At 47.8% G+C, this 144,179-nt stretch overlaps 1 protein-coding gene across 2 annotated transcripts; it reads right to left on the minus strand.

Annotated features, from left to right (window-relative positions):
* Positions 1 to 8,682: 8,682 nt before the first annotated feature.
* Dlg5 (discs large MAGUK scaffold protein 5) lies at positions 8,683 to 116,416 on the minus strand. 2 transcript variants are annotated; one of them, XM_032918379.1, is made up of 32 exons: positions 115,884 to 116,416; positions 74,246 to 74,314; positions 66,871 to 67,033; positions 65,300 to 65,443; positions 64,486 to 64,669; positions 51,299 to 51,558; positions 49,850 to 50,162; positions 45,565 to 45,749; positions 43,963 to 44,088; positions 39,500 to 39,632; positions 38,600 to 38,727; positions 37,831 to 38,006; positions 37,440 to 37,543; positions 35,130 to 35,222; positions 33,003 to 34,034; positions 32,218 to 32,341; positions 31,745 to 31,889; positions 30,449 to 30,561; positions 29,751 to 29,840; positions 29,337 to 29,487; positions 25,657 to 25,819; positions 25,399 to 25,532; positions 24,746 to 24,895; positions 23,936 to 24,119; positions 22,881 to 23,029; positions 21,976 to 22,146; positions 20,075 to 20,268; positions 13,455 to 13,598; positions 13,077 to 13,204; positions 11,969 to 12,078; positions 11,333 to 11,442; positions 8,683 to 10,338 (listed from the first exon to the last, which is right to left on the minus strand). In XM_032918379.1, exons 1-32 carry the CDS (start codon positions 116,185 to 116,187, stop codon positions 10,235 to 10,237), a joined length of 5,778 nt encoding a protein of 1,925 aa, XP_032774270.1. In that variant the 5' UTR covers positions 116,188 to 116,416; the 3' UTR covers positions 8,683 to 10,234. The 2 variants fall into 2 exon arrangements, with proteins under 2 accessions (XP_032774270.1, XP_032774271.1); XM_032918380.1 differs by lacking the exon at positions 65,300 to 65,443 and having other exon boundaries at positions 115,884 to 116,410.
* Positions 116,417 to 144,179: the final 27,763 nt, after the last annotated feature.

Genomic DNA, 144,179 nt, shown 5'->3' on the forward strand with positions numbered 1-144,179 from the left:
TTTTTTCCAGGGATGAGCCCTGTAATTGGTTATCCAATATGAAGTGGTCAGCACCGAAATAATATATAAACAAAATACACTAAATATACTAAGTTAACTCAGCAGGTTGTATCTATATATTTATACATTTTTATACTCATATATAACAAGAAAAGGATGCTATCAATTTGAAAGGGAGCAAGGAGAGACACATGGGAGGGGCTGGAGAGAAGAGAGGGGATATAGGAGGAAAGGGAAGGGAGCAAGTGACATACTTAATTTAAAAAATGTAAAAGTTTAAATCATTGTTTCATAAATGTACTTCCCAAGAGACGTAACTTTATGCTTGTTTCTCTGGCCACTGAAATACAGCAGAACAATGAATTCTCCTTGTCTTTGGTTTCTTGGGTCCAGCTTCTTTCATCTACTCAAACCTACCCTGTGGCATCCTCTATCACCTGAGAATCTCTCTTATAAAGACAGTGCTTTTTTGATCCTGCTTTTGTTGCTATTTGGTTCCTGTCTCCTTAACCATTCTGCAAAAGTTTTATCCATCAGAATAGAGTATGCAAATGGAAAGGAAACCTCCAATGAGAGGCCCTTCTGCCAGGGATCCACAGATCTTTCTTCTCCCAAGTGTACCTCCAGATGCAGGCTCCCTCCTCAACATCTATGTCAACACTAAGTAGTTAAAACACAGTGATAAAAAATTCTAAAAGAAATGAGGCTAGGGGCTGGAGAGATGGCTCAACTGTTAAGAGCACTGACTGCTCTGCCAGAGGTCCTGACTTCAATTCCCAGCAACAACATGGTGGCTTACAACCATCTGTAATGGATCTGATGCCCTCTTCTGGTGTGTCTGTATAAATAAATAAATCTTAAAAAAAAAAAAAAAAAAGAAATGAGGGTAGACCATAAAGGGGAGATGCCATGTTCCCTTTACCTTCCTTGAATATATGACAAAAGACTCTGACCCTCCCAAATGACCTCAGTGCACAGGGAAAGACACAGACCAGTGACCACACAAAGGCATCAGCACTAGATGCTTTGACGTTCTACCACAATCTGGTCTTGTGCAAGCTCTGGGTCCCATCCCTGCCCCAAGGCAAAGGGTAGGCAGGGACAGAATGGATCTGTAAGATCAAAATGTCAACTCATCTACAAAGGCAAAGCATCAGAATAGCATCAGACCTCTATCAGAAAGTCTAGAAGTCAATAGAGAATGGAGTGGTATATTTCAAGCCTGCAAGCGACCAAGATAGCCGTGTGTTATAAAGCTGATTATATAATTGAGAGAGAAATGGAGTTGTTTCAAGACAAGCACAGACCAAAGCAGCTAGTGACCTACAGTACTGCAGAAGATGCTTAAAGAGACACTGTACACACACACACACACACACACACACACACACACACACACACACAAAAGGAAGGCTGTATAAAAATAGCTCAGCAAAGGTATGTGAGAGACAGGTAAACCAATGAGGGCTTAGAAGGAATCCATCATGCCTGGCACAGTAAGCCTTCCAAACCCCAGGACTAACAGGCAAGGGACAGGAACACTCCAACAAGGAAAGCAAACAGCAAAATGACAGATGTTGACTAGCTGAGTGGATTATAAAATACAATCCAACTGTCTCTTGCCTCTAAAACCCACATCCGACTGGAAACAACCATCACAGACTGGAGATCAAAGCAAATCTTAAAGCTGATGTAGCCATTACAGTCTCTGATGAAACAGTCTTCAAAAGGAGACATGATTATAAACACTCATGTGGGACTGCAGAGATGGCTCAGCAGGCATGAGAGCTTGCGGCTGTAGGACCTGAGTTTGGTTTCCAGCATCCACAACATAACTTACTCTCCATAATTCTAATTCCAGGAGACCGAGCACCTTCTTCTGGACTCCACAGGGTCCAAGCACATGTGAAGTGCATGCACATAGATGCAGGCAAAACATGTACATTAAAATAATAACACCAATGTTTTTAAACATCAGACCTTCTAATTTCATAAAATAAACACCAAAGGCCATAAAAAGCCAGATAGGCACTGATGCAAAGTAGCGAGTGACAGATACCAACACCCCACTCTCACTGCTAGGCAGGTATCTAAACTAAAAATTAACAAAGAAGCTTCAGAATTAAACTACGTAATAGAGCAAATGTCTGTAGGATATTCCACCCAACAGATAAAGAATATGGATACTTTTCTGCAGACCACACAACCTTTCTAAAATAGACAAGGGGCTGGAGAGATGGTTCAGCAGTTAAAAATACATTCTACTCTTCTAGGGGACCCAGATTGGATTTCCAGCTTCCACATGTGGCAGCTTGTGATCATCTGAAATTCTGGTCTTTAGTGTAACATTTTTAAGAGGGGACATGGCACCCTCTTCAGGCCTTCATGGGTACCGCATGCATGTGGTACACAGATATTCACACAAGCAAAACATAGATACACATAAAACAGACCATATTCTCAGCCTCAAAGCAAATTTTAACAGATAAAAAAAATAATCAAAGAAATGTTTTTCTATTTCATAAGACTATAGGGAAATAAAATAGAAGGGAATCACAAGGAAAACCAGAGTGAGTGTGTAAATACCCAGAGGCCCGTGGATAAATAATGTGTCCCTGAGGAAACCTAATAAAAAATTTAAAGATTCCTAGAGTCAAACAACAATGAAAGCACAACTTACTAGAACTCTTGTAACACAAGGAGAGCATTCTAAGAATAAAGCTTCCTGCATGCTTATATTAAAACAAAACAAAATGTGCTGGAGGGGTGGCTCAGAGGTTAAGAGCACTGACTGCTCTTTCAGAGGTCCTGAGTTCAATTCCCAGCAAACACATGGTAGTTCACAACCATCTGTAATGGGATCCAAAGCCTTCTTCTGGTGTCTGAAGACAGCTACAGTGTGCTCATATACAAAAATAAATTTAAAACAAAAAAAAAAAATCTCGGGGCCAGCTCAGGTGGTGCACATCATTAATCCCAGCACTTAGAAGGTAGAGCCAGGTGAGTTTGAGGCCAGCTCTGTCTACATAGTGAGTTTCATGTGACCTGGGGCTGCATAGTGGAGGAGGAGAATCCAATCTGAGACTAGGGAAATGGTTTAATAGCTGAAGTGTTCGCTGCACAAGTGTGATGGCCTGAGTCTGGATTGTTAACACCCACATTACATCCAGGAACAGAGTCACAAATTTATAACCCCAGGGCTGGGAGGGTACAATCTGAGCTCCACATTCAGGGACAGACTCTGTCTCAAAAAATTAGGGGCTATGACAGAGGATGACACTTAGCTTCAATCTGGCCTCCACACATAAACGCAAAGAAGAGCACAACACACATGCACCACCACCACCACCATCTCAAATGACACTGTGAAATTTTCAAGGTCATAAATAAAAGGACAAGTCACAACTCAAAGCAAACCTGTAACCAGCATTATATGCTTAATGGCAAAAAACCAAAGTATTTCTTCTACAATAAAAATGAGATGGGAGTGTTACTCTTTCCCCTCTTATTTAACAGTGCTTGAACTCTTACCTAGAACAAAACAAGAAAGTGACATAAAGGATATTTTTTGGAAAGAATTCAAATTGTCTTCATTTATAGACAACATGGTCCCATACTAAAAAGACACTAGAGAGATCACCAGAGGTTAAGAACACTTGCTTTTCTTACAGTGGACCCATGACTGGCTTCCAGCACCTACACGGTAACTTGAAACCATTTGCAACTCTAGTTCCCAGAGACTTGAAGCCTTTTTTCTCACCTCTGCAGACACACACACACACACACACACACACACACACACACACACACACACACACGAGAACACACATGCATACAAGCAAACTCCCAAACATAAAATTAAATCTTAAAAAAAACCCCTAGAAACTTCAAAAAACCTCATCTGATAAACACTTTTAGCAAGGATACAAAATGAACAAACAAAAAATCAGTAGCTTTTCTAAACATTAATAAACTTGCCAAGAGAGAAATTAGGGAGAAAGAAGATACCATTCACAGAATCTTCAAAACTAAAGGAATTAATCCTGCAACAATAGCTGTCTTACCTGAAGTGGTCATAAATTCTATGTAGTCCCTTTAAAATTCCAGTGATACTTTCTCAAAGAACATAATCATCATCATCATCACCATCATCATCACCACCACCATCACCACCACCATCACCATCATCATCACCATCATTACCATCATCATCATCATCACCATCATCTAAAATCTACATTGAAGCAAAAAATGAAATAAAATCAGTCTGGGTAGTCAAAGCAATGCTAAGCTGAAGAAGGGATGCTACAGGTATCACAATGCCCACTTTTGAGTAACACCACAGAACTATAATAAAAAAAAAAGTATGGCTATGGAAGAAAAGCAGGTTGTTGAATAAAGCAAAGGACTCAGGAACAAACTCACATGTAATCCTTAACAAAGGGATCAATAATACACATTGGAAGAAGCTCCTTCCATAAGTAAATGGTATTGGGGGAAACTGGATAAAAGGTCTTATACAAGCCGGGTGAGGATGATGCCACACTTAGGAGTCGGAGGCAGGAAGATGACTGAGTTTGGGACTAGCCTGGTCTACAGAGTGAGTTCCAGGACAACCAGGGCTGTTACATAGAGAAATCTTGTCTTGAAAAAAATAAGACAATAAACAAAACAAAACAATTCTGAGATAGCACCTTACTCTAGTCAGAATGTCATCACACCTGGAAGCCATTGTGGAAATTGTCTTAAAAAATTAAAAATAGAACTACGATATGATCCAATAGCTTTATCCTGGGGCCTATATGAAAGAACTTCATACCGTAGAAATTTATTAATTCTTCCATGTTTATTATTGCTTTATTCACTATAGTAAAGAATAGAAATCAATATAGTTGTCCATTAAAAGATGAAGGGATAAAGAAAATTTGAGGTACTTTTTTTTTTATACATTTTTCTTTTCTTCCCTTTTAAACTTTTTTGTTTTGTTTTTCGAGATGGTTTCTCTGTGCAGCCCTGGGTGTCTTGGAACCTACTCTGTGGACCAGGCTGGCCTCGAACTCAGAGATACAATATAAGACATAGAAAGAACAGGAAAGGAATGGTGAACACAGACGGTAGCTAACTGTCCTTGCAGTTCTAATTCATTGGTCTTTGGGTTGGGGGGTGACTATGTGCATAAGCAATGGTAAAGTTCATTGAGATGAATAGGCCCTGCATCTGGTTAATTCTGTGTGATCTTTTCTACTTGCATGACTTTCATGAATTCTATTCCTCAAATAATACACACACATTAGTGGGGAGGGGGACCTCTTTGAAAAATAGTGCTTTGAAATGAAAGTAAAGCTAAACCCTTACCTCTCACCCTGTACAAAGATCATTTCAAACCAGATCGATGACCTTGATGTAAGGCTTGAAAAATATCTGAGTCTGCAGGAGGAACAGGGCAAAACACTTCAAGTTTTCTTCATGGGCAAAATAATCCCAACAATCAACAAGTGAGACTGCATGGAGTTAAAAAGCTCCACTTAGGAGGAAACAGTCACTCGAGTGAGTGAAGAGAGAATATGAAATGGGAAAAAGTCTTTTCCAACTCTAGATCTAGCATATGTAAAATAAATAAATCATCCAATAAATAAGCTAATGAACTAAATAGATTGTTCTCAAAAGAAATATAAATGCCCAATAAATGATTGAAAATAGTATTCAACATCTTCAACATGCTTAGCCACAAAAAAGAAAAAAAAGGCAAATAAAAGCTGTTTTGACAATCCATCTCATTCTAGTCTGAAAACCAGTGATGCTGGAAAAGAGGGATGTTTTACCTGCTCTGGTGGGACTGCACACAAAAGATGCCGGGAAAGATGTTTTACCCACTGTGGTAGGAGTGCACACTGGTGCAACTACTGTGGATATCCATGTGGAGGTTCCTCAAAAAGGAAAACAGAGCCACCACATGCTCTAGCTAGTGTGCTCCTAGGCATGTATCCAAAAGGTTGGTGAGTTAGCGTGTCACAGAGATATTGTCACAATAGCCCAAAATTGTAACCAGTCTAGATGCCCATCAACAGAGGAATGAATGAGTCAAGAAAATGAGTCCCTTCCTGCACAGGACAGTTTCATTTGAGTGTTTAAAAAAAAAAAAGTGAAACTATGACATTTGCAAGAAAGTCGATGGAACGCGAGAGAAAATATTACAAGAAATAAGCCAGACTTGGAAAGAGTATCTTTTCTCATATGTGGAATCTAGATTTATATTTATGTGTGTATGTGCATGGATTGATGGACGGACAGATAATATATAAATGGATTATGAAAGTGGAAGATGTCCTAGATAGGTAGATGAAAGATAAGGATGATGGATGGGTGGATGGGTGGATGAATGGGTGGATGGGTGATGGATGGATGGATAAATATGACGGGTAGTTATGAAGGATAGATATGAAGGGTAGGTAGATATGAAAGATAAGTAGATTAAAGGACTACAGAAGTTGAGGAAGATACCCAATAGTTAATGGCAGGATGCAGTGAAGGACCTTGCCTCCTCCCCATGCTCCTGCCTCTGGTGACCTGCCCTCTCTGAGGACTGTTCCTCAGCGCTGTCCCTGGGCCCTTCGTGCAGTACATTTTCCTGTTCTTCTATCCTTGACACATATGACTCAGGTGAACCTCTGGTCCTGCCAATTTCAAAGAGGGTAGCCACTTAAGCTTCCAGAACAACCCCTCCTACAAGCTTTGCTGTCTATATTTCAAGACTTGCTTTTAACCAAGGAGAACAGCCCAGGGTCAAGACCTGCTCGGTTCCAGCTCCCAGACTGTGGATGTCCTCTATGCTCACAGTGGCACTGCCTGTAAAAGCCTTCACTAATCCTAAGCACTGATCCTTCCTGAACTATCCCCATATCTGCATCACAGAATCCTGAAGGATGCCTTAAAGTTGAAATGTCCCCCAGAAATCCATAAGTTTAACACTTGGTCTCCACTTATAGATCGGCTCCACTTCCTGCTTTCTCTTCCCTTCCCTTCCAGACTGCAGAGGTGATATATGTAGCCAGCTTCCTGCTCTAGCCGCCATACCTTCCCCACCATGATGTACTAATCCCCAACTGTAACCCAGAATAAACCCTTCTTGGCGCTGCTTTCGGTCAGGTCTTTGTTCACCTGAAGCAAAGTAACCAATAGAGGAGCCATCCATGTTTCAACCTCTTTGGGCACAAACACCAAGGCTGAAGGTACCATCATGTCAGCTTGGCCTTTCCAGATCTGAGGGACTCTATGCAAATGCCACAGTGGGCACAAAACCATGTGGCTGAGACCAAACCCAATGGCACAAACCCTGAAAGCTCATTTGCCCCATCTCATGGCTGCTTGCAGTATAACACCCTAGGGCCGCCCTGCTAGTCTTCCGGGCCTTTAGAAACCAGTCCATGATCTCAAAGACACACATGGCCTTCTGCTGTAAACAGGGAAAGTGAACCAAGCTACCAATAGATCTGGGAAAGACAGGGGCACAGAGAAGTACATCATGTCATGGTGTTAGAAGTGGGGACTGCTAAGGTCTGTGTTTGATAACAATTAAATGTGAGATCTGGACTGCCAGTAATCCTCGTGAATGTGTTTGGACAAGTCAGGGCGAGCCTAGCCCACCCTTCAAGTGAATAAGGCCATGGTGGAACTTGCCGGGTGAGTCATCAGCACCAGGTCTGCCCACACTGGTCTGACCACCACACTGGCATATGGGGCTTTGGCAGCACTTTCTCTCTGAGCCCCTGAAAACAGAAGGGGCAGAGAAGAGCTGGGGAGACAGCTTAGTAGGTAAAGTGCTTGCTGTGCAAGCCTAAGAACCAGAGTTCAGATCCTAGAACCTATGTTAAAAAATGTTTAGAAAGGTCAGAGGTGGTAATGCAAATCTATAACCTGGGAGCTGTGAAGGTGGAGGGGAGAGAATCTAGTCTTGGAAATTAGTAAACTCCAGGTTCACTGAGAGGCCCTATCTCAAAGGGGAAGAACAGGGAGAGAAGGATAGACTCCGGATGCTGACACACCCATGCACGCACACATGTGGGCGGTAGAGGTAGGCAGTATGCTAGGCCTGAGTAAGCCCTGCCTCCTTGTAACCACAGGCTATGCCTCTCCTCTACTCCCCCAGTTCTTCCAGCACCTGGGGCTTGCCTCCTCTGCAGGCTGATTCTGGGGCCCTGTGTGTTACAGTGTGATGATCTGAGGTTTTACAATAGGGTCCCAAGCAAGGTAGGGCATTTCTAACCTGAGGCTTCATATTGGGCATCAAATGTGGACACCCTAGGTCATTGTCGTTATCCCACCACTCCCCAATGCTCCTTCCTCTTTGCTTCTCAGCAGTCTGACCCTGGAGGCTTAGACATGAGGACCTGAGGGCTTGTCACCCAATGCACCAATTGGCAGATGACAGATGGCAGGGCACAGCAGGAGTCAGGCAGAGGTGGGTGCATTGAGTAATAGACAACCAACTGTCAGTGGACCTCATTCATCAGCCAGGGGACTGCAGGCTCCAGCACTGCATGGGTCCCAGTGGAGAGAAGCTATACAAGGCCTCCAGCCAGAGCCACACAAGGCCTGGGGTAGAGTAAAGAGAGACCAGGACAGAAGCTACATCAGGTTGAGTAGAACAGAGGATCTGCATCCACCAGGATCTGCACACACAGACAGGTTACACAAACTGACCTTTATTTGTTGTACTGAAGTCTGTTTTGGTTTTGATACAAAGTAACATTTTAGTACAGCATGTCCCACCTGTCAGATCCGTACCTGCCCACTCGCTGAACACTGAACAGGGCCTATGACCAGGGAAATAACCCCTGACCTGAAACTGTGCAGAGTAAGACCTTGAGAGTGGTCTGTGGCTTTTCTTAGTTGTCTGAGCTAGAAAATGTGTGCCTGTAAGGCACAGAACAGCCTTGAGGGCTGCAACTGTGTCTCTCTCTCTCTCTCTTTAAACAGCTGTGCAAGAAAATATATCCCTTTTAAAAAAAATGTCAATAATGGCCAAACTACAATCTAATGTCTAGAATTACAAAGAATAAAATGAAATCAAAGATTTCTTGCTAGTAAAATGAAATGTTAGGAACAGTATTAAAATATAGGTCCTATCCCAATGACACACAGAACCCAGTACAGTACCTATTAACAGGACACACAGTTGAAGAAGGGACTGAATGAGCTCTTTAGAAGGTTAGGTCTGGCACCAGAAGTGCGGTGGGGGTGGGGGTGGGGATAAGAAAAATAGATTGAAAGAAAAGAAACAAAAACAGAAACCCAACAAAGAATGGGCACGTCCTCGTGGAATCAGGCTGAGAATGTGATCAGGATGCAAATGCTCACAGGTTTTCTTCTTACGAGTCTGACCATTGTACCCACTAGAAGCTCTGGCTTCAAAGTCTGTGACATGAATGTTTTATGCCAGAAAGAGCTGCTACCTCCATGCCAGCGTAAGGGTTATCTTACACTGCTGAGGAAGTCTAGCACTAACTAGACTGTGATGCTTAACATAAGCTGCAGCTGGAGAAGAAATGAGGCCAGGGAGGCAGGAGAAAGGCCGAGAGGTGAATCCGCAAGAATGCCAAAGCCACCTTCCTGGTGTGGGAGGGCTGCCATGGCAAGATGGCCCCACCAAGGCACTGGTTCTGGTGCCAGCAGTGGTCTGAGCACCTGCAGTTGTGACGTCTTCCAGGGGAGGGGCCACCGAGGAGCAGGAAGTCTGTCAAAGTTCTGGTCCCACTGACAGGAACCTCCTGAAGGAAAGCATCCCCCTACCCCACAACAAGGTTCCAGAATTGTCCTGCCCAAGACGGTAACATCAAACCAACAGGGAGTCATGGGTCGGGATCAGGGGCTGGGCACCAACAACATGGAGCCATTCAAGTAAACATAGACAACCAAATACTTAGAAAAGGCTTGTAAACTTGTGATCAGGAAGGTCCTGCAGCACCTCTGCTGGGCTGGCTGTGGGAGGGCCAAGTCTTTGTGTTTCTGCTTTGTTTTGTTTTAAAGAGCACGTGTTGAGTGGTGCTGTCTACCAGCTGGGCCCAAATCTTTGTGGCTCTCTGTCTAACAAAGGAAGTGTTCCTGGAGTCCTGGTTCCAGGTCCTTCCCAGCTTGTTCATAGACAGACAGACAGACAGACCTCTACTGGCTGGAAAAGAGCCAGCCAGCTGTCCCCACCATCCAGTCATGGAGGTGCCTCTTGCACAGCTTGCTGCTAGGGTGGGCAAGCGGGTATCCACAGGACTTTACTTTGCTCTTGACTGACCATTGCCAGGATCTGAGTACAAATGCTGGACAGGGCTCCACCCTGAACGACCCCTGCAAAGAAGTCCACCAAACACAAGCAGGTTAGGTCAGCTCTAAGACAGACATTCCTGCCCACTAAGGGAAATGAACACAGCCTGAACTCTCCTGTTTGCTTGTCTGTGGGCTCCTTGACTCTCCCCCACATGACCCTCCTGCTTTCAGCAGTCAACTGGACTAAGTTGATTGTTCACAAACTGCCTGCCACAGTGCCTGGGTAGGAGAGACCGGCTGGCTTACTCTGTACTGGGGGGCACTAAAGAAGCACCCTGGGGGCATAGTAGAAAGTGGGGGAGAGGGGAAGGCAGCAGGGTACAGGCTACTCCAAGGCAGAGAGGACAAACCCTCAGAGGGCCAGGTACATTCAGAAAGTAACAAAGTTTATGTAATTTTGTTTGTTTAACCTAATTTAAAAACAAATCAGTATATAGTTTGTGCTGTTTTTTTTTTTTTTTAAATTTAACATTTTCCTTTTTCTACTGGTCTCCTGGTCTGTGATAAGCTGGGAATGAAAGTGAGACAAGGCTAGGGTCCATGGAAGTACTCAACTAGAGCCGAATCCTTTCGTGACAGCTGAGATGCCCCCACCAGCTCCTACTTTACCCAGTGGAGGCAGGGAAGCCAGAAACCTTCGTCAACAGGGTTCATTGGGCAACCAGAGACTGGAATTGCTTCACCAACCCACTTCAACCTTCATTCCCCCACCTCTCCCCACCCCCACGAGATGCCCTGGACAGCACTCAGGATAGACAGCTGCCGACACCGCTGGTCCACCTGGGCTCTTGCGGTTCCCAGCCTGTCTGGGGTCAGCGTGTTATGTTGCTGGGTGTTTGTGCCGAGTCGGCTCCTACTGCATGTTGTGGTCAGACCACGCCCAAAGGCTGGTTTGTGTAACCCTGCCACCTGGATCAGCTCTGACCCTGGCCTGGGCCTTTGGGCTGAATGTCTATGTAATGAAGGGTATGGGGCAGCTTAGCGCTAAGGGAAAGTCCAGCTCCTGGTTACTTACCTGTGAAGTACCTGCTGTACTCCTGATCGATCTTCTGTGCTGTCTCAAATTGCTCTTTGGAATGCCTCTGTGTTACCTTGTCCCTCAGGTAGACATGGTCTCTCTGTTCCCTGTGGGGGCAGGCAGGGAACTAGGATGAGTCTTGAACCTACCCCTGGTCTCCTCTTGCTTCCTTGGTCCAGGTATCAGGGGCCTCCATGAAGACAAATACTGGCTAGGCAGTGCAGGGGATCTAGGGAGCTTTCCCCTAAATCAACAGCATCTTGGCTGACAGGGAACCTGGGCACCTTGGTACCCCAGGATATGAACAAAGTTGGCAGACACACTAGCTGGCTCCAAACACAGGCACCAGGAGCTCATCAGCACAGAAAAGCCAGGTGGAGAGGGGTCTCAGTGAGTACAGCTGAGCTGGACTTAGCTCAGGCTACCCCTGCCTGTTGCACAGCATGCTGAGAGGAAAGGGAACTCTGCTGACTGAGCCAGCTGTACTCTGGAAGTGTGGTTGTGCCCATCAGGAAGGAGGTGCAAAGCTTGGCTAACAGGTCCTGCCCAGGTCTGAAGGGAGTCTGAGGTGAGTGCCGCTGTCCCAGCATCCAGCCCACCCCCAGTAGGAAGCCAGCGGGCCCAGACACCTACTTGATATGCTTGGCACTCTTGTAGCGGATGAAGATAACAATGGGGTAGATGTGCATGTGGTGTAGCCTTTCAATGGCATGCGGGGCAATGTCCAGAAGACAGTGCCGGTTCTGAAGGACAGTGGCAGAGAATGAATACAGACAGCAGGGAAGAGGACATATCTTCTGCCCACCTCAGGACCCACTGTTGCCCCACACAACTCTACCTTCCTCTAAACTAAAAATACCAGACAACACAAGCAAGGTTTCTAGAAGACCACTTAAGACAGGAAGGGGGAATTCACTGGGGGATCTCTCCCTCCCCCATCCACTGATGACTACTAAGGTGTGTGTAGGAACTGGCCGGCAAGCCACACCTCAGTGTGGACACTTTCTTGGAGTCCCACTCTACCCTGGCCTCACAAATCTGTTTCATTGAACAAGAATGGGGAACTGTGGTGGAGGGGAGCACACAGCTTTGCCTGGCTATAAGAGAAATATACCCCACGAGCCCCTCAGTCTCCAGAAAGGGGGTCAGCCTAAGAAGGACTACAGGACCCTGCATGTAGCTCTCCTCACTGATGTGTATTTCCTAACTGAAGCTTGTCCACAACAAAAAAGTAACGGGCATTTCCAGCTTCCAGCAGCTCACACTATCTGTAGAAGAGGGAACTGCAGACCAGAGAAGCAGCTGGAGAAGACAAGAGGCCAGAGGCTGAGGAGCAGCTAGAGTGTCTACTTCGCTAGCAGACCTTGCAGCCAACACAGTTCCTGGCATATGGACTCCAGGATGTCAAAAGCATCAAGAGATACTCTTGGCCTTTATGGGGGAGGGAGGAGGCTGGCTCTCTGGACCCATCTAAAAATGGTCTAGGAGAAGGCCTTCCCAGAGTTTAAAGCTCTCCTCAGTACCCCTTAGAAAGCAGAGCTGCTTGTACCCACAATGCTGGTGACACCTAGGTACTTCTCAGGGATCTGTGTATTAGTGGTGAAGGCAGAGACTCAAAGTACCCAGGAGGATGAGACCAAGAGCAGAGGCCTAGACAGGTGAGCTAGCTGAGGCTCAAGAGCCAGGGCAGAGGGTTCCAGATACCAGAGGAGCTCAGCCCTTGGGCCCGAGCCCTACGTACCTTTTCTGTGATCTCCTTTATTGAAGCTACCGTGGTAACATCAAAATGGCCACTCCTCCGCTTGTAGTCCACAAACAGGCAGTCTTTAACACCCCGCTCAATGGCTTGCTGGGAGGCCTTCATCACCTCTGTATGGTAAGATGCAGAAGTCAAGGTGCTGGGTACACAGAAAGGCCCCAATGCAGACAGAGCAACTAATTATCAGCATAGAGACCCAAACTGCTATCTGCTCTCTCGTCCAGAACAGAGAGCCACAAGCAGGACCTGTACACATCAGTAGGATCCTTAGACTCTGCATGGCAATTACTCTACATGGCCAGAAGGATAAGTAGATAGGGACAGACACACCTAGTGGGCACAGGGATGGGCATCTCTTACCGAGTGGGCATCTGCAGAATTTGCCAGGTGCTTCATTTACCAGCATCTCTTTCACCACGTCCAGTAAAGGACCCAGGATGAGGACAGGTCGAAGAGAGGTACAGTCCACTTTCTGGACCCGCTGATAGGCCAGGCTCACCGAGTCTAAGAGACAGAGGGGCAGGGTCATGGGCCCAGCCTGGACAGAAGAGAGCAGAACTGGACAGCCACACCCTGACCTTTCTTACCTGGCCATGTCTGTCTTCTTTATCTCTGAAAGCTAGGTCAGCTGACAGTGGCCAGCTTGCCTTGCTTTATCAGGACCAATTCTACATCTCAGGCACACCAGAGCATGACCACTCAGAGAACCACTGCAGAGACTGCAGGAGTTCCTCTGCCTCTGAGGACACTGGGAACAACTGATACTCAGTCATCTTACTCTTCATCTACTCCAGGTCTTCCTCAGTTATCCCATGCCCACTATACCCACTTCGTGTCTTCCTCAAGACACAGCTCCAAGGTTTGGAAGCCATGGAACATGAACAAGAAAGAAGGATAGGGTGATGAGGTCCACTTGTGGCCCCTGCCCATGGAGCAGAAGAAGTGGTGCCCTGAGACAGCTCTTCCCGTACAGATGGGAAATGTCTGAGCCAGAAGACAGAAGGGACCTGGGTTTTGAACACAAGGCCACATCCCTGGGCTGCCCACTAGCTCAGACTGTATGTTGTAGGTGGATGAGCCTCCTTTGATGATTTAGCTGCTGCTCTGATTCAGCTTTAGTGATCAAGCTACCTTCTTAGTTAACACAATATGAACCCCAACCCCAGATGCACAAAGTTCTCACAGGAAGAGATAGTCAGAAACTAACAGGCAAACTGCCCTCCTAGAGACCCCCAGATGGTGTACACTGGCTTTTCAGAAACACCAAAAGATACAAGTGTCCAGTCTCTGCCCTTTGGAAGCTCGTGCTACCTGGGGCCCCAAGGCAGCAACACCAGTTACCTAGACAAATGCTGCATAAGGGATTCCAGGTATGAGAGCGAAAAGTTAGGGAAATGCTGGGGTGAGCCAGTTCAAACTGGATGAGGTCAGAGAAGAGCAGGCTGGAAAAGGGCACAAGGTAACTGTGGCGGGTAGATGTAGGAAGGCCAGGACTCTGTGGGGATGGTTACAGGTAGAAGGCAGTGGCACAGCTACCTGGAACCACAGATACCCATGTGCAAAGACCAAACCCACTAACAAAACGAAGAGTAGGGATTGTCTAGCCTCAAAACACCCATCTGTATGCTTGCTTACTATGTGCATCCAACTATAATGACGTGATACCATGAATGGCTTGAAGCTCTATCTCTCCCTCAGACTGTTTGTGGAAGGCACCACAGGAAGTTCCTCTCTTGAGGACTCTGCAATGTTCTATGCACAGGTAAAATGTAAGCCTGGGCCGAGAGCTGCTGTCAGGATGTTGGAACTCAGGCACAGTGGAGGCAATACCCACAGCAAGTGAGACAAAACTGTGGCATTCACAGCAGCCACAACCCGAAGAGCCAAAAAATGCAGTGGAAAGGGAGGGCGGAGAGCGTGAGTCTAGGAAGCTGAGGATGCAAGCATGAACACCTGAGCTCAAATCCCCAGCACCCAGGGAAAAGGCCATGGCCACCTGGCTATAACCCCAGCCATGAAGGGACAGAGAGACGAGGGCTGCCAGCCTAGCTCCAGGTTCAGCAAGAGACTTTGTCTAAAAGAAATAAAGCAAGCCTTTCTCTGTCCTCTTTGAGTGCATGCTCAACCATAAACACACATGTGCACATACCATATAAGCTTTACTCATGAAACAATTCCCCCAGCATCTTCTTGTATAGCATTTTTTTTAAATTGTGGGGGTGGGGGTGGGGGGATGTATGCCATGTGTGGGAGAGAGGGTATGTGGGGTGTGTGTGTGTGTGTGTGTGTGTGTGTGTGTGTGTGTGTGTGTGTGTGTGTAGGGGAAGGCATGCATCCCATGTGTGTGCATGAATAGAGATAACAGCTATCTCCCCACTCACAAGCTATGAAGAAAATTTACAAATTAGAAATCTAAGTCAAAATCAGAGGTGTCCCCTGAAGCATTTACCAAATTCCAAAGCTCTAAGAAACAAGAAGTTAAATGTGTAAGAAAAACACAAAACCGCAGAGCAGTGGGGCTGAGACCCAGGTGCCAGCTCTAGGGGTCAGGGGGAACTGCACACAGCACGAAAGTTGGAGTCCAGCCCAAGGTAAGCTCAGCTGGACCCAGGTCGTCCCCAGTGCTGGCTCCTGAGGTGCTGCTGGAAGGCTTAACTCTCGGCCTCCCTGTTCTTGACAGTTCATCTGACCATTTCCAGGCATGTTTATAAAGAAGGCCCAAGCAAGATGACTCAGAGTCACCTAGTCAGGACAGCTGCCAGACAGTCCTCACAGGTGCCGAGTTTTATTATGACAGACAAGTTCTGGGCAGTCTTGGCAAGAGAATGAAAGCCTATTAAAAATAATCAAATGGAAACTCTGGCACTAGATAAGGTAATTTCTGAAATTAAGACATTGAACAGAGCACAGGACGAAGTCTTCGGGGAGCATCCTGGCCAGCTGAAGCAGTGAGAGAAATGGGGCTGGAAAGAATAGGGGAAAGCATCCAGAAGACACGAGACTGACACGACCTGGCCAGAGAACAAAGACACCATAGAAGCAGGTTGAAGGAAATGATGGCCTAGAACTTTCTCCAACATCAAGCTGTAGACTTCAGAACAAAAAGGTAAACAAACCTGGGCAGCAGAGCAAGGTCTGATGTGAGCAACAGAGACAGTGACCAACCATGATGAGCCTAGATGATACCTTAAGCATAAAAGCATGAGTGGCAACACTTACAGAACCATTATCTGTTAGGTGCAAATGTGCTCCAAGAGCTGGCTCACTTCTTGGTCCCAACAATCTATGGCTATTACCTTTTCTAGAGAGGTAAAGTTCTCCTGAGTTGTCTGGGAGGAGCTTAAATGCCATGGCAGGTGTCCCCATCAGAACATGGAAATTTGAAGCAGACATGGGTCGAGAAGGGGATATAGAGAGCAAAAAGAGGTTTCAAGACAATAGTAATGTGCCCAGAAGCAAAAGACCGTTGGCAGCCACTGCTCAGAGCCAACAGAGGTTAGGAGCTTCACAGGGCAGCAGCGGCTGCTGGTACCTGGCTTTGATCTATGGCACTAGACTTGGACATCTGGCTTTCAGAATGAATATACATAGTGATTTGTTACAGCAGCCATAAACGTATCCCCCTAGCATCGTGTGTGTGTGTGTGTGTGTGTGTGTGTGTGTGTGTGTGTGTGTGTGTGTGTGTGTGTGTGTGTGTGTGTATGTGTGTCCCGTGTCCGTGGCACACATGTACGCAGGTACCTAGAAGCTGACAGCCGCCTTCCTTGCTAGTTCTCCTATGGCACTTACATAAATGCTGGGGATCTGAACCCTGATCCTTGGCACTTGCTTTATTCATGGAGCAATCTTCCCAGCTTTAACCAGCATTTTTCAAATTGGGCATGCCATCTGTGTGTGGGTAGGGGCTGGGGGGGTATGCATGCCATGTGTGGAGGTCAGAAGATACAGCGTCAATCCTTTCCTTTCACCTTTATGTGAGATCAGGGAATCAACTCAAGTCTCTAGGCTTGCTCAGCAAGCTCCTTTACTCACCGAGTCATCTCTTTTAGCTCTAAGAATGGTAATTAAAAGTTCTTAAATAAAATGCAGTCAGCCCTCTGTATTCATAGTTTTGAGTTCATGGATTCGATCAACTGGAGATGGAAATATTCAAATCAGGTGTTATAACTAATGTAGAGACACTTAAGTATGTGGGAGATGAACTGAAGCCATCTGCAAACCCCATACCAGTGATTCATGAGCTACCAGAACACCTATAGACAGATGTGGGTGTCTAGAGGAGGCTTGGTACCAACTTCTTGATATACCAGAGTGCCGTGAACACCAATCTAAGATTCTATATAAAAGAGGAACTCTGGAAAGTGGCAAAACACGGAGAAATGCATCCCTGTGTACACTGAGCACTCAGAAGAAGGGTTGAAGGAAAGCAGAAAGACAAGCTCAGACACGCAGGAGAGGGGAAGGGGAACTGTGAACCTGGGGCGACCACAGGAGGATACGAAGCTGGGGTGGTGGAGAGTGGAGGTGCAGGGGCCAGCACTTCAGACTTCTTAGGAAACTGGTCCATGTGAGTGCCTGTGGTTAGAGCCACTGAAGTCCCCAAAAGACTTCAAACTGAAAACTGGCAAGGTAATTAGAGATACTTGATTATTCCCAGAGCAGAGGGAAGGACAGACAGAGAACGTGAAAGAGGAGGAAGGGTTGGGCATAAAGAAAAGACAGGGTCAGTCACAGGGACTTTAAACATCCGGTCACCGGTCACACAGTAATGAAGACTTGTGCTTCAGTCAAGTACACGTCCTGCCACCTGTCCACACCTGCAACTCGGGGCATACTCTGATACAATGTAAACGTATCACAGTAAATGTTATAAAAACTGCATTACTCTCCCCTCCCTTACCCTACAGTCCCCCAGGAACAGTAAACAAAACTATAAGGAAGCTCAAAGTATGAACTTTGGTGGCCAGAAAAAAGGTCAAGTGGGTGGAGACTAAGCAAGCAAAAATGGACTGGAAATAAGAACACCACACATTACAGATTTTCCAAAGGGGACACCACTGGAAATAAGACGGACAGAAAACAGTGGCAAGAAAACAGAACAATCCAGAAGGCGTCCAGTGCTAAAAAACAGTTTCAAAATGAGTGCTGAGGTTGGAGAGATGGCTCGGTGGTTACCAGCACAGGCTGTCCTTCCAGGTTCCCAGCACCCACCCACACGTATGGCTTGCAGCCATCTGCCACCCTAGCCCCAGGGAGATCTCACACCCTCTTCCGGTCTCTGTAGACACATCACATGTAGTGAACATATGTACATGCAGGTAAAACTCTCATACACATACAAAATAAAGGATTTTTTTTTTTTAAATAAGCAGTGCAGAGCTTCCATAGAAGTGACACGGACACGTCCACCAGCCCCTCGTTGAACATCTGAGAGATGGTGGGCGAGTGGTCCTGGTTAAGAACCACAGGAAAACCCCCACAGTAACATGACGGCAACTTACTCTGTTAATGTCAGGATAGTGTTTCAGGCTTTAGAGGTAAATAGGCAAATCAGAGCCAACAATATCACCAAAAGATAAACTTTCTGTACTTTTAAACTATATATAGCATTTATATGCATACAATCCCACACTAGAGCCACAGGTTATATAGAAACTGAGAGCGGACTAGAACTCCCCACGGGCTGATGGTAAAAGGGAACAGCCACTGTGCTTAATTTTTTTTTCTTTGAGACAGGGTCTCACTATGTAGCCCCAGCTGACCTGGTTATTTTTCATGTAGACAAGGCCATCCTAGAGATCCACTCCTAGAGATCTACCTGCCTCTGCCTCCCAAGTGCTGAGATTAAGGGTGTGCACCACCACACCCAGCAAGATCTTCTTCATCTGAATGATGAGAAGGAAGGAAAGGAGGAGGGAGGAAGAAAGAAACCCATCCCACAGTCTACTGCCCAGTGGCCCCACACCTTGTTGCCCAGAACAGTGAACACACCCAGCCACAGCTCCAGCCGACTCAGCAGCCTACCTGGAAGGATCCAGTGGAAATCACTGATGGGGGTGTGAATGAAGCAAGAAAGGCACAAGCCAGTTGAAATATGCATGGCACAGAAACCACTCTGCTGACCCAGGGCCTCTGCATGACTTGGAGTCTTACATTCAGCTAGGCTAGTTGGCCATGAGTCCCCTCAAACTTTCTTTATTCCCAGTGCTGGAATTACAGACACACCACACCTGGCTTTTGCTATGTGGATCTGAACTTGGGTGCTTGCACGGCAAGCACTTTATGTAATGAGCCATCTCCCCAGGCTCCTAATCCCTGTCTTTCTCCTTCCTGAAACAGGGTTGGGGGTACAAATAAATATGGTGGTAGAGAAGAGACCTTGAGGATTACAGTCACATGCTGAACTGGCAGATTCTCGGGCCCATCCTACTAGCCTGAAAGCCTACCTGCAGACAGTCTGAGAGAGCTGCTCACTAAGGCTGAAGTCCACTGGGACTGGAAAGCCTCTGGGCTGGGTTTAATATGAGAGACCCCCTCCCTTCCTTAGCAGGCTTCTCCTTCACTGACCTTGCCTGGGGGATTCTAAGCCCCCCAACACATATGCCTCTACCTGAGAAATGTCAGGAAGCCTCAATAATCCTGATAAAACCTGTTCAGCCAGCACCTGAGGTATGTTAGATAGCCTAAGGCCCCAGCCAATGACCTTTGCCTACCCCAGGTGTTCTTACCCTCAGTCCCCCAAAACTTTACAAGCTTTGAATCGCCCTAAATAAAGTAGATCTGCATCCTGATAGCTGGTCCCAGTGTGGTCATTCATAGTACGTACTCATAGGACTTCCAGACATGTTTCTGCTCCCCTTGCCTTGGTGGACTACAGATGAGTACCCAAAAGGCATGCAAGCTGTGTGAAGTCTCATGGTGAAGCTTTGATACACTACACCCCCACTCCTGGAGCCCATTGGAATGAACCCAGCACTTGCCTTCAAAGAGAGGAATGGAGTCATTGGAAAAGGTGTCCAGGGAGAGCAGGTCCTTGCTATCTTTGGACCCACTGCGTTTGTGTTTATGTTTCCTTCGGAAGAAGGAACGTCGTGCAGCTGCCGACAGCATCTTGGCTGTGTTGTCATCTTTGACCTCGGACATGCTGAGCCTCCTTGAGAACTCTTGGTCCATCCTGCAGTCACAGAGAATGACAATGTTAGGAAGACCATGGGGAGAGAGGAAGCTAGGTTCCCTCAGGTACCCCCCAGGCTTCCCTAACTACTGGCCTTTCCGATGCCTCAGGGCCCTCAGGCATCACCATGGCAACAAGAAGTTCAGGGTCTAGCTTGAGAGCAGGTAAATTCCTAGGACACCAAGCTCAAGGCAGTGTGACACTGCTGTCTGTTTTTCCTGACATGGAAGATTGAACACTACAGTTTGACCGCGTGACTGTATTTGCATGGAATGCCTAAGGGAAACCTAAAGATTGACGTGCAAATGAATAGCTCAGGGCAGGGGAGTGTAAGTGACAGAGTGTGCTGTGATTTGGATATGGGTCTAAGTGTGACTCTCAAGGGACTTGATCCCTGAGTAGCAGGACTAAGATGGAGTACTGAGGTGTCTATAAGAGACTGCGTGTAATGGAGATTGGTTAGGTCTCCACCCTGAGAAGGAATCAGTTACTTCCTCCAATGCTAGGTTGTTAAAGAGCTCGCCTGACTTGTAGTAGTGCTTGGTGTAGTGGTTTGAATAAGAACGGCCCCCAGAGACTCATAGATTTGAATGCTTGGTCATCAGCGAGTGGCACTACTTGAGAGGGATTAAGAGGTGTGGCTTTGTTGAGAGGAGTGTGCCACTGAGAATGGGCTTTGGGGTTTCAAAAGTCAAAAGCAGTGTCAAAGTCCCTGCTGCCTGTAGATCCAGATATAGTTCTGGATCTACAGCTACTTCTCCAGCATCATGTCTGCCTGCATGCCGCCATGTGTCTCATCACGACAATAGATAAACCTCTAAAACTGTAAGCCAGGCCCATTTAAATGCTTGCTTTTATAAGAGTTGATGTGGTCATGGTGTTTCTTCACAGCAGGAGAACACTAAGACACTTCCTGTTTTGCCATAGAATCTCTTCCTTCCTTCTGCTCCCCTACCATATTGTGAAGTGGCCAAAGAGGGCTTCACCAGATGCTGAACAGATGAGGCCACCTGACTTTTACACTTTCAACTCCAGAACCAAGAGAAAAACAAACCTCTTTTTCTTGTGAATTTCTCAGCCTCAAATATTTTGTTACAGCAACCAAAAACAGACACAGGGTAACACAGGGTAATAGTTAATTGGGTTTCTTTCAGAAGTGATGAACATGCTTTAAAATTAATTCTGAAGTAGTTGGGATGGTGACCTAGTTGATAAAGTGCCTGCCTAGCATGCTCAAGGCACCACATAAACTGAGTGTAGTGGGACAAGCTTATGATCTGAACACTCACGAGACCGAGGCAGGAGATCAGCTCAAGATCATCTACAAAGCAAGTTTGGGGTCAACCTGAGGTTACATGAGATCCTATCCAATCTGTGTGTGTGTGTCTGTCTGTCTGTCAGTAAATAAAATAATGGTGGAGATGATTACACATATCTTGTGAACATACATGCCCCTGCATCAGTCACTTGGACGGACTTGTCTGAATAAGAATTACAGCCTCATGACTGTTTGGAAAAACAGACTATGCATCCTGACTCTCTGTGGCATTTCTGTACACTGTCTACTCCAAGGAGCAGCTTTCTGGACAGTGATCGGGGCCACATGTGTTAGAGCTGCAGCTCCCAAAGGAGTCCACTCTCCAGCAGCTCAGGTCCCACTCCACACCGGTCACCTGTGGTTCTGGCCTGGAGACAGAGAAGACTTACACATATTTGCTGGGAATTTGCCCACGCTGCATCTTCTGGGCATTCTCGTCCAGCTGCCAGGCCATCCAGGACCCAAACATGCCCTGGGGCAATGTGTCATCCACGTACAGGATGTCATCTTTCTTAAAACTCAGTTCAGGCTCCACCTCTGCCAGACGGTCATACAGGGCCCTGGACCATGGAACAGAGGGCACAGGGTTGAAGAAACCATACCTCACACCTGCCTCTTGAGCATCTGTCTGTGCTGTCTCCAGATATCAGGAAGAAAAGGATTTGGGGTCATCCCAAAGAGGCCCCTCATATATGTTACAGAGCAGGACAGAATTATCTACTTTCTTTCCCTAATGCTGAGCTCATCCCTACTAGAGAAAGACTTCCTGTGCCCTGTCCTTTCTAACAGACATTTCCTATCTGTCTGTCTCTGAAGTCAAAGCCATTGCTTCCTGTAGACTGTCACCTCCCTAGGATGGAAAACATGTTACTTCCCACCTGAAGGATGAGAAAAGCATCACTCATGCAAGTTTTCATTGACTCTGTGGTCTCAGGTTGAGGGGAAAATGACAGGAGCCCCGAGCTATTCAGAGAAGATGCCTGCCGCCATCCCACATCATGATGCCCACATGACTTACAGGCACCATGAACACCTGGAATCAATGCATACTGCAGAGAGCTCTGAGAGACTTAGGGGACATCACAGTAGGAACATAACATACAAGGTAAGAGGCTTCAGGTCTCAAAATTCCTGTAGTCTTAATCCCTCCACACCAAAACAAACAAACAAACAAACAAACAAAAGCACTCCATATAGGCAAAGGCAATTTGAATGGTGGCCCTGGGAGCAAGTGTCACCCTATGAACTTTCCACAGAGAGCCCCTCCCTTGGCCCTAACCCTTACTGCTGGCACCTGATGTAGAAGCTGTCGCCGGACAGGCCTTTGACCCTGGTGAACTCCTCATGGCGGTACTGAACCTTCAGGCGGATGCTATCCTTAGGCTTCATCATCTCCACATAGACATCCTCCAGCGTCCTACTGCGCATATCCAGGTTGCCATACTGACCAGGGATGGTACCAGGGTGAGAAAAACAGTGTCAGGGATCACTTGGGTACTCAGGAGGTTGAAGAACGGTGCCTGCCTCCCCACTACAGGCTTCCCCAGTGCCCCCGCCCTGTATGACTTCATGGCTACTAAAGCCAATGGAACCACCTCGCAGTGATGACCTCTACTTTCTGCTTATGAAACTGTCCTTGGCATCGCGCTGGCTATTTTTATGTCAACTTGACACAAGCTAGAGTCATCTGAGGGGAGGGAACACAGACTGGGGAAATGCCTCCATAAGACTGAGATGTAGGCAAACCTGTAGAGCATTTTCTTAATTAGTGATTGATGTGGAAAGGTGCAGCCCATTGTGGGTTCTATAAGAAAGCAGGTAGTGCGGGCCACAGAGAACAAACCAGTAAGCAGCGCTCCTCCGGGGTCTCTGTATCAGCTCTTATCACTTGGTTCCTGCCTGTGTGAGTTCTGCCCTGACTTCCCTCAGTGATGGACAGTTATCTGGAAGAGTAAGCTGAAATAAACCCTTTCTTCCCAGAGTTGCTTTGGCCATGGTGTTTCATCACAGCAACTATATATAGTAACCCTAACTACGACAGCCATCTACGTGGTATCTTCCCCAGGGGATAGGAGACCCAGACAGTGAGAAAGGGAGCCACCTCAGAGACCCATGGCTCATGAGACTGGCTGTCCTTCTGGTTGTCCCAGACCAGAGCCAGGGATCCATAGGATGCCCCAGGGGCCCACCTCATGCCCCAGGGGCTTGGTGGTACCTGTCATTTAGAACACGAATAACCTCCGTTGACAAGTCACTGAGTGAAGGGAAATTCCATACCCTGTGTCATGTGAAAGGGCATGAGCTGACAACACATGAACATGGCCTGGCACACACAGTGGAAGAACTCACCTCAAGAATCAGGTCTCCTGGCACGAGGCCATCGGGACCCTTAGCAGGACTGTCATCTTCCACCTCAGCTACAAACACTCCATGCAGGTTCCCACCACACAATTGCACCCCAAGATCCAGCTGGGATTTCTTAATGAAAACAATGCGAGGTTCAGGAGTCTTCTTGCTGGCATCTCCTACAATCCTTTTGGGAAGGAAAATGAAGTCCTTAATGTACAAGGAGACAGGCAGACTGAGTGAAGAAAGTTATGACCAATGCCTGCTTCAAAGGTCTGGGCTTCCTGAGAGCTAAAGAGTGGACTGGTCACAGGCCGTCCTCTGTTGAGTCAGTACAGGGTTGGAGGCTAAGGGTAGCAATATGAGAGGCAGAAGAAAGAGGGTCACAAATCATTCAAAGGGAAAATGAGGAAGCCAGTAGGGGACAGAGCAAAGGGTGGCACCCATGCTTCTGGCTCAGCTGTCCTTCAATGCCTTAGGAGTCATGCCTTCCTGGATGGAGCTTGCCTGCCTTGGCCTCAATGCTTAGAGACAGCTCACTCAGGGACACAGCTGAGCAGTTTCTATGCCAACTCATGCAGGGTTCTCGACACCAAAAACTGAAGAGGCACAGGAGATGCTGGGAACACAGCAAGGAAGCCAGACATGTGTGGACACCCAGAACTGGATACAACCCTGGTGACAATTTGCCTGCAGCTAGGATTCAGTGGGAATATCCCCAGGCAGAGCTGCCCCAATCTGCAGGACACTGGGTTGACACCAGACTCCAGTAAGAAGGAGGTCAAATGGACCCTCAGCGTTACCTATACTGACCTGGAGCTGGGGGTGCTTTGCTTGGCTGGGGGTGTGCCAGGGCCTTCATCCTGTTCCATTAATGGGTCAATGACAGAAGGATGTTCTGGGGTTGCAGCACTGCTACCCTGGAGAGTAGAGTGAGGGGCAGCAGCAGGGTCCAGGTGGGAGCTAGGGGTGGAAAACAGAAGGACGGTGATGTACACACACAGCCGGAGCCACCCCTCCTGCACTGGCAACAGGCCTCGACTGTGAGTAAGGAATCTGGTTTCACACACTCAGACGAGGTCTGCCTGACTCCAGTGAGGGACCCTTTCCACAAGTGTCCAGCCCAGAGGACATGCAAAGCCACTCTCCCTTCTTGTCTGCTTCACCTCTGCCAATCCATGTGTGATGGCTCTGCATAGGACATGTTGTCCCTCCTGTCACCTACTCTGGGACCCACAGTTTAGGGGCAGGTACAGTGGATTCTGAGCCAGTGCCCCCAACCCCAGCCATCTACACTCTTAATGTTTCAGGATCCTGTCTCTGGATACCCCTTGCTCCAAATCAAGGTGATTCATCTTCCCTTACTAGAAGAATCTCAAGAACTTGGAACTGGCATCAGGTAAGTAACCCCCGTTGTACCTATCGCTCCACCCCAAGCCTGGATGACAGCCCCCTGGGAAGTTCACCTGGAGCGGGAGTGGCTGTTGAGCTGGTGGATGTGCGGGTTGTACTGGGCCAGGATGGTGATGGTGTCACACTGCTGTCCGATGATGAGTCGGGCCTGTTGCTCAGTGGCACTCCTCAGGTTTATGCCATTGAACTGGGAAGATGCCCAAGGTGGAGTCAATGATGGACAATGACCGAGGCCGTGAACGAGGACTTGGGAACATGGCTTTGTAGGGAGAAAGAGAGGAGGGAAGGAAGGAAGGGACATGCCCTCTTACCTCAAGTAACTGGTCCCCATACTCAAGTCCAGCTTGGTGGGCGATGCTCCCCATGGTCACCTTGGAGACATAGATACCACCCTTCTCTCCACTCACAATGGAGATGCCTAGAGGCTCTGAACCTTTCTGCACCTTCACATGGCGTGGCTCTTCCACGAAAGGCCTGGAAAAAAAGAGCAAATGTTTCAGGGCTCAGACCCAAAGCAGAATGGGGAGGCCGAGATCCAGCATGCAGCCAGCAGTGTGGAGGATGGCTTGGGGCTCAGGTGTTGTGATGATAGAAAAAGGCAAACCAGTTTTGGGCAAAGGTACACATTCCTGAAACCATGCAATACAAACACAGCACATCAAAACAAACAGAAAAGACAGAGAATGTTCATGTGAATTCTAAATCACACACACACACACACACACACACACACACACACACGTTTTTATTTGATGAAAAGATCCTATCAGCATGTGCACTATGCATATCCCATAGAGAAGGTTCCAAGACAGCCACTAGGGAAATGTGATGGCTCTGTAATTGCAACTTCTTCCCCAGCCCAAATGATATGAATAGGCAGTTCTTATACTTATGGGTCCCTAGGATGAAAATGAAGCAGCTTTAAGCCATGAGGAGAGGGCTGAGGGACACTGGAGCAACGATGTGCCCATGCATTTACTAAGCCAGGGAGCTGCCTCCCATATCCAAGGGCATGAAGTGGTGTGAGAACCTCATGTCAGGCCAACCTCAGACTCCTCAGCAAGGAGGACATGGGTCTAACGGCCATGGGCAGCCGCAGAAGGATTCTGTGGTGGAAGAGACACATTGATGGGTAAAGGTTAGGAGAGAAGGGACTCAAGGAAGGACTGCACACTTGAACAGAAAGAAGACCCAGGATTCTCATAAGCTCTTTCTTAGCTGAGGCTTCAGCAGCCCACCAGGGCCTCTTGGTCTCTGTTAAAGGCTGAGGAAGGGGGTCCCCTCTAGAGCCCATGGAAAGTTCCAGGTTGAGACAGGCCTGTCACTACCATGAGCAAACAGAGCATCCACAAGTTCAGAAGACCTCAGCCTGGGTCCCCAATGCTGTGTCTTAGAATAGCAGAGAGTAAAATGCTTTTTTCCTCTAACTTAAAAAAAAAACAAAACCTATTTTATCTTTATATTTATTTATTTGTGTGTAAATGCGTGCACACATGTGCATGCCATGTGTATGTATGGGGATAAGAAGACAACTTTTGGAGTGGGAATAGGGTTGTTTCTATCCTTCCACCATGTAGGTCCGGAGGATCAAACTCCGGTTGCCAGGCCTGGCAACAAATGCCTTTATCTGCTGAGCCATCTCACCATCCCATGCTCCCATGAAATTCTTCTTACACTTTACTGACACCCTACCACGTAGTTTTACTTCCCAAACCCACCCCTCTACAGGTCTTCCCTGACCTTCTAGCTCTACAGACAGTTCTGCCATTGCACATGTATCAGAGGACGAGGTAGTTTACAGCTACAGGACCCTTAGCAGACAGCCATCTAAAGACTACCCCCACAGCCCAGCCTAAGAAGACGGAGCAGTTGAGCCACACCAAGGAAGCAGCAGGACTACTTTCCAAGCAAAGTTCATCCTCATCCAGTGACTCCACTTCCCTCTGTCCACATTAATATAGTAAGGTTAGCTTATAAAGATGTGGTGGTGGTGATGCCTTTAATTCCAGCACTTGGGAGACAAGGGCAGGCAGATCTCTCAGCCTGAGTACAGCCTGGTCTACAAAGTGAGCTCCAGGACAGCCAGGGAGATATATATATATATAAATACATCTTTTAAAAAAGTGGGTGACTGGGGTTGGGGATTTAGCTCAGTGGTAGAGCGCTTGCCTAGGGCTTAAGGCCCTGGGTTCGGTCCCCAGCTCCGAAAAAAAAAAAAAAAAAAAAAAAAGGGTGACTAAATCTAATAGTGTCACATAAAAGCTAAGAGGCTGGGGATGGAGAGATTAACTTCACTCTTAGTAAGGTGTATTGCTCTTTCAGGACCTGATTCACTTCAGTACACGTTGGGCCACTCACACCCATCTGTAACTCCAACGTCACGGTATCTGATATCCTCTTCTCCCCTCCAAGGGCACACATGCACTCATGTGCATATACCTTAACACAAACACACAGACACACAAACATATACAGCCAGACACAGAGAAACTCACTCACACACACACACACACACAGAGAGAGAGAGAGAGGAGGGGGGGGGGGGGAAACTGTTCCAAATGACCCTATGAATCCGGTTTCCTGACATGGAAAGATAGAGAACACATCTGGGTGGGAGAAACTCCTAGTAATCTATCAGTGTGGTGGTTTGACTGTGCTTGGTCAATGGGAAATGGCTACACAATTAGGAGGTGTAGCTTGTTGGTATAAGTGTGTGTCACTGCATAGGCAGGCTTTGAGATCTCCTAGTGCTCAACCTCTGCCCAGTGTGGAAGAGAGTCTCCTCCTGGCTACCTTTGGATCAAAGTATAGAACTTTCAGCCCCTCCAGCACCGTGTCTGCCTGCACTGCCATGCTTCCTGCTATAATAATAATGGACTGAACATCTGAAATGGTAAGCCAGCCCCAATTAAATGCTTGCCTTTACAAGAGTTGCCTTGGTCATGGTGTCTCTTCACAACAATGAAACCCTAACTAAGCCAGTCCATACCTATGCATGCATGGATTTTGACAGAGGGCCTCATGAAGACTGTGAACAACTGCATCTGAAGGGAGAGAAACAGATGTCTACTCCATCCATCTTCCCATCACTCATCTCTAACTTGACTGTGAGCCCTAGCAGGGCAGGAATCACTCACACCTACCTGGCTCTCTCCTAAAGCAGGGTGCGGATGATGGGTGCATCACTCACGTGGCAAGGCCCTTTCTACTTCTGAGGACACACATCACTTGGAGAAGCCAGAGCTAGAGCTGAGCAAATCCCTCCACATTCTTGTGTGTGCCAGCCAGAAAGGACCCTGAACAGTGCCCTAGGTCCTGCAGCTGATGCCCTGGGACAGGGCCCTGGGCTCTCAGGATAATACTTGTTGAGTTTCTTTTCTCACAAGCTGAGGTTTTCAAATCTAATATAATCTATTTTATTTACCTCCTTACTTCCTTCCTTACTTATGTATTTAGGGTTTTTGAGACAGGGGCTTACTTGGCTATCTTGGATCTCAGAGATCAACTTGCCTATATGCATTTCATTTCATATGTGTGTGTATATACACACACACACTTTGGGGGCAGGACAAAAGAGCCAAAAGAATGCAGCAAACTACACATGAGGGCCAAAGACCAAGAGATAAGAATGAGTCCTGGTTCTAGCCTGGTTAGGCCAGGTTTGCACCCACAGAACTCCTGCAGGTGGTGTGGATACAGCCCACTCGTAAAATGGACTTAATTGTAGGAACATTCATGCAACTGAGAGTTTTACAACAGTGTTGTAAACGGGTCTAGCAAGCCATTAAGCAGCACTTCACTATCCCTGTCACCACCAGACCATCTCTAGCATCATACTTAGTCATTGCTTGGGGGAAGGGCCCACTCGGCTCTGTTCCTGCCATCTACACCTCGCCTGCTGGGTCTCTGGCATCCACTGTTTCTATAGTAGACCTCAGGCTCTCTGGACTACCCCATCACCAGACAGACATGAAGTGTCCGTTACACTTACCTGTCCTTCCTCCGCTCCCCATGGGAAGAGGGGTTGACTGCAATTCTGGGCAAAGTGGAGGCTGAGGTCTGAGGCTGGCTACAGAAGGACAGGGCATCGACATTCAGCGGGGACCGGGGAGGAGTGCTACATTCGGAATGTGACAATGAGCCTGCCAAGGACAAGGAAGAAGAGATGGAGGTGGCTGGCTCTGCCGTCTCGACACAGGCCGTTTGGGTCTCACCCTGTGCCCGGGGCCCTGGCTCTGCCGTCTCGACACAGGCTGTGTGGGTCTCACCCTGTGCCCGGGGCCCTGAGGATGGTCTCCACGGATTGCCTACTGTCCCCACAGCAACAGTCAACTTTCACTGGCCCACAGAGATGACTACAAGGGGACTCAGGCAGCAGGCACAGGAGGGAATGCCCAATTCTTACCTCTGTCAGAGCCCATGACAGACCGGGGATATCTTGGTGTTAATGGAATCTTAATCCGCTCTGCCTTGAACTGCAGGTTACTGGAAGACCCTATTGTTCCGGGAGGAGACATGGTGTCAGGCCTCGTGACTAAACCACAGCTCTAGGTCCTCACCTCCACTCAGCACATCAACACATAAAGCCTGTTGAACATCCCTGAGGGAAATGATCTGTAGAGAACTAAAAAGAAGCAGACCCGGAATGCTCCAGAACAAGAGCACATGCCCCAAAATGCAGCTGTCACCTAACTGCTGCAGCAGATGTTCCATCTTCTCTCTGAATCCCTAAAGACTTCCCCCAGGGTCTTGCTACCAAGCAACAGGATACCACACTATGGGCTCCACTTCCCATACGTATACACATAGCACACCCAGAATGACAGCTCCACTTCCCATACGTATACACATAGCACACCCAGAATGACAAACTCAGGGTCAGGAAACAGGACTCCAATCAAGAGGTCACCTGGAAAACCATGCAACCATCATAAACCCTGCAGGCAAAGGCAGCAGTTTGGAAAACACTGATATGGCAGACAGGTCACAGGACATCAGTCATCTAGAGGAAGGAGCTGAGCTCAGCCTCTGGAAGGAAAGGAGTCACGTAGGCAGCCCACCCAAAGCCCTGGTTACTAAAACTCGAGCATGAATAGTAGTTACCAAGGCGGGCACTGGAGGGCAGAGAGTTGGAACCCTGGGAGGCTCGCATCTCAGAGTAGTCACTGCAGGCCCTGTGGCTCAGGTCCAGGCTGAGGCGTCCCTGATGTTGGACACTGTGAGTGAATCAGAGAGAAGAGGGGCCTTGGAGAAGGGCTAAGAGCAGACATGACCACCAGGGAGAAACCTTCCCTGAGACAGAAGCGTAAGGTGTTCTTGCTTTTTGCCTAGGATAGCAGACTGACACTAGCCGCTTCTCACAGCATCTATCAGGACCTGTCAGCAGCAGAGAGACCACACAAGGGCCAGGATGGGGGCTGGATGGACAGGGAGAACAAGACTCTGCCTTGAGTGGGCATGGTCTGGGGGAGGCTGGATGTACACTGAGGGTCCTGGATAGAGCAGGGTTGTACCTCACTCAGGACATCATGCCCAGGAAGTCGGGGCTAGCAGAGATCAGCCAGGCACTATTCACACTGACTGGCCTGGAGTCAGTCCCAACAAAGTAGTTTAGGTTGTGTAGTGATAACATCTCTTCCTCCACCTAAAACTCCTCGTCCCATGGTCTCCCCTGTAGGCCTCTCAGAGTTTGTGCCTTAGTCTGGGCCTCCCCTGACTCACCGGCAAGCTCTGCCTATGCTCCCAGACACCCAGCCCTCAGCCCTGCAGCTCTCCTTTCAGAGGCTCCTCCCAAACTTTTGTTTGGGCACTGCTGTTTTGCTTTTCTTGTTGAGGCATTAAACTCAGGGTACTGTGCATGTAGGCACGTGTTCAACACTGAGTCCAACCCCTATGGCTGGCCATTACTGTTCTTCTAGTCACAACAGCTGCTCTTATGCTACAGTATCCTCTGCAACCACTCAGTGTCCTAGACACCCTCTTTCCAATTACAGCCCAGCTGTCACCCCATTTCACTTTCTGAGGGTCACTTACCACTGAACCATGTATACATCTGTCTGCCTTCCACACTGAGCACAAAACCCATGAGTAGAAAGCTGCCTTTCAAGTTTACTACTGTCTGACCAGAACAATTGGGGCATAGTAGGTGCTCATTTAAAAAAAAATTTGCCAAACAAATGAATAGGGTGATCCTGAGCTCCTTCTCCAGTTTTTCTTAATTTCAGGTTTCTTTGAATACCAGGGTGTGCTCGCACAGCATCCTTTAAGCCCAGTTCTGCTTCCTCAGCTCTTTTTTAGCAAGTCAAGAGGCTTCTCTGTTCACAGGCCTCTGTATGAATAGCTCCACAACCAGGAAACTGGACAGCTGGTCCTAAGGATAGTATAGGTGCTTTGACATACCTGGAAGACAAGCTGTGGGAGCCAGCATCACGGGGCACGGGTGGAGAACCACAGGGAACCACTCTGTGGCTGCGCACAGTATAAATGGGGTTCCTCAAAATGGAGCTCACAGTGGTGCTGGGAGTCATACTCCGGGGAACAGTGCCTAGAAATGAGCTGGGTTAGAACGGGGGCTCCAGAACACCAGACAGCACTGCACTGGCCTGCTACACCCTCCCACAAACACCAAACAGCGACAATCTCTAAGGAAAAGGGTTTTAGGTAGAGTCTTTTAGCCACCGAATTTGCCGTACGGCTTTGACCACTGGCCTTTCCCCAACCCTAAGAGAGGACTGACCCATCACAATGAACGTATCCAACAGAGGCGGGACCAACTACCTCAATCACAGACAGAATACACGTGACAATATCCCCCCTTCCAAAGACTGGACACCCCTGGGAGCCCACACCAACCCTGCTCCCCGGCAGCTTACCCACAGATGGCCGGTTGGGGTAGAGTAGGGGGTTGCCAGGCCGGCTAGCATGCCCCAGTGCGTATGGGGACCAGTCCTGGGCCTCAGGGGAGAGCTCCCCGCTGACTGGAGCACAGTCCTGTTCCTGCAGAGTGGAAGGCAGGAGGAAGTGAGCACTGGGCAGGTTTGGAGCTGGCTCTGCCTTTCACTAGCTCCTCCCACTCAGGCTAAGGGGTGACCAGGGCGAGGAGACACTGCCCGTCCAGTTGCCCGACACCTGCACAGATAAAGGGTTTCCTCTCCAGACCCACCAGAGAGAGAATGACTGTGGGGATGGTAGTTGGGAAGGCATGTCAGATCTGAGATGCAGTGAGCAGTGTGCACTGTGCCCTAGGAGTTTCTGCTCGAGGCAGTTCCCCTTCTAGAAACGAGCACACACCGCTGGTCTACCACCAGCTTCAAATGTGTGATTTATCTTCCCCAAACGCTCTGAGGCAAATCTGTCGCTTAGTTTTGTTTTGTTTTGTTTTGTTTTCAAACAAGCTCAAAATTTTCTTTAGAAAGCAAACCGAGCATTATGCTCAGGCAAGTTCTCTTAGTGCCACTTCCCACTACCACCCATGTCCTATGACCTTTTTCCATCTCCTAGAAGGGACCGTTGCTCACCGGCAGCCGCCTGCCACCCTATCCACTCTTGAAGGCACAAATCAACAACAAAGGCACCGGTTCTGTACAAGCCCGAGGAACTGTGGGGGTGACTTTGCAGGCTCCCACCCCAGCTGCTCCAGCCCCAGCCCAACCTCTACCTCCAGGCACTGAGCAGGGATCACTACTGGAGAGATCTTGGGCCGAAAACTAGGGGCAGACTTTGGTCGGCGCCGCTTCTGCCCCAGCTCGTCCACTTTCTGGGAGGTGAGGTCTTCATCACAAGGCTTCTTGACAGGCAGGTAGGAGGTGTCTCCGTCCCCTTCAGAGTGGTAACTGGAGGCGATGCGGACCCTGGCCTTCCGAGGAGGTGAAGCGTGCATGGGCTCGCTGGGGTCCATGCTGGGGGGTGGGGCACTTGGAGGACTTGTGGAAGGTGAGCTGCCCACCAAAGTGGCTTCTGACTCAGAACTGGTCTCCAGCCGGTGTTGGAACTTGATAGAGTCACTTCTCCTGGGGGGCTTTGGGGGTGTCAGAGACCCTTTAGGGGTGTCAGCCCTCTTGGAAGGCTGGGGGGAGTGAGTTAGCCCAAGGCCTGGAAGCAGGTAGTCTACTTTGGGGGGTGTCTGTGGACGCTTGAAAGTATTTGGGTCAAAGATGGACTTCCTTTGCTTGGGTTTCTTATACACAGAGAGCTTCTCAGGCCCTGATGTGGAGCCAAGCACAGCCTTGGGCCAGGTCCCACCACTATTGGAGCCCTCAGGATCTATCTTGTCCAGGGGAGCCCCTACTGTCCCACAGGGGCCCACCTCAGTCTCAAAAGACAGCAGTGGCCGCTGGCTCTGCACGTCCACAAGCCCATAGCCACGTTCTGCTGAGGTATCAGAGCGGAATGAGTTCAGACTACGCTCAGAGGTGCTAGGACAGGCCTGAGGGGAGGCTGGAGAGGAGGCTCCAGAGAAGGGCTTGTACAGAAAAGAACTGCTGCCTCCAGAATGATCCAGCTCCTTCCTGTCCTCCAGCCGATCAGTGTAGAAAATGTCTGTCTGCGTGGAATTATTGTGCTGTAACAAGTTCCGTTTGTTATGCACCTGGACCTCTGGGCCGTGGGCTCGGCAACTCAGCATCCTATCTGAGTCCTTGATATTTTCAAAGATGTTCTGGCCACTCCATGAGGAGCTCTGGGGAAACACCTAAGCCAGGGATGCAGAGGGGCAAGAGAGAGACAAGGTGAGATTTGGTTGCTTACAACTGCTGTTGGAAACCATCCCCAGAAAGGAACGATGAAAAAGAACAGCCATAGCTCCTCAGCAGAGACAACAGACAGACACACAATAGGCATAAACAGATGCACGTACATATACGTTAGCGTCTGAGTTTTCTAGTGAGCCTGACCACGCAAACCTCATGAGAGCAACCAAATCCTGTTGGCACTGAGCATTTATCTGCAGCCACCTGCACAGTGTGTAAGAATCATTAAGCACAAAGGTAAATTATTCATGGTAACCCAGGCAACAGAAAACTAACCAGGGCTAAGAGGAGAGCTCTCACGTCACAAAAAGACATAGAAACATAATTTGTAAATGAGCAAGCCTATGTGAAAAGGTGTCCAGCTACATGATATTCTAGGAAAGGCAGAGGCCTGGAGTCAGTAAAAGGACTGGTGGTTCCTGGGGGTCTAAGGAGAAGTGGAAATGACTAAGCAGGACCCAGGAGACTTTTACAGCCATGAAACTACTCCTTTGGGGTTGCATAGCAGAAATTCACCTTGTAATCCACAACAGTAGCAAAACTACACTAATGAAGTTATAAAGTAGCAAGGAAAAGAATTTTATAGTTGGGGTCACCACAACACTGTATTAAAGGGTTGCAGCATTAGGAACTTTGAGAACCACTGCTCTAAAACCCATAGAATATATAACATCAACAGGGAGCCCCCATTAAGCTATACAGCAGTGATGGTGCATCATCTGTACCAAAACCAGGGAAATACAAGGTGTCAAAACCAGGGGAAACCTAGGCTATTTCTCCACTAAATCCCAAGGTCACTGCCAGGCCTAAAGAACCTAACTATGTCTAGGACTATTGGATCATTCAGTCCTGACTGAAATGTACCCAGCTATTCTCAACAGAACTCAACCTCTACCCAGTTGGTCTTCCTACATCCTGCTTTGGAAATCAGTACACTCTCGCCCAAGGATCCTGGTGCTTCTTAGAAACAGCTCAGGAGCATGAAACTGAGGCTTCTTCTCACCCTCCCAATCGTGGCAGAAGTGCCCAGTGCCCACCTTCAGAAGGGAGAGGGTCAAGGAGTCTTGACAGCTGCGCAGCAGAGATTCACATTCATTCAGAGACTTATTGTCCAGTGCAATGCCATTGATCTAGAGCCAAAGAAAGAGCTGGTCAGGCCTATTGATGGGGCGGCCTCAGTGATGCTAGGCTGCCAGGCCAGTGCCTGGGCCCTGTCAATCCCAGGACTCCTTATATAAGGAGCCAAGCTCAGGGATTAGTGGAGAAAAGCAAGACCCTCACCAGCAGCACCTGGACCTGGATAAGTATCTTCTGAAGCAAGTGGAACACAATCCTAACTTCACACTAGGTGGTACCAAAGCAAAGAGAACAGACCCCAGGGAGACATCCTACTGTGTGCTATCAGCCCACTCCTTCATGCATGAGTGGCCAAAAAATACCTATGCCTCCCTCCCGGAGGTGGGTAGAGAATGGAAAGGAAAACATGGCTATGAGAAGCCTTACAGAAGGTACCACATGAAATGAAGCACTGCCATTGTCAAAGAGAATCAACATCTTGTCCTAGAATCTGTCCTTGTCCCTCACAGACAGTCAAACTTTCTCTAAAAAAGCATGAGACGTGGTGAATGCCTATGCTAATCACGGCAATGCCTGATAATGAGAAGAGCTAACTTTTGGGACCCAGAACACTTGGAACACATCTGCATGTAAGTGTACCCATCCAAGGACACATTGTCACCTCCATACATAAAAACTAAAAAGAAAATATCTACAGAATGTGATTATCTTGGGAAGGGCGATTCATGTGCATTTGCTGGTACCTTGTCTCCAGTTTTAAGAACTTTCCCCGTGACCATGCTGTTTTTAAGGAGTGGTTCTCCTCAAATCTGAGGAACACTGGCAAGGGTGTGTAGTGATGAGCTCTTTCCATTATGTTTAGTGAGGCTGACGGGAGAGCTTACTGGTAGCCATTGAGCACTGCTTACAAATGCAGAGATACCCACACTGGACTGGCATAACACAAGCTGCCATCCCTGAAGACCCACGTGGGGGCTGCAGATGTGCTCCATGCAGACAGCCTGCCTGGCACACATGACAGTCTACACCACTAACATCCCCAATACCACTGCCTGGTTAATTATATCAATTTAGAAGGAACCACAGGAAGAGCTGAGAACATTAATCTCTCTAGGTCGTGAGGTCAAAAAGAAAATGCGAGGTGAACAAATGAGGATGCTACAGTTCCTAATGAGCTATAAAACAAAACTATAAAATACAGTAAAACTGGAGGTGGGCATGCTTGAAGCAGTGCTGGAAGCAAACACACTAAACTGTTAACCATGGGAATGCACAGGTGGCTCCAGAACCAGATGGTGCTTGTACAGAACTGCAATTTTACATGTGTGCCACGAAAAGGCACATGTGCTTCCACATCAGCAGGTTGGTCTGAAGATTGACACTTGCAAGCCCTGCTACTCAGCAAATGCCCACATTTCTCAGTTAGTGCTGAGATTAGGACGTCCAGAAATAGCTGTACTACAGGTGAGGCTCAGTGTGGGACCTCGGACAACAGCAGATGGTGATAACAACTATACGTCATTGAAAGGAGGCAGTTTTACATATGCACAGTCAAGCAGCCCAGCCTCGAGTGAGGTGGGTTCCTACCTAACTACCGTTAGTGAAGACAGACTTAGAAAGCATCTGTGATGTAGAATGCAAATCACTGATCCCACTGTTGTGTTTAAACACAAGGCTAGAACCCTATACATCCAGGTAGAGTCTTACATGAGCATTCGAGGTCTGGGCTGAAGCACCTTCCATGTGAGGGCAAATCTCTAGGAGAATGACTACTTTTTGCTCTATGTGTTTTGTTTTTTTAAATCATGTGACCATTTTATAGCAAACAGGTTTTATGTTGGTAATTTAAAAAAAAAAAAAACTAATAGAGTAGGCATACTGTTAGGTAAAAAAGTATATTTAAACCAGACACAATCACTCTGAGGCAGGAGGATTGGATTGCCACATCTCCTCTCAAAACATACATACATACATCCACAGTTGGAAAACAAATCACAGATGTTCATTCCTGGAGACATCCACATATTGAGGTGTGCTTAAGAAAGGCTGGATTTCCTTCAGTGTGCAGCAGCGATAGAAATGATTCTCTTCTTCCTCCTAGACTGTTCTGTTCTTCCTAATGTTCTACAACATACACTGTCTCAGTGACTCAGCACTTTACTTAGGAAAAAGGGTTTCTTTAATGTTCATACCGTGCAATACCCATGACCTATTGATCCAGGCTCCATGCCTACACTTAGCAGACATCTCACTCTGTTCTGGAGACTCACCGCAACAATCCTGTCTCCCACGGCGAGGGACCCCTCTTTGGCAGCCGGGCTTCCAGGCACCACAGCAGCGGCATACACTCCGTTCTCCAAACTGATGCCACTGTCTACAAGTCACAGGAGGGTACTGGATGACCAGGCCTGGCTGTCCCATCCCAATTCTGCTGACTAATTTTATCAAAGGGACTGAACCCCATTCTGCTTCACCCCCACAGGGAGTTAATCACACCCCCATCTGGTGAGTCAGGCACTTGAGACTCAGATGACCTCCCACCAGGAGAGCACCTGGGCTGCATTAAGACGCCATCAACAAGCATCCCTGTGAAGAAGGTAATCCTACACACACAGTCTTCTCCAGCAGAAGGGACGTCTGCCTTATCTTGAGGCCTACTACCTTTCTGTCCACTGAGGTTGATATGCAGAGGTGTGACGACTTTCCCACCCAGGGACTTCCTCCGCCTCACAACCATGTTGATGGCTCCCTCTCCATTGAGGAGCGCCTTGATGGCCTGTTTCTTGTCCTTGTTGATGAGGTCCACATCATTGATTCTCAGCAGCCAGTCGTTGACCCTGAGGAGGGACAAAGTCAGGCAGGCACCCACATAGATCCTGGGACCGGTAGCTGCCCCTCATGGCTATGCCCATTTCCAGGCAGAAATAACAGCGAGTAGGTTCGAACCCAAACTCATCAGGGTTGCAGCTGGCATCAGACAGATGCTGGTGTTAGCCTTGCCTTCAAATCCTGATTCTGCCACTTACTAGCTGTGAAACCTAGTGTCTCATTGTCCCCATCTGTAAGGTGGGGCAATATCTACACTTGCCTAAAATTATAAGGATTAATGATTACAGTGTGCACACCAGTACTTGGCAGTAGTTAGAACAGTGTATCACTTGATCCTCCAGTATTTCATGAATGTGCAGATGGTGGCACATCCTGCTCTCACCACACTCCTGAGCTCCTGCTACCTGGAGAAAAGCCAGATTCAGGGGGACCCAAGAGGAGGTTTCCTTTAAGGCCATTCCAGCTGAGCTTCAGACAGCTCTGTGGGTCCTCAGATACTAGAACACATTTATTTTGCTGCCAGCTGTCCTCCTCGGAGTGCTCTACATTGAGTGGGAGGGCCCCTACTGCACCCTAAGGGCTGGACTTCCTTGGCTCTTACCTTAGGCGACCATCAGCAATGCTTCCTTTGTCCACTTTAGTAACAAATATGCCACAATCCCCTGGGAAACAAGGCTCATTCACACCTTCTGCCATGTCAAACCCAAGTGCTTTCAAGTCAATATCCTCCTGTCAAAACAGCACCAGCAGATCTTTACCAAGCCAAGAGAAGAAAGACCCTAAACCCCAAGTGAGGCATCAGTCCTTGAGATGGACACGTATGAACAGCTGTACCTGCCGGTTCTAGCCACTGCAGATATCCCTGTGAGTATTGCCCCTGGCCTTTCACTGGGGCTTCTGCCTTCTATGGGATTTGTCAGCACCACCATGAGACACAGTAGTGTAGCCCAGCTTGGACAGTGTGCTGGCTAGGCTAGTCTTATGTCAATTTGACTTAGGACAGAGTCATTTGGGAGACGGAAACATCACTTGAGAAAATGCTTTGCATCATACCACAGGCAAGACTATTAGGCTTTTTCTTAATTAGTGATGGTTGGGGGAGGTATGGCCATTCCTGGGTGGTGGTCATGGGCTCTATAGGAAGGCAGGCTGAGCAAAATATGGATAGCAAGCCAATAAGCAACACCCTTCCATGGCCTCTACATCAGCACCTTTCTCCAGGTCATGCCCTGTGTGAGTTCCTATTCTGACTTCCCTTGATGATGAACAAAAAGATATGGAAACAGAAGCCAAATAAATCCCCAACTTCCCCAAGTTGCTTTGGTCATGATGATTCATCCCAGCAATAGCAACCCCAACTGGGATGGACAGCTACAAGGAAAAGATGCTTTCTATCCGGGGAAAGTAGCCATGAAACAAGAACCAACAGGGGCATCCTCTACTGCCCCAAAGTCCTCATACCCAAGAGAGAGGACAAGCACAGGCACCCAAGGCTGCTCACCGTCTCTCTCACAAATTCCACAACTTCTGTTTCCCACTCCATGGAATCCGTGTCGATGGCTGAGTCATGGGAACTGTGGGCCATCAGCTGCCGGAACCGGGCCTCCTTCTCCAGCTGACATTCCATTTGCTCCCTGTGAACAGAACAGCTGTGGCAGTGGCCCTTTTGAAGGAGAAACCCCCACTGAATCACAGTTCAAAACTAAGGTAGCCATACCTGAAGGCTCTGTCCCCTGGTATCCAAGCTTCCGAGAAGCTAGGATAAAGCTTTCAGGAATTATCAGTGGGTTTCCATAGTAGTGTTTTTTAAACACAGAAATTCTTCCCAAATTTACCTAAACGCTCAAAGCAATTTAGGTCAAAGGCCAGCAAGAGGCCTAGAAATGTAGCCCAGTGGTGGAATGGTTATCTAGCATCTACAAGGCTCAGAGGTAGAACTGTGATGTTAGGTTTCTTGTTTTGCTTTGTTTTGAAGACAGGGTCTCACCGTGTGGCCCTGGCCATCCTGGAACTTGCTCTGTAGACCACATTGGGCTTGAATTCAGAGATCTTCCTGACTATGCCTCCCAAGTGCTGGGACTAAAGGAGTGTTCCATCATGCAACTAGCTGATTTGTCTTTCTTAAAAAACAAATCATGGGTAGGGAGACATGTTCAAGTGCCCAGGGCAGCCAAAAGCATTGGCTCCGGGTGGAACTGGAGTTACAGGGGAGGACGAACTGCCTGGCATGAGTACTCCACAAGAGCAGTGCATTCTCTTTCATCTAATCTTTTTTTTTTTTTTTTTTTTTTTTTTTTTTTTTTTTTTTTTGGATGCGGGGGGCCGAACCCAGGGCCTTGCGGTTGCTAGGCAAGCGCTCTACCACTGAGCTAAATCCCCAACCCCGAGCAGTGCATTCTCTTAACACTGAAACATTTCTCCAGCCATGGCGTTAGTCTTGATCGTCAACTTGATTCAATTGAGAAATGCTCTGGCTAGTCAGCTGTGAGCATGTCTATGAGGCTGTCTCTAGAGACAATAAGGGTCCTAACTTAATCTACAGATCAACCCTTTCTTCAGTTCCTAATATGACAGCATTATTGCGAGATGGTGGAAAGTAGAAAGTGGGGACTCTAGAGGAATTGGGTCACTGGGATGATGTCTTTGGGGTCAAACCATGCTATGCCCCAGCTCTGTCTTGAAGTCCCTTTGCTCTCATAGTAGTGTTTTTTAAACAAAGAAATTCTCCCCAGATTTATCTGGAGGGTTACAGCAATTTAGGAACTTGCTCTGTAGACTGCATTGGCCTTGATCTCAGAGATCCTCCTGCGTCTGCCTAGAGGTTTCTTAAACCCCATTAAGTGAACAGCTGTTCTCCACCACATGCCCTCCTAACACCATTGTGTTCTGCCCAGAAAACGTGGGGTCAGGTAACCATGGGCTACAAAATCATGAGCAAAAAAAATTCTCCTCTGTTGGGTTGTTTGTGGCAGGTTCTATGTTGCAGACACAAGAAAAAATGAATTTAAGGATGTTTACCTAAAATTCAGGAGGAAGAGATTTAGGCTAACTAATGCCATCTCTGAAAGGAAATGCAAAGTGAGGGATGGTGACACAGCCTTGTGGATAGATAAGCATGCCCTGCAAGCCTGGAGACCAAAGTCCTATCACTGGAACCCCCATTAAATAGCTGGACATGGCAGCATGCATTGACATCAGGCACTCCTACAGTGAGATGGGAGGAGGAGACAGGAAAATCACCCGGAGGTTTGAACTGAGCCAGCATCATGAGGAAACTAAAGAGACCTGTGTCAGCAAGGTGGAAGGTGAAAAGAGAACTGGCTCCTAACTGTTGTTCTCTGGCACACGTGCTCTCCCTCTCCCTCTCCCTCTCCTTTTCCATGCCACCCCGCCCCACACACACACACAAATAAATAAATAAAGTTTTAAAGAGACTTCCAGGAGAGGAGTCACTCAGTTGAAGACACCCTCCCTCTACTGCAGTTGCAATGGAGTTTATGTGAGGATACATGGATCAAAGCTATGGAATAAGAGCCCCAGAAATGCCACCGAATGATGTAAAGGTACAAAAGTAATTTGAAAGTGTAGTCCTCTAGCTATGATTTGAAGGGGTCTACATCCAAAGTTTAACAAGGGAACAGGTAGGGCTGGAGAGATGGCTCAGTGGTTAAGAGCACTGACTGCTCTTCCAGAGGTCCTGAGTTCAATTCTCAGCATCCACATGGTGGCTCACAACCATCTCTAATCCCAGATCCTGGGAACTGGATGCCCTCTGCTGGCCTCTGCTGGCACTTGACTTGCATTCATACAGATACATACATACATATATACATACATACATACATACATATATACATACATACATACTACATACATATATGTATATATAAATAAATAATAAAATAAATCTTTAAAAACTCCCCTCAAGTAAACCTCATACCTTTTTAATTAACTCAAAAATATACCATATATTCAAATGACAGACAGAAGAAAACCACAAAACATTTTGAAAGAAGCCATGTATGGTGGCACACTTCAGTAACTCTAACACTGAGGAGGCTGGGGCAGGATAATAATGAGTTCAAGGCCGCCCTAGCTACATGGTAAGACCCTGACCCAAAAAACCAAAGGCTAGGAGTGTCTGTCGCTCAGTGGTAAAATGCTTGCCTAGCATCTTAAGGCTCTGGTTCAAATCCCAGGTCTAAATAGCCTTGAAGCTGAAGGTCAAGATCTTTTCTTTTTTTTCTTTTCTTTTTTTTCAGAGCTGGGGACCGAACCCAGGGCCTTGCGCTTGCTAGGCAAGCGCTCTACCACTGAGCTAAATCCCCAACCCCATAAAAAGCCTTTTAGATGCAATACATAACAGAGTTTTTAAAGTAACAACTTGGACTTCATCAAAATTAAAAACTTAAATTATGAGGAAATTCAGGAAAGAGACATGGGGGGGGGCAAGAACACATCACAGAGCGGTGACTGACACGCAATGGCCTGCTTTCTAATCTCTGGCCCAGGCTGCCTTTAGTCTGTCCACGCTGCTGGCTGACACATAAGGGACCTACTTCTGTCTCCCCAGACTGTGGCTGCCAGGCTGTAGCTTTGCCTTAGCTGCTTCTCTCAGGCTATGGGACGCCACCCCGACTAGAACAGTGTGATGCCGCCCAATGCTCCACACTGATGCTCAGGATGGTCCACCTGTTACCACAGGGGATACCCATGCTTCTCCAGACTGCAGGTCCCCAGGGCAGCACCACAAACATCCTCAGTCCAAGTCACCAGGGAGAGAATTTAGCAGAGGGGGTGTGGAAGCGCAAGCATGATGGCCGAACAGACAGAAGCCAACGCTTTTTCTATGCTCTGGCTCAAGCAAAATGGAGACCCTCCTTCCAAACCACACTCTGGAGCTTCCAGCGTTCCCCTTAAAATGGGTCTGTCTTTCTTTTCTATTTCAGTGCTAGATGAAGTGAGAGACTTGGGAGTACATTCCTGCCTGGTGGGGTTCCACACCTAACTCCATCCCTTGTTCCTCGGCAAAGGCCTGCCATGTTGCCTCTAAAGCCCTGGACTACTGGAGTATCCAGCTCTCTCTGGTGTAGGTTATTTAATAAATGAAGCTATTGATCTTGATGATATCACCGATTGGAGGAAGGAAAGCTGCCACCCCCTTCTGAAAGGGTCTGCTCACTGTGAGGTTTCAGTGTCTTCTATGCTTGCATGCGTGAACGTGTCCCAATGTCCTCTAATCATATCAGTTCTAGAAACGTCACATGATGAACAGAGCCACTGCCTCCTGGGTAGAGTCTGAGTCTAGACTATAGAGTCATTGGGCTCTGGCAATTTCAACTATAAACTCTGAACTTTATATTTTCCATCCACAGCTAAGGGCCACCAACTGTCTAAATGGCCCTCTTGGGGGTTGCTGTGATTGAAAGGAAGGTTCCCAGTGTCCAAACAGTCTTACAAATGAACATCTACAGAACAGACTACCAAGTCATGGTGGCAACTCCCTGAAAAACATCTGCTGCTACTTCACTGCTAAGTGTGTGCCTCTCTCTTTCTCTTCCTATGCACCCTGAGCAACATGACTACAGCAGTATGGTGTGTGTGCTTGGGTTAGTGCTGTTTGCTTTGCGCCTCTCTGCGGCCAGGGCAGATGCTCAGTACACTTCTTGGTGAGTGAATAAAGGAATGGATAAGGAATGGGTGAACTATAAATGATGCAGGCATGTCCACCCTCAAATGCACTGCCTAGGAACAGGTCCTTCCTTCCCATGTGCCTTAGTATTTGGTGCTTGCCCTGTCTCCATGAGCTGTGGACTACCAACATTCAAACCCATTCCTCGCCTAGCACAGTGAGTCGGAGTGAAGGGACACAGTGACAAGTTCCTACAGTGCACTCAAGGACAAAAAGGGAGAGGGCATAGTCAAGACAGAAGCCCAGCCCAGGCAGGTAACACCCAAGCCTACTTGAGTTCTTTAAGTTCACGGCTGACATCGTTCTTCTGCTTCCGAGTGTCATCTAGGCTACGAAGGGCTTCAGCCAGCTCACTCACAGCTCGATCTCGCTCTCTCCTCAGGTTGTCACACAGGGTCCTGGTAGAGAAAGCAGAGGTCAAGGCTACTGTGAACAGAAAGAAGGGCCTGTGGTCTATACCCTACCACCTGTCAGCCCTTACCTCTGAGTCTCAGTCTAAACAAGACAAGTGCAAAAGGAGTGCATGTCCCCACCCAGACCAGTCCACTATGAAACCAGAGACACCAGTCAGGCCTCAGTACCCATGTGCCTAAGGAATGAGGCCCGTGCACCACACACTCACTCTTCTAGCAGGAACTCCAGTAAGACCCCAGCCCACTTGGTAAGCTTCAGTGCTCCAACAGCCATAAGTCCCCTAACGAACCATATACAGGACCTTCTACCTATGTCACTATCAGGCTGAGGTACACTTAGCCAGGACTCAGCTCTCTGTCTCTGTTTGGGTGCAATGGAGAAACATGATGGGACCCAAACCATTTCATCTACTAGACAGGACATACAAGCCTACATCAGGAGGGCCTGTGTTTGGCCATCTCCAAAGTAATGTGCCCTACAGATGTTCCCCATCCCTCCACAGCCTAAAACCTTTACTGCCTTCATCACAGTCCAGCTTAGGAGGAACACGAAGAGCAAATCAGAGCCGGAGCAGCCAGGAAGCACCCAGAAGACCTTAATGCTCCTCCCATACCACACACCAACCATTGTTAACATCTACCTTCGCTTCCTGAGTCTCCCTGCCAGGGCACAGGCCTGTCCTTTTATAGTCTCGGGGGTGTTCCAGAATCCCTCAGTGACCATCTTACTGTCCCTCCATGCCTGGTTCTGCCCCGGCACAGAATCTTACCCACACTCCTTTGCTTCTATGCAAGACCCTCAGAACTGAAACTCAAGGACATTGTCATCCTACTCCTTAGGACTCTTCAGACCAGGACCTGGTCATACCCAAATCCCTCCTCAGAGAATGCACACGGGCACAGCGTTCCCTTCCATCTGCAATGTTCATGCTTCCTTTCCTGCCAGAGAAACTGCACTCGAGCTTCAAGTTCTAACTCAAATGTGCCTCGGAGACTTCCTTCCACCCTGAGTAGCCTGCTTGTCCCATGACAGCCTGAGGACCCGGATGTCACCTTCATGTACTGTCCTGCACTCTGACCTACAGCCCCTCCTAGGTACAGACACACAGAAGCCTCCTCTAAGCTCTTACTGCTCGGGAGCCTAAGATGCTGGCACAGTAGATGTCTAGCAACACAGAAAAAAACAAAACACATTTCACGAAAATGGCTTCTAAAGACAAAGGTAGCTTTGACCCGAACATAGTTCACACTCAAGATGTCTAGAAGTGAATCAGGAAGGAAACACAATAGAAAGCTCTAAAGTCAAGAGGTGAGGTGAGAATCAGAAGAGGTGAGGGGGAGAAGGGAAGAACCATAGGCCCTGTCTTCTTCTCTGGACAGATGGCCAATGAATGTGACCCTGCTAATAGACCTCAGTGCACAAAAGAAACACAGGGCCATGCTTGCCCAAGAGCACCTTACCGGATGCTGTCACGCTCTGCCACAATCTTATCCCGCTCCTGAAAGGCCCAGTCCCGCCGGCACTTGGCCACGTCTGCTTCCTGGAGTGCTTCCTTCAGCTCCTGGCACAAAGCCTTACACTGCTTTCGGAGGACTTCCACCTCTTTGTTGGCTCTCCCGGCATCCATGGTCACTGTGTCTTTGATCTAAGGGAAAGAGGTCAAGGGGTTACCCGCACATCCAGGTAAGTGGAAGGGGTTACCCGCACATCCAAATTGCAAAGCTTGCCATCTCAGAGGCAGGGCTGAGGACTCAAGGGAAACATTTACATCTGAAACTCTCCAGCATTTGACTCCCCGTAGGGCACTTCCCATCTATTAAGGAAGCTGGCCTCACTGAGCACAGGAGGGCACAGGCACAGACAACTGATGCTGGAGAATGGAGTAGCTCTCATCCATGTCTGCCTGTCTTTGATTCCTAGCCACTAAAACAAATTACCCTAAAATACTGCTCTTCAGACACTTTGGTGAGATAAGGGTAAGGAGATTAAAAGTAGCTGTGGAACTAGAGAGTCAAGACAGGCCAACTGACTGACCTCTGCCGAAGCCCTCAATTTTGTTGATGACACAGTGTGGGAATCTGGCAGTGACGTGCCCACAGTCCTACCCTTGCTGAGAGACCATTTTCACTAGTCTTCCTCTCTACTGACCTCTACACCAGTTCCCACCCCAGGAACTCAGCCTGGGGTCTCACATGGCCATCCTTCATGGTCCTGAGACCCCAGGAGCTGCTGAAGCCCGTGCTTTGGAAGACAGGGGCTGTTTCAGAAGCTCCTCACCTGAAAGGGGGCCACCAAGAAGGCCCAGAGGCTGCACCCCACTCCCCAGCAAGCACACTGCCGAACCAAAGGTCCCAGGGACAGGGTATTAGAGGTGTGTGGCAGAGAATATAGCTTCCAGGTAGGACAGTTGTTTCTTTTTGGACAACTTCCCTCTAAATCACCATTGGCTGGCTGCACAGCAGAGATGGGCTCCTCATACACACACAGGAAACATTGCCAGCCAGGGTACTTCAGATAGCCCTTCTATACAGTGCTCCACTGAGGGGAGCAAGCAAAACCTGGGAGAACTTCACAAGAGGAATCTCCATGAAGACAACACTATAGTCAGGGAACCTGATGAACCAGAAGGCCTACCCAGCTCACCCCAAACAGGTGACCAAACAATGTGGTCATCACTCCCTAGAGCCACAGCACTCCAAAGAAGCACAGGCTTCCTCCTGGCTAGTGTCTAGTTGGGGTATGAACCCAGAACTGCAGAGAGGTGGAGAATGTCAACTTGTGGTGGCAGGTCCCCGGCTGCTTGCTGATTCAGAACTATGCCCGGAAAAGATTCCTACCTCAGCTGACAAGCCACCTGTCACTCAGCCAGCACCCCCTGCATAGCCTCAGAGGACTGACTCCAGACTAAAGGACATGCCTGACTGCCTGAGTGCCGAGTACCAGGGGCTGAAGGCTGAGGCTCGCACGTCAAGCATCCACGTTAATGGTGCTCACTGCTGGAGGCCAGCACCAGGAGGTCCTGGGTGCTCTTCATACTTCTCTGTGTAGCTGACCACAGCCTGTGCATATGACACAGATCATTTCTGAAATCTGAAAGCCCCAGGGAGCAGGCTTGCTGTCTTATCACAAGCTCACCTTATAGGTATTCAACATCCCATGACCTTTTTAGTCTGGTGACCAATTTGGTCATTCTCCAAAGTGTTTTTTTTGTTTTGTTTTGTTTTCTTGTCTTGTCACTGTGGTTTTCTGACTCGATATTTACATCCCCCCATTTGCAATAAGACTATTCTCAGATATAGGATACAAAAAGGAACAGGTGAGCAATGTAGAACATTTATCAAACTCTAGTGCATTAAATTGGCCTTAGGGAACTCCTTTATGGATTGGTGTGGTAATATATGCCTACCATCCCAGCATTTGCTCTCAGGAAGCGGAGGCAGGTAGAACTCTGTGAGTTCAAGGGCAGTCTGGTCTATATAGAGTTCCAGATTCCAGGCTAACCAGAGCTACAAAATGGGACTCCATGTTTTATATGAAAGGAAGGGAGGGAAGGAGTGAGCGGAGTGAGGGAGGGAAGTAGGTTCCTTTACATAATTCTCTTTTCTAAAATTTCATCAAACTTGGTGAGGCAGGTAGATAATGTTGTTGCAAGCAAGGCCCCTCTCCCCCTCCCTCCCCTCCACCTTTGTATGGACCTGTCATTATTAGTCCATTTTACCTATACAGCTACAACAGGTGTGTGCTCATTCTAAACGGGCAAAAATAAAACAGATTCCTGTCACCCTGACTCTCTGAAAAAACAATTGCTGTGTTTTCTGTTTGTGTCACTTGAAGACCATCCCTCAGGGTCAAATGTGACTATCGTATATATCAGTTTGCAGACTAGGGCACAGAGGCAAGAAAGAGATGAGAGGTCATGTGACAGAGGGGCCTCAGTCTCTCTCACTCTCCACCTCTACCAGGGTACAGAAGGAGCCATTGCGGGTAGAAAGGCTACTGGTGGGGGGATTGATGTTAGTTGTCAACTTGACACACATAGACTGAAGGACTGCCTTCATCAGACTGTTCTGTGGGCGTGTCTGTGGGACACTTTCTTTCTTTTTTAAATAGTTTTTAGATTGACTGTGTGTGTGTGTGTGTGTGTGTGTGTGTGTGTGTGTGTATTTTGCCTGCATATATGTACATGCACTGCATGTGTGCCTTGTGCCCACAGAGCAGAAGAGGATACTAGATCCCTTACAGTTGGGGTTACAGATGGTTGTGAGCCACCATATGGGTGCTGGGTCCTCTGGAAGAGCAGCCAGTGCTCTTAAGCACTGAATCATTCTCCCAACATTTTGGGCCATTTTCTTGATTGCTAATTGGTATTGAAGGGTCCAGCTCACTATAAACGGTACCGTCTAGGCAGGTGGTCCTAAACTATTTGTGAGCCTGGGAACAAACCAGCAAACAGCATTTCTTGGGGGTTTCAAAGAAACCTTGCTCCAGCTTCCCACAATGACGACTAAAACCTGTAAGAGGAAACCAACCCTTTCTTCAACAAGTTGTTTGGGGTCATGGTGTTTATCGAAGTAACCGAAAGAAAACGAGACAGGCAGCCTGATTACCCGCACCCCCACACAACCCACCCACCCCGCCTCATGCCTGGTACACAGTGATCACTGTAGATCACCCATCCAGACCTTGCTTCCACTTCTCACATACCACTTTGCTCACCCGCATCCTAACAGACCTACACGGAAAATGAGAAGCACAGAAGTATAAATCGAGAACAGCTTTGATGGGAGGAGTAGAGGGATACTCTAGTATTCCCAAGCCTAGAGACTTTTGTCAAAGCCACAGCATGACCAGAGGGCAGACAGCAATCTCTATGCCTGTCATTTATATCCCAACAGGGCACACCTGGACCAGAAAGGACATTGATCAGTGGTGAGGTACAGCGGGTCAGGCAGGAAAGCACACGGGAGTTAAACTAAAGGCCCAGTCCTGCTGCTAATGAGTACCTCAGTCTCCAGCTCTTGAGGGACTATCCCAGAGAGCCAGGCTTTAGAACAAGGCCTAAGGCTCAAGTCAGCAGAAAGCTATATACACAGGAACTTGGAGTGTCCTGAGAAGAAGGCCAGAAGCTCCTGAGTACACAAATGGCTGCTGGACAAAGGCCCCTGAGGGTGCTCTTCTGAACCCATGGGGCTATTAGTTCTGTGCAGCTAAGAACTCTAGAGTCTGGGAACTTGGTTCACAGAGTCAATTCAAGACAATTCAAGATGCTCTGTGGTTACTCATATGTAGCTCTCCACTTGACCATAAAGAACAGCACATTCCTCCTATAATCAAGCTATGCTGTTTTCAAATGAACAAACAAACCAATGTCAGTGTCACAGCATAGGTGGATAAACATGGCCTTGTGATGACTTAATATGCAATTACCTCATTCTATACATGGACATAATACGGCCTTGCCACCTGTGTACCTGAATAAGGTCATGAGACCAGCTCAGTCCAGGAGGTACCTTGCACCCAGGTGCATGTCCTCTGATGTCTTCCTGTATCCAGGACAATGGCCAGCCATTCTGACCCATTTCTCCTCTGGACCCCAGACTAACGTCAAATACCAAGCCTGAGCTCCACAGGGACCCAAATGGTATCTTACAACCCAGCCTGTGAAGAGAAGGCCCTGCCGCTCAGACCTTCTCATTCAGCCCTCAAGAACTCTGTGGCCACCTTCCCTGCTGGGCCACTGCCTACCTGCCGCAGGGCTTCCACCTCCTCGCTGGCTGCCTTCTTCTCGGATGTGCTGCTTTTGAGCTTGGACTCAGCCAGCTCTACCTCCGTCTGCAGCTTGTCCAGCTCAGAGATGACCTGGTCGCGCTCGCTCATGATGAGCTTGTACTCGCTGTACACAGCATCCCGCTCCTCCTTGTATTTCTCCGACTCCTTGGCAGTTTTCACCTGCTTGCTCCTCAGCTCCGTGAGCTCAGACTGCAGCAGCTCCATCTCCCACTGTAGGTCCTTGTTCTGGGCTGTGGCCTTGCTCAGCTCATGGTGGATTGTCTCAAACCTGGGGAGGAAAATGTGAAGTGGGAGGGGCGGGAACCTGCCATGTCAGCTGTGAGACTGCTGCCCCCAGCACCAGCCCCGCTGTGCGAGACAGTCAAGCATGAAATTTTGACTGAGGTCATTCTCACCCCCAGAGAGAATGGTCACGGAGTACTAGTGCCCTGGGCCTGGAATGTTTCTCAGCCTTTAACAAATGCCAGAAGTTGAACTGAGGACTGCATGCTCTTTACTCTACTAGAAAGAACAGCACATTTCTCCTACAATGAGGCTACATAACTTTGGGGGAATGGACAGACAGACAGGCAGACAGACAGACAGACAGACAGACAGACAGACACACACACACACACACACACACACACACAGCCAGAGTCACAGCATTAGAAAGACAAACATGTGACTTATAACAACCATCTCATTTTATAGATAGACCTAATTACAGCCCTGCAACATGGGCACATGAACAAGGTCATGTGGCTAGCTCAGTTCTCCTGCCTAGAAGACTCCTTGCACCCAGGCAATATGTAAGACAGAGCCCATCACACAAGAGCAGCATTTCCTGAGCTATGTGCCTGAGAACACCAGTCCTTCAGGAGCCCCAGCACCAAACAACATGGGCACATCCCCTGAATCCTGCAGCAGAGACACTAGTCTGGGTTCAATCTGGCAATTCATAAATCTACTTATATCCAGAGAATTTTCACAAGAAACCAATGAATACCTCAGGGAGTCAACACGTGGCAGAAATGTGCATTGTCCAGGGTGGGACTCATGTATCTAAAATCAATGGTTCTCAATAAAAATGAAATTTCAAGTGACATACTGCCCAGAATAATCGCCTTTCCCATTTGCAAGGTGCATGGCCACTATGGAGAAAGAGATTTAAAGGGAAATCCAAGAATCAGGGTACTCAGGGCACAACAGGATACTCACATGGGAGAAAAGGAAATATTTCATGGCTAGTGCAGTATCAAACACAATATTCTCATTGACTGGAATACACAGTGTTCTGAGGTGTTTCTCTCCTGGAAGCCTTGCAGATGACAAGAAGCCCACAAAGGACAGGAGCCTCAGACAAAGAGAGCCCAATTTACTACCCCCAACATCCACTGCCCTGTGGCCAGCCTGGGCTCCTACCTCCTCAGAGAGAGAGCACACTGGTGCTGTAACTGGATGGCCGTATCCCTCTGCTGGGTCAACATCTCCGTCTGCTTTTGCAGGCGCTGGTTCTCTTCCCCAAGCTGCTCCAGGCGGCTCAGGTCTGAGTTGTGCATTGCAACCTTCTCGCTGTACCTCTTCCGCAGAGCATCGTAGTCCTTCTTGACTACCTCCAGCTTGTCCATGGCCGTGTCGTACAGCTTATTGAGGATCTCTGATGAGCCATTGTGCTTCAGTACCTGAGGACCCCAAGGACCCATGTTTACCAAGGAGCAAGATGGACAGAGCAGGCATCTCCCTTCTTCTCCACCCTCACAGGGTGGTGGTGGTGTGTGTGTGTGTGTGTGTGTGTGTGTGTGTCTAGTGCTACACTCACAGGGGCCTGATACATTTAGATTCATTCCTTCTCAAATGTTTGTGTTACAGAGAATTCTCAAGTACTTTGGAACAAACCATTCTATGCGCAAGAAGGCTATAATGGCTAGCCTGAGACTTCTGTGTTTGGAAAAGTCTACAGTCAAGGCTGCCTCCTGCCTAACTGGCATCCAGGAACCTGATGGTGATGGTGATGATGAGCTATTGTCAAGGTGAGACCAGATCATATGAAGGCTGCAACTTTGGTCTCTACTAAGCATTAGTGGATTGTGACCAGCACCCAGGAAAATCTAGGTCTGCCTGTCCACTGTCCTTCCCAAGGACTAGAGTGCCGTATGAGCTGTCGTACCTCCATACTGAAGATCAAATGTATCTGGTATGACTCCTCTGGCAAACAACATGGGAAAGCAAGACCTGATTTCCCCAGGATTTATCCCCTGTCCTTTTTTCTTCCCTGTGCTGACTTCGCCTTTTGTGTCCTGTGGCTACAATTTTAGCCAGTGGGTATGATTATACACTGAGTCTTGTTTCTGAGTTTGAGCAGGTCACAGAACCTCAGAGATGATATTAGAAACTTTCTAAAATAAGGGCATAAAATGTCCAGTATTGTTCTAGGCATTGTCGGTATAGAGCAGGAAAGACTGTGCCTTATGGTCTGTTAGTAGCAGTGCCAGCACTGGGGGAAAGGGACCCACCTATGGAACAAGAACAATGTCCTCCTACGTTGACATTGACTTTGAAGAAAATGAAAAAGAGGAGAAAGTACCATGTACAGAAATATGCTTCTGAGCAGCACAGAGCGACAGAGGAAGGCTGTAAGGGAGGCTACCACCTGGGGGTGGCTTTCTAAGAAAGTGATTTCTAAGTGAAGATAACAAAGACAAGAAATTAGCCAAAAAGCATGGCTATAGCCAAAGGCAGAGACACTAGTGCAAAGACTATAAGGGTAAACACACAATGTTACACGAGAAACAGCAGAAGAGGATGCAGACTCAGTAAAACCCAGTACACATGGAGGCTTACAGAAGCATGCCCAAGTCCAGGGCTCAGAGGGAAGGCTGAATCCTGGGGATACCGCTGACTGGGAGTCTAGACAGAGCATGGTGGAGCACGCCTGTCATCCCAGGGCTCAAGCAGGCTGAGGCGACAGCAGGATCTAAGTTTGAGGTCGACTGAGCTACATAGCAAATATGCCATCCATGGCTGTGTAGTCAAACTCTGTCTCAAAAACAATAACCAAAAGACAAAACACCAAACCAACCAAACAACCCCAACCAGAAAATCAGAGAGAATCTGAGCACAAGAATCCATCCTACTGTGAATTATAGGAGCTCAGCTTCACCGGGGTGCTGTTTAAGAAGAGAAAAACAAAGCAAGACAAAGCCAAGCAAAGCAAAACAAAACAAAACACTAGCAAACCTGAGAAGACTGGGTTTTCAGGGGTTGCCTGCTGAGCACCACTCAAAGATCTTTAGCCCTTGGTGACTCACCACCTCTGTGGGTTTGCTTCCTTATTTCTCAAATAACAGGACAAAACTGGAAAGGCTGGCTTGGCCCCTGCAGCTCCTACAGCCCAAGAACAACTTTGTTCATCATGTGGGCCCTGAGTTATCAACACCATCTTTGTGGCCCAGACAGTCACAACCTTGAACCGTGGGACATTTCCTCCAGAGACAGACAGAACAGAATCTATACAGAAGGAACGACTGATTCAAAAGTCAGAACTGAGAGGGAGAAATGGCTCTGTGATTAGAGGACTCAGTTCCCAGCACCCATATGCTAATTCATAACTGTCTGAAGCTCCAGTTCCAATACCCCTTTCTCCACAGGCCTCCACAGGCACTTCACATATGTGGTATGCATACATACATGTAGGCAAAAGACTCATACCATACACATAAAATAAAAATAAATCTGGGGGGGGGGGAATGGGGCTCTAGAGAGATGGCTCTGAGGTTAAGAACATTCAAGACTCTTGTAGAAGATTTGGGTTTGGGTTCCAGCATCACAATGTCTGTAACTCCAGCTACAAGGGATTCAACACCCTCATCTGGCCTCTGTGGTCACCCACAGAGGGCGCCATATTCGCAGAATAAAAACTAAATATTTTTTAGAAAATATAATCACAGAGGCCACTGATCTCTCTGTGTGTCTCTGTGTCTCTGTCTCTGTCTCTGTCTCTGTCTCTCTCTCTGTCTCTCTCTGTCTCTCTCTGTCTCTCTCGCTCGCTCGCTCAGACCCCAGGGCTGCAAGGCTGTCAGAAGTCAGCTCCACCCACATCTCTGCACCTTTCACTTTTCCTCTGTTTGTTAGACTCTAGAGCCTAGGTATTGAACATATTTGTTTCCCTGTTTCAACTTACTGAATTCTTGGAATTCAGCATGTGCTATGACCCCCAGCTTTCTTTCCTGTTCTTTTCAGAAACTATTCCTTTCAAAAGGAAATCTTAGTGCATTGAAATACAAAGCGTATTTACAAAGTAGAAGGTAAAAATCTTGCTGTATTGTGGAAACACTTTACTCTTAGACATACACTGAGATACACACACAAAAAAAAAACTGGGGGCCAGTCTGAAACAAAAATTCTCCTTAGAGGGAGGAGGGGTAAGAAGGGGAGGGGAGAGGGGGAGGAGAGGAGCACAGCAGCTGTGACAGAGAGAGAAGATGCAGCTCTGTCCTGGTGGTACAAGGCCTATAATCCCAGCACTTGAGAAATAGAAGCAGTAACGTCAGAAGTCCACGGTCATCCACAGCTACACGGCAAGCTAGAGGCCAGCCTGTGTAATATGAGACCCTGTCACAAAAATGAAAATGTAGGTTGGAGAGATGGGTCAACTTGCTTACTGTTCTCACAGAGAACCTGAGTTCTGTTCCCAAGACACACACACACACACACACACACACACACACACACACACACAGAGACAGAGAGACAGAGAGAGAGAGACAGAGACAGACAGAGAGACAGAGACAGAAGAGAGAGAGACAGAGACAGAGGGAGAAAGAGAGAGACAGAGAGACAGAGACAGAAAGAGAGACAGAAGGAGAGAGAGACAGAGACAGAGAGACAGAGAGAGAGACAGAGAGATAGAGAGAGAGAGAGAGAGTCATGTTGTTCCCAACCCCTGTAACTCGAGTTCCAGAGTACCTGATACCCTCTCTTAGCACCTACACACATGTCAAGCACGCAAACTCATGCGGACGCACATATAAACAAAAATCTCTTTGAAAGTTTTCTTTAAGAAGGTTTCTAGCTTGTATCATTTAAGTGAAAAGCCACGCCTGTTGAGGCAAGGGTAGGTTTCTCACCCTTCTCAGGCTTAAGAACTGACACTGTCTGGACAGTCCACATTTTGTTCCGCAGTCAATGGTCACCTAAGTTTGCATTCACCTCTAAGCTATTGCATAATACTCATATTTTAAAGGTATTGTCAGTTCCACTAGCTAATAAGTAGTTCTTCATTTAAAAACTTTTAAGATCTATTTTTCTTTTATATATTTGAATATTCTGCTCGCATAGTCAAATGTACTACTTATGTGCATTACCTGTGGAAACCTGAAGAGGGCGCCACATCCCTGCAGAATTGGAATTACAGATGCTTGTGGGATAGGATAATATGTGGATCCTGGGAATTGAACCCTGGTCCTCTGCAAGAACAGCCAGTGCTCTTAACTGATAAGCTATCTCTTCAGCCCTGGATCTTCAGTTTTAAATTAAAGCCCTGACTTCTAGCAAGACTGGGCATCTTTTTTGTGTTTATGAATTGTCTATCTTTGTCTTCTAGGAACTCCCATTTCTAACCTTTGGTTTCTCCTCCTTTCCTTTCATTCCTAAGCCAGGACCTCTTGTATGTTGGGTAAGAACTATACACCCAAGCTGCACCACCCCCAGTTTTAAATTCCAGCTGCCTTTCCTGGATGTATTTATCACAGTGATCCTCTGCATATGTGGTTTGTGGTGTCTTTCATGCCAAGGCAAACCCCAAAAGGATGCCCTTTGTAGTTTGTGCCTCTCCTTCCTACCTCAAGATCATAAAGATACCCTCTTGTTATGACTTCTAAGAAGCATTTAAGTTTTATTTCCCTGGTTTAAATGCTTTAACTCCTTTAAATATATTTCTATTCATAACTTGAGATGGACAGAGAACAATATCCTCTTCCTCTCCCACAAACCACTGATGGTGGTGACTGGGCACACAGATGCAGAACTGAGGACACCTGAAGTATTCAGGAGCAGACAGTGAGGACATCCTCAGGCAGTGCCACCGCTGAGACACGAAAGACCACCCCCACAGGGATGGGACTCTCCATGCTCCTGTGTCTGCGGAGGCTCTGGCTTCTGCAGTGGATTGCTGTGTTGGACAAATACCTCAGCCACTCCATTTAAGACTGACTCCATAGTTGGGTGTGGTGGTGCACACCTTTAATCCCAGCACTCGGGAGGCAGGAGCAGAGGGATCTCTGCGAGATCGAGGCTGGTGTGGTCTACAAAGTGAGTTCCATGATGGCCAGGGACAGAGAAACTCAACATCAACAACAACAACAAAGACGGACTTCCTATGTTTCACTTCTGTCTCAGGTGGTTAGGGTAAAACTCAGAACAAAGGCCGAGCTGCCATAGTCTGAGTTCCCCACAAGAGGGCAGCAGTGGGAACACAGGCTCTCCTGCTTTCATTAAGAAGCCCTCATTTTCAAGGCAGCCAGCTTGGCCGCAGCATCAGCTTCACCAGTCCACAAAAAGACTCTGGAGTTTGTACCACTGCAGCTCATCCTTTTACTAAGAAGCAGTTTCCCAAATGCTCTAACTTTGAGGAGCTTAGAGCCAAGTGTGTTGAAGATCCAGGCCGTGGGTATGTGGTTCCATTCCTGGTCAGGCCTAGGCAAATGCTGAAACCAACTCAAGTGTCCTTTATGCTGCTGAGCACAGCGCTAACAATGTGGTGGGTTGGTTGGGCCACAAGAAACTGGTGAGAGAGAGCAGACCTGTCCTGTTGCCACCATGGTTGCCTCCAGGCACAGTGGGGTTCCCTGGGTGTAAAACCTTGAGGGAAGAGGTCTTGCTTGCTGCAATTCCAGCTCCTCCCTCTACCTCCTGGCCTCTGCCCCACTACAGCCTTGGAGAGGCTTGGGCTTCCACAGGACAGCAGCATCCAGACCTTCCAAGAGGCCCCCAGGCACCCAACATTTCTCAACATCTCTGACAAGGGCTCAGACTCAAGTCTGTCCTTTATCACCAACAGCCTCAAAGAAACTAGGGAGAGCTGCAGTCATGTGAATCCCTGCGAACTGGAAAAGACGCTATCTGCCAGGCTAGAGAGTTTCCTGTTCATTAGAAGATTATGTTCTTAATGGAAGGTTACAAACATACACAGAGACATGCTTACTTTTCTGTTGCTGTGAAAAAGAAAAGAAAATAAAAACCCACCCTGGCCAAAAACAACATAAGAAAGAAAGGGGTTTATTTGACTCACAATCCCAGGCTGCGGTCCACTATAGAGGGGAAGCCAGTGCAGAAACGTGAAAGACCACATCCATAGTCTAGAGCAGAGGGTGAGCGAGTGAGCAAACACGTGGGCTTTGGTTGCTTGCTCTCAGTGAGCCGGCTTCACCCAGTTCAGGGTCTAGCATAGAAAATGGAAGACCTCTGAGCAGGTTAGGCATGGAGGTTTGATTAGGAATGGCCCTAATAGGCTAACATATTTGAATGTTTGGTCACTAGGGAATGACACTACTTGAGAGAAATTAGGAGGTACGGCCCTGTTGGAATGGGTGGGGCCTTGCTGGAGGAAGTGTGTCACTGGGAATGGGCTGTACGGTCTTAAATGCTCAAGTCAGGCCCAGCATCACATTCTCCTTCTGCTGCCTGTGGATCTGGATCCAGATACAGACCTCTCAGCTTTTACAGCATCATCTGTCTATGTCACCATGTTGCCCACCATGAGCACAGTGAACTAAAGTTCTAGAACTATAAGCCCCAACTAAACGTTATTCTTTATGAGTTCTCTTGCTCACCGTCTCCTCACAGCATCAGAACACTGGCTCGGAGAGATACTGAGTCAATGAACAATCAAGGCAATCCTCTATAGACATAGCCACAGGCCAACCGGTCCAGACAATCCTCATTAGACTCCCTTCCTAGTGATGCTAGGGTGTCCAGTTGACAACTAAAAACAAGCAACACACACAGATACATACATACAGATACACACATACTGTATACACACACACACACACACACACACACACACAGATACATACCACACACAGATACACATACTCACAGGCACGCAAATGCACACACATATACAGACACATATACAGAGACACACACGCACACAAATGCATACACACAGATGTATACACACATACACACAAAGACACACACAGGTACACACACATAGACATACACACACATTCATACATGCACACATCTACACAAAGATACATATATACCATATCACACATACAGACATAGTAACACATAGACACACAGATATACACATACCACACCACACCCATACACACAAAGACACACACAGGTATACACATATATCACAACACACATGTACACATATGCATACACACAGATGTATACACACATACACATACCACATTACACATACACACATAGACACATACACATACCACACCCATACACCCAAAGACACACACAGGTATACACACATATCACAACACACATGTACACATATAGATACGCATACATATCATACCACACATGTTCAGTTTCCCAGCTAAACTAATGAAAGGGAAATATCTGGGATATCTTGGAAATATCAACTTTCACAATTGAAAAAGAACAGTTTAAAACTAGACATAAAGCAAAGAGAGCAGAAACTCAAATGATCTGGTAGAATTGATTTTAAAATATGTTGCCTTGACATGGAAATTTTATAACAATCAACATTTTAAGATACACACAAGGGCCAGCAAATGGCTCAGTATATAAATGCACCTGCTTGCCATAAAGCCTAGCAACCTGATCTGAGTTCAATCCTAGAAACCCACACAGTGGAAAGAGAGAATCAACTCGCAAAGCTGTCTTCTGCCTCTCACACGTGCTCTGTGACCTGTGAGCACATCTAGCATCCTCCAACTAGTTTATAGATAAGTGTCATAATAAAAAATGTGATATGTGCATAAAACAATGAGAGAGACATTTGTGTCAACTGAATTAGTAAGGCAGGAGTTCTGACAATTGAAATAGTCAGCATACAGAACAGAGGTCAGATACACTGAAAGTAATCATACAGGTGTCCGGATGTTCAAAACACAGACAGTATAGAGTGGCCCATTCACTGTAGAGTGAAAAAACAAAGGCAAACTTGGAAAGAAAAGAAAGCTTAGTGTGTGTTACACATGAAATGGGGAAATTGCACATGGTAGAAGTTGGTCATTTCTGCAAAGTAACACCAAATTCAATTTGGGGTGACTTCACCACTGTTTTCAGAATGTTCTTCTTTTAACCAAGGACTATGCACTGGTTTAATAAAGGAAGAATGATACAAAAACCCCTAGAGTTTGCTTTTCCAAACCAGGAGCTCCTCAGCGCATCTGCTATACCCCCAGAAGAATCCAAGATGACCCATTTCCCACCAAGGAAATGGAACAAGGGCCAGCTCTCAACCTCCTCCCCCCACAGCTCACACACAGAGGACAAAGCACCTGTCTGCAGTTCTCCAGGGACAGGGGCTCACCCCTCTCACAGGGGGGCAGCCTCATTTCCTCTGAGATAAGTCATACAGAGGACTGGAAGGCCCCACAAATCCCTCCGGCAAACATGCAAGTCAAACAGCACCATTTACCCCACAAGGGCCTCTTCTGGTTTACAAGGCGTGGGAGGAACCTGGCAACAAAACTAGCCTTGTCCAGTGAGCCTGACCTTCGCCTTTAAGTCCAGTGGGGAGCAAGCCTGTGGCCATCCCACATCACCTGCTCCCTCTGGAGGTAGCCTTCCCACTTCTGGGGCAGTGTCTGTGAAGGTGAGAAGGGCAGCGAGTAGAACAGGGTCCCAGCCCTCACTGCCCTCCCCTCTGGCAGCCGAACCTTCTCTGTTGCTGGAGTCCCAGACGGGCACTTGCTGAAAACACAAGCTAATCATTCTGACCTGGAGGCGTCCATGACCAGGGCCAACCACCACACACCCACACAAGCCTGGCCACCAATGGCCATGGCTATCCCAAAAGAAAAGGAAGCAAATGATGCCACAGGAGTGGAGGAAGAAGAAAGGCCTTCCCATGACATAGGAGGGGTGAGCGGAGAAGGGAAGGTCAGAAGACGTGTCTGAATGTTTGTCATCATCATCGTCATGTATTTTGGCACAGGATCTTACTACATTGCTCACGATAACTTAGAACTCACAATCTTTTGCCTCAACCTCCCAAGTGCTGAGATTATAGTCATGAGCCACCATGCCCAGTAAAGATTTAAAAAAAAAAACAATTGCCAAATGTATTACCCTCATGTAGAATAAAACCCCACTGAAGGGCCAAGCCACATCATACTTTTTCGTTCATTCACTATGGACATCTGGGTTATTTCTACTTCAGGGCTGTTCTAAACAATGTTACCCTGATGCTTATGACCCCTATTTGAATGAACACCCACTTCCAGTTCTGGAAGTGGCTGGGTCACCTGGTCTCTGCAGTTCAAACTTCTGAAGAATTGTGAGTGACTTCTCACTGGGTTACCCCATTTTATGTCACCAGTCTGAGGGTCCTCCTTTCTACCCTCCCTCTAAGAAGTCACTTTTAACTCAGAGCGAATTCATTTGGAATAAAAGCAGTTACTGGGTGCCCCACACTGAGCGTAGGGTGAGCACTTTAGACCTGATCATTCCATCCCACCACACCACAATCATGAGACCCAGGGGCTGCCCTGAGACAGTCCTAGTCTCACCCTCAGCCTGGCTGTGGGACTTCTGCTGGGCAGAGACGCAGCCACAAGCACAACCGTATCAGAATTTCTCAAAGAATGGCTAGGGGTGTCAGTCAGCAGAGTGCTTATCAACACACAACACACACACACACACACACACACACAGACCTCCTGAACCCGGAGGGGTGAGGGAAAAGACTGACTTGTTGCAGCCCCTTCTCTGCAGCAGGGGGAGGTAGTGCCCGCTCGTGTGTGTGTGTGTGTGTGTGTGTGTGTGTGTGTGTGTGTGTGTGTGTCCCCTGCTGTCTACCAGGCTCTTAGACTGAGCCAGGCTCTGCAGCTCCTGTCTGCTCTTATTTCCCCTTTCAGGGAACCTTATCCATCCTGAGACTTACTGAACCTACAGGAAGTTACAACCTCTGTCCAGCTAAACTGGACCACGCAAGACTAAGCCCCTAAGAAGGGCTCCAAGCAAAGCCTCCTGACAACTTCAAATGCACTTCACAGTCCCCTGCACTGAGCCTACTCGGGGTTCTCCACAGAGGAACTAGATAGAAAAATCAATCTATAGATGTACACTTCCCACAGAATACAGTAGTAAATGGGGGAAAATTCTGAAAATGGCCTCAGGATCAATCAGTAGGAGGCCAGCTAAATCAACTGCAATGCTTTTCCAGCTCAACATCGCCCATGAAAGGGAATTTATCCTAAGAGAGGACAATCCACATCGTCTATTATGCCTGATTTGGGGCTGTGAAATGAAGCACATGTGAATAGCTCTGCAGACACAGCAACACACTTGAAACACGCTGGGAGTCACCTCTGTTCAAGGAAAAGAAACAAGCTTTCCTTTTATTTATAGGATATCCATAGAGTTGCTCCTTTGCTATTTCTCACAAAACATATCAATTTCACACACACACACACACACACACACACACACACAAAGTTAAAAATTATACAAAGATAAAGCCATGTCCCTAGATTTTTTGAACAACTGAATCTTGCAGCCATTCAATGATGCAGACAGAACAGGACAGGAGACTGCATGTGGAGGCACCGAGGAAGCAAACCTGCTGGGATGGAGAACCAAGGGGTGGGAGCATAGGACCCAGAAAGAACGAAAAGGGCGTGGTGTGGGGAGGGTGGTTACAGAGGGAGGGGATGGGACACACAGGAGACCTGCAGACTAATGACCAAGAGGTGCAATACATGGGGACTTGAGCCTGTTATCCCAGCACCCAGGAGCCTAAGGTAAGAAAGGCACGCTCTCAGGCAGCCCCAGCCATGTTGAAAACAAACAAAAACAACTTAGAAATGCGCTGTAGCCGATTAATTCTCACTGCTGTTTTAAAGGGGAGTTACAAAAGTGAAAAGAAGGGAAGGAGAATGATTGTAGGCTAAGCGGAAGTGTCGTGTGTGTGTGTGTGTGTGTGCGTGCGTGTGTGTGTGTGTGTGTGTGTGTATGTGTGTGTGTTTGTGTGTATGTGTGTGTGTGGTGTGTCCGTGTGTATGTGTGTGTGATGTGTGTGTGTGTGTGTATGTGTGTGTATATGTGTGTGTGGTGGGTGTGGATGGATGGATGGGTGGGTGTCTGTGTGTGTGTAGTTTGGTGTGTGTATTGGTGTGGGTATATATATGTGTGTTTATGGGTGTTTATATGTATGTGTGTATGTGTGGTGTGGTGTGTGTGTGTGTATGTGTCTGTGTATGTGTGTGTTTGTGTGTGTGGTGTGTTTGTGTATGTGTATGTGTGTATGGTGTGTGTGGTGTGTGTTTGTGTGTGTGGTGTGTATGTGTCTGTGTATGTGTGTGTTTGTGTGTGTGTGTGCGCACGCGCGGGCACACGCGCATGTGTGCTCACTCTGTGTGTGCTTGCACCACCCAATGTATGTATCTGTACTCAAACTATTGCTGACATCCTTTCTCCTGCAACACTCGGAGAAGAGTGACATCCCAACACCTACACACACGCTAAGCACTCAAATCTTGCTTTGGGAGGTCGGGGGTTGATTGGTTTGTGCTTCCAACTAATGACATCACAGGAGAACCTGGACCTCACTGTGCGTGCAACCCCAGACAGCCTTCTACCTTAGTTGAAATGAAAGAGACAAGAGACTGTAGATGGCAGATGTATCCTCACAATACTTTTAAATATCACTTCTCCCCCACTGAAAGGAACCAAGATTCTTTAGAAAGATAAGTGGCTGATACTAAAAGCTAGAGAAAAACTTCAAAATGAGCCTGGGATGGCTAGTAAGCTAGACACCAAGGAGACAAAAAAAAAAAACACAGGAGGAGACTTGCCAAAAGGAAGGAGAAATAAGCCTGAGGGACCAATACTGGGCAGAATATGGCTACAACACAGAGTAAGAGAGAAGGGAGAAGAAAGGGCTAATGGAAACCAGTGTGCGAGAAAAGCCTGGGAACCACAGCTTTTGAGTGGCCGAGGAGAACAAAGCGATGGACAGGCCAAAGCCTCACCACAAACCACTCAACGGGACTCAAGACCATAGCAGCGCTTCTCTCAGTCATCAAAGATGGGCAGACTGAATCAACCTGTCTGATCAGACAGACTCAAACAAGGGTGTCCTATAGGACAGGTGGATAGCAACGTTCAACATCATCAAGGTCACGAAAGTCAGGGAAGCCTTAAGAACCAAGGGAGACCAGACAAAGGTTACAGGGTAGCCCTCCATTCTGAACCAGGTTCTTACTAAGAAAACACATTCTTAAGAGGGACAGGAGGATGAGGCAGGAGCAATGGAGATAAGAAATGAGCGAGGGGTGGGAGAGATAATGAGTGTGTTATTTGCACAAATAAAAATGTCAAGCAGAAAATCAATACTCTGTATAATTAATATGTGCTTTTAAGAGGACTCTAGTCGCTGGCACAGCTGGACACCCAGGGGGTGGCGACCAGTAGATGCTGACATTTGCATTTCTGATATAGAGTAGAAAATCCTTGTTTGTATTTGGAGTGATGAGGAATCAATCACACTGGTAACTGCTATCTTGGGTGTGGGGCATGGGGTTTACTCTAGCATGCTTGCAAACATCCTACAAATTTACAGTAATTTCATAAGTTTCATAAGTAGCTTCATAAGATTTAAAAATCATAAGTGAGCAAAAAGCAATAAGAACATTTTGCTAAATAAGCAGGTGAGTTGAGACTAAAGCACACCAGCTCCTTCAAGAGAGCTCCTGTGACTCTGCTCTCTGTCCCTTACAGACTAAAGCTGCTATGGGGGAGTGACTTTTCCCTGAAGGCTTAAGTCCCCCACCCTCCCGTCTGTCATAAGCCCTTCTTCCCACAACGCTGGTCAGACTGTGAGCTGCAGGCTGGGAGAACTTGCCAACAATACACATAGGAAACAGGCCTGGCAAACTACTACTCAGGCTTCTCCCCGTGGGAACGGAGAGTTGGGCAAGGTGAAGAGACCGCCTTGGGATGCAGGGAACAGGAGGAAGTAAAAGGTCACAGGCCACCCAGCATGATGTCAATGAAACCACTCATCTGTCATTTGCATGGTCTCTCTTCCTTACAACCTGCTTTCCGCCCAGTGGTGTCACATGACCCCTACAAACCAATTGAACCACGGGACCTGAAATACCTGTAATGACAGGCACCTGTGATTATGTGAGTAGTCCGTCTTCCTCAGAGAACTGTGGCAAAAGCCAAGCAAGGTGGTTTGTTTGCCGATATTCAGGTTCCTCAAGGGAAACAGATTTCCCAGAAATGTTTGTAAATGCTCACACAAATGAGCAATTGGATGCAAACTATTTGGGTGGCTGGGTAGGTGGATGGATGAGGGAATGGATGGAGGGGCAGGTAGGCAGATAGATGGGCAGGGAGGTAGCAGACTTGGGCCTGCCCCTCTGTGTGCAGAGTCCTACCTGCTGCTGCTGGGCCCGGAGGTCACCTATCTCCTTCTGGTCCTCCTCCCTGAGCCGCTTCATGTCTTCCCAGGACTGCTGCAGCAGGTTCCGCTCCCTCCGAAGCTTCCCATTCTCCCGCCTCAGCATGTCCACGTCATCCTTCAGCTGGGTCTGGTCACTCAGGAGCCGGCTGTGGAGGGTGCTAAAACCCCGCAGAAACATTTAGCTCTGACCAATTTCTCCCCTACACCCCATCTCCAGGTACTACAAACCCCAGGTCCCCAAAAAGATCAAGACAGTGGTCATAGGAGCCAAGCCTGAGGACTCAGAGGGAGGCCCAACCCAGAGAGAGAACAGGTGAACTCCAAAAGACTCAACCCCAAATATCCCCAAGGAAAGGAGACAGTCCCAGCCTATGCCTATATGCCCTGGGGCCTAGCGCAACAAGGCAGGTAAAGGGCAAATACCCTCTGGGGGAGGCCAGGAGCCCTGAGGAGAGAACACCCAATCGGCCTGTCCCATGAGTAAAGTGTAGTAAAGCCCCAAGCCAGAGATCCAGAGGTCTTGGGCAGGCTGACCCCTGCCTCATGTTTTAAATCTCTCTCTTTTTTCTTAACTTGCCAGTTTCTAAGACTGATAAGACAATGCTGGGAGGGCTAACAGTCTCTCTCATACTTAGCAAACCGAGTCCAAGAGCCACAAGTCCTCTGGCAGAAGGAGGGCCGCTTGCTAAGTGGGAGAACCAGAGGCCTGAACTCTCCTGTTCATAAACTGAGAAGGGCAGACGGTGACTACTCCACAAGAGCTGGGCCTCTCCCAGCACAACACTCACTGATAGAAGTCTGTCTCCTTGGCCACCTCCTCGCACCTCTTCAAGGCGTTGGTGTGCTGGTTCTGTAAGCTCTGCAGGTCCGACATGGCCCTCACACACTGGATCTTTAGCCTCTCATAATCAGGATTCAGCCTGTGGTAGGGCCTGGCCCCAGGAGCAAAGAACCCCATGAACACAGGCCTCAAGGATCACGAAAACTCAGGCTGCATACTGGACTACCCCGGCCCAGAGGATGCCACCTCCTGGCTCCTATGTTCTGGGACCTCCTGGTGCTTATGAAACTTATTATCCTGGCTTCAGGCAGCAGAGGCAGGGGTACAGATGGAGGGAGTCATGGCTTCTTGAGTTTCCTCAGTACACCTGGAGGGGCAGACTTATTTTCTATGTTCCCAGGAGTCTGTCCATAGGTCTGGGTGCCTGGTACACAGAATCAGTATTTCCAGGGAGGAGACTCAACATCAGGATGGCTTTATAAACTCCCCCGGGGATTCCAATGAGGTGCCAAAGTGAGCACACAGCCAAGAGCCTTGCTGCTCCAAGTGAAGCTCCCAGGCCTCAGCACGGGCAGCACGTGCAAACTGAGAGACAGGCAAATCCTCAGGACAGCCACAGAAACCTGACTCCCAGGATCTGGAAGGAGAGAAGGAACCTTGCATCCTGCACTTCAGTAAGCTCTCTGGGGAACATGGCTCCCTACAGCGGGCTGGGCAAACATTCTTTGCAAAGGGAACAGATACTAAAACTCCCAAGAACATTTTCTCCAAAACAAAGGGATATCAGGTAAAATATACCTTTATAAGATACCTACATGCCGAGAACGACATATGAGTTTCCAAACCACAGAAACCTCTGGCCCGCAATGCAGCAGGCTGTGGTCTTCAGGAAATGAAACCACTTCGGGCCTTCAGAGACAGTGTATACGTGTGCATACCCATGAGGACATACACATTCAAAAACACATGCAAATAGTGAGATGCAGCAGAGGGAAGATACAGAGTAAGGCTTACTGCCTCAGCTCTGAAGGCCTGACAGAACCAGAGAGTACCCACCACGTGATCAATCACCTGAGGCAAGTACCAACCGCAAGAAGGCTAACCAAGCTCCTCTAGCACAAACCTCCCACAGCTGGTCTAGCACAGAAGCTACTGCTTATCTGGGTTACCTCAAATGTATGATTGAAACACACATATAGCCCACCTTAATCTCTAATTTGTGTGATTTAGGTCATAGGCTCTTATATTCACTTGGAGAAGGCATAACACACAGACAGACAGACAGACAGACAGAGAGGGAGAGGGGGAGGGGGGAGGAGGAGGGGGAGAGGGAGGGAGAGAGAGAGAGAGGGAGGGAGGAAGGAAGGGAGAGAGACAGAGAGAGAGAGAAAGAGAGAGAGAGAGAGAGAGAGAGAGAGAGAGAGAGAGAGAGAGAGAGAGAAACCTCCCCAACCCCACCCAGGTTTAAGGAGGTGCAGTATTCCCTAGGACCCTGGAGCTGAAACCTCCAGAAACCAAGGAGCTTAAGGTGACACAGTGGTGTCTGGATGATCACTAGGGAGTTGGGACAATGACTACCTTTTGTCAAAGGTGGCTCCATGGGTGGCGAAGGCCAGGCGCTTGCGTAGCTCATTCCTCTCACGGGTCATCAGTCGTAGCTGAATGGAGAGGTTCTCAACCTTGTCATTGGCCTGCTGCTCGGTAAGGAGGGGTGGTGGGGACGGTGCCTTCCCTGTAGTCCCTGTGGGTAGATAAACACAAGTTGACATGCACTCTGGCACACTCCCATGGTGCCAGCACTGTTCTGACATCATGGCTTGCTCAGCTACTCATGGACAGTGATTACTACATGGACAGTGATGACTCCCATTGCCTACTACAAGGTACCAAGTGAAACCAGGCCCTGACTGCTGCTGCAAGGGAGACCCACTCCTGCAAAAGTAGAGCTCACCTCAAGCTCTAGTCACAGATGAAGTTGATGCCAGGGTCTAGACCATCAGGGGGGGAAAGCACATATTTCTGATGGTCTTAGGAACCCCCAACCATAAAAGTATTTTTACTGCTACTTCACAACTGCAATTTTGCTAATCAGCAGTATCTCAGTTCCTAAGACCATTAGGGATATGTGTTTTCTGATGGTTATGACTCACAGGTTGAAACAATCTGGTCCTGGTCAAGGACCCTGAGCATACCCACTCTCTCCCCAGCCTAGATTTCAGGTCTCTGAACAGTTTAGGGTCTTCATCTGTCCTGAACATCCGGACATTCTCATCTGGTCTCAGGGACATGGGGAGGACCTGAGCCAGCTGGCTACCCAGACACAAAGCGAGTGCTGACATCTAGGGAGTGCAGCCAAGGTGTTCAGATCTGTACTGGGCCCCGTCCTCATTTCATTAGTCCCCCAACTGCCCACCAGTGTTATCCTAGCATCATCCATGAGCAACTGACACCCACAAGACACATAGTAGTAACACATGGGCCCTTGCTGCCAGCCCCAGACTCAGCTTGGACATGGGCTTTAAGCTACATTGTATTGCTTCCCAGTGAGACTACACTAGTCTCATCTCTAAGCTCCACTTTCAACGCCACCGTCTTCCCCATTACCCACACCAGACGCAGAAGCACACAGGGAGCATAGCAAGGTGAGGTCAGTCAGCTCTGAGACCCCAGCAAGAGGTAGCCTCTCTGACTGAGCTCTGATGACTACAGCAACTCCCAATGGAGACCTCATTGAAGATGAAGCCTGAGATACGCTCAGCCAGGAAGTTCTAAAGTAAGCCAGGTGGTGTGGAAAATCCTCTCCAGCACCATCCAAGTGAAACAGTTTCAAGTTGGGAAGAGAGTTTAATCAGGACACGCTTTTCTTTTTTTTTTTTTTTTTTTCTTTTTTTTTTTTTTCGAGCTGGGGACCAAAACAGGGCCTTGTGCTTGCTAGGCAAGTGCTCACCGCTGAGCTAAATCCCCAACCCAGGACATGGCTTTCTTAACGAGCATGAGGACCTGAGTTTGAATCTCTACAAGCCACGTTGAACAGCCAAGCATCGACAGGGGCAGGGAGGCAGAGACTAACTGGCAAGCCAATGAGACCTTGCCTCAAACGAGGTAGAAAGGATCATACCAAAGGTTACCCTCCACTTCTTCACACATACTTATACCTATGCTCGTATATTCATGCATCAAGGTATAAATTTTGATTTTTTTATAGAATTTTCCCATGCTTTCCAGAATTGGAGAATGTGGGAAGGATGGTGTAGCTCTACCACCCAAGAGTCACCCGAAGTCTCCCAAACTACATGACTGATTATTCTCCAACGAGAATACACATGCCTCGGTAGCAAGAGGAGCACCAGACCAGGCCTAGGACTACAGATACAACAGCCATGTGCTGTGAGTGCAAGCAGTGGGGATGGCGGGAGTGCAGCCACTGCTGCATTGAGTGGCGATGGTAGTGAGCAAGGAAGAAACAGATCCCATTCTCCACCCTGCAATCCCCAGTTCCTCTGCCGCCATACACTACTGCTGAGGGCAGCTAGGCAGTGGGGTAGACAACCGGCTGTGGGCTCCTTGCCTCTCTTTCCCTCCTCCCTCAGTCCATGTGCCAGGTGACCCTGAGGCTTCCCCTGGCTTATTCCCTGGAGGCTGCAGGTTTGACTTCAGATTCCTTGAGCCTGTAGTGTCAGAAGCCAAGTAGAAAACTAGCACTAGCCAACAGTACTTGGCTAGGAGGGCACCCAGGTGACCTGATGGCTCTAGGCCCTGGCTGCTGAAGGTAACACCAAGCAGGGACAGAACATAGGGACCAGGCTCACCAAACCAGACTTACAGACATCCCGGGACCACCCCGAGCTGGTAGTAAGGACCTGGTCCTTCTCCTGGGCAACTGCTGCTTATAGCCCCTGAGCTGCACTAGAGAATGAATACCCCCCACAGCTGCCCACCCACACACACACACACACACACACACACACACACACACACACACATACACACCACTACACCACGCCTACCTCCTAGCGCTTCTGCTATAGAGTTTTGGCATCAGACACAAGTGCCTCCTGCTGGCCTCTTTCCTGAAGTAAGTGAAAGCAGGGAGCCCCAGCACAGCAGCTGGAGTCTTGCCACTTCCTGGCTCTCTGGCCAGACATACTAATGCTCTGGAATCCTCCACTGGGGTCTGTTTTTCGGGACACACTGCGCCTTCCCCCAGAACCATACCTGTCTTGCTATATTAGCAGGGACTGAAGGCCAGCTAGCTTCCTTCTGCCTCTCAGACCTCTCTATGTGTTCAAATGTGTCACTTGTCTCAAATGTGTGGCCTTGTGAACATGCTCAAGTGATCTTTGTAGGTACTTCCTGCAAGAGAAGAAGGTGCTCCTACAAGACTAGATAACATCAAAATGCAAGAATGTCAAGGGATTCCCCAGGATAAGAAAGGCTGTCCGGGAACTGGGGATATAGCCGACTGGTAGAGAGCTGCCCAGCACTCACAAGGCCCTGGGTTCAATCCTAGCACTGTAGAAACCAGTGCACTGAGCATACACGTGATCCTAGCACCACAGTGACAAGTCAGAAGGATCACAATCGAGGTCATCCTATGATGAGCTCAAGGCTGGCCTGAGCTATATAAGGCCCTGTCTCAAAAGATAAACAAACAAACAAAATAAAGGCTGTCTAGGGAAGAAACCACTGAGCTCACGGGGAATCGCCCCTGCCTCCCTGCTGACTTGGCTCCTCCCCCAACAGAAGCCACACTACCCTTTCCAGGAACCTTCCCTGGAACACAAGGAAATCCCTCTGCACCAGTCCTTCCCACAAGCCAGGGATCCATCTCTCTGGTACATGAGAATCCTCCCACTACTTCTGTCTGCAGGGAGCTGAAGGCTTCCCAAACAGTGACTAGGATTGTCTCCTCCCCACATACTCAAGATGAGAAACAAAAGACTTCTGCGGAATTGGGTCAGAAGCATAAGCGTGCACTGGGGAAGCTCTGCAGCACAGCTGACGGTGAGGATGGGGGGCCACAGAGAAGCCCCTGCCAAGCTGTAGCTACCTACCATGATGCTGACAAAGAACGCTGAAATAGTGAGTACGCTCTCAGGCACCTAGAAAAAGTACAAAAACACTCCAAGGCATAGTGTGGTGCCTCAGTGCTGGATTTAGGAAGTGGAGGCAAGTGAGAGGCCAGCCTGGATTACATTGTAAGATTCTGGTTTTGTGTTTTAAAAAGGACAAAGCATGTATGGAGCCCTGCATTTGGCCCCACTACTAGCATAAACTGTATGTGGTGTTACACACCTGTAAGCCCCAGCACTAATCAAGTAGTGGCAAGAGGGTAAGAAATGCCAGATTGTTTTTGTCTACACAGCAAGTTCACAACCAACCTGGGATACACGAGACACTTAGACTGCTTAGTTTTCATTTTCAACTTGACACAAACTAGAATCACCTGGGAGAGGGAACCCTCAATGGAAGACCTAGCCTCTGCCACGTGTGTGGGGGAATTGTCTCGATTATTGACTGACGTCGGAGGGCCCACCCCACTGTTCACAGAACTCTTCCTCAGGCAAGTGGTCCTAGACTGTTTGAGAAAGCTAACCAGGAGCAGAAGGGAATGAGCCACTAAGCAGCCTTCCTCTGTGATTCTTGCCTCTGATCCTGTCCGAAGTTCCTCTGTGGTGAACTTCCAGTTACCTGGAAGCGTAAGCCAAATAGACCCTTCCTCTCCTACTGCTTTTGGTCAGAGTGCTCATCAAGTGGGACAGCAATGTTTCAGAACAAGATCAAAAGCCCTCATCCTCCAGTCTTAACCTACCAAGGCCTCCTCTGGTGAATACGACTTGCCCTTCACCACTGTTTCTTGAGATGAAGCAGGAAGTGACCTCTACTCTAAGGACCTTTTCTTACCTTTCCTGAGGTCCAAATAGAAAGACCAAATAAAAGTGGGTATCCATCCGGCCTTATGGGCACCACCACCCCATGTGCCAATGACAAGCTCTGCCTCTCCCTGGAAGACACCGGCCCAGCAAGAACTGTCTAGCCATGAGGAAGATTAGTCTGGTCTCCTCAATGGACTGAATGTAGCCCCTCACAGACATTGTGCTTCCCACCAAAGCATGGTGGGTTAACTGCGGGTGGTCAGCCCTACCCCAGAGTTTCTGATCATTAGATGGTCAGGAACCTGCATCTGATGAGTGCTTATGCGTGTAGCACAGGGTCAGGCTTGAGCCACAGGCCTAGGGTCACACCAGCTTCCCGAGGCTTCTGGGGAAGGTGTCTTTGATCATATGGAGACGTTACAGGAACTAGCTTCCTTGTTCATCTGGGGTGTCACCTGTGACATCCAAGATGGAAACCCCTAGCCATAGGTGGCTACAGAATCAATTCCATGTGACTTGTGTAATGGAGGATGTAGAAATGTCACTACATTTAAAGGCATTTAAATATAAAGAGCCACTTGGTAGTAGTTCCATATTGGACCTCACTGCTCTGGGTACTGTCAGGTCTGGCTATGACAGCTAAATTGCTGTTGTAAGCAGCCTGCCATATGCCTAAGGGGGCAGAGCCCATCCTCATGTGCCCAGCCTGATCACAGTCATGCCTACTATATGAGGTCACCCATTTCCTTGCTGGTTAAGGCAGTGGGCGTGGGTATTCAGCTGTGAACAAAAGAGAAAGAAAAGCAAATCTTGGTTCCTGTGAGCTTGAGAGGAGTGACCACAGGAATACAACCAGCTCTTGCGTGAAAGAACTGGGCACAGCCAGTGCAGGCTGAACTCATGATGGGACACACATCAAAGATTTGCTCTCAGCCTGTTCATGACTCTTACGAAGTATCTGGGGACCCTCAGCACAAGGGCTAACTTGCCTTCAAGTTCAGTCCATTGAGCCAGGCAGGGCGGTACATGCCTGGAATCCCTATACTCAGGGACCAACCAAGAATTTGTAGTCAGCCTGTGCCACAGAGAAACCCTTGCAGAAAAATATAAATCCCATCTTCCTACTCATTCTCAAAATGCTGGCGTAAGCAATAAATGCTTTAAGAAACAGAGACTTTCTCTGGACCCCCTGTGAGATTATCCATGTTCCTTGCTTGGAAAGGTGTCATTGCCAGCTCAGAATGACAATGTGAATATGTCTGTAAGAACAGCAAGACAGGAAACAGAAGGCTCACTTCACCCTCCTATTTATCTGAACAGCCCTGTCCTGAAGAGCCAGACCCACAGTCAAACTGTAATTTGAGACTCTTCGGAACCTTCTTCCTGAAATCTAGAGGCCATGACAGCTATGAGGTGATTGCTCTTTTCAGATGTGGAAGTCCTGATCCAGGAAAAGGAGAATGTGAAAGTTACTTAGAAATTCAGAAACAGAGTGTTTTACAGATGAGCAACTTGAGGCCACCAGGGACAAAACAGGTCTTGAACCGGGTGTGATCAGAGTGTCCTTAGCACATGCACACACACACACACACACACACACACACACACACACACACACACACACACATACACACACAGAAAGAGGCAGAAAGAAGAGGGGTAGAGAGTTACAGGTCAGTTCATGAGGGAGCCTACCATAAGTGCTGGCAAAGTCTGTCCCAAAGCCTTGAGAGCACAGGGCCTTGCCAAGTCTCTGATTTTGGACTCTGACCACCCCAGGCTCCCACCCCGAGATCTGTGAGACACATTTCTATGGCTAAAGTCCCAGCTGTGAGACTACACTAAGGCAACCCAGGAAGATACACTCAGAGCCCATTCTCGGCAACGGCCTGCCTCTGATCATACTGCCCTCCCAGGCTCCAAGAGGGTATGCTAGTCTCTACCACCATTTGCCCTACAAAGTACCTGGTATGAAGGGTTCAGAAAGTTGTAGCTGGTCTTTGCTACTTTGTGGGTTCTTCTTTTCCCACCCTTTATCCCCCCAGTTTCATCCCCTACACTGGATCGGAGAGAAAAAAGGATGGGGGGAGAGAAATTTTTTTCTTATTTTATTTCTTTTTGAGCCTGGCTACTAACAAACTGCAATCAGTCCTCTGAAGGACCGACCCCACCTGTGGGGCTTAGCATTTATGTACCCTCAAAAAGGGCCCAGAATTCCGAATGTCCTACAATTAAAGAAAAACCATGCCTCTCCTAGAGCATGAGGCAAATCTTAGTCAGCTGCTGTGGATTATGTAAAGCAACCCCATATCCCGCACCTGGGATTAAAACAAAAACACATTCTTATAATATTTCTGTGTTTCTTAAAGACCTGAAACTGTCGCTACAGAAAGTGAACTAACAGGGGGATGTCACTCTTGCTGGCTTGGGACCTAACTCATGGTACTTCCCCTCTGTGGGTGTTACCTTTCCCATCTCTCTGTAGCAGGGAAGCGCAGTGACTAGACCAAGATCTCTTGTGCTCCTTCAAGTCCATAAGCTCCAAGACCCCACTAAAGGTATCATCCATCCATCACAGTAATATAAAACATTGGGGCTTCCAATAGAGGGGTACAACACAGGGCAAAGGTCATACAGAGAAGCTTGGGAAGCTTAGAAAATCATATGGCCTCTCGTCAGCACAGAGACCTGAGTCAGGGCTGCTCTCACTCTATGAGGTTCACAGAAATCCATTCCAGCATGGACTAAAGAAATTTCCCAGGTCAGCACACAACCCCTCCTTCAGAGGATAAGCATGAGGGCGCAATCTTAACAAGCAGCTTTTAGGGGGCTAGCCAGACTCACTGCTCACCCCCTAAAGAAGTGATAAAGAACACGGACATACCAGCCACACCTCCCTCTCTAATACCAAAGCTAGACTTTTGGTGACAAGAGAAAATGAGAATTGTACCAACAGAGGAGGACTTCACATATAATCAGATGGAAGGACTGCTGTCCGATGCCAGGAATCCCCTCCCAAGTCATCCCTGCTCAAGATCCAAGACACTGCCCATCTACTGTCCCCAGGAAGTACTCACCCACACTGCTGAGGGAGCTGCTGCTCTCCGAGTCTGAGGGCATGATGGACAGGACGCTGTAGGTGGAGCCTGGGGACAGAGAGGGAGACCAATGTTACTAACCACAAGGCCACTCCACTCATTCAAGCCTAAGCTCTGTTATGTCAGCCCGCTGCGCCATGCCTGGGAACCTGGAGTCCAGGTCAAGAGGGAGATGTGTTGGGCAGTATCTGGACTTGGTGCCTTGTGCCCACCTTTCAACGTCACACTCACACCCTGCTGCTCTCTGAGCAGTTGGTAGAGAGACGTCCAGGCTGCCAGCTGCCTTCTGTTCCATATGACCATCTGAGTTACAAACTCCAGAGAGAAGAGAACTGATTCCACAAAGTTGTCCTGTGACCTACACACACACATACATGCACTCCTGCATTGACATGCCTACACATACACAGATACACACACAATAATAATAATAAAAATAAATTAGTAAGCCCGGCAGCAGAGGCACAGGCCTTTAATCCCAGCTCTCAGGAGGCAGAGACAGCTGATCTCTGAGTTTGAGGCCAGCCTGGTCTATAGAGCAAGATCACGATGGCTCGGGCTACACAGAGAAACTCTGGCTCAAAGAAACAACAAACAAACAACCAAAATGAGTGAAAACGTGGCTACAGACATGGCTCAAAAGGAAAGAGTACTTGCCACCAAACCTGACCTGAGTTCAATCCCCAGGTCCTACATGTCAAAAGGAAGAAAAAAACCAAAAACTGTCCCCTGCAAGTTGTCCTGTGACCTCCAGCCACATGCTATTAGACTTGTAAGCCCTCCCCACACACTGAATAAATGGAGTACAATTTTTAATAATAAAAAGTCAAGTTACCTAAAAACTTAAGAGCGATCACAATGTCACCAAACCACATTTTGGTGCTATTTACACCCGAGGGGGGGGTAGGCGTGCTGGGGGTGAGTAGGCAGCATGTTATGTGCACGCTGCCATCAGGGTTTGGTTTCAAATACTCTCCAAAGCTAGGCGCAACCTGCCAGCCTCAGGAGGAAATAAGCTATGTGTTGAGACACTTGGTGAGCAGCACACGGCATAAAGCACCTGGCCTGCTGGACCAGGGTTCCAGTCTGTGTGAGGAAGAGCCTGGGCCTCATGCACGGTCCTGTCCTCTAGCATCAGTAACAACGTCACACTAAGGAGTGAAAACCAAGGCCACAGCTGATGCAAAATTAAAGAAGAAAGCAAACCAATACCACTATGAGACTGCATGGCGGTTTGCAGAAAAGCATGCCAGGCAGTGGGGGCAGGTTACCCAACATAGAGGTGAAGACGAATGTCTTGTTCCTAGAACCAGGTGGGTGAGCACAGGTAAGGTTTTGCTGTAAGGCCTCTGAACAAGCCTTGGGGCTCTGACATTAGAACGCTGTGAAGAATGACCCAGAAGCAGAAGGGGCCAGATGGGAAAGATTCTCTTCCCTTCTTCCACTTCAACTCTTCCCTGCATCCCCAAGACCTACATACTCTCAAAAGGAGAAAGGTAGAGAGAGAGAGATGTAGTGGGGGTTGGACGAACGGGGAAGGGAAATGAGAAGGGAGACTTGGGGCAGCTGCAGCTTCATAGTGAGGAAACCTCCACAGAAGCTAAGGACACCCCACCCACCCCCCCAGCCCCAGGGAGGAGACTGAGTAGAGATGAGGTCACAAAGGCCTGCCAGGGAGTTAGCAGTCCTCCCTATCTGACAAGATGAAGAGGGAGTAAAAACGGGACAAAATACACAGGGGGTGGGGGCTGGCGATAGGAAGCAGAGAGCAAGAACGGGCCAGTGGGCAGCAGTGACCAGTGGCCTCCTTGCTGAGTTTTCTAGGAGTCTGAAGAGTCTGGGTGTTCACCAGGAAGTGAAGGGGACTGGATATGTGGGTAGATATCAGTCCTAGGCTGAAATGTGTCCTCTAGTAACTCCACAACAGGCGGTGATGCTCTCTGCAGAGGGAAGGCAGCCGGGGCCCTAAAGCTCCCCCGGCATGACTGTCATAGGGCCATTTGTACACCATGTGCAGGCACTAGACCCAAAAATATCCCATCCATCTGTGAAATTCCATGAACCTGCTTAAAAAAAAAAAAAGCCATGTCCGTGCTCCTGAATCTCAAGTCCTACCTATCCTCCTAGTATCCACTGACTTACATGACTGAAGCTGACCTTGAACTCCTGATCCTCCTGCCTCTGTCTCCCAAGCCACACCGTGTTCTTGCGACTCTGTGCATGCTGGGAAACTGAACTGGACTTTCAGCTCCACAGTGAGGTTTTGCTGTGCATTCCACATCTGTGTGTTTTTGCACCAGAAAAGGGAGCACTGCAAAGTCTTTTTAGTTAGAATATGAATTTGATGTATGTATAGTGTAAAATGTGATATTTCAACGCACACACACATGCACATACATACACATAGGTACGTTACAAGTTGATCATCATCATCTGCAGGTGATGTCCATCGACTCTGACAATTCTCATCTTTTTTTCAGTAATTTTTTGATTTTGAGATTATAATAGTTACATCGCTACCCTTCCTTTTCTTCCAAACCTTCCCATGACCCTCCTACACCTGACTCTTTTCCTTTAATTGTTGTTAAGTGTGTACGTGTGCATAATGCATAGATGCAAGCTAACTGGTCTATATAACATTACTCATTGCAAACTTTAAGTCCCCTCTCTAATACTTGGCACTCTTGAAGTCAAGCACAGCCAGGCCATCGCAGACAGCTAGCCTGGCACTTTTGCTAGGGCTCTGGAAACACCGCTGCCAGAACGGAACTCCCGCTTCTTTCTCTTACTGGCATCTGCACTGTCCCATCTTCCAGTAAAGCAGCTGCACTACCACTAGCACCACCAGCACCATCAGCACCAGCACCAGCACCACCACCACCACCACCACCAGCAGCAGCAGCACCAGCACCACCACCACCACCAGCACCACCAGCACCACCAGCACACATCACTTCCTCCTCCCCGTGGCGAATTTCCACTGTTAATTAAAAGTGCAGATGCACTTTTTCCTCCCTGCCTAGTATCCTCCCAAGCTGGGGGAGTACATTTCACATTTCTGCAACCAATACATTCTGTTCCTCTTTCCTGTTCCCAACGTCCTGACTGGGGCTATGAGGCCTGCCCCGGGCAGACTGACATCGTTATTTGAATCGCTGGGTATCATTCTGGCCCCTCAGCACAGGCAGCTGGCAGGGTTCCCAGCCCTGGCAAGGCTGATGGTGGTGGGGGATAGTAACTGATTAAGACTGAACAAGGCCCAGCCTTAACGATGTTCTTAGAGCCTTGGACGTCATTAGGGAGAAAGGGCCCAAAGATGACACTGTCTGAGCAGTGCTTTGTCTTCAAAACTATTGTCTTTAAGGCCCTATGTGCTCAGGACTGTTAGCAGAAGGCAGAGAAGTTAGCCCCACCCCCTGCCCACCCCCCCCTACCCCCCCCTCCCCCTCCCTCACCCCGCCACACACACACACACACACACACACACACACACACACACACAGACACAGCTACACAGTGTCTTTTCAAAGCTGATAGCTTCCTGAGGTGCAATTGTCTGTTGTCATCTCCCTCTGAGGTTCCACAATCAAATCTGAAGGTCAAACAGAAATCCCACCTCAGCCCAGCATGCTCAGATGTCCCGTCTAGCCTGTCTGGCTAGAGGCCATAAGAATGTGACAATTTCCCGAATTCCCAGAAGGGACTTCTACTGTATCTAACTGAAGCCTAAGGCATCCTAGAAAGCTTCTGTGTGGGAGGAACATGCTCTGCCTAGAAGCCCAGGCCACTGGATGCTGTAGAACAGGCCAGTTTCCCTCACATGTGCTACCTGAGGGCCAGCCTGTGAGATCCTAAGCAGACTGAACATTTCCACAGAAGACACAAGCTTGAGACCAGCTTAGATGGATGTGTGGGCTTGAGGGTCAGCTAGGTGGGCTGTCTGTCATCTGAGGAATTGCTTGGGGACCTGGTTAAATGGTAAATCAAGATGGGACCTGATACTGCACTCCTAAGAAGCCCCAGGGACATGTGGACACAGACCAGTATAGACCAGTAGTACAGGGACCAAGGACAGGGAGCACGATTACCAGAGAGATGAGAGTGCAGTGGTGGATGGAAGTTTCCACCAAAGCCCTGGGGGAAGTAGGTACCTCTGAGAGACAGCTGACCTAGAGATACTTGGTGACTGACCCCCCCACAAGCATTATCTACATCCTTCAGAAGAGCTTGGGCCTGCTAATTCTGTTTACTATGTGACTCAGTCCCACTGGGTCACCAAGAAGACTTCAAAAGAACTTCCAAAACTGTGGTGATAAGGGAACAAGCCAGACTCCCAGGCCCCTTTCAGCAGCCTGCAAGGCCAGGGAGTGTCCCGTCATCCACCCCTGCAGTCACCTGGAATTGTAAAGGGCTGGGTAGGGTGACTCATGCTTGCGCCATGGAAACTCAAAACAACTGAACTAGCATGCAGAGGCCCATGACCACCAGACATCCTGAGACAACATGGTCACAGACAGGCTAGCCCCTACCGGTCAACCACTGAGGAGGGAGCTTGCTGTTCCCAGGTGACTCTAAGGCCCCAAGAGATCAGGATCAGCAGCAGGTGCCTGCCCTACCCTGCTGTCCTCCTCCAGCTCACACCGGAAGAACTATAACCCACATGTCCGACCGCTCCCAGACTCACACATGTCCCTGCAGGGCACTGGGTCAGCGGAGAGGAAACAGCCTCAGCAGCTCCAGAGGCTGCACACGTGCTAGGAGGGTCAAGAGAGAGTCCTTCCTACCTGAGCCTCTAGGCCACAGGAGATGGGGTAGCTGGAGCACAGAGGCCAGCACCAGCTCCCTGGCTTATCTCCCAAATCCACCCTCCTCACCCTCAGGCTCTCTGTGTGTCCCGATGTTTATTGTAACAAAGTGTGTGTGTGTGTGTTGTGTGTGTTGTGTGTGTGTGTGTGTGTGTGTGTGTGTGTGTGTGTGTGTGTGTGTGGTGTGACGGGAGTGCTTTCCTCATGAAAGTCCTATGAGGATCAACTGAATTGCTCCACAGAGATTGTCTGAAACAACACCTAACACAGTCAGTCCCCAGCACGAGCACAGGCTGTTATGATTACCCAGCCTGCAGCAGGCCCTTCCCACCCTGCCCTTCTCCACTCCTGCATTACCTAAATGGAAGGCTGCGACGGTGATGATGTCACAGCCCATAAGGAGACTGCAGACTGCATGGCACTCTCTAATAGTTAATGATAGCGGTTAATGGGTTGCCAGTCTGCTAAGTGCTAGGACTGCATGCTTTGGCTTACACTGCAGACATTGCTTCACTTAACACCCACAATGACCCTGAAGTCCTCATTAGGTCCATTTTACAGAAGAGAAAACCAAGGCTCTCACTTCTTTGACTTGTCTAAGGTAGAGCTACCAATGATGAACAGGACACAATTCACACACGCTACCCTTTGAGTCTGGGCTCCAGGACTCTGAGGAGACAAAACTTCCCAGAGAAAAATAAAGAACATGGAACAATCCTCACCGGTGAGCCACTCTCTCTCCCTGACTATGGAGAAGGAAGATGTGGGTGATGTGAGTCATCGTTTGCTGCTCACCTCCTGTGGTGTTGGACTGGTGAGGCCTCCTGAAGAACTGTACGGAGGGCAGCCCCTGTCCCGAAGTGTACATACTGAGACCCAAAGGCAGACAAAGCTCAGGCATTTTGGGAAACTAGAGGGATGACTATGGCCACAGGAGGCAGCACACACAGATTAAGGCATGTCAATCAAGGAAGCCTTACTACCCCACACTGCTTAGGGGTCCATCTGACAGTGGAAGGATGTTGACCGCCTTTGTGCACGCATGGCAACCGGAGATTCAGACCATGCTTGATTTGTCCCTGGTGTGCACAGCCCACCCAAAACATCAGGGCTTGTACATGAGGATTGGTAGAGGTTCTCCACCTTCAGAGGTAACACTACAATGTCCTTTTAAATCTGAGGACTGGTACCTTTAGCTTGGATAAGCACATCAATGGTGCTTATCTCTCCTCCCCTTGTGGGGTAATCAAAAGGACTGCTAACCTAATTTGCAATGGTGGCCGTGGGGTGACAATGGAGCAATGGGAGCATGCACCTGTGGGGTGACAGTGACATGGGCGAGCAACAGGAGCACAGTGTGCCTGAAGCTCTGTACTTCACTGCTGAATCTGGAAGGTAGGACTCCAGGAACCTCAGAAGTCAGGTTTGCCTCTGTAAGTACTCTCCAATTTGGAACTCATGAGATGAAACAGAGAAAACAAAGCAAGCAAAATCAGAATTAATGGGAACACATAACCTTTTTGCTTGCTACTCGTTGGCCTGGAGGGGATGGGATGTTTGGTGTTGTTTTTATCAGGATGAAAGGTCAGGTCAGAAAGCTGCTTCCCCACCAACAGAAGGCTTTGCAGACACCACATGCAAGTGCCTGGGAACACTAACTCCTTCCAGATAGGCTGAGCTCTAATGTGGGAGATGAAGAAAGGGTTTAAGGCTGTCAACCAGCACCAGGTAGGGACACCTTTAATACTGCCTTCCTCTGTGAAAACAAGCCTGACTTTCTGCTCTCACTCTAGATTACAATAGGTAACATGCTTGGCCAGAAGAGGGTGGCCCAGCTGGGAGAGCATGGGGGCACACAGGGTGAGGGAGGTAGGTCAGGGTCAGGTGCAAAAAGTCAAGAATTCACTAGTGATGACTGCAGCCACATCTGACCAAGGCCTGCAACTGAAGGAGACTAAGCACAGTACCACTGCCTCGTCCTGCATCAGGTAGGTGGGGACAGCCAAGTTCCTCCAGGCTCCAGTCCACGTAACCAATGATTAACAATGATCAGTGTCTTGAAATAAGCTATTGTAGAGCCCTAGGAGCCACACAGAGAGGATGAAGATCCCTGAACTGTCTCTACCTTGGCCAGCTCAGGCACCCAGACTGGTCTCAGTTCCCATGAGGACACCTCCCTGGATTGTCCTGACCCACAGACTCCACTGCCTTCCATCATCTCAGGGCGTCCAGGGGCTGGGGACCTGCCCATTTGTGGCCCTAAGTCAGCTGCCCCCATATCCCATGTTTCTCCCTTGCCTATTGAATAGAAAGAATACTGGGTGATAAGAGGATTGAATGAGTAAAAGTTCAGAGAGGCAACAGCCTTTGAACAGCTGGACACTCATTAAGGTCTCCAGAGCCCTATCTCAGTGGCTTCCTACACAATGCCTGCAAGGAAGCAGAGAACTGACATCAGGGCCTATGAACTGGCTCAGGCAGAGGGTATCCAGCTTTTGTTGAATTCCTAGAGGGGATGCTGGTAGAAAGTCCTTTATGAAGGACCCATTCACCACCTATTACAATCTTCTCTCCATGTCTAAATAAAAGCCTATTCTTGCAGGTTAGGAAGACATGATGGTTACTCATGGTTATCACTCTGGGCACGCCTATGGGAGATTATCTGGATGGTATTAACTGAGGTGAGACCATCTACCACTATGGGTAGTCCCATTCCCTATGCTGGAATCATCAACTGTAAAGAAAGGAGAAAGTTGGGATAAAGATGATCAAGATACACATTTAACAGTGAGAAGAAGAGGTGGAGGACACTGAGCTAAGCACAAGAAGTCGTTTTTCTAGAGGTAACATAACCAGCCATTTCAGACTCCCATTGCTGTGACGTCCCAACGATGATGGACTATAACCTCAAACTGTGAGCCGAAACAAACCCTTTCCTCCCTTGTGTCTCTGTTGCCAGGGTATTTTATCACAGCAACAGCAAGAGTAACTAAGATAAAAGAAGACAAAAGGCCCTTTTTCCCTTTCCACCATTCTGCCAGCCTGGCCAGCTCGAGGCCAGCTCTGTCTTCCCTTCGTTCTGCTGCATGCTGAACAAACCTACCTTCTAAGTCAGCCCTCACTGTCATCTGTATGAGGGCATTGACCAATCAAAGCAAGAGAGAGGGAGTGGTGTACTCTCCACGGTGCTTTCCTTTGGTGGCCACTTCTGTACTATGAGATGGTACCCACTCTAATGATCAAAGAAGGGCATCATGATGGCTCAGAAGGTAAAGAAAGGCATCTGCATCAAGCCTGACCCACATGGTGGAGAGAACCAACTCCCTCAAGTTGCCCTCTGACCTCCACACCTGTGCTACAGCTGGCCTACACACACTAGCATACACGTACCCAGAGAATGCTGGGAGTTCATGGGGATACAACAATGAGGCAGGTAAAACTCTGCCCTCCTAGAGCTCATGTGAGCAATGAGGGAATGAAATAAAGGAATACAGAAGGACTCTCAGAAGAGCTCAGACCTGAGCAAAGACCCAAGAAGTATAGGAAGGCAGGAAGAGGGCTGTTCCAAGCAGGGGCAGAGTGCAAAGGCCCTGGGGCCAGCTCATTAGAAAGCCTATACGGTCTGCATGGGGTAAGCTGCAGGTCACAGTGCAGGTTCAGGTGACCTCAGAGGCCACGAGAAGAGGTAGAGCTCTCCTCTGAGTAAGATAAGAAACGTCTAGAGAGTGTGTGTGTATTTTTTCCCCTCTTCTAGTAATCCCTTTTCCTTTCTATAGTTACTCAAAATACAAAGCAAAACCCCTCCTCCCATACATGTGCACATAAGGAAAATTAAAAACAGACCAGGGTGTAACTGAACTAGACCAGTGCTTGTCTGGCATGGACAAGACTCTGGGTTCAATTCCATGCAGTACAGAGAGCGGTCCAGGTCTCTAACCTAGTACTCAGGAGCCTGAGCTACATGAGATGATGATGAAGAAGAAGTAGGAGGAAGAGGAGGGGGAAGAATAGCAGCAGCACCTAGAGCTAGAGTTGGGCCAGACAGTACACGCCAACAGTCCCAGCACTTGAGCAGTGAAGGCAGCAGGAGACCGTATGGAGACAGTAAGCAGGAAGGAGAAAGACAGAGCTTGGGAGTAAGAAGACCACTCAGGAAGCTCCCCTAAACTGCTAGTACAGGGAGGGTGGCCCAAAGCCAAAGGAGATGAGAGAGCGAGCAGAGGAGATATGAGCATCATCGTTAAGGGGTTTGGTGTCTGTCCAGGAAGGGCACACGGTTAGCAGGGACAGAGAACTGAAAAGGGACTGGATCCACACAAGAATAAAATCACCAAAATGTGCCAGTCTGGATGCACTGAAGAAAAACTCCCCATGGGTAGGTGGTTCAGGGCTGAAGCGCTTGCCTCGTGCTGTGAGGTTCTGCTTTCCACTGCTCAACACCACAAACAACTCACACCGGAGAGACCCCGTGAAGACAGCCTACTGACACACTGGAGTCCAGAGCTAGCCAGACCATGCCAGCTTAAGCCAACCCACTGAGGAGGATGTGCAGGACCTCGGGCTGGGATGTGATGATGCCCTTTGGTAAGCACAAGCAGAGGCAGGGGAGGCCAGATGCAGGACTTCCTAAACACCGATGGGCAGACACTGCCGTAGGCCAGAGGACAGACTTCCAAGAAATGCTCCTATAAAGGCAGGAGAAAGAAGACTTTCTGGAAGAGGCACAGGAAGAATGAGAGTGAAATGTTCTAGAAGGTACCATGAGAGAGCTTGGGAGGTCTGATATATATATCACCACATACTAGAAAGAGTCAGGGTGGGGAAAGGTTTGCTTTGGGGACTGGGGAGATGACTCAGCCAGTAAAGTGCTTCCATACTTGCATGAGGACCAAAGACTGAGCCCCATAGTTTATCCCAGTGCTAGAGAAGCAGAGACAGGTGGATGCCTGGGACTCACTGGCCAGCCAGTCCACCTTACTCAGCCAGATCCAGGCCATTGAGAGACCCCCTCTCACAGGAGCTTGTCCTCTGGGCTCCATACACATACACATACACATACACATACACATACACATACACATACACATACACATACACATACACATACGCAAAGACACTTCCGATTAGCTGTGTGAAAGTCAGAGATGCTCTCCAAAAGACATAGTTAAGTAGATGGTTAATTGGCCCTGATTTTCCCACCAGGGACAGAAAGAGTTTGTATTAAAAACTACAAACCAAAAAGGGGCATCTAGAAAGAACCACCATGCCCTTGTTTGAAGCGCTGAGCTCCAAAAGCCTGAACACATACCTGAAAGGGAGCCCAGCACTATTAGTGATTTCTATCGTGGTCAAGATGGAGAACTAAGTGTCATCCCTGGGTTTCCAGAAGCTAATTTAAAGAGTATAGTACTCACCAGGCTCACTAATTGCTAATTGGAATTAAATGCCAAAATTCAATCTGTTCTCCAAACCTTTCTTTTTAAGTTCTATTTTATTTACAGGTATGTACCCATAAGGGACAGAGGATGGCACTGGATATCTCTCTGTAAAACTGGAGTTAGAGGTGTTTGTGAGCCACCAGGGTGTGTGCTAGGAGCCTACCTGGCCCTCATGCTTGAGCAGTAAATGCCCTTAACTACTGAGCCATTCCTCCAGCCCTCTCCACACCTCTTAAAGGAACAGGAGTAAAAGGAATCCTCCAGGAAAAATAAAATGGTGCCTGTGTCTTTACATTGATTCTTTCTATAAAGACCCGCCTGAAGCCCACAGTCCCAGACATCCTCTCAGATAAGGTGATAAGTGCAATCACCACTCCCAATTATCTAGCACCTGGCATGAATTCTCTCTCAAACAGTAGCCTTGCGAGAAAAGAGGCCAGTCCCAAAACTGCAGGACACAATGACAAGTACAGCCCTACAGAAATCCACTTAGCTCTCCAGTGTTTTCCCAGCCACGTTCACAGCAGGAGTTTCCAAGTGAGCGCTGAGCAAGGGGCTACCACATCCACATGCTCAGGCTGGGACTACAGCTGGGCAGGTCATCCTCTAGCCCCACCAAAGCAGGATGACAAACTGTGAGCGGCCACCTCCCTAAAACCCAAGGCAAATCTCCCATCAAGTTCCAGGTTCACCTAATGATCTCAGTGACCCAAATGCTCACTGTGACCCCAGGACATGGCCAACCTCATCCTCTGGGGACGACCAACTGACAGATCCAGCCACTCTTTCCCAGTACAGAAAAAGGAGGGCCTCTGCCCATCTCAGGCAAAATCTGGCCCCACTGTGCCTTCAGATTGCCCAGAGACAACCACAGGAAACTGGGAAGGGGAGCAGAAGGATTTCAAAGGCGCAAGAGGATGTGGGCCCTAGGGAGGGAGGGTTGATCTTGTGTAATAAGAGAAAATATTTCCCTATTTTGTTAAAAAAAAAAAAAAAATCAAAACCAAAAACCAACTTCTGTAACCACAGAGGGCAGCAAATGAAATCACAGTGTGCCGGTCCCCAAAGACTCAAAGCAATCCTTTAGCTTGAGCCTGTTGCCTTCTGAGGACAGGCCCGGTCTCTTTCTCTCCTCACAGGGTCTAGAAGCATGGCCACTCAGCCATTAGGCAGGCCAGGCTGTGTGTAGCCCACCCTAGCATAAACACCCACCATAAAACACAAGTCACGCAGAAACATCACCCTCAAGCTTGAAACATGCTGGGGAGAGGTCTTGCCCAGGTCCATTCTGTGGCTGAGAACCCTGAGGCTCTCAGACGTTAACCAAATAACACAGGACTCTAACAGCCAGGAGCTCCAAGCACACACATATAGAAAGCTCTTTACTGTGAACAGCTCTATGCTCTCTCTTCTTTCTTCTTTTACTTAACACTATGTTGCTTTGGTAATAGAAAGGGAGGAAACTCAGCAGGAAACCTAAGCCAACATAGTTAAAATATGCTTTTAAATAGTCAGCTTCTGTGCAAGGAAAGTGAGTGATTAAAAGTAATATATCTGGAAAGAATAAGAGGAAAAATCCAAGTTGCTATTGCCAATGTCACCTCAGCCGAAGTGAGATAAAGGAGGCAGAAGTATGGTTGCTGAGGCCAGGAAGCCTGCCTAGGCCATCACTAGAAATTATCTATCTTTAAAAGCAAGTTCTACTTCACCACATTTCAGAAAAACAAAGAGAAGACCTTGAGGGGCAGACAAACGGGTCCCACAGTGACAAGCAGCAGGTTGCTTGCAGCAACAGTAGCCACGCAGAGCCTGCCAGCAATCTTCATCTGACAAATGCAGATCTCTCATGGCAGATGGGACTCCAACAGCAAGTCACCATCGGGGTCAGCAGCCCCACAAAGTGCCAATTTTCATATTTCCTAGGGCCTGCGGGGCTCCAGGCTTCTTGGCTTAAATGGAAACTGTCAGATAGGATTCTGTGCAAACACAGTTTCCTCCGGTGCAAGCATTCTGAGAATACAATTTGCTCTTTCATTTCCCAACAGCTTTTTATACATGGCAGTTGCATCAAAGATGAGACAGGCCAGTAGGGAGAGAGAGAGGACTTCCGGGATGCCAGCACAGAGCAGGCAAAGGAGTGCATACAGGAAGAGCTGAATATACTCACTGCGAGGGCTGGGGGCAGGGGGCACAAAGATAGGGGCCTCCCAGCTGCTCTGCTCCTCCCACAGCCCCCTGTATTAGCAAGTCCTGCCTCCTGATGACCTGCAATATCTTACAGAAGGAGATGGGACAAAAGAATGGGAAAAAACAAACAGTGACAGAGGATAGCAAACATCTAGAATAAAGAATATTACCATAGGGCCAGAGAGAGCTCAGCCAGTATAGTGCTTTCTGCACAAGCATGAGATAAGAACCCCCATTTAATCACCAGCACCCACATAAAAAGCTAGTAGGAACAGCCAGCTCCTGTAACCCCAGAGATTGGAGAGGCAGAGACAGGAGGATCCCTGGGGCTTGTTCATGACCCAGTCTTGTCAAATCAAAAAGTAATGTAGAAAGCAATTGGGGCAGATAACTAATGTTGACCTCTGGCCTCTACATGTACAGAGAGAGAAGGGGGGTGGGGGAGGCACAGGCAGGCAGACAGACAGACAGACAGAGACACAGACAGAAAGTCAGAGTCAAACACAGAGAGAGAGAGAGAGAGAGAGAGAGAGAGAGAGCACCATAGAGATACAAGAGGCAGACAGACAGAGAGATACAGAGAGACACAAGAAATGATTAAATCTTCGCCAGAGCTTATAGACCAGGTTTGCTAATGACACCAATTCTTTTGGAACCATTTTAAAGAGCCAACTATTTATTTTTCTCCTAAGACCCTTTCCTGGCTCCTCCTGAAATGGTCTCAAAAAACCATATATTAGAAAGTGCTAATGTAAGTGATATGTGGCAACTGTAATATCTCAGATTCTCCTTAATTCAAATGATCAGAAAATCTATTTCCATACCACCACTACACTTGGAGAAAACAGATTCTACAGTGAGGACATCTCTGAGAGCCTTTGTTAATAAAGACACTTTCCTCAAGTTTCAGGCTTTATCCTAACTAACGTTCACCTTCACCGTGTGTGCTTTCTTAGTAATATTACTGTTTGGGGGATGATGAAGAGGCCCTTTCAAGAAAGGAGGAAGCGTTGCTAAAATTGACACAGTGCGTTTCCAAGTCTCAGCTCCTTACATTTAAGGGGTCAGATTAAGCATCTGACATCTGACCAGGAAGATCCAAAACCCTAGGTCCTCCCCAGACGTGGGCAAGTATGGAAACCAATGAAGTCTCTAGACTGAAAGAGAAAACAGTTTTCAATGGCAACAGAAAATGACTGACAATCTCTGAGACTCTACACCAGCATCATGGAGAAAAACAGTCTGTTCTGGGTACCTGTTCCCAGCCAGTTGCCCTAAGTGCAGACACATGGCCAAGCTGGAGCACCCTCCACCTACCACAAAGGCCATTTGTTTCCCATGAGTGCCTAGAGCATTAGTGGAACCAGTTGGCCCAGTCAGGAACTGTGACCCTGGTGGATGGGTGGTAACAAGGGCACACTGTGACCACACCAGATAATTAGTAAAGTAGTATTAGGTTACACAGTCTTCAATTCACCTGCCAGGCAGGAATATGGGCAGTATTCTGCTTCTAGATACCAGAAGGGGTTAGGTGGGGTTAATTACAAGCCATCCCCCTTCTGCTTCTATACACTAAGTGTGGTACCTTGAGACTCTAGGGACACAGGAGAAGAAACAATTCATTGCTGGAGATGCAGTTCAGTTAGTAGAGTGCTTGCCTAAAACACATAAAATCCTGACTTCAGGGAGAAAAGGGAGGGGGAGGGGAGGGGAGGGCAGGGACTCTGATACTTAGACCTTAAGAAACAGAGAGGGGAGGAGAGAGGAGGGGAGGGAGGAGGGGTAAAGAGAAAAGGTGGGAGGAGAGACTCTAAGATAGATACTTGAACCCTATGGAAATACAGCAGCCCAGCACTCCATCTCAAACACTGCGAGAGTTCTCCAACAGGGCTGCAGCAGATGGGTGAGCAGATATACACACAGGTCACCCGGTACAGCATAGTGCACAGGCACATGACCTAGGAACACAACGGCTCTACCAACTGCTGAGTCTCCCAGCACTGCCAGGAGGGTGGACTCTGAGGAACAAACCCTCTGCACCCCTATACCTCCCTGCAGGTCAGCCCCCCAATGTGGACCCAAAAGTGTCCAGCTCGCCCCGCCCTTCCTGCCTTTATTTGTGGTGCCCCAGGTCCTATACACACACACACGTTCATAGGCCAGATTTCAGGGAATGGAACGGGAGTTGCAGCAGCTTTCGGGGGATGTTCCAGCTAATAAAGTGATATCCGCTCCTGCTTTGCTTACAAGCACAAGCAGCGACCTGGCATGGAACACAGGCAGAAGCCAAGGTACACTGAGAAAAGACACAACCTAGACAGGCAAAGCAATATAGCTGACCTATCAGAGGATGGGAGCCTGCTCAGGAACAGATAAATGTTTAGAACACTCCCAACTATTCCTTCTCCTATCTGGGAAATACCTGGAACAGAAAACTTTATCTAACCTCCAAGAGAACACTGCCACCAGACAGTCTCGGAATGTTAAGACAGATGGTCTCCAAAGACCAAATAGTGTAGTGTATGTATCTGGCAGGTAAGGGAACAGATCCCAGCAGGGTTGGGTGTCCCCTTTGGCTGCTACACCTGTGCCCCATATTGCCTCTGACTGCTTAACAAGGCACTGTCACTCCGATGAGTTCCTAAACATCAGGGCAGTTCTTTATCTCTTTCAGGGCCCTGAGCCTTCAGGTACCCAATACAAGGTTGTGCTTCAGAAAAACAAAACAAAACAAAACCAAAAACCCAGCATATTGTGTACAATAATATATATGATTTCTTATATTTGACTCCCCACCCAGTATAGGGAAATGTCGGGGAGGGGGGTGAGAAGGGGGTGGTTGGGGAGGGGGATGGGATGGGGGCTTATGGCCAGGAAACAGGCAAAGGGAATAACATTTGAAATGTAAATAAAAATATCCAATTTAAAAAGAAGAAGATAGGGGTTGGGGATTTAGCTCAGCGGTACAGCGCTTGCCTAGCGAACGCAAGGCCCTGGGTTCGGTCCTCTCTGATCCGTGAGAATGGACAGACAGACACCAGATATTATCAGACCTGCTTAGCTGAGGATGGGAAAACAGGTCAATATCTGCAGTGTCCCCGGAACCCACACACTAACTCTTATTCAAAATGTGGGTCTTAGGAGGCAGCTCTAAGAGTCCCTGTATGCAACCTGCAGTGCTCATAAGCCACGTCTGGACGAAAGGACCAGAAACTCAGTACACAGGACCACTGATAACCACACCCTTTGGGCTGGCCTCACCCTGCTTCCTACTCCTCTCTGAAGGGAATATGGGTAACAGTGACTGCCATGAGGGGAAAGTCGCTCTCCAGAGCTGAGTCCACCCCTTCCCAACAGTAGCCATCTCAGGTCCTTCTTACACATGGGGTCACCATTTTGTCCCTTGGGAAGTAGAATAAGTAGTCAAACCCTCCCTTCCTAACCACCAAGTCACTTAGCGCCAGGCCTTTACAGGAAGCATGAGGCAGGGTGGTCCACCATGTACCAGCCCGGGAGCAGGGCCACCCATCCTATCTCCATACTTAAAACATACTGGCTCCACTTCTCTTTGTGGGTTCTCCTGAAGGTAGCCTCTTGGGTTTGGGAAGGGAAAGGAAACTGTGAGACAGCACCCAGAATGACCCAGTCCTATGATGGCTCCTTCCGTTTGGCTCCTCCAGCAATGGCACAGAGCAGGCTCTGATCAATGCAACAGACCAAGCAGGCTTATGCCCTCCTTTCTGTGCATCTTCCGCCTCCCCTCCTCTTCTCTGTAATCCAGTCCTTCCTCAACCCCAGGCTGTGTGCTGTTTTGCAAAGGCTCCATCAAGGACCAAGCAAGATAACCAGAGACTAAAACTAGCTACCCCACCCCAAAGGCAGAAGAAAGCTCTCAGATCTTCTGGCTTTTGTGTCCTAGGTTACATGACCTGTAATCCTCAAGGCAATGGTGTGTTTCAGCTCTGGATACTTGAGAATTCAATGTGCTAACTAAAACTGTGCAGGCACACAAGATGCAGAACACAAGAGCCAACCTCACACAGGCATATTGGGCGTCTCCATAGTCTGACAATAAACTCTCTAGAAGAGAGGAAAGCTGATCTCAGGGGACCCTGCAAGTTTTGAGGATTATAGAACCGCCTGGGAGGATATCAATAATGCATAAAAATCAGCATCATAACAATGTAGTCTAACAAAGACAAGGCAATCACTGGCAGTCAACTTTGGGGTGCATTTTGGGTGCGGTTTTGTTTTTGGTTTTGGTATTGTTGTTTGAGTCTGAAGTCTTTTGTTTGCTTGCTTGCTTGCTTGCTTGCTTTTGTGAGACAGGATTTCTCTGTGTAGCCCTGGCTGTCCTGGTACTTGCTCTGCAGACCAGGTTGGCCTCAAACCAGTCTCTACCTCCCCAGTGCTGAGATTAAAGGAGTGCACCACCACACCTAGTCAACTTTGTTTTTTTCAAGTGTAATACTAGCAGTCACCAAATGCAGTATGTTTATTAGAGGTTCAATTTAAAAGGAAAAAAAGGGGTTGGGGATTTGGCTCAGTGGTAGAGCGCTTGCCTAGGAAGCGCAAGGTCCTGGGTTTGGTCCCCAGCCCCGGAAAAAAAAAAAAAAAGAAAAAAAAAACTATAAAAGGCGTGCACTGGATATCAGGGTCAAAAGATGAAAACCGAGTAAAGCTAGGGCTGTGTAGCTCATCAGAGGTGCCAAAAGGGAGAAGGGGAACAGCCTAGAGGAAATGGCTGCATCTGGGCTGAATTTCTTGGATGTGACTACAAAGATGTGTCACTTGAACAGGGACAGTGTCCTCTTTCAAGCAATGCCTCAGTGTGACACACTTTGCAGGGTTTAGGGTTAAATGTCTTGAGGGCTACAAGTCTGACTTAATGAAGGGGTGGGGGTGGGGCTGATGCACAGAAGGAAAAGAGAAAGTGGAAGAAGCCTAAGCAGGTGCTAAGTAAGCCTGGTGAACTCCATGTGGCCTACACAAGTGCTTTTTCTAGATCCTTCTGACCTTTCTAGAGGGTCTGCAAATTTTCAAAACAAAATGCCACTTGCAATCTCCATGTTTGGGGGAACTGAGGCAGGAGGATCATGTGTGTGAGGCCAGTCTGCTCTGCAATACCCTAACTTAAGAGGGGTCAGGGAGGGAAGGAGGGAGACAGGGGGCGGATATGTGAGAGAGAACAGTGCCATTAAAAGAATGTCAGCCCTGAAAACACACATACAAGTAACTGATTAGGCTATATTTAGGAATATGTATGTGTATACGTATACCTATAAGCATATATAACAATGAAATAAAGAGGCCATGAATTTAAAAGGGAGCAAGGAGCAGTATATGGGAGAGTTTTGAAGGAGGAAAGGGAAGGGGGAAATGATATTATAATCATCTCAAACAAAAGGAAAAAATTTAAATGTTTAAGAACTAGGTGGGCATGGTGGTATATGCCTTTAATCCCAGTACTCAGAGCACTGGCAGGTGAATCTCTGAGTTCAAGGCCAGACTGGTCTACATAACAGGTTACATGTTTCAAAAAGAAAAGGAGGAAGAAGAGGAGGAGGAGGAGGAAGAGGAAGAGGAGGAAGAAGAGGAGGAGGAGGAAGAAGAAGAACAACAACAACAACAACAACAGTCCCAGACAACAACAACAACAACAGTGCCAGACACATGTGGTAAAGTTGGGCAGGAACATGGCAAAGTCTAAGGTAAACTGAACAAGACAAAGCAAGAAGGAAAAGGAGATGGGAGGGAAGTGGAGAGGAAAACCTGAGGCAAACACAGCCCAGACAAGTCATTTAACTGTTAGTTTAAGGCCAGGCCAGTATCCCTGCATGAGGTTCACTGTGTTTAGTGTACGCAGGTGGAAAACTATTGCATAAAGAAAAACTTACAGTGCTATGTCTTAATCACAAAATAGAAAATAGACCAAATAAATAATGGTTTCCAGAAATACTCTGTCCCCTTGCCTCCAGATACCTGACAATGGTTGAACTCCAGGCAGAGCCCCCTGTTCTGGTTCCACCTCCCTCCAAAGTCCTCACTGCCCACTGAAGCTCTAGGAGCCACCCAAACACAACCACAAGCAGGCTACACAGTTGCTGCTGAGACAAGCACCTTCCTGTCCATGACAGGAGAGCTTCCTCCATCAGGGCGGACAGTCTCTGCATCACAGATGTATGACCATGGCCTGGCTTAGCTGAGGTGGCCCAACACTTCACTGCATGCAGCCTGCTCCCCCAAAAACTTGGAAGCCCTTTCCACACTGCCATTCCCCACCAAACTTGGAAGGTAGCACCTACAGCCTTTGCTTTACCTGGAACGAAGCAGGAAAGGATGCTAGTCCTGTTGGAAGTGCTCCCTAGGATTGAAGAACTCCTCTGCAAAGTGGCTGGTGACAACAAAAAAAAAAAAAAAAAAAAAAAAAAAAACAAGCAGGGGAGACAACCAGAGGGAGACAGGTTGCAACAGCATCTGGAGGTGGGCTGGCTAACTGGCTTCTAGGTGGAGCATGGGAAGGAGAGAAAGGAAGGAGCCAGAAGGAGGAGGGGGAGCAGAGGGACCAGAACAGGGTTGCACTCTAGAGAGCTGCCCAGGGCTTGCTTACCAAAGCTCGTTTCAGCCCTCCAACAGTTATCTTTTAATCCGACCCCGGAAGACACCAGCTGGCATCAGTGCTGAAGCAACTCCCCAGGGCACGTGAGTCACCAGGCTGGACTCCAGCTCTGTTCCTCGGGGCTGGGGACCTTGCTGTGTATACCTGAGGAAGTGGTCCCTGACCCTCTAAGGACTGGCTCCTGGGCTGTGCAGGATCACTGGAGGCTAAACACTAAGATCTGAGGATGGAAACCCAGGAAGGGTCTGAGTAGCAGTTCTAAGATTGGAGGTCGGCTGGCTGCTTGGGTTTTACAGGCAGACAAGCTTCACAGGGTGCGGAATCCTCACTGACTAGAGAGAAGGAAGCAGAATGGCCTGGGTGGCCACTCCTCCACACTGCCTGCTGATCAGAGACCAGCGTGGAGGGCACTGTCCCACTGAGGTCCCTTGCAGTTATCCAGGACACAACAGTCACCATCTCTGTGGCTCATATCCCTGTTCACAGCACTAAAGCCCAGTGCCAAAGACTTTGACAGAGTGTGTGCACACCCATGAACACATGGAAGAAGAAGTCTTGAGATTAGCAGGGATGAGGTCAGATGTAACTCGTCGCCTTAGCAACACAGGTGCTAGCTCCCTCCCTCTCTTTCAATAGCTAGGACAGGACAGGAAACCACCCAAGCCTTTCGAGCTCAGGAGCTGGAAACTTCCAGAAGCAGCAGTCCCACCAAGCTCCATCATGTGTGTCTCTGCCTTACAGGTGAGAGGAACCTGCCAGCAGAAACTGTTGGCTAAAAACTCTAAACCCTGGCTGGGCGTGTGGTCCTACAATTCCAACGCTGGAGGGCTGACACAGGAGAAAAGGCTAGAGTTTGAGGTCATCCTGAGATAAGCTACATAGTTACTTCCAGACCCACCAAAGCTGCAAAGTGAGACACTGTCTCAAACAAAAGACAGAGGAAAAAAATCAACTCCAAACTTCACACCACCCCCAAGTAGTTCAATCCCCACTCCAGCTCCATGGGGTGTTCTTGAACCCCAGGAGACAGAGCATGACTCCACTAAGCATGGGATGAACCTCGGACTCTGGACTTCAGTCCCCACCTGTAAAGCTGGAACAGTACAGATTTTTATCTGGCAAGGCTAGAGGATTTAATAAAGGGTCTGCATGAGTTCCCAGGCAGCACAGTGAGTGTCGGTCATGGTCCAATCACACCAGTGTGCCCTATGTGCACAGGATCTGGCCCAGCTTTCTACCCACTGATGACACTTGCCTTTCTTCGTCACAGCTGGATCCCCACTCAGCAAGTATCCAGTTCTATGGGTTACTTCAAGAGTAGCTGGCTTACCAAGGATACATATCTAACCCAGGCTTTCTCACCAAAACCTCTGCCAGGGCTCTGGCATTCCCCTGTGACCAGCAGAGTCAAATGTGGGATAGAGACCAACCTGATGTTGGTCTCCAGACTTGTTTTCCTAGAGTTGCTATTACAGTGACAAAACAGCATCATGCCCAAAGCAACTTGGGGAAGAAAGGGTTTGTTTGGCTTAAGATTCCACATCACCTTTCATCACCAAAGAAAGTCAGGACAGGAACTCAAGCAGAGCAGGAACTTGGAGGCGGGAGCTGATGCAGAGGCCTTAGAGGGGTGCTACTGACTGACTTGCCTCTCACCGCTTCCTCAGCCTAATTTTTTACAGAACCCAGGACCACCAGGCCAGGGCTGGCCCCACCCACATGGGCTGGGCCCTTTTCCATCAATCACTAATTAAGAAAATGACATACATCTGCCTACATTCGGCCAGATCTTACAGAGATGTTTTAATTGAAGTTCCCTCCTCTCAAATGACTTTAGTTTATGTCCAGTTGGCAAAAAACTAACCAGCACAGGCCCCAAGACCCTATGCCCCAAAGCTTCTTCCCCCAGATCACACAGTTGTCTACACACACACACACACACACACACACACACACACACACACATCTGGGCACAATGGAAAGAGATGGCGAACCATCACAAGTCCTCTTCCCCTGCCTCCCATGGCTCCATCTGGAACACGAGAGCGGATAAAGTTAACACGTCTCGCCAAGCACATGAAGGAAGCACACGATGAGCATCTGCGTGTCTGCTGTGCATCTACTGCACCCTTTAAAACTAATGCCCTCTGTCGTCTGTCCTGCCCCCTGCATCCTACAGGTGAAAGAAGTGTGCCGAAACCATGCAGTCCAGAAGCAGCAGAAGCAGATATGGAAGCCGGGTCTTACTCCAACTCATCCCTCCCTGGTCAGGCCACTGTTCCGTCAACTCGGTGCCCCTGTTACCCACCGTACACTCAGAAATCTTCCCCTGTCTGGAAGCAACTACCTGCCACGTGATAACCTTCAACTCAATCCTCAAAAGCGAGCTCTCAATTTACCTCCTCCATGAGATTGAGCTTTGCCCCAAATGTGTCCTAAAACAAAACAAAACAAAAACAAAAACAAAAACAAAAATCTTCTTCCTCACAGGTGTCTTGTTTCTACCCTCAAAAGAGCACAACTCAGTCCCCAGTTGCCTGGCTGTCATCCGCTCCCTGCTTTTGTATTCTAATGCTAATACTAGTTCCTCAAGACCTGTGGCCCCAAATGATGTTATGTGACCTTGACCCCAACTTATTTCTGATTGGAAAATAAAGATGCTGGCCAGGCCTGGGGAGCTGGAGGAGACCCACGAGGGAGAGGAGGAGGAATGGAAGAGAAAGTCACCATGAACCCACGGGGGTCAAGAGAGCACGGCCACATGACAGTGACCAATTGGAGTTAAGAGCAGCCCTGATAAAACATAGCAAGTAATAACTCAGGATTATGGACAGGAAAGATTGTACAGCATAGAGGTAGATATCTGCACAGCTCTAGTGCTGAATAAGGCTTGTTGTAAATAATACAAGTTGTGTGTCTTTTATCCGTAAACTAAATGGTCAAAGGTGGGATAAAACCCCTGACTGGGATTAAAAATGTCTACTCCACCACTGCCATGCACTCTGTTGTAGTGAATATGCTACCCATCTAGACTTATAAACCCCAACACAGGGGCAGGCACAGCAGACCTGACATTCGCTGGGACAAGCATTAAACAGAGTGGCTGGTCTCCCAGAAGTTACACTGGCAGAGCTCAGCACTGACTGGCTAAACCTTTGGATAGCAACAGTAGGTTCCATGTAATGGAGCTACAGCCACCAAGGAAACCCCTACATACCAGGAGAAGAGTGGTCTCAGTGAGCTGTGGGAGCCGTGGTTGAAAGGGGCTTCAAGGCCTCCTCTGCATCCTCCCACTCTGGCTCCCTGCCACCCTTGCCCCTAAGACAGGACGTGACACGGTATAGATGCAGCTACTCTGATGCTGAGTGAGAGAGGCCAGAGCGGGCTGGCCTAGGGCACAGCGCCTGGCTCCAATGGTGTATAAGAGGTCCCTTTGGGGAAAGAGGTAGAAAGACGAGCCCTCTGTCCTGACCCACTTCTCTCCGAGCTCAATTCCCAGAGCTGGCAGCACAGCCCCAGAGTCAACTGTGACATCCTTCTCACCTGGTGATGCCAATGAGAGAAACTCGTGTTTACATTAGAGCACTCTGACTCAGAGCCACTCTGAAATTTCCAGTGCACAGACGGGAGAGCTGTGTCCCCCGAAATGGACAGGCCTCATCCACCTAAGCCTGGGACCCACATCCAACCAAAGCTCTCATGAAGACGACAGAACACGTGTAACCTCTGCATCTCCACATAGATGGGTGCAGACACTGAGCAGATGTGGCACATCTTTCTCCAAATCCCAACCAAGGCTAGAAACTAAGGCGTGGCCCAGTAGTAGGGCACCTGTCTAGCATACCTGAGACCTAGGTTCCATCCCCAATACCACCATGAATAAATAAATAACCAAATAAGCAAAATGACCTCCCGTGGACCAGCCTACCCCTGGGTTCTAATTCAGGGAGGCATAACAGGACGTCTTTCAGAAGTTCCCAGGTGACTCTGAAGGAGTCGGTCCAAAGACTGAGTGAACCTGGAGAAGCTGCGAAGGCAATGAGCTCTCAGGTCAGCAACCTATTCCTACATCCTTGAAAGCATGCACACAAATTGACCTCACAGCACCACTTCTATGGCTTATAAGAGGAGGAAAGACGTGAATAAGGACACCTGTGTAGGAAGCTGAACTCTCACTTCCTCAGAGAATGAGGAACTTCTTTCTAGTCAAAGGCATCGTTTGATGCAATCTGGTTTGGGTTTTTTTTGTTTTTTTTTTTTTTGGGGGGGGGTGTTTGTTTGTTTTAAAGATTTTATTTATTTTATGCATGTGAATACACTGTAGCTGTCTTCAGACACACCAGAAAATAGCATCGGATAGCACTGCAGATGGTTGTGGGCCACCACGTGGTTGCTGGGAACTGAACTCAGGACCTCTGGAAGAACAGTCAGTGCTCTAAACCACTGAGCCACCTCTCCAGCAATCCTTTTGTTTTGTTTTTCTTCTTCTTTTAAGAACTTTTTACAATTTGTTTTGGCTTTTTGTTTTGGCTTGATGAAACAGGGTGATACAGACGTCTGCGATACACAGCCCAGGCTGGCCTCTAACCCTATGTAGCGAAAGCTGCCTTCGAACCACTGAGCTGCTACCCTCCAAGTGCTGGGGCTGCAGGTAGAGACCAGCCCACTTCAGGCTGTTTCATTTTCTTTTTTTTAAAGTGATTTTCTTTTTGGTGGGGGGTGGGGGGGCAGGGAGGATAAGACTATCTGCCTTACTTCTCTTTTGGTCCCTCCTGTCTTCCAAATTCTCTAGAAAACCTTTGCTAATTGCATACTATTTGAGCATCCTGACTCCAAAGTTTTAGATACTGGAGCATTTTTTTTATTAAAAATTTGGGATTTTCAACCAGTAAAGGCTACATAAATATTCCCAAATCTGAAAAACTACCATCTGAAACACTCCTGGTCCCAGACATTTCAGTCCAAGGTTATCTAGCCTGTAATTATTTTCTTAAACAATAATTTTTTTTTATTTTAATCACTAGCATCAGATGATGTAAAACCCAAAACCTAGTTCAGTTGGTGATAGAGGATCTGGAAGAATCACAAATGGTTTCTACTTTACTCAAGAACGTGGCAGGACACCTTCCCTGCCCTGTCTGGGGTTCTGTCTGAGTTTGCCCAGCAAAGGAGCTCCCTCCCTTCCCAGCAGCAGCATTAGTTTCTGGAGACTGAAAAGCTGCTCCTGGTCCTAGGGAGCATTTCCCTGTGCTGTGTACCTCGCAGTGCCTCACATCATGAGCTTGGCCCACATGTGACAGTGAGCGGTTGTTTTTCCAATGAACTGTTTTAAAGGGTGAGTGCCATTATGGCTGCACAAGAACTCGGGTTTTGCAAGACCAGCTGACACATGCCGAGGTGATGCGGGTTCACGTCTTGCTCTATAGTCACCTGGATGATTATCTAAAAACATTTTCTTGCCACTGCCTCCAATGTCCTGCGAACCACAGCCACTCCACCCATCTTCTGGTGGCTTAATCAGCATGACCAACACTACAGTAAAGCCCCTTCCGTGTGAGCAACCTGCCTGAGGTTGCCAGCCCAGCCCAGCCCAGCCCCACAGACGCCACAGGGTCAGAGGCTCATATCAGGGCAAAGCTGAGGCCCTCTCTGGAAGACAACAAGAGAGCAATGTTTCTCGCCCCTGTCTTTCTCATTTCTTCTTCAGCCCAGTTCCCTGCCTACAGCACAGATGTGAGGAGAGTCTGTGTTCTTGCAAGGCGGTGTTCATGTTATCAGCCACCCCACCCTATTGCTTACTGCACCACCTATGTCCTGGGTTGCTTACACTTCTGCCAAGCATTAAGGTTTTTTGTTCGTTTGTTGCTATTGCTGTTTTAAGACAGGGCTTACTGTGTAGCCATAGCCTGAACTGTACACACTAAGCGGGACGCAAACTCAGGTATCTGCCTGTCTCTGCCTCTCAAGTGCTGGGATTAAATGTGTGCACCACCACACTCAGCAAGCATTAATTTTAAGGGACACCATGGCCTACTGTGGATGCATCTCATCTGTCCCATAGCCTTGGTAACTAGAAACTCATTCATCTGCACATTCTGCAGATAGGTACCCACCCTGCCTCCTCTCCAATGCAGGACATGGCAATGTATCCCGCATCCTCCCCTCCAGACTTGCAGGAGAACCTACCTGGTGGGGGCACTGACACTCAGGATAGAAACCTTGGGGCAAGGCTTTGGTGAATGCATTCTGGGGCAGCCCAGCAGCTGAGGCAGGAGTTTCCATAGCCCTGTTGCCATGGTCACTAGGTTTCACCTAGTTCCTGCCAGTCTGAGTGACAGGAAAAGGCCAGAGCTCAAGGCTTAGTTCAGTGTTGCTCCTCACAACACTTGCCAGAGAACAGCGAGAGGCATCTGCTGTGGAGAAGCACGGGCAGCACAGAATAGAAGCAACAGAAGCCTCCATTGTTGGGACTAGGTCTTAGAGTTTTACTGTTGTGAACAGACACCATGACCAAAGCAACTATTATAAAGGCAACATTTAATTAGGGCTGGCTTACAGGTTCAGAGGTTCAGTCCATTATCATCAAGGCAGGAGCAAGGCAGTGTCCAGGCAGGCATGGTGCAGGAGCTGAGAGTTCTACATCTTCATCTGAAGCTGCTGGAAGTAGACTGGCTCTCATGTGGTTAGGAGGAAGGTCTCAATGCCCACCTCCACAGTGATACACACTTCCTCCAACAAGACCACACCTCTTAATAGTGCCACTCCCTAGGCCAAGCATATTCAAACCACCACAGGCTAGGAAGATGGCTCAGTGGATAAAGCACTACATCAAGGCTCACAACCCCCTGTAACTCCAGCTCTAGGGGATCTGACACTCTTGTAGCTTCTGTGGGCACTGCATGTGGTGTATAGACATATATTCGGGCAAAACACTCATCATATAAATTAAAAATAAATCTAAAAGGAAGTCTCCACTGTGAGACTTGTTTTGCGGCCTGGAGCGCAACATCACATCTGACTGACCCACGAGCAGCCTCTGATTCCATCAGCTCCAAGAGACCAGCCCCACCCCCACCCCACAAGGAGGCCAACTGCAATGGCTCAATTCTCATTTACAATCATCTTGTCCTCCCAATGCCTGTCACGTGAAACTCCTATCACATGCCACTCACCACGTGACCTGCCAACACGTAAAGTGGTTACCTGTTCAGTGCGTCCACTCAAGGTCAGATCCTGCTAGAGATTACAAAACACACATAATCTCTGTGCTTACTTCTGACAGATCAGAACTTCTGCAACGTGACTCTATGGCATGGGGTGGGGGGACACAAATATTTTAACCATTATCTGGGTGAACAATTTATTTTAAATGGGACATTATAGACACACATGTCCCCAAGGTGTCACTGAGACACAGGCTTGTGGCAATAACAAAAATAAATACCGGACTTACCCAGTATTTACGTTTGCCAGGCCCCACTTGCAAAACCTCACAGACAGGAACTCTCCTAATTCTCACCATATCAGATTCCATAACTCTTCCACTTTGCCAATACAGAAACAGAAACAGAAAAAGCAGTTCACACTTCTACCAGACCCTCTGCTCAAATCCATCAAACTACCTCCAGAGTACCCAGGGCACCCTCATCTGTGACCCCGACTTCTAAGTTTAGGTAAAGAATCCTGCTGGGCTGGAGGAAAAAGGATTGGGTATGCACTAATGCATACCTGCTCAGCACCCAGACACCAAGAGGCATGGGGCCACTTCCTAGGACGGACTCCCCTACCTTTCCTAGCTGAAGGGGGGCAGCAGAATCGATTCCATTTCCAGCATCAGAACAGCAAGACCTAAAGGGATTATAGGCAGTGATTATGGGGACAAGACTGGACAGCTGGTCTCTCACTTCCCTGTGACCACACTGCTCCATCATCCCCTTTGGCACAGAGAGATCCTCACATGGGACCAGTCTCTGTAGAGGATTCATAGACACTCACATCCTAACACTGCGACCAGCATTCTCCAGCTTGAAACTTAGGAAAAGCAGTGGCTGTACCAATACACTCACCAACTCACAGACCGCCCCTGGGAGACTGGGAAGGCCAGTTGGTCTTCTTTTCACATAACACAGCCCACCATCAACTGCAATTCTTCTCCATCCAGCCCCCGAGAATGGCAGACGTGGTGACCTGACCTGCCTGCATCTTCCCAAGGCTAGTGAGCCTGGCCTCATTCTCCCCAAGTCTGCCAAGTAAATTCCCTGTTCCAAAGCCCTGGATTCCCATACAGACTTTTTCTATTCACAGAAAGGGTTCTCTGTCATGTCTCCAAGAACACCCAGCCTTTGCCTTGAGTACCACCCTTACCCGACCTGCCTCCTTCAGTCCTCCCCTCTGGCACCCTCCAACCTTCAGGCCCTGAACCAGTTCAGCTTACTGCACATGCCCCTTCCTTAGGTACCTGCCCAGGAGTCCAAGGCGCTCACCAGTACTGGTAGACACCTGCTCACTCGCTTGGGGCCATCCAATGAGATGATAAACTCTGCAGGGGAGGGAGGTCAAGAGCCTTCTTGTACACACAAAAGCCTTTCCCATAGCTTAGAAACTGCAAAACAGGTGAGAAGCAAGAAGACAGTAAGTAAGGCTGTCAGCTTCCAGATGTTTCTAAAAGCAGAGAGCCTGAACAAGGGAAGGAACCCTTTTGTGGAGCAACAGAATGCATATTCCGATGAGAGCAGATCAGCACTCAGTCTGGCTGTGGATGGTACTGGAAACTTTCTTATGTTCACAGCCTCAGCACCTCAAGCTGTCTACTACCAAGCAGTGACAAGAGGCAGGCTGACAGATGGAGGGAGGCATGGACAGACAGACAGATAAAATCTGATATGGCCAGGCTCCAGTCTAGCCCGTGGGATCCAGTGCAAGAGGCCAGCATGGGTGACCAGTGCGACTTAGTCTCATGAGAAGCTTTTTTGTATGTGGCAAGCCGGAGGCAGGAGAGTTATGTGAGACTTGACCACTTCCCACAGAATCAATCAGGGTGGCTGACACTACTCTGTCCCCTCTCCCTGGGTCTGTAAAACAGACCAGGCCTACGACAAGATATACACAGGTCACCTCCCATTTTCTGTCAGAAATGAGGAGAACATGGACTTGTGGGCATTCACATGAAGCCCCTGAACATCGGGTTCCCCAAATCTAACTACTGTTTCCAAGGAAAGGGGTACAGAACCCAAAGTTAGGGTTTTGTTTAATTTCTCCCTTTCTTCTGGATCCAGTCTCCCTAAAGCTAGCTACTGGGTGGACTCTGACTCAGGGTCTGAGAGCCTTAACATGTTATCTTAGGAAAAGTCTCTGAGACCAGAGGCTCAGGAAAAGCATTCCTGTTTGAACTTTGACCTGTGACTAAGCACCAAGGAGTCAGGAACATCGGTAACAGGGGTTTGTGCTATGTCACAGGAAGAAAGCCCCACAGATGCTCCTGCCAAAGTGAGGCCCATTCTCTGACTCAGCACCAAATTTAGACTTCATGTTCTAGGATGATCCAAAAGCCCCATCCGGTAACAGGTGCTCAGAACCCAAATGCTAAATGCATCAGTGATGGGATGCAAAGGGAGGGGTATCCCAGGCTCAGGACCCAGAGATCTCAATGGGGACTTTCACAGGAAGGCCTGTGGGAGAGAACAAACACAGCCTTTATGAAGGAATGGACAAGGACTCCAGCGCTTGCCAGCCTCAGAGCAGCTGGTGGCCTGACAGAGCAGTGGAACTCTCAATCCTGGCCTACTTTGCCCAACTGTAGAACACAAATATCAACCGCATGGCTGGTGAAGGATTGGGTTCAATGCCTGGGAATAAAGCTGGAGCACAGCTTAGCACACTGGGGTATCCTATTACTTGCCCATGCTCACTATTAAGCCAGGTCCACATGAGGAAAAAGCAGCCCAGACTTCCAGACCCCCAGACACCCTAGCCAAACTGCTCCAAGTCTGAAAGGGGATCCTAGCTCCAGAACTGCCTCTTTGTGTCTTAGTTTTCCTGCTAGAAAACTGCTAGTTTTCCTGTGTAAAATGGGAACCTGGACTAGTCTCTGAGATCCTTCCCAGCCATGTTTTCAACAGCTGAAGCTGCGTAAGAGAAAGCATTAAGGGCTAGAGAGATGACCCAGCAGTTAAAAGCACTGAATGCTGCTCCAATAGACCCAGGGTCAATTCCCAACATCCACATGGCAGATCACAACCTTCTGTAACTCTAGTCCCAGGGATCCTGGGACTCTGAAGGCGCCAGGCATGTATGTGGTGCATGGAGATGCATGCAGACAAAAGACCCAAACACATTATGTAAGTAAATAAATAAATGATAAGTAGTTAAAATGAAAATGAAGCCATGAAAACATGTCTGGCCAGGGAGGAAAAAAATGAAGGTGACTTGGAAAGAACAGAGAGAGTTGCAACTCCTGAAAATGTCAGCGTGCTGCTTTCAGAATATTATGAAATTTTAACAAATTACACAACATATATAAAGGGAGCTGGCAAGACGACTCAGCAGGTAGGGGAGCGTACCCCAGGTCTGCTAACCCACACTTCATTGCTTGAATGCATAAGGTGGAAGAAGGAAGGAGAGAAGCGACTCCCTCTCTGGCCTCTCTGCATATGCGATCCCACCCTACCCCCAACATACAGAAACGCAAACCAAATTGTGCTTCTTTCTGTTTCTCTGCTACCTGTCATTTTTAAAAATGTCTAGCCAGATTTTCACCACGTGTGGAAAAACATGTTGTCAATAGTCAGAAAAAGACATTTGTTTGCAGGTCTATAGGCATGTTAAAGAATCAGACATGTACCGTGAAGACATGTAAACTGAGAAAGGACACTACACCTATAGAAACCCAGGCACAGGGCTGGAGAGACAGCTCCCTGGTTAGGAACGCTAGCTGCACTTGCAGTGGACCCAGGTTCAGTTCCCAGCACCTACGGAACAGCATACCATCACTATAACTCCAGTTCCAGAGGATGTGACACCTTTTTCTGACCTCTAAGGGAAACAGGCACACTTGTGGTTCAGAAACACATACACAGGCAAAAACATTAATGCTCATAAAATGAATCTTAAGAAAATAAAAACAGACAACACACCTTTGTTTAGTGACAAGCAGGGCGCAGCTGGGGGAGAGGAAGAGTTTGCTTTGTCACCGAAAGCCACATAGAGGTTCCTCCTGCCAAAGTCAGACCCATTCACAGGCAAATGTCCCCAGCGGGGCTGCCTCCAAAACAGGCAGCTCTCAGGGGCTGGTTAATGTGTCAACCAGATAATGGTTCTCTTATGCAATGTAGGGTTGGGCTGGCTAGTGACAGATTTTTGTTTTGCTTTGTTTTGTTTTAAGCTCAAGAGGGATTTTTCAGAAATAAATGATAAATAAATGGGTAGTCCGGTCCTCACAATGACAATGACAGACCGGATGTCCAACAGGGCTTCAGTTCACACTCCTATCATCACTATCCTGGGGAGCAGGGACTGGGTTCTCATTAGGCACATTGGGTCATTCGCCATTTTTAAAATGGTTCACCTCAAAAGGAAACTTACAAAGGTACGCAGAGGAAGCAGGTACAAGCAAAGTTCCATATACAGCAGCCTCTGGGGCCAGCCAGGACTCACCCCAATAAAGGAGGGTAAAGCTTTGAGGCAGCTCTCCAGGCAAGAGTCGATCCAAGCTGAGCAGGATGCTCCAGGCCATGAGTGCCAGGAGCAGCCTACATAATGAGACCCTGCTCTCTAACCTCCCTGGGGTCTCACGATGACATCAATTGAGTTTAAAAGCAGACCTCATTAAAATCTGTATTTAAACAAATCACCTGGTGACGCAAGGACAACTGACCGCCAGCTTGGCATAAGAGCAGGGCGCTCAGAGTGGGCTGAGTCCCTTCACAGATCGTGCTGGCTGCTGTGGGGGTGACTTTTGTGGGCCTAGCACTTGGCACAGCCAAGATAGTAGAAGCAGGAACTAAGCACATACAGACAAGGGTGGAAGGGACGGACACACAGATAAAGCTGTGACTGTATTTGTAAAGATCACCCCCTAACTGAAGGCCACAGGACCTCACACAGACAGGCAATACTGGGATCAGCTCCAGGAAGCTTTCTCAAGACAGACCTGAGAAATTTTTTGAGTGAAGTGACATGCTAGCTGGGATTTGTTTTAAAATACTACAGGATTCCAAGGTTGCTGGAAGAGGTCAGTAGAGGTCCAGGGTTGCTCCTTTTATCATCCACTCATTTCCACAGGCTTGAAAAGACAAACCCTTTAAAAGGCAGGAGAGAAGGAAGAAAAGGCTTCGCTTAACCTGAGTTCCCTCTTCCTTCCCAGTGTCTTCTCTGAGCTCCCTGCACTCATCTCTCTCAGCCAAAGAGCACTGGCCTCACTATCTCCTCGGCGTCCCCAAGTGGCTGCAAAGGTTCTCCTCACAGGACATGGTGATGCCTCCTTAAGACCAAGGCCTCAGGAAACTAATCCACCAAAGTGACACGGCCTCCTCACTGACAGATACCCCAGGTTCTCTCCTCATTGGCAGACACTCAAGATTTGCTCCCCGCCCCCCAGCTTCTGTCCTACCAACCCCATTCATGGCCCCTGTCCTATGACTCTTTGGGTCCACATACAACCCAAGTCTGTTGCTCCTCTAAGAGCAAGCCACTCCCAGCAGCTCTCACCAAGGCCCTCAGAAAACACTACTGATCCCTTTCACAGATGGGGAAGAGGGAGTCCTGAAGGTTAGGCAGCTGCTAGAGTCACAGAGTTCAGGATGGAAACACATATGCTCATGGCATCCAGCTGCCTCTAATCCTAGAGCCTTGCTCCTTGCTCCCTGCTCCAATCCTGCCCACAATATCCCAGCCACCTGGGCCATTCCTTCCTTCCTTCATTCGTTCATCCACTGACTCATCTCAGAACAGACCATCTTCTCTGTTCTCCAGACCACCTGTGTCGAAGGCTCGGCAAAATCTTGTTCTTGACTGACAGTTACCAGGTCTCCCCAGACCTGCAGCAGCCAAGCCATCAGAGCAGCCCCCAAACCCCTTCCCAAGGCATCCTTAGAAGCCCTGACTTCTAAGGCCCAAGGCTCAGTCCTGCTGCTTTGATCCTCAAGAAAAGCATCTAAAATGTGCATGAAATCAGACTTCATTCTGGTTAAGCCCCATCAGGCCCAGCAAGGACACAAACCTAAAATCTGACAGCCTCTGGCCCCAGAACCACATGTGTCTAGTTCAGCTGGCATCAGAAACTAATGTAAGGGAAATGTTTACAGCTTGGGTGCTCCAAATGAGAGGACCAGGAGAAATGAAAATAAGTAATACTTGCTGTGTTCCAGTACCATGGCTAAAGCTGAGGTTTCCCATGTGTATTCCAATGAGCATGGATGCTTCAAGATGCCCTACAGAAAAGGACTTTGGGGGTCAAATCAGTCTCTGAAGCCATTCTAGCAAAGCCCCAAAGCACACTGGACCACAACTGCTCTCAAGAGCCTAATGATAAGTTAGGCCTGCTCAAAGCAGCACCATCCGAATGCGCTGGACCACAGATCCGGGCCAAGGCACAAGCAGCATCCTCCGCACCCCATTGAGCCGGTGCTCAGAACATGGTTCCTGGGGGAATGCTGACCCAGGCCTTTGGAAAGAACATCTTGATCGAGCTGGTACCCTGGACTCAAAGTGAGAAAGCAAACCAAGCCTGAATGGTCTGTGAAGCAGAAACGCCCAGCATATTTCAAGGTCTTTGGGGTGAAGCTATTAGCACTGCAAAGGAAGAGGAAAGGCTGCTGGCTCTGAATTCTGCTGGGATGGGATGGGTAAGGTCTACCTCAAAGGAGTCAGTCAGACAAGTTCTGAAATTAACTCCTTTGCAATCCAAAGAAGTAGCTCTGCTTAGCAAACACATAACTGGAGGTGTGTGTGTGTGTGTGTGTGTGTGTTGGGTTTGGTGTTTTTTTGTGTGTGGGTGGGTGTGTGGGTTTGTGTGTGTGGGTATGTGTGTATATTTGAGTGTGTGTATTTGTGTGTGTTTTTGTGTATATGTGTGTGTGGTGTGTGTGTGGTGTGTGTGTGTGTGTGTGTGTGTGTGTGTGTGTGTGTATATGTGTGTGTGGTGTGTGTGTATGTGTGTGTGGGTGTGTGTGGGGTGTGTGTGTGTGGTGTGTGTGTGTGTATGTGTGGTGTGTGTGTGTGGTATGTGTGTGTGTGTGTGTGGTTTGTGGTGTGTGTGTGTGTGTGTGTGTGTAGTGTGTGTATTTGTGTGTTGTGGGGTGTGTGTGTGGGTGTGTGGTGTGTGTGTGTGTGGTGTGTGTGTGTGGTGTGTGTGTGTGTGTGTGTGGTGTGTGGTGTGTGTGTGTACACCTTTGAGTGCAATGCACTTGTAAATGTGTATTGCACTTACATTTTAGATAAAAGAAAAATGTTAGAACTAGGCCTCCAGCCAGACCCAAACTAAGGTGTTAAAAACAGAAAGCAGGGGCTGGAGGGGTGGCTCAGAGGTTAAGAGCACTGACTGCTCTTCCAGAGGTCCTGAGTTCAAATCCCAGCAACCACATGGTGGCTCACAACAATCTGTGATGAGATCTGATGCCCTCTTCTGGTGTGTCTGAAGACAGCGACAGTGTACTTATAGATAATAAATAAATCTTTAAAAAAACAAAACAAAACAGAAAGCAAGCAATATGGCAGCTCGTTAAAACCTTGCATCTGGACCTGCTACATGGTCCAAAGAAGAGAATGTAGAGAGACAGGCGAAGAGACTCCATAGCCTCCTCTGGCCTCTAAACATGTGTGAATATACATACATATCACACACATGCACACAACACTCACACGCACACACGCACACACACGCACACACACACACACACTACACACCACACCACATACACACATACACACACATACCACACACACACACCACACACACACACACACACACACACTCTCGTACACGCACACGAGGAAGACACATACACTGAGTTTACCTATAGCAGATATCTAAACTAGTTACGTTCATGTGAACAGAAAGGAGAAAGTGATCATCGGGGCTGAGGGGAGGAGCAACAGTCCTTGTTTAATGGACTCTTTTACACGATGGCAAAGTTCTGGAAATGGATGATGATATGGGTTGCCCAACAGCCTAAAAACACTAAATGCTACTGAAGGGCACACTTAGCTATTTTCACGCTTTATACCTTGTTGAAGTGAAAACAAAGTGGTTCAAGGTAAGTCTTGTGATACGTGAGTCTTAACTACAATTAAAAAAATAAAACGCAGAGCAGTTGAGTCTGACCCCTAGGCTGAAGTGAACGTCGATCACAATCCTCCCCAGGATTGTTGGATGTCTACACAGGATACTCCAAATACTTGTTCAGGTAAAAATGTTTCTGCAGTACTTTTGTGGAATTCCACCTCAAAAATATCAACTGAGGCACAGTGCAAGGATTTACAGCTCGTTCTAGGAAAAGGATGACGAAGGGAAAAAATTCCAGTTACATCTAGTTCTATCCCATGTAAAATTCCCTGCTAAACACACCAGCTCCGGCCAGCTCAGTGCTCCTGCTCTCTACAACCCACGTCTTCCCTGGAAATCACTGCACAGCTTCCCTCCCACTGGGGCTGCAGAAGGTACAAGTGCTTCATATGAAGTAGGAGTAAAAACACACACACACACACACACACACACACACACACACACACACACAAATGAGCCAAAATATTTTTCCTTTTTCAGGAAGCGGAGGTAGAGTATCTAAAAACACCCCACACTAACATTAAAGCAGAATAGAATAGCAGCCATGGTATAGAGCTGGAACAGCCCCAGAAATCCACTCCAACACAACTACCACACTCCCCTGGGACTAAAAGCCATCTGGGGAGTGCTCGGAACCCCGCAGGACTGAGAAACTCCCCATTCAGTGCCTCACCAATTCTATTCGCTGTTGAACGAGAGCCAGGAAGCCAAGAGGCTCAGCCAAGGTCAGGTCTGCACTTAGAAACAGATCCCGCATGGGGGCTCCTTCCATGACAGTTGGCTGATATTAGAATCTGGAAAGGAAAGGTTGCCTCACAGGGCTCAGAGCAGCCAGCCCTGAACAGCTGGTACCTGGTGGGTGACCTTGAAGACTTCAGACACAGTGAGATGCACCTGAGAGATGCTCAAAAGAAACATGGGGCGTGTGGCAGAGCAGTCACCTCCAGGAGATTACGCTGTGCTGGTAAGGTAGCCAGAGTCAGTAACCCTGATACCGGTTCAGAGAGCTCAACAAGGAGCTGCAACAGACCTTCAGCAATCTGTCCATTCCTGGTTCCTACTGTCACTGTTAGGTGATGGTTCACCACACTAACTAAATGCCCTTCCTTTGTGCTCACTGCTGATTATCAAACTGCACTCTGAAGCAGTGAAGTGTTTTATAATGGCTGTATTAGGGCCAGGCTCTGGGGAAGGAGAATAGGGCCTGGAATAGCATTGAGACACAGGAGAGAAGAGCTTCCAAAATGGCAGGCAAGGCTTACTGACACACTAGACTGGACTTCCCAGCAGGCTTGCTGACAGTGTGGTTGATAAGAAGCCTGCTGGGAAACTTGTGAACTGCTAAAAGTGTGCCATCATTATAAAAAAAGGAACAGGCTTTGCTTCATTGTAAAATTTCCATAAAAACTCCCAACTGCACATATTATAAAAGGAAGCTTTAAAAAAAAATCCCATCTTGTGAATCTTAAAGTTATCTTCAACATTAAGCTCAGAAGTCACCCCAGTTCCAAACATCTAGTTCCCCTGCTAAGCATTCCGCTCTTAAGATCCATCCGAACAGAGAAGACTGCCTGTGGCAAGGACAGGGCTCAGCTTCCCCAGAAAAATGCTACCAGAAGGGGCAAGAGGGATGAAGAGAAAGAGGAAAGACGTTTGCCAGGCTGGGGTATTTCTTCAACTTTTTTTGAGGTTTCTTCTTGTTTTCCTGCATCTTCTTGTCCATCATTGTTCCTGGGCCAGGAGCGGGGGATTCAAGGAGGGTGAGGTGATGGGAGAGCTAACCTAAGCATTAGCATCCTAGAGACCTGGCTATGGCCAGAACAAAGCCCTCCAGTGGAAGGCTGGATGGACAGGCAGCATGGATGGAGGAGGCCAAAAGCTCCAGGCAGCCTGATATTAGGGATGCGCGTATTTAGGATTCTACCAATTCAGATAAACACCACCTTTTCCAACACCAGTAATTGTGTAAAATAACAACACACCAAGAGACATGTGCAGAGAAGCTAACCGTCCTGCTCAGGGCCTGACCACCAACAGCCCACTCCAGCCATGAGCTCTACTCATTTGATCAAGGACAGTGACAGGCACAATGTCTCTCTCTTTACACTATCCCTTCAGCTCATCTTATCTTGGAGAAACCGCTTCTTTAAAAACTGCCTTGTACCAGAACAGGTCACTAATAATGGGGACAAAGCCAAACCAACCTTAGCCTTCTAACCTCAGCCATAGCCACTCTGCCTCAAACAGATGCACAGCCCTGGTCAAGACAATAAGAATCCTTCCAGAAGATCTTTCTGGCCTGGCTGACTGGATAGAGTTGCCTTCCATCCCTGCTCAGGATCAATGAGCACAAAGCCCACAGAAACCTAAGGCTACATTTCAAACCTAATGGAAAAGTTCACAAGATTCAGGAGTCAAGGGTCATCATGTCAAAGTTTTTGTTTTTGATTTTTTTTTATTTTATTTTTCTTGGATATTTTACGTATTTACATTTCAAATGTTATCCCATTCCCCCCCCCATACCCATTCCTCCCACCCCAAGCTTCTATGACGATGCTCCCACTCCCACCCACCCACTCCAATCTCAACCTCCTGGCATGACCCTACATTGGGGAAGCGAGCCTTCACAGGACCAAGGGCTTTTCCTCCTATCGATGCTGGACAATGCTAGCCTCTGCTATGTCAAGGTTTTAGAATGTAGTTATGTGTCATTTAACACTGGGGTAACAGACTTACACATGCGTGTAATATTAATTACATGACCATCATGGAGTTTACTTACAGAAACGTCACTAGGTTAATATAATCTCATGGAACCACTGGCAGACATGTGGCCTGTAAGAAATATCATTATGACTGACTGTATTACATATTAACAAGTTATCCTTTCTGCCTAAGATGATTTGAGCTAAGATGTCGTGGTGCCCTGAACAGAGAGAACTAAACCTGCCCCCCCGCCCCCATTAGAAACCTCTTCTCAACCATGGTCTTCAGGTTCCTCTGCAGCAAAGAGCCCAACTCTGAAAGACAAATGCTGGCTTGAGCTATACTTCTGTCTCCTCCCCTATTGATCCCCCAGAGTACACCAAGCAAAAGTGGCTGGTGCCCAAAGGCGGCAGAGGACACAAAAGACCCTGCAGTCACCAGGGATAATAAATACCCAACAAACACCTGGCAACACAGGGCCACCCTCACTAGCCTCTGGAAGAGCTGGCAGTTACTCCCTTTCAAAGGAAGGAGGAGGGAGGAGGGAGGAGAGAGAGAGAGGAGAGAGAGAGAGAGTGTGTGTGTGTGTCTAGGGTGGACATGGGGGCTCACACCTGCAATCTCAGCATTCAGAAGGCTGAGGAAGGAAGACTTCCACATGTTTGAAACCAGCTCGGGCTACAAAGGAATGTGTTATTTCAAAAAACAGAGAACGCTTCCAGCCTCACCTTGTACAATGCCTATATTTCAGGGAACCTCTCCCTGGACCCACGAGGCCTCCTTGCCTCACACCCAATGGCAATCTTCTCTGTTCCAGCAACCTCTACCCTCTATAGTCCCTGCAGTGTTTGCTGTCTCCCCTATATCCCTCTCTGAATTCCAAGGCCCCCAACCCCAGAGGGCTGGAGCGATGGCTCAGTGGTTAAGAGCACCTGTTGCTCTTGCAGAGACTCCAGGTTCAATTCCGAGCACCCACTTAGCAGCTCGCAGACATCTGTAACTCAAGTTCCAGGGAATCTGATGCTTTTGTTTGACCTCAGCATGCACATAGTACACCTACAGAATGCAGGCTAAACACATATACACATAAAATACATCTTTAAAAAATCAGGTCTGATGGCACACACCTTTGATTCCGCACTTGGGAGGCAGAGGCAGGCAGATCAGGCAGATCTGTGAGTTTGAGGACAGCCTGGTCTACAGTTAGTTCCAGGACAGCCAGGGCTGTTATACAGAGAAGCCCTGTGGATGGATGGATGGATGGATGGGTGGGTGAATGGATGGATGGGCGGGTAGGTGGGTGGATAGATGGACAGATGGACGGCAGATTCCCTTTCAGCTCCAGCTCGAGTGCCAGTCTCTCCTCCAATTTTCCCTCCACTTCTTCAGCAGATGATCCTATGATGTGCTCTTCATGTTAGTGACAGCGTCTCTCTCCCTCTCTTTCCAGGAAATAAAGAAAAGGCACAGGAGGAGGAAAGGGACAAGACAATTCTAAGCACATGGGTGGCAAGATCCAGCAGGAAGCCAATTTCTGTCTTCCAAGAGAAGCCTGGCACAAAATAATTTAAGAAGCCCTTGACAGTTAGATGGTAATTAGTCATAGCCACACTAGGTCCAGATGAGACTACTTGAGAGAGTCATACAGCACACAGTTTGTAAGAAAGCAAAAGGCCTGCTCTTGTCATCTGTCACTCAACAGATTCATCTCTCCTAAAGTGTGCCATTGCCTGAACAAGGCCTTAAGATGATAGACAGACTCCTGGCTGCCTCACTCCAGCCCACACAGTCAAGCCCCCGGAACTGGGCATCTCATCCCTCCCTGAAAACATTCCCTCCCCGACCCCAGGACTGAGGCAGGAGGCAGGGCACCTTGGACCTCACTATGTAAATGAAGACCCTGAGGGCCTGCAGAAGCAGAACCCAAGATTCTTTGTGAGAGAAATCAGAAGTTGCAATTAAATTTATTCGAGAAACACTAAACGATAACCAAATTCAACTCTGACACAATCAAAGACACAGGAGATCCCATCATTCATTCAGTCGAGGGCAGTTCCCATCTCTCTCTGCCACCAGCTGGAGCAAAGAAATTCACTTCCTTCCCTACAAACCCATGCGTGGGTAAGATAGCAGAGTTCTTCAAGACTAATAATCTCTTGAAACAACAGTGAGAAGGCCTGGTCAGCTAACAGGAGGAACCACCCAAGACAAGAAATAAGAGAGGCTCCTGGTGTCTGTCACCTTCCTGCCCTCTGACCTTCCTGGTGCCTGACACTGGCCCTGGGAACTCAATGTAAAGAAGATGTTAAGACACCCCCCTGTGACACAAGGGAAGCCACAAGTCCACAAGTTGGTGAAGATGAGCACAACATGCTCAACAGCCAATGAGGCACATCAGGCCCAGGACAGGAGCCCCTGCTTCCTCTTATTTCTCCAGTCACAGTATTACAAAGACACACAGACACCCACTGACTCACACCATGCCACACTGTTCACCAAAGCCTCCAGATGTGTCTTGCCATATCAAGTGCTACCCCAAATCTTCTAACCTATTAGATAAAACGAACTTAACCTCCTTGACAAGTATTTTCCTAAGGATTTCATGAGCCTCTTTGAAGCAATAAAATTCTGAAGTGTGGGGAAATGGATTTAAAAAATCACAGCCCCGGGGATAAATCTCAACCTTATGGTATCCCATTCCTTGGGGCAAGAGAAGAATCTTAAAGGTCAGATCAGAGGTCCCACCTTCTCCACAGGGCATGAAGGATGTACTTAACACAAGGCCATCTGTCCTCTAGTTTCCCTAGTCAAGAGATTAATCCCAGGGCTGATACACACACATCCTCACAAGGATTTCTTGGCTGCCCTCTAACTTCTGTGCTTCCTTAGACAGACTTCTAGAAGCAGATCTCTAATAAACTTTCTTCATAAATAAATAGAAGTAGTTAGCATAAAAGGTATCTGATGAGGTCCTTTATTCTCTTAACTGCATTCGAAAGCCTCCTCTAAGCAACTTCAAAAGGCTATTCAAAGAGACTACAGGCTTTGCCCAGGAACTCCAGTAAACCATACTTGTAGGGACAGCATGCAGATCTCTGAGAGACAGAATGCAAAAGCCTGAAGTCCAGGGGGAAGACAGAAGGGCATCCATGAAGTGCTCTGTTGTGGGGCTGCAGTTTAGCCTTTCTGTATGCCAGTTTCCTTCAGCTAGAGAAAACAGGGTTGAGATGGCCCACAGAGACAAGAACTGCTACCAGAGACACCTAATAAAATCACTCCCTTTTTAGTGTAGCTTTTAACAGTCCCATAAACGGGTCTCCTCAATCTCTGGCCCGCACGTTGCTAAGGGCAGTTTTATTTTTCCAGCTCTCTTCATTCACTGTTCTTTTTACATGTGTCTTTATTGATTGTATTATGTGTATAGATTCAACTTAAAACAAGGGCAAGATCAACACAAGACACACTTGCTGTCTCCAGCTCTGATTATGTTTTTTTTAAAGCAATAAACGATAATTCAGAACGCTTAGCAGTCGATCTTTCCTATGCATTTTAAACTCTGCAAGCCAGTATTCTCTCTGGCAAAGCAGGAATACTAGATAGTTCACATGCTGTTAACAGCGATTAAATGTGATAAGGTACAGTTCCTGCCACAACAGACACCATACATACATGCCAGCCCTCATCCTTCTTCTGTACTATGCCTTCTTCCTTGTTGAACAGGCTGGCTTCTCTTTCCACAGCCCAGTCAGGACAAGCCTACCACTAGTCACAAACTCCCAGCAGTACCCCTCCCCCTACACACACTTACAAATCAGTCACTCCAAGAGCAAGAACACAGGGGTTCCAAAGGGCACCACTCAGAGGAATCAGTCACCAGTTCTCCACCTGAGAACTCGGAATTCTCAGGGAGGGAACTGAGCCACAGCAACCACTACTAAGATTTTCCCATGGTGCAATGCAACTTCCTCAACTTTTCCGGGCCCACAATTTCCAAAGAAACCGGGGAAGGCGTTGTGCATAATTCACAGCAAATCTGGGCGAGTTAGGAGACTGAGATCCAGGGGGCAAGAAGGAAACCGACACGGACACAAAGTGAAAAGGCACGAGTGATCTAAACGGGGTGGCAGGGATCAAAACTTAGGGGATCTGCCCCGGCCTATATTCCCTTGTTGCTGGTTGCAACCTCAAGCTCCCGAAGGGCTAGCGGACCCGACCGTGAGAAGCTTAGAAAAGAAGGGGCTGACGGACATCCTTCGGAGGTGTCCTCCGACCTCCGCCCCGCCACCAGACCTGGTGGCCTCCGCAGGACTCTGCAGCAGTAGCGACAAGGAGAGGAAAGACAAGGCTTTCAGTGAGGGGTTATTGTTCCCAGAAAACCGCACAACAGAGGCAGGAGGTGTGAATTCGGTTCCCCGCATCCGTCCCTCCCCCGCTAGGCTAAGAGAGAAGGTGTCATCGCGCTGTAAGAGTAGAGCGGTGGCCGCGCCAAGAGCCTAGTTCCCCCCCACCCCACCCCCTTGTTAAGCTGCAGAGAGAAGGGGTGGCCGGAGGGCAGGAGGGGCCGCGCAGGAGTGCCACTCACCCGCGCCCTCTGTAGACTGCGGCGGCCCGACGACGCCGTTCAGGTAGAGAATGGGCAGCAGGTGAGGCTGAGTCTTCTCCAAGGCGGCGCGCAGGTCCTGGAAGTGATCCTGCTCCTTGGCCAGGAGTAGCTGGAGCAGCAGCTCTGCCTTGGCGCCTCCCGCCTCCTCGTCCAGCTGCCGCCGCTCGCCCGGGCTCAGCGCTCCTGCTGCCTCCAGCAGCCCGAGCACGGCCTCCACCTCGGTCATGGCCTGGGCCAAGCTCTGCTGACACTGGGCGAGCAGCTCCCGGCGCTGCGGCTCCATGGTGGCGGCCCGCGCCGCCCCGGCCCTGCCCCGCCGGACGGCGCCGGGGCCCCTGAGGCCGGCGGCTGCACGCCGAGCTGGGCGGCAGCCCAGCGCGCCGGGAGTCGCGAAGCAGCGGGGCCCATGAGCCGGGGCCTGCGCGCCTCGGGCCCGGACGATCCGGCGGCTCTCAACGGCCGCCTCCCGGGCTCCGGGGCGCAGCCATGTTGGCTGCGGCGGCGGCGGGACTGGAAGAGGAGGAGGAGGAGACGGAGGAGGAGAAGGAGGCGGAGGTGGGGACGGCGGCCCGGGAGCGCCCCGCGGCCTCGCAGCAACCAGACATGCCCCCTCCAGCTCCGCCTCCGCGCCCACCGCCCCGCCGCACACTGCGATCGCCGCGGGGGGAAAAGTCGCTGGGCGCGGGACAGCTCCGGCCCGGCTTTCCCGAGCCCCTGCACCGCCGCCTGCACAGCCGCGGCCCGCCCCTCTCGCGTCTCTCCGCCCCGGCCCGCCTTTGGCCTGGAGGTGGTAACAGGCAACTGAGGCACTGGGCAGTGGGGAAGGGTCCGGACCCCACCAGTCCTTATCCCACGGGCTACTGAGAGATACAGCCCCTACCCTATTCACATACTACCCTACTCCAGGGTCTTCTGAGAATCCTAAAATAAACCAAGGACACAGTGCAAAACCCTCCCCCACTAAACTTGGACATCTCCAATTTAAAAACCTCTCCAGAATCGGTCCCCATTCCAAGATTTTCTTAGAAAAATCTCCCAATAAAATTCCCTAACCTGCCTAACAGTTAATAGCATCCTGCTTACCTGTATCAGAACTCCAGAGTCAAAGGCAGTGGATGTTCGCAGGAACTGTGATGTCCATGAAGAGCTTTTGTTGTGGGCTCTTGGAGATTTCTGGCAAGAAAGGTGCTCGTCTCCTCGGTGTCACCCCAAGGTTATAGTAAATCACAGAGTTATCTTGCTTCCCATTATGACTTTAGGTCAAGACCATCTACCTTCTCCGACAGCCCTCTGCACAACTGCTCACCTGGAACGAAATCTGCATCCCAGAGACGAATGCACACTTCTGCATTGCTACCACTGACTTACTTTCGAAAACCAGCCAAGAACTTTTTCTACGTCACTGTTACCAAAGCCAAGGCATCTCAAATGTCCTTCTTTGACGGAAACCATGTTCGTTTATAGGAAACAAACTCCAAATACTGATTAGAACAAGAAGACCCTAGGTTGCTCTGTGCCTCAGAATGATGTTGAAGGTGGACTAGAATCAATTACCTTTCCTCACCTGTTATTTCTCAGGAGAAAGGGGATGAGAAGAGCATCAGACCAAGGATTCTCAGCTATGGCTTCATGAGCAAGTTCTGCAGGGTCAGTGCAGCGCTGACACAATCTCAACGTTATTGTGAACACGTGTTTTCTGGGCTGGGCTTGATAGCTTTATCACTTTTTAAGGTTTCTATAACCCAACATGGATTCTAATATGCTGGAGCAAAACTACTTGAAGATCCCTCTCTGTTCAGATAGCCTGAGCATCTGTGACCAAGGAGGTTCCCTAATTCTAGTCTGTTGCTCTGGCAAATACCATGACCAAAAGCACGTTGGGGAAAGAAAGGGTATATTTTAACTTATACTTCCAGGTCACAGTTCCATTGCTGAGAGAAGTCAAGGTAAGATTTCTCACTCAGAGTCAATTATCCACTGAGGAATGGGGCAGGATCCACTGAGGAATGGGGCACACTTACTCACTTGCCAGGTTCAAACACAAAACTTCCCCATACGGTCCATGTCCTATTGCCTAGGGAATGGAACCACCCATAGTGGGCTGGGCTGTCCTGCCCAATTATCAATGAAGACATAGCCATAATACAGATATGTCCATAGACCAACCTTATGAAAAGACAATGACTCCACTGACATTTTTTTTTTCAGGTGATTCAGTCTGGTTGACAGTTAATTCTATCTAGAACACAAGGATTCAGGGGAATGGAGGCCGGTTATTATCATGTTATCATAGTTTGTCACAGAGTCTCTGGACCCTTCCTTGCTCCCTTCCCCCAAGATACCTTCCCCCTGGCTGGCCATTACTTAACCTGAGAGCAGCCACAGATTCTAAATCATCGCTAAGGCTCCCATCTCAATTCTTCTTTGGATTAATAGACATCTAGGTGAAGAAGAGAAGGTGTATGTGTGTGTGTGTGTGGAATGCGGGGGGTGAAGATTGGACACCAATCTTTTTAAGTTCCGTGTCCAAAGAGTGCTTAAGACAGAAGAGCCATAGTCCCCCGGTAACTCGCAAAGAACAGTGAAGAGATTTGGAGTTTGTTCCAGGAAGCCTTCCTAAGAATCAGTGAGGAAACAATTGAAGAGAGCACTTCCTCCTAGGGGCTGGGCAGTGGTGCACGATACTTTTGTTGACTCCCTTATAAGATGATCTTGAGGCCTACGTGAAACATAAATTCTAGACGAGAGAGCCTGTGGACATATTTAGTGTTTTAGAGTTGTTTTAACCAATCACCTTGGCATGAGGTCATTTCTGGAGCTTCCCCCAAGCCCCCAGAATTCGAGTCTGTATAGGAATAATCAAGTTAGATGAGGTCATTAGAATGAACTCAAGCTCATAAGGAGAGGGAGGCTTCTGGGCTGGCTCAGTGGGCAAAAGTGCTTGGTGCGAAGCCTGGATGACCTGAATTGGATTCTGAGAAACCACATGGTAAAAAGAGAGAACCATTTCTCATAAGTTATCCTCTAACTTCCACATAAACCTGTGCCACATGCACACAGAACCCCCGCCCCATCCATACACATACATATAAATAAATATTTTTTAGACCAAGTCTTGATTTTTATTACTTAAAAAAGTTGCATATTAGGGGATTGGGGATTTGGCTCAGTGGTAGAGCGCTTGCCTAGCAAGCGCAAGGCCCTGGGTTCGGTCCCCAGCTCCGAAAAAAAGAAAAGAAAAAAAAAGTTGCATATTTACATTGCTTCCTGACTCTGTGCTTGTGCTTGTGCTCTGTGCTTCAACACTTTGACAGCATTTTCTGCTCCTCAGTAAGGAAAGCCCGCTTGATCCTGTCACGGACACACTTGGCACACATGGAGCCACCCTAGGCCCTGCTGACCTGCTTCTTTGTCTTAGACGATCTCATGAGGAACCCGTCACAGTCTGCCTAAGCACACACCACATGCAGATTTAAGTGTTTTCCCAACCTTCTTGGTGTGAAGGTAAACAATGCTGCTGCCAGGGTTCGAGACAGCTTAGTTCTGTTAGAGGCTGAATTGTAGGAAAGCCTTCGACAGTATGTCTACCACTGAACCATCCTGAGTGCCTCTAAGCACCATCCCCGCAAATATTTCTTAAGGGAATGCTGGGGAGATGGTTCAGAAGGTGCTTATTACCCCCGTCTGACAGCTTGACATCAGATTCCTTGAACCTATAGTGATGCTGGACCCAATAGCACGTTGCTATAACCTCAGCACTATTCCTATAGCCAGACAAGAGGTAAGAGGAGACTTGACAGAGGTCAAGGGCAATCGAGCTAACCTGGTGTACACAGTGTAACAACAATGTGAGAGATCCTGCCTCAGCGAGGTACAAGATGGACGTTTTCCTCAGACCATCATACACACATACTCCAGGGCACACCTACACTCTCATACATGAATACATACACACATAACATTTTTTTTTCAAGACAGGATTTCTCTGTGTAGCCCTGGCTGTCCTAGAAGTTACTCTGCAGACCTGGCTGGTCTCCAACTCACAGAGATTCACCTCTGCCTCCCAAGTGCTGAAATTAAAGGTGTACCATCACTGCGGGGCCAAAACTATTATTTTTCATTTGTGTGTTTGTTTACTTATTTATTTGTTTGTTCATAATTTGTTATTTATTATTTATTTGGTTGGTTGGTTGGTTGGTTTTGGTTTTCAAGACAGGGTTTTTCTGTGTAACCCTGCTTGTCCTGGAACTCAGAGGTTCGCCTGCCTCTGCCTCCTGAGTGCTGGGATTAAAGGTGTATGTCACCACCTCGAGCGAAAATACATTTTTGAAAAAGGGAAATTTGAACTCAGACACCCACGGGGGCATATGAGTGGGAAGTAGAAGCTGGGGTAATGGGTATACAAGCCAGAGGAGACTGCGGGAAGTACCAGGAGCAAGGCCTGGAACACATTCTTCCTAGTGGCCTTCAGAAGGAACCAACTTGTCAAACCCTTTGTTTTGAACTTTCCACCTTAAGAGCTGTGAACCAGTAAGCCATTGTTTTAAACCCTAGTTTGTGTCCAGTCGTTATGGATGCTCTAGGAAACCCATACATGCCCAATCACAATGAGAAGTATGAAGGAAAAGATGGTGTCTCCATGTTCAAAACCAGCCCTATTATCTCACTCTTCAACAACCTAAATATTTCCCCCTCTCTCTGGATTGATCCACCTTTCTTCCCTTTGATTTTTTTTTAAGAATTATTTATTTTATTTCTATGATTGTGAGCCATCATGTGGTTGCTGAGGATTGAACTCAGGACCTTTGGAAGAGCAGTCAGTGCTCTTAACAGCTCTCCAACCCCTTCTACCTCCCACCCTGCCTTCAATTTTTTTTTTTTTTTTTTTTTTTTTCCGGAGCTGGGGATCGAACCGAGGGCCTTGCGCTTCCTAGGCAAGCGCTCTACCACTGAGCTAAATCCCCAACCCCCTGCCTTCAATTCTTAAAAAGGAGGGTGAGAGTCTCTTTCACTTGAGAGAAGCCACTCCATGTCCTGATCCTTCCACACACTCACACAGGAGCACACGCCTTCTCTCTACTTGTGCTCTGCCAGGCCTCCTTCTCTTGCCAGCACAGGATTAGGGCTCCACATTCTCAGGTGCCCTCCTTTGTCCTTTCTTGTTTTTTCTCAGGAAGGAATCATTACCTGATCTCATTCTGTGCAAAAGTTCTATGGCTGGCACTTTGCAACCTGTCTTCTGACTATCATTCCCACAGAAAATGATTCTCTGGGCTGGCAAGGTGACTCAGGCATTGAGAGTGCTCACTGCTCAGACTACTCATCGCAGCCTGATAACTCCAGTTCCATGGGGTTGGACACCCTCTTCCAGCCTCTGCAGCCCCAGGCACCTGCACTCTTAAAAAACAAAACAAAACAAAACAAAACAAAACAAAACAAAAACCAAAAACCCACCTACCTTCTCCCACTAATCTAAAGCCACCGGGGAGGTCCTTCCTTGCTACCTCCTCCAGAACCTCTGATTCTCCTCACAGCATCTCTCCGTCCTTCCCTTCACCACCCCACCCTGCTCTGGTCCTTTCTGTCTCCCTAACTGGCTCCAATTCTATGCCTTTCTCCTCACACACCTTCCTTCCTACAGAGAAAGCATTTGGGAGCTAGAGTGGACTCTGCTTGGCTGTGTCCCCAAGCGGGTTACTTATCCTTCCTGAGCCTCCAGTTCGCTCACCGTGGAGCTCCTTTAGTAGAGTACTTAGGAAAATCATGATAGGACAAGGCCTAGGATTTGACCGACACACCCAGCACTCCTGCAGGCAGCTTCTGCTGGCCAGAGTGCTTGACTGACAGGTTAGCTTTTCAATGCCCCAGCTGGGTAACCCTCTGGGGTTCTCTTGTGTGCAAAATAGATGGGACGGTGACAATGGTATCAGGCTAGGTCTCAGTATAAGATAGGCACTCTGCTGGCCTCCCTCTAAGAAAGATTGCAGAGTGGCAGACGGCGTGTAGCAGCACGTTTTACACAAACAAAGGGTAACTGACTTAGGACTAAAAGAAAGATTTCCATTTAGCCTGTCATGTTCAGGTAGTAAGTGTCGGGGAGGGGACCTTCTTTCTACCTTGTTCCCTGCTCTATCTTCCTACCACTGTCCCTATAGCCTCAAAACAAAAATACAAGTCACAGGAACTAAGGGAATGTGTTGTCTTTGGCGTGTGGTACGTTATGTCCCAATGGATTTTTTTTTTTAATTACTCATTGAACATATGAGTAAATAAAAGAACTAAAGTGTTTAGCATTGAAAGCTCGTGTGGTGGTTTAAATAGAAATGGCTTCCCTATTCATCTGTTTGAATGCTGGGCCCACAGGGAGTGGCACTATTAAGAGGTTTGGCTTTGTTGGAGGAACTGTGTCACTGCGGAGGTGGGCTTTGAGGTCTCATGCTCAAACTACACTTAGTGTGGCTTACAGTCTCCTGCTGCCTGTGGACATAGGTGTAGAACTCTCAGTTCTTTCTCCAGCACCATGGCTGCCTGGACACTGCCATGCTTCTGCACATGATGACAATGGACTAAACCTCTGACACTGTAAGTCAGCCCCAAGTAGATGTTTTCCTTTATAAGAGTTGCCGTGGTCTGAGTGTCTCTTCACAGTGATAAAGCACCAAGACAGCCCGCTTTGGGTGGACAAGATCTGTAGCTTAGTGCTGAAGTATGTACTTTGAATATAGGAGGGTTTAGTTTACTATCTAATACTGTAAAGAAACAATGATGACAATAAAAATAATTAATTAATAATTTAAAATGCCACAAGGAATTTAGGAAAGGAAACCATCACCAAAGGAAGCACCAGAAGTAACCCAGAGGAGGTTTACAAACTCTCTCTGATGTCCCCTAAAGGGATGGCAGGTTGAAACTCGCCACAGCACCAAGAATTCTTCAGAGCGGCCACCGCGGGGCTATTAGCAGCACTCCTCTTCCCTGCCTAGACAGATGAACTAGGGGATTTTACTGAAGGCACCCTCTTCAGAAATGCTGGTCTGATCTAAGCATTAGGCAAGTGGAACTTTGGGGAGCATCTTTTTAGGTTCTCTGCAAGCCCAGACCTGCCTGGGAGTGTTAACCCTTTGATTCAGAGTCCTTCTGTGCATTTTAGCTTAAATGGTACTCTGCCTGAGGAAGCCATTAACAGCAGGTTTGCAAAGGCTTTGGACACTTGGCTACTTTCATTTTAACCTTTTAGTTCCCTCTTCTATTAAACATTTGTTAGCTAGTATTGACACCACTGCTGTCTTAGTTCTCTTTGGCATAGACACACACAGACACGCACAGACACACAGAAACACATACACACCAAAGACACCCATGTCCTAGGTTCCTGGAACCTACAAATACTTTGTTTTTTAACGTGGTTAAAGTGCTTTTGCTGGTATAGATAAGGCTACAGGATTAATTAAAAGTGAGTGACTGAAGTTGGGCGTGGCAATGCACGCCTCTAAACCCAGCACTTGGGAGGCAGAAACAGGTAGATCTCTGTGAGTTCCAGAGGCCAGCCTGGTCTACAAAGGGAATTCTACAACAGACAAGTCTGTTACACGGAGAAACCCTGTCGCGGAAAACAAGATCAAACAAACAAACAAATGAACAAACAACCTGAGAGACTGCCCTGGACCAAGGAGGGACTGAGCTAATTGCAAAGACCTTGGAAAGCAATGAGATGCCCAGGATAGGAAGCATTGGTTCAGCCATTACTGGCTATTAGACGAAAGGATCTGGGTACCAGAGGTAGATTCTGAGATAGTAGTTCCCTCTGACAGCCAACAAGGAGAAGGAATCTCAGCCTTCTCTGCAAAGAACTAGCTGACCTTTGACCTTCCTGCTTTCTGCCTTGAGATAGACCCTGATCTGGGAAACTAACCAAATCAACCGGGGCCTGAGGTGTCAAGTGCTGTGAAATACTGAGTAAATGAATACTGAGTAGGTTCATGCATGGGGAAATCCTGGTGTGTCAGCAAAGACCACTTAACATCCCCAATAAGTATAAGATATTTTTGCTGCTGTGGAATGCTGTCTCTGGCCATGACATGGCTGTTCCCTCTTGAAGTTTCAGCATGTGTGATTGCTATATGAGACCTGCAGAAGCTTCCTGGGTTCCACTGAAGTTCTGTCATGGGGAGGGACTTAGGGAGCACCATCCTTTCTTGAAGATGAAGGAGTTGTTAACAATTGCTAGAAGGAAGGGCTTGAGAATTTATAGAATGGTAAAGATTGACGTTGGGGAGCAACTCAGAAGGCCCATCCTTCACTGAGGATTTATAGGCACTGAATGGTCGGTAGGAGAAATTTCTTCTTCTCAATAGTATAGTCACCCATAAGTTGTCCATGTTCCTGTTAAGTAGCCCCAGTAAAACCTGTTGGCACGCTAAGTTACCCTTGGATGGACTATTTTGTTTCTGCCTTAGGTGCCCTGTCTGTGGCAAACACTCATTTTGTTCTCTCTGTTCAGAAAATGTTCCCATAACTGCCGTATCCTCCATATCTAGGAATCGATGGGTCCCTCAAAATAGTCCAGGATACCAGGCTCTCAGTAGGCCTTGCTTTGGACTCATTATTTGTGGCAGTACCCAGCATCCTCAGTGGATCAATGGGGAAGCTTTCAAATAAAGAACTGTAGATACTGGATCTTGCTATAAACTACGTGAGATGAGGTGCAAGGGCCTCTGACCCAAACTTATATTCTGATGGATATGTGGCAGGCGTTCTAGAGGACATCCCACAGGAGTGACTGTTCTGGAGGTAAGGAGGCTGTGTGTGTGTGTGTGTGTGTGTGTGTGTGTGTGTGTGTATGCAAGAGGAGAGGCAAAAGTGCATGTTTCTTTGTGCATGTGAGGGTTGGTGGAAACCTCGGGAGCACGGTGGCTGTGAGTGGGAAAAACATCTTTCTTAGGACCTGTTCCCCATCCATCCCACCTGGGAAATGCAGTGACATCTAAAGAGTGCTCCTTAAAGGAATGAGTCTCCCCATCCCCACCCTACACCCATACCATCCCAGGGCCCTGGGAATGGAATTCTCTGTAAGAAAGTACCATGTTTCCCACAGCTTTGTAGGAATGTTTTATCTGAAATGATCGAGGCCTGTTTGGGGGGAAATTACTTTAAGTTTGGCTCTCTGTAACTTTATGAATCCTGGAGAGAGACATTTCCCTACCTCTTGCTTTTTTCCTACTTTGAGAATGGCCCCAAGCCAAGTGTTCTTGGTTAAAAGATGAATCTAGGGCAGGCCCATTTCCAGTAAAGAACCTGCCCAGGGGACACAAGACAAGGCAGACTCCTAGGATCAGAGATTGGAAGTCTTTGACAATCTTGGATAAAACCAAAGGAAGGATTACCCAATGGTTAATGACTCCATAAATAATTATTGATTTGAGTGCCTGCCCTGTGCCAGGTACTAGGGTAGCCCTGAGGCTACCCACTGCACTTTGCAAAGGTAAGAGCTAAGAAGCAGTTTGCTAACCCCAAGCCAATTATTGTTCCTTGCTCAACTCACTGTTCTTTCCTCTGGAGTCTCCAAGTTTTATCCCTACAGACATGCACACAAACCACAGCCAACAATCCATCCTCAGCTCCCCACCCTTAGTTTTCTTTCCTCTTGATTAAGCACTCAGTAGTAGTGTTTTCTACCGACTCCCATCTGAAGTCACTCTGGAGGGGGAGCTCTTTGTAAGAATGTCTTCCTGAGTATTTCTCTCCAAAGGACTGGTGGTTTAATAGTGAGCTGAACTAAATGAGGTCTTATCAGTCTTCATTGTAAAGCCGTCTAGGTAGACCAGAACAATAGCTTCTAGATTTCTCTGCCTTCACTAGCTCCCCCATTGCTGTCAGGTCAAAGCACAGCCTTTCCCGTTACTGCTTCCATGACCCAACAACTGGTTTACTCTCTCCCACACCAGTACAACGCACTTTCCGGGGTCTGAAGAAGCCGTTCTGTGGTTAAGAGTATTTGTCATTCTTCCAGAGGACCTGAGTTTGGTTCCAAGCACCTACCTGCTTGCAACCATCTATAACCCTAGTTCCAGTGGATCTGATACCATCATCTGGCCTTCTTGGGCACTGTCTACACATGGTGCACATACACACATGCAGACAAAACACTCATATACACCAAATAGGATGAATAATGTGACTTCTGCTGTGTAGCCTGCTTCTTTGTTTCCTGTCATTCTTAGGTTAAAAAAAAACTTTCTTACTGACTTTTGGAAAAGTTTATGTTTTCACACTTTGGTTGTGGTTGCTGTTATTGTTTTCTTTTTTTTTTTTTTTTTTTTTTTTTTTTTTTGGTTCTTTTTTTCCGAGCTGGGGACCGAACCCAGGGCCTTGCGCCTTCCCTAGGTAAGCGCTCTACCACTGAGCTAAATCCCCAGCCCCTTGAGCTAAATCCCCAGCCCCTTATTGTTTTCTTTCTTTTCTCTGTGTAACAGCCCTTCTGTCCTGAAACTTGTTCTATAGACTACCATGGTCTCAAATTCATAGAGATCAGCCTGTCTCGGCAGCCAGAATGCTGGCATTAAAGCCAGAACTTCCTTTTGAGGTTCTCATTGTTATACACTTCAGTGGAGGGAACTATGCCAGCTTTCTTTTTGAACTGACTACAACTTTGTCATCTTTTTAACATGACAAACATGACATGTTGGCCTCTGTCCCCAGTCCTGGTCTCATGCATAGCAGGGCTCTGGGCTTTTTATTGGATGAACAAGGGACGGAGAGATGATTCGTGTTAATTGCTCAGAAATACAGACAAGAATTCCAATGAGGTCACCTCCATTTCTCTAATGTAGATCAGTGTTTTAGTTAGGGTTTTACTGCTGTGAACAGACACCATGGCCAAGGCAACTTTTGTAAGAACAACACTTAATGTGGGCTGGCTTATAGTTCAGAGGTTCAGGCCAGTATCATCAAGGCAGGAGCATGGCAGCACTCAGCAGTCATGGCACTGCAGGAGCTGAGAGTTCTACGTCTACTTCTGAAGGTAGCTAGGAGAAGACAGGCAGCTAGGTTGAGGGTATTAAAGCCCACATCCACAGTGACACACCTATTCCAACAGGCCACACCTCTTAATAGCGCCACTTCCTGGGCCAAGCATATACAAACCATCACAAGCAAGGACCCAGCTCTGAAACCCAGCAACTCCAAGAATAAACAATGCTCTGGCCATGAGCAAGTCAGAACAGTGCCCATTTCCTGAGCACAAAGATCATGACAGACCCCATTTTGACCCTTTCTCTGCCGCCCTCAATGCCTCTGCCCAAGGGGCAACACAGACAGGATAACCTGACATGTCCCTCTATGCTTAAGAGTGATCTGAGGTTCAGCATTCTGACCCCTCCTGACCCTTCTGGAAGAGTGTGTCTCCTATCCTACAGAACAGTACTCTCTACTGCAGAGAGTGGCAGAGACTACAGGAACTCAGTAAGAACAGCCCCTGCTTTCTGAAGCCCAGCTCCTGAGGAACAGGCTAAGACTCAGCAGCTGGCCTGCCCAGTGGGTGTAGACATATGCAAACCAGGTGCAAACAGTCACGTGATTCCAGTCGGGCTCTCAGAGGCGAAGTACTGCAGAGCCAGACAGAAGCAGCTTGCAAGATGAATAGCTGCAACTTAGAAATTCTGGCGGGAGTGAAGCAGCACCTATGTCGCCCAGAGCCTTTTCTTTCCAATCTCTTTATAAGTGGTTCCATCCATCATGTGACTAGCAATTGTCCTTGTGCCCTACTGAGGCCATTCAGCTGGGTCAGGAGGGAGAAGCCGAAGAGTGATAGAATCACCCTCCTCAGGAAGCTGTCAAGGTCACCTCTCTAAGAACCCCTTCGTAAAGAAGCAGCAGCTGGAAAGTAGCCGCCAATTGCAGGGAGAATCTGATGGGGTGTCCCCAACACCCCCACAGACACACAAGGCGCTGAGCTCTACAGTAGGGTTGCTTGTATGCTCCCATGTGCAGAACTGTGAAGTCTTTTGAGAGACTAAATAGACACCGAGTAATGGCCAGGGTACACCAGTAAAAGAAATGACCCAGGGGCTGGAATCATGGCTCAGTGGTTAAGAGCACTTACTGCTCTTCAAGAGAACCTGGGTGAGTCAAATGAGGGCATTTTGCATCCAAGGCGAGATTGAGAAGACGTTTTTTTATTGTAGATATGAGGGAGAGTACAGCCAGAGGCATCTGCAGTTCAGAGGAGAGAGAGAAAATAGTATACTCAGTATGGCCAACAGACTGAACTGAGCCCTGAGAGGACAGGGTGTCAGGGAGTGAGAGAGGAAGAGAAGAGAGAGAGGCAAGAGGGGACCAAGAGCCAAGAGCAGAGAACCAAAAGAACCAAGAGACCCAGGAACCAAGACAGCGTTTTGGCCAAAATGGCTGCATTATAAGGAGGAAGAGCTGAAGCAGGGAAAGCAAGGCCCCTAAGGTAGTAGGGATTTAGGGTAGTAGGAACCCAGGAGAGCCATAGGTACTGACTGAGCCTGGCTGCCAGAGAGCCTTTGGTATGCTAATAGACACCACAGTTAGACTTCTGTCCCAGGTTTCTTTGCAACCTGACACTGGTTTCATTTCCCTGCCCACGGGCAGCTTGTGATTGCCTCTGACTCTAGTTCCAGGAGATCCAATGCCTCCTGGCTTCCAGACACATATGTGGTGCACATAAACTACTGAAGGCACAAACACACATGTGAATAAAAATAAATACTTTTTTTAAAAAACAGATCCTCCCTTACTTTGTAACTCTGGCTGGCCTGAAACTTGCTAGACCAGGTTGACTGTGAGCTCTTAGAGGTTCACCTGCCTCTGCTTCCCAAGTTCTAGGATTAAAGACCTGTGCCACAACGTCTGCCCTCCACCTCCAAACTCTTTAAAATATTTTTAAAGAAATGAACTAGCAGTGCCTCTCTCTGTCTCTCTCTGTCTCTCTCTCTCTCTCCTTCCCTTCCTCCTCCCTCCCTTCTTTCTCTTTCTTTCCTTCAGGTTTTTGAGACAGGCTGTAGCCTGTAGGTTCTCTGTGTAGCCCAGGCTATCCTGAAACTAATTCGCTTTGTAGACCAGGCTGGCCTCAAGTCTGCCTCCCAAGTTCTGAGATTAAAGGCATACATCCGCCACCAAGCCTAGCTAAGTTCAGCAACCACTTTAAAAGCCTACATAGCCAGGCCAGGATGCCAAACCACACCCTTATAAAAACTGCCCAAAACTTAATCAACACCTACTGGATTTTGCCACCACTGGTTTTCCAGATTTTTTTCTCACAGCTGAGCAGGTCCTCTGGGATAAGCAGCCTGAACATCATGGAGAATCATATCAGTAAGACTCCAGTGAACCAGGGCCCCAGGAAGGACAAATGGAAAAAGCCCAATATGTTACTCTATGCAGTCACATAGGACACTGTGTCTACTTAGCCTACTTCCATCTTCCCTTTGACTAGGAACAGGGCACACCTGAGCCGTTCTTATCTTTACTGCTAGCTTGCCTGTCCTTAAACCTTGACCCAAGACCAGGGATAATGAGTCATTCCCCTCTGCTGGAGCAAGCTGGGAACAAGTGGCCGTGTTCAACCTATCTGAGTTAGACAATTCAAATTTATTTTCATGCCTCTTACCAGTTGGCTCAGTTGCCTTATCTATGAACCATGATCATAATTCTGAACATAAATCTCTGAGGAGGAAAATGCCTTGGATTGTTGAGGAGCCTCAGTTCTTCAGCTGCCATATAACCCACTTCCTCTTCCTCTGACCATTCCCAGGATTTGGTTCCTTCCCTTTTTATTACATGGAGGAGCCTGGTATCCAAGCAGGATGTATTTCCTTTTGCAGGTGGGCTTCTCCAGAGGTCTCTAAGCAACCAGATTTACTGCTGGCTTCCCTCTCTGCTTATTGGCTAGAAGAACAAGCTCATGAGCCTTTGGGAAACTGCAAGTTTCAGTTTAACCCTGTGATGGGAAGCAAGAGAGCTCAGAGCAGTAATGCACAGAAATCAGGGACTATGGAAACTTCCCAACTGGAAAAGGCCTGTCTTGGCTTGGTCACTAGGCTCTCTGTTCTCCCTTGTCCTAGGTTTCCTCTGGTCTCAGGGACTGTGAGCTGTACCCTACCTCTCTGAGTCTCCTTTATTGAGAGAGGCAGCTTCTCCCTCCCTCCCTGGAATAATATCTACCCAGCACTGCCTTCCTCTTCACCACCAGACAAAAGCAGAGAAAGGGACCTCAAATCTCAATGTGTAGTCCAGTGCAATCCCAGTCCCAACAGCTTTTCATCACCGAGGCTCAATCCTCAGAGCCACCCTCTGACACATGCACCATTATTAGCCTGCCTACTGAGCAAATGGGGAAACTGAGTCACGGAGGAACTAGTTAATGTGGCTAAGGAGAAGGGGGTTAAAATTAGGGCCCACGATAGAGTGCTTATCTGGCATACTCAATGCCCTGGGTTCAGCATTTAGCATTGAAAAAAAGAAAAAAGTCAAACTGAAGCATGTGCGCGCTCAAACACACACACACACACACACACACACACACACACACACACACACACACACACACCCCACCCCTACCTGTGGATACCACAACATCTCCAGATCCAGCTCTTTCCTTCCTCAATGTACCTTCCAGGAATGTTTCCAAAGGAATATGCAAATTGACTCTGACTCTTCGGGGTGCTCCAGAGTTGAAAAATTCATTTGTGTTTCAGAAGAAAAGAGGGTTCTTGCTCATCTATTCTTTGTCCATTTTGGCCTCATGGGCACATGGGATTCCCAGACAATGAGATATGCAGGGGGTCCCTGGAGGCTTTATTCCAGAAGCAAAATGATCCAGGAAGACACAAGAATGAAACTCACTTCAGCTCAACTTAGTTGTCAAACTTGGTTCAGAACTTCTAGGGTCTGACATCAGGTCGTTTATTTTAGCCATATTGAATACAGCACAATTTTGGCAACAGTTTTCTGAAGGCAATTAACTCAGTATGTGTGTACAACAAAGCTTAAGACATGTTTACATGGAAACTCTTTACAAACTACATATTTCTTCTCTCCTACAGACGGGTACTATTGCCTCAGAAACTGCTCAAGATTTAAGGTCTGAGAGAAAAACTGTCTTCCCCTCACGATGGTTGTGGGAGTCAAGATAGGCCTGACTTGGAGACAGCATAAAGTCACTGAGGGTTCTGTGAAATGCAAGTAACACCTCTCAAAGGATGGATTTATTAAACTTAGAAGCAATGTTCAGGATTCAGGAGGAAAGAGTGTGAGATAAACAAAACATAATTTCTGGGTGATATGGGTAAAACCTACCTTTACAGATTACAGGTGATCACCAGATTGTAAACCACATCCCTTCCCAACATTCCTGGAGAAAGATTAGTAAACATCTTATTCTTTGAAGGGCTAAGTCTATTTAACTTTCCCTGGCTTCTTCAGTACTCATGCCTATACACAAGAACCTTTTGCCCTCAAAGGTCCTTTCTTCAGCACAGAGCAGATAAATTCCTAGAGTCTGCGTGCAACACTAGAGGAGCCTGTCGACGTCTAGATTTCTAGGCTTTGGACCCTCTGGCCTGGTCCTCTGGGATAATAAAACTACTTGTATACCATGGAGAATCTTTTCCATATAAGACTCCAGTGATCCAGGATCCCATAAAGATCCCCTCCAGAAAGAGGCAAATGGTTTTGTGACTATGCTTGCATTTAAGCTAGGTGAGTCTCCCCTGACTTATACCTAAGGCCTTCACATCCCCAGGTCCAAACAGTTGTCTCCATGGCCTTGCCTATGCTGAGGCTGGAAGGATCGGTGAGCTCTGGGAAGCTCAGGCTAGATTTTCAGACAAAGCAAGTGGGAGTCAGGACCCAAGAACACACATATTTCCACAGATTGTTCTCTCAACCTTTCTACCACTGTGAAGCCAGGGTTTTCTTTATTTTTGTTTTTATTATTGTTTTAAACAGGGTCTTGTGTAGCACAGGCTAGCCTTGGACTCCTGATCCTTCTGCCACTATTTTTTCAGTGGTGGGGATTAGGCCTGTGTCACCACAGCACCATGCCTGGTGGCTCCTCTTATTGGATGTTCAGTGACATTCTCCCATGCTTGCTGACATTTGGGATATTCCTTAATTGTCAGATGAATCAATAAATTAATGGCAGAGAAGACAGACTTGTTAACAGCTAACAGTAATCCAAGCAGACAGGCATGAGTGCTAAATGGTAGTGGGATGTGCCACAGCCAGCAGGGACAGAAGGGGACAGACACTGTGTCCCCACTACTGTCACAGCAGTGTCCATGCTTCCTCCCTTCAGGTCTCTGTCCACTCAGAAGACATCAGAGATGGTGTGATGCTGTCATACATAGATGGTGTGTATACTGTCACGCATAGATGCGTGTATGCTGTCATACATCGATGGTTTATATGCTGTTATACATAGATGTTGTGTGCATGCTGTCATATATAGATGGTGTGTGTACACTATCATACATAGATGGTGTGTATACTGTCTTACATCGATGGTGTGTACACTGTCATACATCGATGGTATGTGTATACTGTCATACATAGATGGTGTGTACACTGTCATACATCGATGGTATGTGTATACTGTCATACATAGATGGTATGTATGCTGTTATACATAGATGGTGTGTATGCTGATATACATAGATGGTGTGTATACTGTCATACATGGATGGTGTGTATGCTGTCATACATAGATGGTGTGTGTACACTGTCACACATCGATGGTGTGTTTACTGTCATACATGGATGGTGTGTATACTGTCATACATGGATGCGTGTATGCTGTCATACATCGATGGTTTATATGCTGTTATACATAGATGTTGTGTGCATGCTGTCATATATAGATGGTGTGTGTACACTATCATACATAGATGGTGTGTATACTGTCTTACATCGATGGTGTGTACACTGTCATACATCGATGGTATGTGTATACTGTCATACATAGATGTGTGTATGCTGTTATACATAGATGGTGTGTATCATACATAGATGTGTATGCTGTCATGCATGGATGGTATACATACATAGATGGTGTGTATACTGTCATACACATGGATGGTAGTGTCTTCCTCTTCCCATGTGAGAATCAGTAAACCTTCCAGAATCAAAGCCCTTTTGGTCCCTTCTAGCAGAATGTGGCAGCCTTCCTTTCATTAAATGAGTTTGAGGGGAAGTCCATCTGAATGATGTTAGACAGCTGCCTAGTTTTGAAATTGTCCATTTATTTAGTATATAAGAACTTGAACTGTTGGAGAGGACAATTTTCAGGAGTTGGATTTGGTTCCCACCTACCCCAAGAATCACACTCAGGTCTCTTGTGAGTCAGCTCCTCCCAAGACTGACTGGTGGTTAAGTGTCTGTGTGTGTGTGTGTGTGTGTGTGTGTGTGTGTGTGTGTGTGTGTGCGCGTGTGTGTGTTTCTTTTTGGTGATGTTGGAATTGAACCCAGACCTCCTAGGCAAACATTTTATTTCTAAAATCTTTTTCACTTCCCTCCCCTTTTTCCTTCTGTTGTTTTTTTGTTTTGTTTTGTTTTGTTTGTTTGTTTGTTTTGAAGCAGAGTCTTATGAAGCTGAAACTTCATACTTGAGCTTGAGTATGAAGCTTCATACTCCTGGCCCTCCAATTTCTACCTCTTGAATGTTGGATTACAGGCGAGCAGCCACAGCTGGGCAGCTTTTTGACAGGATCTTAGTAAGTTGCTCAGGCTGTCAGTGAGCTTGTTATCATTCTCCTCTCCTCTCTCTCTCTCTCTCTCTCTCTCTCTCTCTCTCTCTCTCTCTCCTCTCTCTTCTCCTTCTGGGTAGGTTTGATTGTAGAACTCACAAGATCAGGCTAGGGCTACTTTTAGAGCCTCGTTTTCAGTTCCACTCTTGCCAGCCTCCTTTTTCAGTCTTTGATTTTCTAGGTCTGGCCCTTATCCTCTGGCCTCTCCTAAGGAGTCCCCACCTACCACCTCTTTGACACATAAGCACCACTTTAAAGAGCTAGGCCGGATGGCCACACATCTAGGCCAGGTACACATTCACATAGTACTGAGAGAAATCGGAAGTCCCTGCCACAAACACCATCCAAGGCTCCCAGATACTGAACTACGACTGATCTCAGCTTGCCCAGGTAAGATACTTTGTCATCAAATCAAACCTGCCTAAGCTTCACCTGCAACCACTGTCCAACATGGACCAAAATATAACAATGACAAAATTATTTTAATAATAGTAAAAAATTATTATTGGAATTGCGGTGTCTATTTTGAACCTTTTCTTGTCATTTATTCTCCTCTGCACCCTATGATGCTGGTATTTCTGTTATTATTTACAGCTGTAGAAATTGAGGCTCATAGAGGTCAGAGATGTTTTCCCCAATGCCATAAAACTGCTAAATATGAGAAACAGAAAGCTCTGATCTGGTCAGATCTGCTCATCTTTCCACAGCTCTGCTCCATTTCTTCCATGATCCACACTTCTGTCTGTTTCTTTCTGCTCCTGACTGTCTGTCCCTATTCACAGTACTTTATATCTAACCTTAAATTTGAGATCCTCTTGCCTTAACCTCCCAAGGGCAGAGACTGCAGACCCCCCTATGGTAGCCATCTTAATGGGAGTGAGGTGCACTCCTTAAAATTCATCCTAAACCAACTCTGGTGTGCCAGAGCATTTATGGTGCGGGCACAATAGTGAAGGGAATCAGCAGTTGAATCAGCTTTGCTTCTCAGGGTTTATTCAATGAAGGAAGTCTCTGAGAGGTTAGCATCTTGTCCTAAGTTAAGAACTTGAACTGTTGGATTGCAAATTTTCAGGGGATTTGGTTCCACCTACCAGATACTCAGTCCTCATTGTGAGCAGCTCCTCCCAAGACTGAGGTTATCTGCTGCTTAGAGTCACCTCCCTAGCCTGATTCCACCCCCCACAAGGTGATCAAATCTTAAGCACGCAGTCTGTTTGAATGTAAAAGCAGCGAGCAGGCTCCTAGTGGCCTGAAAGTTGTTCTGGGGGTCTGGTTCAAAGCAGCAGCTTAGTCAGCTCTTCCCTTCCAAGCCTGTGCTCACCCATGGAGCAATACTTACAGGCCAGATTGCAGGCTGAGCCTAACAGGGACCTTGTCTCTGGAGAGTTCCTCCTGGATGGCTGCAGGCTAGCGCTGGGCTGAGTCACTTCCTCACCTTAATTCTCTCCTAATACCTTTCCTTTCTTTCCAGCTTTACTTGGCACCATCTGGATGTGGACTGTCTGCTGAAGTGGGTGGGTCAGCGGAGCTGTCTGTCCAGCTCTCACAGACAGGGCTGGATGCAGAGGCCAAAGGAGAAGCAGGTTTGTTTGCTCTCTGTGGAGCTTGCGTTCTAATGCTGTCAGCAGACTGGCTCCCTGTGAATGGGAAACCAACTCAAGGCTTTGAAGGAAGAGTGGGGCTGCAGAGCAGGCACAGTGCAGGATGGAATCTAGGGTAGATATGAAGTGGGTGGAGGCCATGGCGACTTCGGGTTCCAGCAGCTGCAGAATCACCGTCGCGCAGGAAGCTTCCTCTCTTCAAACCCTGAGACAGTGCTACGGTAGAATATGGTTGCCTCCAAATGCAGACTTGCTGAGGGAGTCCAAGAAGCCAGAGTTTGGTTCCTCAATCAGCGGGATGACTGTAGGTCGCTGTACGGACAGTGCTTCCACGCCCCTGTCATAGAGCTCGCTCCTGCCATGTGAGATTGGTTTGAGGAGACAACATAGTCAACGTGATAAATGATCAACAGCCACATTTGTAATAACAGTTAATATTGCACACCGTGGTGACATAAATCCAAATGCAAGACAAAGCACTTAGAATAAACCCTCCCCCTTCTCCTGGGGGCCAACACGGCCACCCATGCTTGTCCTTCCTCCCTGAGAGACCCTATGCTTGTTCTAGCAGCCCTGCATCAAGTGGAATGGTGCGTGTGGAAATCAGAAACTCTCCTGCCTCTCTAAGCTGCTTTCTTTCCCTTGGCCCCCTTGCCTCCCTCCTCCTGTCAGAGTGCAGACCACAGGGCTCCCTTATGTGTTCGGCACCCCCCTTTCCAAGCCCTTCCACCTGGTAATGATTTCCTATGGAGTCTCCCAGGTGTCTCCATGGGGACATTTCCTGCTCCAATCTCCATGGCAACTCTTCAGGTTGCCATGGTGATGCTTAAGTGATTATTTGGAGACCCTTAAATAAATCACCCATAGTGGTATATGCTAGAATCATTTGGCTCTGGTTCTTGTGTTGGGGGCCAGGATTGGGGCCCAGGCTTGCAGGCAGAAACTGGAGGGAGGAAGGGTCACAGTCTGTTTTCCTGAATCTAGCCGTACGAAGCACTCTCTCTGGCACAATTGTAATGGAGTCTTTTGTGAGAGAGTTGAAGGACAAGAGGTCTCGGGCTTGTGTAGTCTGTGAATAGAGCAATTCTGCAGCAAAGCGGGCACCTGAGCCAGGTCAGGATGAGAGATATTGTCTTAGGAACCTCAAATGACAGGGATTCTAATAGGGTCCGGGCTCCAGGACCTTTACTGCTTGATGCTAAAATCAGAGGGAGTTGGGTCTTGAATTCACTTCTTTCCATGTATTTTTTGTGTTTTTATTTTTGGTGCTAAGGATGGAACCCAGGGCTTCTATGTGCTCTGTAACAGAGCCATGCCTCCAGCCTAACTGATTTTTATAGATTTATTTTTTTGGTTTTATTTTTACAAATTATTATTCTGTGTATGTGCACAAGTGGAGGTCAGAAGACAACTTTGTGGGGTGCATTTTTCCCCTCCATGTTCATGTAAATTCTGTGGATTGGATTTGGGTCTTCGGGTTTGTGCAGCCAGCCTTTACCTGCTGAGCTATTTCATAAGCCCATGGCTTGTATTCTTTTATTCTTTTTTAAAAATATTTATTATTTTATGCATATGGGTATTTTGCCAGCAGGAATGTTTGTACATCACATGTATGCCTGAAAAAGCTGGAATAAAATGTTGGATACCCTGGGAGTAGAGTTTTAGACGGCCTGGAATTGAATACTGGTCCTCTACAAGAACAGCCAGTGCTCTTAACTACTGACTCTTAACTCAAGCCCCTGTCTTGGTTTTGTTTCTTTTTCAACACAGTGTTTTAAATGATTCTCAGGTTGTTCTGGAACTTGCTCCATTGCTCTTGCCTACCTCTTTTTTTTTTTTTTTTATATATATATATATATATATATATATATATATATATATATATTGAGTATTTCTTATATACATTTCAGTGTTATTCCCTTTCCTGGTTTCCAGGCAAACATCCCCTCCCCCTCCCCTTCCTTATGGGTGTTCCCCTCCCCATCCTCCCCCTTGCTGCCCTCCCCCAACAGTCTAGTTCACTGGGGTTCAGTCTTAGCAGGACCCAGGGCTTCCCCTTCCACTGGTGCTCTTACTAGGATATTCATTGTTACCTATGAGGTCAGAGTCCAGGGTCAGCCCATGTATAGTCTTTACCTACCTCTGCTTTTTGAGTGCTTGAATTAAAGACTTGGCTCACCATGCCTGGCTCTGTCTTGAGTTTTTAAGGTGCTATGGTTCACTCTGCTCCGTGCTAGTATTGAGAATGAACACTATGCAACACATCAAACCTCACATTGCTTATGTCTCCCTGGGGAGACAGACAGCTAGCAAATGGAACACCCCAGGGTAGGCAGATTCCAATTGTCAGGACTAGAAGGCTAAAGACTGCCCAGTCAGCTGCAGCTCACAATGACACCAGTGCTGGGAGTCTCCTGCATAGTCACCGGTATGGTAATGGCTCAAGAAAATTCCAGAGAGGGAAGAGGGGAGGTTGGAATTGGTCAAAACTTGATACTGAGCAGTGATGACCAGTATGCATTTTGCTGACGCATACACATAGACTTCTGCATCTGAGTGACAACTGGGGCTTGCAGAGTGGTGACTAAAACTTGAGACTTGACATTCCGGTCTAGATCCATTTCTGTGGGTTTATTGTCAAATTTTAAAATTCATATCTGCCAGGTAGTATTTTAAAGATGACTGAATGAGTAGCTGAGACATTTACTTATTGCATTGTTGTTTAAACTCCTGTGTGTGTGTTACTTGTGTCTGATATGTGTGCATACATGTTTGTGTGAGTGTGATCATGGCTGTTGTAGGCAGAGGATGACCTCATCTGCTGGTCCTTACCTCTACCTTGAGCTGGGGTCTCTTTGGATTTAGTTTTATTATATACAGGGACATAGGTGTGTGCATGTCACTGCTTGCATGTGGAGGTCAGAGGAACTCTGTGTGGGGTCATTTCTCTCCTTCTACATTTTCATGAGTTCCCAGGAACACACTTAGGTCACCAGGCTTCCTGTCCAGCACTTTCATTAGCTGAGCCATCCGTGTGGATCCTCTGTGCTGTTTTTATCCCTATTATACCTGGATAACTGGTCCTGGCATTTCTATTGATTGTCTTGTCTCTGTGTTCGAGCTCACCAGAGGAACACTGGGATTAAAGACACACACAGAGTATAGAGCTTTACATGGATGGATTGTGGGCATTCAAATGTGGGTTTTAAGCTTGTGTAAAAGCACTTTGCCCAGTGAGCCATTTTCCCAGCCTGGCTTCTTATTTCCTTCTCCTTTCCTTGATCTTCTCCTTTTTTTTTTTTCCCCTTTGGGACAGGGTTTCTGTTTGTAGCCCTGCATGCCCTGCAAATCACTCTGATCACTCTGTAGACCAGGCTGGCCTAGAATTCACAGAAATCTGCCTGCCTCTGCCTCCTGACTGTCCTCCTGGGATAAAGGTGTGTGCCATCACCACCCAGACTTTTTTAGTGTATGATATATTGATATTGGTGTTTTGAAAGTCTTGCCAGTTGTATTTTAAGTCAACACCAGATTTCAAATCATCTTGGAAGTGACCTTCTCCTAGAATATACTAAATGGCATACCCTGTAAAAGTATGTGTTGCCAAGCCTGACAGCTTGAGAGAAAGGAGAGAACCAACCACTACAAGTTGTCTGTTGACTTCCCATTGGAGTCCTGGCCTGTGTGTTCCCACATACGTAAGGATGGGCACACACAAACAAGCACAAACTGATATAGAAATAATACATGGAAAATAAATTAGAAAGCACTTGAATATTCTGGCCTGAAAAATGTAGAGTTGTCTCTTCTAGGGACACCAGGAGAAAGTAGATAGGTATTAGTTCTCAGGTAAGAAGATAACCAAACTTTTACTTGACACAGCCCTAAATACATAAGATTTTCTTTTCTGGTTAAAGATCCATACAGGGTCAGGGGTCAGCAGCTCAGTAGTAGAACACATGAGAAGCACAAAGCCCAAAGCTTTGGGCTCCATTTCCAGCACAAAAACCAGAACCATGGCTGTGTCTATCCTACCACTGTCTACCCTACCCACGAGGTAGGGGCCTCCTCATTCACTGAGGCCTAAGAGGGCCTTGCCAAGTCTTGCAGCCAGAGAAACAGAAAGGAGGCCTTGCCCTTTAAGGATAGTCCCTATAGTCACTTGACACTTCTGTTTACATCCCTTCAGCCACCAGTCAGGCCTGATCTGAGAAGGGTGGCCAATGTTTCACCTCTGGGTGGCCCTGTGTCTAGCTATAAACAGAGTGTCCTTGTGTTAGCAAAGAGACAGTGAGACAGAAGGTGGGAAAAGGGCATATCTAAGCCCCTGGTGTCTGACAGTCTTTCACATTCTGGGCTTGACAAAGGTCAGGTTATGGCCCTACACACACAACATTGGGGTCCAGTGAGACCAAGGACCATTCCAGAAAAAAAAAGGCAAGATAGACTTCAAATGCTTCATCTCCAGGGCCTTTTGCTTTCTTACAAATGTTAGGCCTGAGGCATGTGTGTGTGTATAGGTGACATTTAAATCAGACCATATTCTCTTAGCAATAGCAAGCCATCTGTGGTTGTTTGAATGGGTATGGCCACCATAAACTCTTATATTTGAATGCTTGTCTGTAGGGAATGGTACTATTATGGGGTGTGGCCTTGCTGGAATAGGTGTGGCCCTGTTGGAGGTGGATTTTGAGATTATATATGCTTAGATAAGCCCAGTGGGATACACAGTCCCCTTCTGCTATTTGCAGATTAAGATAAAGAACTCTCAGTTCCTGTTCCAGTCCCATGTCTGCCTGGACACTGACATGCTGTATCCACCATGATGATAAATGAACCAAACTTTTGAAACTATAAGCCAGTCTCAGTTAAATGTCATAAAAGTTGCTGTGGTCATCGTGTCTCTTCACAGCAATGAAATATATCTATGACCCCATCCAAGACATTCCTGGGCTGATGGAAGGGGTTACTGTCAAGTGTTGAGTCATCAGCTAATACCATTTTCAACCCATTATTTTCTCACCCAAGTACCAGATTGGTATGGAACAATGCATATCATGGCCCCTTCCCTTGTGTAGCTAAATCAGTCCTAATAGGACAATTATGGGCATGTATTGGTAAATGACTTTATTTCCAGAACTGGGGGGCAGAGACAAGAGGATCTCTGAATTCAAGTCCAGACTGGTCTAAAAAGTTCCAGGACATCCAGACTGCACAGAGTAACCCTGTCTGGAAGAAACCAATAATAATAATGATGATGATAATAAAAATTATAATTATAGTTATAATGTGCTATAATACATCTAATATAATTATATAATATAGTAATCATAATATGACTTATAATACATTAATATATTATATAAATGTAATCATATTATACTTATAATTATCTATTATTATTTTAATAAAGAGAGAACTAGAATTAATCCTAATGCATTTATTTAACACAACATGTCCAAACGTCATTTTGCCAGCCATCAGCATAAAAACTCACAAATGAGACACTTTATATTATTTATCCTAGTTCCAGAAATCCAGTGAGAACTCAGTACTCAATACCTCATAGACCACGATTAGCCACTCAGCTTCTCTACTCACCAGGGAATTTTCCAGTAAACCCCTCTTGGAGCTCACACTGGATAGAATTCTGACACCCACCATTGTCAGAAGAACCTTACTCCTCACCTTGTTTGCACCTCTGCTGCACAGAGCCTGTGTACAGGAGAGTGGTCTTGGATGCACCATCATGATCTGCAAGCCACTGGACTGGGCAGCACACTGCATTTATGTCAGTGCACCATGTTTTCTGGGGAAGAGTATGGCTGGGAGTGAGAGGTGGCAGCAGGACTGGTGATACCAGGAAGGTACTTAGAGGTGATGTCACATTCTGAAATGTGATCCTTTCTGCCATCACATTGACCATTTCAGTCCATTCCCAGAGTGTCACACACTGATCTGCACACAAAGCTCACAGGGCACCCATCCAACCAAGTGTCCACTTGTCATGGATCTGTCAGGAGATACCTCTCATTTCAAGGGTGTCACAAGCAGAATGGACTGGGTTGCCCCTGTTCTATTCCACTGCTCCTTGCTATAGTATGTATTTGTGCTCCTTGGTTTGACCAGGCCTATGTTTTCTTACAAGACAACTGTGCATGGAAGCAGCAGTGTATACATATACATGTGGTACTCTGTGGGTCTCTGGATCTCATGGGGCAGTGATATATCCATGAGAATGAAAAGCCTGAGCCAATCTTAGTTAATATTCTGGATCTGTTGTTTTGACTTAGGCTAGCTCATGTATAAAGGGAAAATGAAGAAAAAGGCATTGGATGCTCTGAAAAAGTTCAGCTTGGTGGACACAGAGAGAACACAGTGCTTAATTACAAATCTCAGTTCATGATAGGGCCTTCCTCTGTGGGATAACTTTGCCTCAATTGTAGGTCATCCTCTTCCTCCTCCATGAACAAAGTAATAGAATTACAAGTATGTGCTTCCACCCATAGCCTGTTAAGTTTAATTTGAAAACTGTGCCTTGAGGGAAAAAAGTATCAGGCCAGGAATTGCTGATTTGGGGTTAGGCATGGTTAGTACAAGTTTGCAATCCTAGCAGAGGGAAGGCTGAAACAAAAGGATCTTGAAGAGCCAGCCTGGGCTAGAGAATAAGACCATGTCATCATAAAAGAAAAACCTATTCCATGGCTGCTACAAACACCCATGGCCACACTGAACTCCTTAGTACCTTGAACTCAGAGCTTGGGAAATCAACTAGGGGAACTCTGAATAACTTACGTGTCCTAGAAAATATTGCTTCAGTTTTGCGATATCTTGTTCTGTTTTCTTTTCTTACATCTGTCTCTTTAATCATTCAACCCATCTATGGAGTAATCCTGGAACACTATATGAACCTGGCTGGCCTCAAACTCAGATATGCCTGCCTCTTTCTCCCATTATTAAAGGCATGTGCTACCACACCAGGACAGACTGTTGTTCCTTGCAGGATTGAGAGAATTAGACCCCCTGGGCCATTACAGAAGTGAACCTTGGGTATACTTCTTGTGTACAGATCCCTACTTCTTGTCCCATGATTGTCTAGGGAGAAAGGACAAGAGTAATCCATGTGGGCAGGAGACAGAAGGAGAACTGGCTCAAAGATGTGCTCCTGAGGGAGGGATCTGTGGCCATAGCTATTTCAGGCTGGCCCTCTGCCAACCCCACTGAAGCACAAAGGGCACATTGTCTCCGGAGCAATTACTCCAGGACAGTGACTTTCATTGCTCTCCTGTGCTGCACGGACCCACAGACCCCAAGACCTCCCAGAAGAGGGAAATAATTGTTAGAAGCCTGAGGAGCGATTGAAGATTGTGTCCAAGTCCTTTACCTGCTCCCTCACAGTCCATTTTCTATTGCCAGGGTGATTTACTCTTCTAAAAGCCTACCATTGCCAGCCTGGGTAAACGCCCACATGTTCAGGTTCCTTCTACTTTGCAACTGGTTTCTGCCTGGACCTAGAATGGCAAGTGCTGGGCATCTTTTGGCTCTGGGTATTGGGATAGATGGATCCAGTATCAGAGGTGTGTGGGTGACTGACAGCATAAGGCATTGCAGGTGACCTGGACCAGTTGTGCATTATCCAGGCCATCTAAAGTAGGGTCTAAGCTCCAGTGACACTTCTACAGGTCAGAGGGACTGGCTTGACTTTGGTCACAGGAAACCTTCTCTACGGGACACATAGAAGCAGACAACAAAAACAGTTGGGAAGGCAGTTATAAAAGAGAGGAGTTTGGGCCTCACAAAGGTCTCAGCCCTTGTTGCAAATTCCTGAGGGCCACATTAACTTAACCTGTTTTTCAGGTGACAGTATGAACTTCTTGGTTTCTATGGCTGCTGGGGAGCAAAAGTAAGATAACAAAGGTCCCAAGTCTCTTAAATGGAACAAAAATTAATATATTTACATGAGATCTCTGGGTAGAGAAGTATGGACATGTTGATACACAGATGAAGCAAGGACACGTGGCTGGGCCTGATACAGTCCAGAGCTCATGGTGCTAACTTGTACAGGTGAGATGACAAGCATTGCTCAGGTCCTTCACAGTACGGTGCAGTCAGAAGCTGCTGCCCATCTGAGGAGCTGGGTCGAGGGCACAGGTAATGCTATCCAGACTTCTGTTAGAGACACCAAATGCTTTTATTGAGCTGCAGACAGGGCAAGGAGCCAAGGTCAGGAATAGTACACTGAACTCTGTAGCAAGAAGTAGACATCAGGAAGCTCTTGGGTGGGTGTCAATGTCTATAAGACCTAGGGACACAATGGCCTTGATCTACTTCCAGCAGTGACCATTAGGAATACACTTAACCTAGGAGTGCTTGTGTGCTGTCTGGGTCATGGAAAAAGCAGCTCAGGGAACTCTAACCATTTACAATCAAGTCAGTGAGAAAATAGAAAGAAACCTAATGGCTGAATTGGGCTGTGAGAGCTGGGTCAGCAACCTGACCAATCATTTAGAGATAAAGTCAGGAAAGGAATAGGCCCTTGCTCTCAATAGTGATCCCTAAGCCAGGCCCTACTTCTGGCTGCCTCTCTATGAGATGACGCTTTGCTTCACCTTGGGGACGGCAGTATGTAGTACCTGGGGCTCTTCCTGTTCTCCATGGCGATGAAGCACACCACAGCCTCTCTAACAACAGCCTCATTACCAGGTTTCAGGGTGTAGTTGAAGTAGATCACCATTTCAGTTTTACCAGCAAGGTGCCCTGAGACATTAGTAACAGAAATCATCCTTGGCAGATGGTCTTCTGAGTCACATTTTAAAAAATTATGGGGCTAGAAAGATGGCTCAGTGGTTAAGAGCACTGACTGATCTTCCAGAGTTCCTGAGTTCACAGCCATCTGTAATGATCTG

The sequence above is a fragment of the Rattus rattus genome, chromosome 12 (assembly GCF_011064425.1).
Source record: "Rattus rattus isolate New Zealand chromosome 12, Rrattus_CSIRO_v1, whole genome shotgun sequence".
NCBI classification, from domain to species: domain Eukaryota; kingdom Metazoa; phylum Chordata; class Mammalia; order Rodentia; family Muridae; genus Rattus; species Rattus rattus.

Coding starts and splice junctions, on each gene's coding strand:
- Dlg5 (XM_032918379.1), bottom strand. CDS start 116,187: ATGGAGCCGCAGCGCCGGGAGCTGCTCGCCCAGTGTCAGCAGAGCTTG. Junction 25,820..29,336: donor GGGGAGCGGAGGAAGGACAG/GTAAGTGTAACG, acceptor CTTTTTTTCCAG/GCCTTTCGTGGAAGAGCCAC. Junction 24,120..24,745: donor CAAAGCACCCCCAGCTCCAG/GTCAGTATAGGT, acceptor CCTTCCCAAAAG/GATTGTAGGAGATGCCAGCA.